Source organism: Microtus oregoni, unplaced genomic scaffold (assembly GCF_018167655.1).
Source record: "Microtus oregoni isolate MIOR12 unplaced genomic scaffold, Mior012 000019F_ref0000042, whole genome shotgun sequence".
Lineage (NCBI taxonomy): Eukaryota > Metazoa > Chordata > Mammalia > Rodentia > Cricetidae > Microtus > Microtus oregoni.
Window position 1 is genome coordinate 3,563,894 of NW_024543078.1, and position 136,871 is coordinate 3,700,764.

Consider the following 136,871-nt stretch of genomic DNA (forward strand, 5'->3'; position numbering starts at 1 on the left):
CCACACAGCGCATCAGCGTCTCCAACCAGGGCTCGCCGAGAGCTGAGTCACCCAGCACACCCCCTGATCCTAACCAGGCTGGCAGCAAGGCCCCCAGCGAGCCCGGGGATGAGGGTTCCAAGAACAACAAGCAGGACCCGAAGGCACAGACCACAGAGGTGGCAGGCGGCAGCTCGGTGCCCGAGCCCGAGCCCGAGCCCGAGCGCCTAGCCGCCTGCCACTCTGAGTCCTCTCTGGAGTACATATCCGAGTCCACCACGGAGATCACCTGCAAATGGCCGAGTTACCAGCTGCGCTGCCCGAGACACTGCTGGCTCTTACAACACCTGGCATACTAGGGCCACGCCTGGACACCTGCCCGCTGGAGCCACTGGAGCACCGTGAGAGTCACACCAAACATCTGTCCTTGAGAGCCACAGAAGAGAACTGCCCACCCACACACCAAAGTCGGACATCTGCCACAGCGCCAAGTCAAACACCCACTTGTTGGGCCCCCACATGTTCAACCTGCCCATGAATTCCACGGGAGCCCCACATGAGCCCATCAAACATCTGTCAGGGTGCACATGAAACACCACCTGGGGTCCCCGTCTACCATCTATCCTCCGAAGCACGCAATAAAATCACCGGCTCAGGCTCACGAGTATGTCAGCTCAGCTGCTGGGTGGACTATCGGGAATGAACCCCAACCACGTGGTTAGGCCCAGGCAGAAAACCCATGTCCTCCCTTCTTCCCTGAGACAGCATTTTGGTGTGTAGCCCAGGCTGGCTGGGAACATAGTCTCTGACCTCAGCCACCCAAGTTCTGAGGTCACAGTGATGAACCACCTGTGTGGGAAAAACATTAGTGTTTGCTCCAAATGAGGGGGTAGCCACAGGCCAGAGACATGCAATCAGCCGCTCTGGCTGGGAGTGGAGTTTATTGGTGTTACTTACAGAAGTAGGGGGGAGTCACCCCAGCCAGGGTGACTAGTTCTCTCCCTGTTGTTCAAAAGACCAGAAAGCTTTCTCAGGGTTTTCTGAGATTTTTAATTTTTTTTCGAGACAGGGTTTCTCTGTGTAGCTTTGGAGCCTTCCCTTCATGGAACTTATTCTTGTAGACCAGGCTGACCTCGAACTCCCAGAAATCCGCCTGCCTCTGCCTCCCAAGTGCTGGGATTAAAGGCGTGCGCCACCACCAATGTCTGTGCATGAGGTGCTGGCAATGGACAGAGGCACTAGTTGCAGGTGTGAAGCCGCCAAGGTGCATGCTGGGAACTGAGCTGGGGTCCTCCTTGGCAGCATAACTCCTGGCCCTTCTGTTGGTCTCTGAGCCTCCCTCCTCCCTCCCTCCCTCCCTCCCTCCCTCCCTCCCTCCCTCCCTCGGGCAGGAATGTCTCAGTAGGGACCACATAGCCACACACACATCAATCACCCCCATCCCGTCATAGACTTAGGGCCAAGTCTGTTCCCTCCTCTCTCTCCCCACAAGCAGGTGAGAGGACAGCTCTGGCCACACCTGATACTTGTGCCTAGGCAGGTGGCGTGCTGGGCTGTGCACATGGGACCAGTGTGGGACCTGCCAGGTCCAGATGCACCCTGCAGACAGCCAGGGTCACAGACCGAGACAGTTGGTAATTGGATTTTATTTTCATAGTCCTCAGATGGTATCCAGGGATTCTGAGTATTGGACCACTGCTCCATCTCTGGCCATGCCCCCGGCCCCTCACTGGGGATTCTAGGCAGGGCTCCAACCTGACCATGCCTCAAACCCCTCAATTTCGCTGGCCTATCCACCCCTAGCTCTTCAATTGGAATATTCAGTAGAAATCACAGTGGGATCAGCCATAAACACTAATGTATTTGCACACAATGCTGTCACCGAGTTGTTCCTGGGGTGACTTTTTGTCTTGTGTAACCCAATCTCTCCCAAGGCTCTGCTAGGGATGTGTGGCCTCTATGCCTCCAACACAGTTTCCAGAAAATGAAACATCTTAGAGCAGTCAATGTTTGCCCCCATCTTGGTGCATTCGAATGGAGGAGGAGGTAGTAAGAAACTTGGGATACTGGGCTCAATGCATTTATTTGTTCAAGGTCATCTGCTACAGTGGGAATTTGAGACTAGCCTGGGCTACACAAGACCTTTTCAGAAGTATTGGGTGGGGTGTAGTATCACAGGTCCTTAATTCCAGAACTCAGGAGGCACAGGCAAGAGGACCTCTTTGAGTCTGAGCCAGCCTGATCTACATAGCAGTTCCAGTCCAGCCAGGACTAACTATGTGGTGAGTTCCAGGCTAGCCTGATGTGCATATTAAGAATTTTTTAAAAAAAGGTAATAAAAATAAATTTCAGCAAATCATTGCAGAAGTAAGAATGAGAAGACTGCTGTTTGTCAGGGGTCATAGGAGCTGGTGTCCAAAGGTCCCAGGGCAGAGGTGCAAAGCCCTGGGGCACGGTGGGGGAGGGGGACGGGGCCTGGCAAGTTTGAGGAGCAGTGAAAATGAAAAGCCCTTGTCCCTGGAGCAGAGGACCTACAGTGACTTGGAGATCTTGAGGAGGACTTCAGCTTCTGCTCTGGATTCTTCCAGGGCAGCCACTAATTAACCTCCCCCAGCCCCGGGTACCTGTCCCCTTGGCTGCAGCAGCTGGTTTGAAAAAGGGATCTGACTACAGTATGGCCTGGGTGGGTAGGGGCCGGTAGGGGTGTGGGGTAATCCAGCTTGCTCAGAGTTGGGGATGGGGGGTGTTGCGGGAGGTCCTCCCACTCCTCCAGCCTATCACCGCTGAGGTACCAGCCCATGGGGCGTGGTCTCTCTCCCTTTAAAAAAGCGGCCACTTCCCTCTCCTCTCTCTCTTCACTTCCTGCTCCGCCGGCAACTAGACTCCTTTCCTGGTTGCGTAGAGGGCTGTTGCCTGGGACAGTGATCTGTAAGTTTTTTCCCCTTTAAATAAATACCACCCTAATAATCATAACCCCGAATTGGTGTGGCATTGTTTGTGACTTACGCCTTCATTATGGCGCCCAACGTGGACAGCTGCTTCCACATAAAGCCTGAGACAGCTTGGGAAGTAATTCTAAAACAAAATGCAAGCATTGTGCCTGGTTTCTTGGTAGCAGCAATTTCTCGGTTCTACTCTGCTTGCTAGAGGCAAGCAAGCGCCTCATCTAAGAGAGGCTTCCTGACTCAGCTTCAGCTGCAAAACCCTGCAGCTCATTAAGAGGTCCTGCCACGAAACACTTAAACGGTGTTGACGAAAAGCTGAACGCATGCTTTTCGGTTTTCAGCCATAGCAGGAAAAAAGCTGCGCCGTTTAAAAATGCCGGCTTTCTGGGCCATCCTGCCAGGGCAAACTCTGACTGTTTGAGGCAGGAGGGCCGGCTACCGAGAGAGGACTTGAGTGTTGTCTGTTGTAGCTCACTTGCTGGCAGGGACCTTGAAATGCCATACAGTTGTGGCAGTAACAGTTTCCACCATGAGGCTGGAAAGCTAAGGAATGGACTGGATCTAGCTGGCAAAGCCACGCCTTTAGTCCTACTGAGATTGCTTGGTAAATTAAAGATTCATGTGGTCAGAGAAAGAGAGATATACAGTAAAGAGAGATTCAAAGACAGAGAAAATTTCTGAATGGTTTAAAGTGTGTTAAAAATATATGCAGATTAAAAGTTGAAGTTCTTAAAGTAAAAAAAAAAAAAAGGAAGAGAGTTGTTGTGTGTGGTAGCACACGCCTTTACTCCCAGTGCCTAGAAGGCAAAGACAAACAGATCTCTGTGAGTTCAAGGTGTAGTAGTGTACACCTTTAATCCCAATGCCTGGGAGGCAGAGACAGGCGGATCTCTGAGAGTTCAAAGACAGCCTGGTCTACAGAGTTACTTCAGGTCAAAGATACAGAGAACCTGTCTCAAAAAGCAAAGAGTTAAAAGTAAAAATAAACAAAATAGAGGTTAAAACAAAGCTGCACAAAGATGGAAAATACACAGAGAATTTTGATACTGTATGCTATTATGCTCTCTTTGAATTGTTTGAATGCTGAGGAAGGAGCAACAGCTGCTAAAAGATATTTATTTATAAATGCTGCTGAACTAATCCAACATAGATATTTTGATGCCTTGACATTGAAATTTGGATCTAAGGACATGATGCTTTGGAAAGGAGTTTTTTATTTTGTTTTCACAGAGGATGAGACATGTTCATTTCTTCTATTCCGATTTGGTATGATGGACCACGCCCTCCTGAATGGTTGCAGTGAACATCTTCAGAAAATTGCTTCGCTCAACTGCCAACTGAGATGAAACTAGCACACAGGTTATACCATGAAAGACCTAATTAACGACGCCCCCATTCAGCAGGAAGCAGTTTGGAGAGAAAAAACTGCGCCCATGTTCCCAAATATGGTTTATAAATGTTCTTTTACATTTAAATGGGGATATGATATAGATATGAATAATTTGCATTAGTATAGATTTTGCTTTATTGATAGAGATTTAAGGTCAATTTTGTTATATGTATAAGTGTTTCTGATTTTGATTAAGGTATTGTAATTGTGTAGTTCATTTAAATATGCACTGTATAATTAAGAAATATAGGTTGTTAATGGATAATCATCAATAATAGTAAAGCTTGTAGTCATATTAGTTAGATTTTCTAGATATATAGAGATATATTTTAGATAGACATTCTTCATGTCTTTCAAAGATTACAGAATAGGACATTTAATGTTTTAATAACTGAGGACTTTTCATGACAATGAGACACTCTGCTCCTGGCAGCACCAATGTACTTCAAGAGGAAGATGGGCATCGAAGAGGCACCTTATGGAGTTTGATAGCCATTTGGGCAAGAAACTGCTCTTGCCTGGACTATTGCATAAACTGGACACAGAGAACCCGCAGAGAGAGGACTACTGAACTTGCCTAAGGTGAGATGATCTTTCGGGGTTCCTGATTCATTTTGAAAGAGTCTGCGAGACATTCTGCAGGACACAACAGATAGTGACTGAACTGACTTTGAATTTTCCTGCGTTATGGAAATGTCTGCTGGATACCATGGGCCTGAAGGCTGAAGATGGATGCCCCAACGGTACAAAAGAACTTTGGGTGACTGTCCAGGCAGCGAGATGTCTTTGTCATTTCTAGAGTTTGAAGTTTCTTAGTTCTTGTTTACTTAGGTAATATATCTTTCTGGAGTCTTTGATGGAGTTAAGAATAGTTAGTTATAGTTATAGTTTTCCTTAGTTACGATAAAGATTATTGTAACTTTTACTTGATAACTGTTTTGTTATATGTAATTTTGCTATGTTAAAGTTAAAGCCTTTTTTTTTTGTTTAAACCGAAAAAGGGGAAATGATGGAGGAAGGTCATTGGCTAATAAAGGCACTGCCCTGGCCCATTTTATTGGTTAGAGGATAGGTGGGAGGAGAAAACAGGACAGAACGCTGGGAGGAAGAGGAAGTGAGGTCAGAGTCTCGACAGCTCTCCTCTAGGGAGCAGACGCCTCAGAGAGACGCCATGCCCAGCTCCCAGGATGAAGCTCCGACCCAGGATGGACTAGGCTAGAATCTTCCCGGTAAGCGCACCTTGGGGTGCCATACACAGATGATTAGAAATGGGCTAAATTAATATGTGAGAATTAGCCTAGAAGAGAATGGGCCAAGCAGTGATTAAAAGAATACAGTGTCCGTGTAATTATTTCGGGGCATAAGCTAGCTGGGCAGGCGGCTGGGGTGTTGGGGACGCAGCCCCGCCGCCCCCCTTATTACTACAGGGGGGGCTGCAAAAGGGAACTGGTAATAGCTCCTCCCCTCTGAAGTGGGCCCCACCCACCCGGGTCAGCCATTGATGAGGCAGGGGAAAGGAGGGGCCCTCCTGTCAAGGCCAGAAGCTCGATTGCTCCTCAACCTGGCCCGTTAATTCAAACCACAGAGGAGCCAGGTATGGGTTAGGACAGGATCAGGGGACACCAGGGTCTGGCCTAGGCTAGGTGAGACCTTACTGACTCTCGCTGATCTAGGAAGCCATGGGCCTGGCTAAGCCAGCCATCAGCCCCAGGATCCTCTGCACAGCCTTTTCCCGGCTCCTGGGGTTCGAACACAGGTTCTCACACCTGCCAGGCAATCTCTCTACCATCTGCGCCACAATGGCAGGCCCTCCGTCTACTTTATTTATTTATTTTTCAAGACAGAGTTTTTCTATAGCTTTGGAGCCTGTCCTAGAACTCGCTCTGTGGACCAGGCTGGCCTCCAACTCACAGAGATCTGCCTGCCTCTGCCTCCCGAGTGCTGGGGTCAAAGGCGTGCGCCACCACCGCCTGACTGTCTATTTTTTATTTTGAGATGCTCTCCTTAAGCTTCCTAGGTGACCTGGTGATCCCCCGCCTCCCCGCTGGGATCCCAGGCCTGGCCAGCGAAGGTATCTTCCTGCGGTCTTCATTTTCGTTTACTAATGACTCTCAATGTTTTCAAGTTAAAACATCCCCCTTTATTGATTACTACAAAGAGCCAAATTTGAGATTAACGGCGTTTTGGGGGATAGTTCCCTGTCTGTCATTGGAACCAGCAGTCTGGGCAGTACTGCAGTACCCAGGGGAAGAGCCAGGCCTCACGCTCCTGGCTTGCGCCAGTAATACCAGCCACCTACGCCTTCCCACTACTCCTGGGTTACCCGTGCTGTCATGTGTACCGGGCTCAGCACCAGGACCCGAGCAGAGATGACACTGCCCTGGACTCTAGTGTCACTTTGGGCAGCCGTTATAGGTGGGTGTGAGGTCCCCAAGGCCTGCTGGAACTGGCCCCTGCAGACCATCTTCCCGCCTGGGAATTCATGGTCCCGCCACCAGGGGGAGCTAGGATCCAACAGATCCCTGTAGACCCGGGCTGCACGCTGTCTGGGATGTGGGAGAGGTTCTTGGTGCTCTCTGCACCCCGGTGCCACAAAAGACTATCACATAACCACGAAACAAAGTGACCATTGCTTTTCCCACAACAGCACTGTGCCTCCCCAGGACTTGCCGGGTCTCCCGCACACAGTCAGTGCTCATCAGAGAGCCAAGTGTCCACAGAGAGCTAATAGATGGGAAAACTGAGGACTTGAGATAGAGGCCAGAGGAGCTCTTGTGGAGGAGCAAGGGTAAAGCTGACCTCTGGATCCCAGCCAGACCTGGATGGTCACCGAAGACAGGTTAGACCATATGACAGAGACAGGACCCAGAGGGGACAGCCTAAAGGGACACCCATGATGTGAGAAGCCTGAAGAGGGGCGGGATTGGAGGTTCATCGATTCTCTTGTGTGCTCCCAGTCTCTCATCCGTCCTGTGCTGGTCTCATAATGGGTCCAGTGCACTGGCAGGGGGTGTCAGGAAAAGATGAGAATGGGTGTGTCTGAGCATGTCTGAGCACAGTGACAGCCACTTTACTAGGGTGTCCCCGAGCCTGTACAGCAGGTAAGTGACAGGGAAGGGATTTGTTCTTTTTCTAAGTTCTTGTAAAAGTTAAATAGTAATTTTAGAAGGAATGGGCCAAACTCGTTTGATGGAAGTAGCCAGGATCTTGGAGGTCCTTAAAGTTCTTAGATATGATGCAGGCCGGCTTTTAATCCTAGCACTGGAGAGGCAGAGGCAGGTGGACCTCTGTGAGTTCGAGGCCAGTCTGGTCTATGCAGCCAAGGTTATATAAACAGTGAGAACCTATCTCAAAATAATCCAGGCGGGAGATTTTCCTGAGTCGCAGGGACATCTGGTGAGGCTCCCACCTCCGGGGGTTTATACTGGACAGCGCTGGGCAGCCAGACGAACTCGGCTCTCCTCTGTAGGACTCCAGAGCCGAGCATAGCCAGCGTGGGGCAGCAGTAGCCGGTCCTGTGTGCCATCAGGGCTGACCACTCGCCTGGCAGCCAACAGGTACTCTCGATGGGGAGCCAGTGATGGGCAAGGACAGTGGCCTGGCGCCCACACATACTCTCGAGTGCGCAGCGGCGAGTGGTTTTTGTAGATGAGCAGAATACGCACCTCATAGCGGGTCTCTTGGGCCTGGCGGTGGCGGCCCAGCACATGGGCCTGGAATACTGCGCAAAGGTGACACCAAGGGTCAGGTGGACCCTCAAGGCCTTTGGGTCAGCTGAGTTCAATGGAGAGGGTCAGAGCAACTATCTAGGAGGAGTTAAGGGTCATTGGGGTCAGTAGAAGGAGCCAAAGGTCAGGGGTCTCACCAAAGTCGCTGCCGCAGTAGTGGAGAAGCCGGTGTGCACGGCCCCGGCTGTCTGGGCAAGGCCCGCAGGGGTCTACGGTGGGGGGGGGGGGGGGGACGGGGAGGGTGTTGTGAGTGACACAGGCCGGACTTACTTCCTGCCTGACCCCGCTCCCGCTGTCCCCATCTCACCTGGTGCATCCCGAGCAGGGATGGCTTCCCGGACCACAGGGGTCTCGGCAGGTTGAGGCTCCACCTCCCGGGGCTGAGGCTGTCTCAGGGGCCAGCCCAGGGCCTGCGCCTGAGCCTGGAAGGCACCATAGCGCTCCCGGGGCAGCCAGAACTCGAAGTGCACTCCTGGGTTGGGCTCCCGCAGCAGCATCTGGAGCGGAAGGGCGCGCGGGAGCTGGCGGCCCGCTCTCCCCTCGGACCCCTGACTCCCCAGTTAACCTACCCCGGTGTCCCGCCTCAAACCGTCCACTCCCGCCCACCTGCAACAACAGCTCCTGGGAGGTGGGGCCGGGCGCCTGCAAGGTCTCCTCGGGACCCACGCCGCGGGTGTAGACCACGCGGGTACCCGCGGTCTCATAGGTGCCAGGTGGGCTGGGCACCCCATCGCCGTTGATCACGTAGCGGCCATCGCGCTCCACTAACGCTGCAAGAAAGCAGTCAGCCTGCGCTCGCGGAAACTGCCTGTCCCCACACCCCAGCCTCAGTTTCCCCTGATGCCCCACCGTACCCAGGTAGTTGTGGCTGCTCTGGGCCACGCGGATGTGCCTGGCGCCCTCGGGGATCAGAGTCACGTTCCAGTAGCCGGCGAAGGCACCTGGGACAGGCGGGAGGTTGGGGGTGTAGCAAGGCAGGATTTTCTGGGATGCTCGGGTGTGCTCAGGGGTGCACAGTAGCGGGACGCACTGGGGTATACAGGGGATGCTTTGAGGTGCGCAGGAATGTTCTGGGGTGCACAGGGAGGGATGAGCTGAGGTGCGCAGTGGAGAGGTGCACTTTGGGTGACAGAGTCATGTGAGCAGGGATGGATAGTTGCGGATTAAATGAGAAGCTATGGAGAAGAGGCAGGAAAGGGGTTAAAAGGGCATTTTTCCCCCCCCCCAGAGAGCGTGGGACGCTTTGACATGAGCCAATCAGGAGAAAGGCTCGAGGAGGGCCTCCGAATGTCCAATCAACGAAAACCTTGGCTCCTGGGAGCCCGCCTTGTTAAAGGGACACCCTTCTCAACGCTACTCCTCAAGCGCATGCGCTGAGGCGGGACGGGGCAGTCACCCGCGTCGCGAAACACGCGCTGCACGAAGAGGCACGAGTCGTTGGCGCCACCGCAGAGGCCGCAGCGGTCCTCGACGGCGCCGGAGCCCAGCAGCCCATCACAGCCAGCGCTCTGCGGGGGCGAGGGCACTGGGTCAGGATGGGCGGGGCTGCGGAAGGGAGCGTGGCCAGATGGAGCGGGCGTCGCGAGTGGGCGGGGCTAAGGGCGAAGCAGAGGCGGGGCTGGAGAAAGTGCCGGCAGGGACCTAGTGTGAGCTGAGCAGAATGGGTGGGGTCAGGGGTGGGCGGGGCTTGGAGATGAAGGCGGGATCTGAAAGAAGGCCCTAGGAGCAAAGCCTGTGAGAGAGGAGCTATGAGCGGGTAACTCGCGGAGTGGGTGGAGCCTGGAGCCAGATGGGCGGGGCTTTGTCGGAGCCTGAGGCTCCCCCCCAGCGATGGGCGGAGTAGTTTGTAGAGGCGGGAACTGATGTAATTGGTCAGAGGCCGTCTGGGCGGGGTCACATATAAAGGCGGAGTCTGGAGGGAAATACCGTGGTGGGGCGGGGCCAAGGGGTCCTCACCAGACAACGGCCTGCTATGCAGAGGCCCTGGGCCCCTGGGGTGCAAGGGGTGCCATCCAGCACGCGGCCGAAGCTATGGTAGAAGGCATGGCCCTCAGCCAAGCAGTTGAGGTCACACAGGTTGGGTGCTGAGGACGGGAGGGATGAGTGAGCCCGGGGCCTCCAACTCATCGCTAGTCCCTACCCGCAGTTCATTGTAGCTCCCCAGCCCTCACCTCCAGTTTCCTTCCCCGAGGCGCTGTGCCCTTCATGGCCAACCTCCATCCCCTCCTCTCCAGGTCATGTACTTTCTTTCTGCCTTTTTTCTTTTCTTTTCTTTTCTTTTCTTTCTTTCTTTTTTTTTTTTTTTTTTGAGACAGGGTCTCTTTACATAACCCTGGCTGTAGGAGAACTAGCCCTGTAGACCAGGCCGAACTCAGGGATCCACCTGCCTCTTCCTCTCTTGTCCTGGAATTAAGGGCATGCAGGACCACCTCTCGGCCATAAATTTCCCTACACCTCTTGGTTCCATTTCTCCATACCCCAACCCGCTTCCCTCCTGGCGCTCATTCTCTTTCAAGCCCAATAAAACTGCCTTTATTAGCCCTGGAGCATGGCTGTACTACTGGCCTGTAGTGTACCTCAGTTTCCCCTCTCTGTCAGATAAGCCCTGCAGGCTGGCTGGTGGCAGGCGGAGACAAGGCCAACTTAGTCGATGCCTTGGGCACAGGATAGGGCTCCAAGGGTTGATGAAAGGTTCTCCGTTTTAGGCAAGTCCTATCGCTCTCCACCCCTCCGGTGGCCGAAGCTGCCTGTCTCCCTTCAGTCTGGAGGCGTGCTGCCCCGGGCACCCAGTTATATAAGCTGCTATTTTCAGCTCCGTGCGACATTTCCTGTTAGTGGGATCAGTCTGAAAACTGTTGGCCTCTGGATAAAACTCTAAACCAATCCATAGCCTGGAGTTTGATCCTGTGTAAAAGGGACCATTTTTTCTTCCATCAGCTCTACATATGCTTCAAAACCCCATTCCAGTGCCCGCCTCTGTGGGTATTTCTTAACTCTTTTCAAAGTTCTCTGTTTCTTTTCAATCCCAGGAAGTCAGATTACTCACCTCCGTGGAAGGGCACCCACTGGTAGGTCTTCTGGGTGCCCAGGACGGGAAGGCCATTGTAGAGAGCACATTGCAGGTCTCGGAAGGGTTTCGCCCCTGGCGGGCAGTCCTGGGAAAGGGTATAGACGGGTAGATCAGACCAGCAACACCGAGAGGGTTATTTGGGGTGGGTGTAACAAAGCAAGAGAGATTCAGGGCGGACTCTGGGGTTTACCGGCAGCTGGCACACCCGGTATTCATGGCTGCCTCCCCAGCAAGGTTCCTCCCCGGGAAGTCTGGAAGAAAAGGGTGTTCTGAGCGGAGCAGGACTCCCCCACCCTCTCGGGGACCCCTTCCCATCGCCTGCCCCCACCAGCCCCACCCGCATTCCAGCTGGCTCCGTGGGATTAAAGGGCACACTGCGTGTGTGGGCAGGCAGAGGGCGCGGCCGGGCGGGCGGCGGCGGAGGGAGGGGCTCCCGACTTACCGCACACAACGGCGGCTGCGCACCGAGACGCCCCGGCCACAAGAGCTGGAACACCTGCTCCAAGACCCCCAGGGCGTCCATTCCCCGGGACCCTACTTGAGGGCAGAGAGGAGGGTCAGCCAAAAGGAGAGCTGGGGTCCCCCATCCACATTCCTGTGTGCTTCCAGGGCTCCTTCACCCCCTACCTGAGCAGTACCCCTCAAATCACAGCTCAGGAGGGCCCACAACAGGAGCAGAAGATTCCGGAAGAGGCGGGGTCTGAGGGAGCACAGAAGTTCCAAGAGGCGGTGATCAGCGGGACCAGGGTGGGTTGCCATCTCAGCCCTGGCTGGCTGTGTGATCCCCGATGGCGGCTAAACCTCTCTGGGCCCTCTTGTCTCTAAAAAGAATGAGGTAACAACAGTCCCGCCCCCATTTCCTGAAAGCCTTGAGGGGATTATTGGCTCAGGTCAGGCACTCAGTGGGGACTAGGAAATTTTATGCGTTGTTACTTGTTTTAAAATTAATCTTGTTTTTAGATGGCGGGGAGGGCGCACGCCTTTAATCCCAGCACTCAGGAGGCAGAGGCAGGCGGATCTCTGTGAGTTTGAGGCCAGCCTGGTCTACAGAGCGAGTTCCAGGACAGCCATGGCTACACAGATAAACTGTGTCCTTAAAAACGAAATAACAGAATTTATTTTTACTTCTAGTGTGGTGTCCGAAGATGGCAGAAGCATCGACCCCTAAGTTAAGCTGGTTACAGTCGTGAGTAGCCTGACAAGGTGCTGGGTACCCAGCGTGAGTTCTCTTAAAGCACAGGATGAGGTCTTTAACCCTGAACATCTTTCCAACTCTTTGTTTGAGACAGGGTCTCGTTGTGTAGTCCAGGCTGGTCTGGAACTCACTTTATAGCCGTTAATCCCAGCACTTGGGAGGCAGAAGCAGGTGGATCTCTGTGAGTTCTAGGCCAGCCTGGTCTACAAGAGCGAGTTCCAGGACAATTAGGGCTGTTACACAGAGAAACCCTGTCTCAAAAAACCAAAATAAAAAAAAAATGAATGAATAAATAAATGGCATGCCCCACAACTCCTGGCTAGCGTGTTCTGTTCCAGTGCACACAGCTGGTCCTAGTGCCAACGAAGAGAAGAATCTTTCAAGGACAGTGTTTAGGTGGTGCAAGTTCCATCTAACTTCCTGGGTGGCTGGGAGCCAACCATTCCATTTCCTCAGGCCTCAGTTTCCCTGTCTGTGCAGTGTCCTTGAGTCTCTGAGACCCTGTAGAGGGAGCAGCCAGTAGGGGCTCATTCCTCCCAGCTCTGCCCCTGGGGACCTCTCTGCTTCGGGACACCCATAGTCTATGGAGATCCCCTGTGGCGGGCAGAGGAAAGCTGATTTGGCCTCCTTCCAACATCATGGTTTCATCTGCCAGGAGTGTGGGCTGCGATGCCCAGGGGGTCTGCAGAGGAAGGGGGCGGGTAGGGCTGAGTAGAGGCCTCAGTTTCCCCATCTACAGGGACTGGATGAAGTCATTGTCGGCCCACACCCTCCTCGTGATCGGAGCCTGGCAGGACAAGCCAGGAGGGACGGGAACCAAGGCCCCGTGAGTCCCTTCTGGGGTCGGGGCCAGCGCTCTGAAGGGCACACAGGAGTTCAATTTCTCAGCCCACACGGCCCATGTACCTGATGAAGGGGAAGGCGGGGGTCCCCCAGCCCGGCTGGAGCCAGGTTCTCCCCGTTTGTCAGCCAGTCTGACGCTGTCATTCCACCCTTTAGGGCGCCTTGGGGACCGAGGTGGCTGTAGAAGTTGGAAACCCTGGGGAGTTGCTTCAAGACGGCAGCCGGGAGCCCTCCCTCTGCGGCCCCAGAGGTTGGGCTGGCCCGGGAAGGGAGAGGCTGGGGAGGGGATTTGGTCATCCCACAACCTCCTCTTGGGGGGCCATATATCCAGGTCAGTTATGCCCTTTCCGGAGCAGTACACCCCTCTCCTGCACTGACGGAGCAGTCACTGGGCAAGCCAGTCCTCAGCCTCAGTTCCACCCCAGAGGAAGCGCGACCCCGAAACTTACCGCCATCCTAGGGATCACTGCTTTCGCCCCAAGTAGGGAAAGGAGCCAATTGCATTGTCGCCACACCAGCCGGGGTATTGGCAAGATGAGAAGAGGAATTTACCGGCTGCTCAGAGCCCAAGGTAAGGCGTCCAGGCTTCCCTGGGACGCCCCAGGGACTGGCGGAAGCAGCGGGGCCCCCGAGGTGCGGGACTGGGAACTCAGTCGGTCCCTCCCACCGGGCCTCCCAGGCGCGCCCAGACTAGGGTCACCGAGGGCGCAGGCCTGGGGCGCCCTCGTGCGGTAGGAACCGGCGTTTGGGTTGGGCCTGGAGCTGCGGCAGGGGACTGACCGACGGCGCCAGGCAGCGCCGTGGCCCAACATTGGTCCTGGTATCCTGGGTGCCAATGACCTTGGGAAGTCCAGCTGCGGGGCGGTGCGCGGGGGTTACCGGGTTGCTATTCCGGGCGCCGCACTCAGGGCCGGAGAATGCGCGCGGAGCTGGGGCTTTGAGTGGGATAGTGTGTACCAGGGCGACCTCCCATCCTGAGTACCGGTCCTGGTCTGCATCACCCCGCAACTAGACTCATCAACCCCATCCCCATCACACGCTCAACCCAGGCTCCTCGACTCATCCCTACCATCCATCCCAGGGACCCCCCAAATCGGTCCCCATCACCCGCAATTAGGCCTCCCCACCCTGTTCCCTGTTACCCCCAATTAGACCCCCGCCCTGGTATCCATCTCCCCTATATAACCAAACTCTGCACCCGGGTCCCCAACATCCCCTCAAGAGGCCCCGCAAGCCCGTTGGGGATGGAGGGACCCTCCCTGTTGCACATTCCCGTGCGCTGCCGTCACCAATGCTCCACCCGGTTCCGCCCTCCAGGCCCGCCGCCAGTGCAGCTTCCCCCGCCTGGTTCTGGCCTCTAGTCCTCCGCCTCAGTTTCCCCAGACAGCTTCTTTTGGATCCTCCAAGGCTTCCACCAACCCCAGCCCCTCCGTGGCGGCCTCTGGCAGCCGGGTGGAAGTCTGCAACACTCCGATGGTCGGTGCTGTGTGGGCTGCGCTGCTCCTGGGCGCTGAACTTGCCTCCTCTAGGAAGCCCGCCTGGCTGACCAGGGTCCGGGCACTTTCCCCTCAGGGCGCAGTGCCTGCTGTATGCACTCCCTAAAACGCAGACTGCCTGCAGTATTTACTCCATGCAGGGCACAGAGCCTACTGTATACACCTGCTTCAGGGCCCAGCAAGGGCCAGCCATAGGAAACGCCTCCAAGTATAACCACTTAGTGTCATTTTGCAAGCCACTGTGTACACAAAGCTGTGAGCTAAGTAGCCAGTCCCAGTGAGGGGAGAAGGCCACCAGGCCATCACTCCAACTTCTGACGCCCATCACCCAGATGAAAAGAGTTAAGAGTGTTGGGAACAGGGGCCACAGAGAGGGGTGGCCCAGCTGGGGTCAGCACAAGAATAAGGGACAGTCCTGAATTCCTGATGTGGGAGGAAGGGGCCTCTCAGTGAAGCAAAGATGGGGACAGTGTTGGGGACGGCAGCACCACCAACGCTGATTTACAGAGGACATACGCAACAGGAATTATACTCTCCAGGGAGTGGACAGAGCCGGGCCTGAAGGGGAGATGCACATCAGGCACCATGGCCCATGATACATGGAGACAGAAAGCACTATGTCTTGCAGAACATGCGTACAGCAGGCACTGTGTACAGCATGGCACACACATACAACAGGCATATCCCCTCGCAGGGATAGTATACAGCAGGCACTCTGCCCTGAAGAGTGGCTCTTTCCTCAGAGTCCCTACAGCAGTCGCTATATGCGGTAAAGCAGGCGGGCGGCAAAAGCGCCTCAAAAGCCGAGCCCCGCAAGGCCATAGAGCGGGCACCGGTCCTACCAGCGCTTATGCAGAAAGTGCTAAGCTCTGCAGGGTGTATACGGAGCAGGCTCTGTGCGGCGCCTCGTGCAGTCCCGGCTCAGCCCGGTAGAGGGCGCATGAGTGAGCTAGAGCTCCTTTAATTTTGCTGCTGGGGACAGCTCAGCTCCACAGGCCCCACCCAGCTGGGTCCCCATCCTCAAAGCTCCTAGGACCCATTTCCGAGGCCCTGCCACGACGGGGTGCGGATAGGGGACAGGATTTAGTGCGGCTCTTGGCTATCCGTATGTTCAGGGCCCTGGCATCAGCACTTTAACATTTATCAAGAGGGTACAAGTGGGCGTGGCTGCACAAGAGGGTCAGGAGTTAAGGTCATCCTCAGCTACATAAGATGTTTGAACAAACCTGGGCTACATGAAACTCGGTCTCAGCACAAGACAGGGTTCTGGGGTCGGGGCTTACCCGTAAGCGCTTGCAAAACCTGGGAGGGGGGGATGTCATCCCCAACATAACAGCCAGGAGCGGTTACACACACCTAACATCCAAGAACTGCAGAGGGTGGAGACAGGAGGATCAGGGGTTCAAAGTCATCGAGTCCCAGCCAGCCTAGGCTCCAGAGTGAGACTGCCTCATAAATCAGGAAGACGAGCCAGGCGGTGGTGGCGCACGCCTTTAATTCCAGCACTTGGGAGGCAGAGGCAGGCGGATCTTTGAGAGTTCGAGACCAGCCTGGTCCACAAGAGCTAGTTCCAGGACAGGCTCCAAAACCACAGAGAAACCATGTCTCAAAAAAAAAAAAAAAACAAAAAAAGGGCTGGAGAGATGGCTCAGTGGTTAAGAGCATTGCCTGCTCTTCCAAAGGTCCTGAGTTCAATTCCCGGCAACCACATGGTGGTTCACAACCATCTGGAATGAGGTCTGGTGCCCTCTTCTGGCCTGCAGACATACGTACAGACAGAATATTGTATACATAATAAATAAATAAATAAATAAATAAATAAATATTAAAAAAAATCAGGAAGAAGGAACCTCATGGCGCCCTGTGGAACCAGAACTCTCCTGAGGTCCCTGAGAACTGGTGCCTTACCACCTGGTTCCCAGAATGCTCCCTTCTGCCTCCTGAGACACTGGGGTCCCATCACCCGATCCAGACTAGGGCTCTCTGGGGCTCCCAGCTGCACCATGGCACATGAAGGGGCAGAATTAGGACCCACACTGTTCAGGCCATCCTTGGGTGCTCAGTAATGGAGGAAATGTTTTGTTTCTTTTGACTTTTCCCAGTGGCTGCCACTGCGCTCTCCCACCTGGTACCTGCTTCTTTATCAGTTCAAGAACTACAGGGAGCAGGCAGGCAGAGCCAGGGTCTCAGAAACTGGATCCCACGGGATCTGAGGTAGGATGCCTAAATTGCTTTCTGTGTTGGCAACATTGTTTCGGGTTCGCGCGCGCGCGTGTGTGTGTGTGTGTGTGTGTGTGTGTGTGTGTGTATACATCCGTGTGGAGGCTGGAGGTGGCTTCAGGCGTCTTCCTCGATTGCTCTTCCCCGTGTCTTTTTCAGACAGGGTCTCTGCCTTGAGGAATTCGCTGATTCACCTAGGCTGGCCAGGAAGCCCACTCCTCCCGCCCGCTCCTCCCGCCCCACTCCTCCCGCCCGCTCCTCCCGCCCCGCTCCTCCCGTCTCCACCCCCACCCCCCCCAGCGCTGGGGTTTCAGTGGTGTATCTCACACACTGTTTTGAGACAGGGTCTCAAGTTGCCCTGGTTGGGCTTGGACTCTTTCTGTAGTGAAGGATGACCCTGACCCTAAACTGGGAATCTTCATGCCTCCACTTCCACGGGCATGTGCTTCCATACCTGGCCTACTCCTTCCCCATCATCTGCCTACCCCCGTCTATACTGAAACTCAGCTCTTTCCCTGCCATCAGCAAAAAGACCTACACAGACAAAAACAGATGGCTCCTGCGAAGCCTGGCTAGTTCCGATATCCAGCACCCTGCTCATCGAGGGGATCAATGTCCCTGCTTAGAGGTCGATGCCATGTCCGGCAGGAGGAAGGATGCTGGGCGGGGCCTGTGCCGCAGGAGTCCCACTTGCTGGTCAGTGGCACCAAGGATGCAGGTCCTCTGAGGACACCAACCCTGTCAGCAGGAACATGGATGACTCAGACCTTGGGGAGCAGCTCAAGGACAAATCAGACCTTGAAGCTGCTGGTAGAACCACTTGGGGGCAGTAAGCAAGACTTCAGGACTGGGCAGTGGTGACTCTAGTCCTTTATCCTAGCACTCGGAGGGAAGGGTCAGGCAGATCTCTGTGAGTTCCAGGACAGTCAAAGCTACCCAATGAGCGCCTGTCTGAGAGAAAGAGAGAGAGGGGTGGGGGAGAGGGAGAGATGACTCGCAGAGCTTCCTGCATCTGCAAAGGACTCAAGTTTAGTTCCCAGTACCCATGTTGAGTAGCTCTGGGGGAATCCAGGGGAATGAGTGATCGCAAGCTCATGCAACCCATACCCAGACATATGCAGAACTAAAATAAAATAAAAATTCAATAACTATAAAATTTAAAAACAAAGAAAAAGTCTGAGTAGACATTTCAGGAATAGAGAATTGGGTTTTTTTTTTCAAATTTTACTTTATTTTTCTTTTTTTTTTTTTTTTTTTTTTTTTTTTTTGGTTTTTTGAGACAGGGTTTCTCTGTGGCTTTGGAGCCTGTCCTGGAACTAGCTCTGTAGACCAGGCTGGTCTCGATCTCACAGAGATCCGCCTGCCTCTGCTTCCCGTTTATTTTTCTTTTTTTCATCTTATTTTTTTTACATGCATTGGTCTTTTTCTGCATTTATGTCTGTGTGGGGTGTCAGATCCTGGATCTGGGCTAGCAAACAGAGCTGCCACGTGGGTGCTGGGAATTGAACCCGGGTCCTCTGGAAGAGCAGCCAGTGCTCTTAACCACTGAGCCATCTCTCCAGCCCAGGGAATTTTGTTCTTGATCCTCCAGCATGTGCCGGGGAGCCTCACTCCTGTTTGTGGCTGTATGCTATTCCAGTGTGGGTGGGGCACAGTGTGTGTCCAGCATCTATCCGTAGGTTCTGGGCTGTCCTGGAAAGACATGAGTGCTCTGTGGAAACCCAACGGTGTGTCAAAGGCCCAGGGTAGGACAGGCTGGGTGTGTGTGCAAAGGCTCGGGACAGGAAAGGCTGAGTGTGTGTACAAAGGCCCGGGTAGGGCAGGCTGGGTGTGTGTGCAAAAATCCTGGGGTAGGAGAGGTGTGTGTGTGTGTGTGTGTGTGCACGTGCAAAGGCCCTGGGGTAGGACAGGCTGGGTGTGTGTGCAAAGACCCTGGGGTAGGAGAGGTGTGTGTGTGTGTGTGTGTGTGTGTGTGTGTGTGCAAAGGCCCGGGGTAGGACAGGCTGGGTGTGTGTGCAAAGACCCTGGGGTAGGACAGGCTGGGTGTGTGTGCAAAGACCCTGGGGTAGGAGAGGTGTGTGTGTGTATGTATGTGTGTGTGCAAAGGCCCGGGCGGGGTAGGACAGGCTGGGTGTGTGTGCAAAAATCCTGGGATAGGAGAGGTGTGTGGGGGACACATGGGGCTGACTTGGTCCAACCCTGAGGGTGCCTCAGTGTCGAGACCTTCCTGGCAGTTCTGAACTGGACAGGAAACAGTTGACATCCAGGGCAGAGCCGCTGGCCGGAGGGGATGGGTTCAGAAGTAGGCCATCCTTCTGGTCCTTTCTTCAGTTTCCTCAATTTTCAGTCCCCAGTTGGGTTCCAAACTCGGTGGCTCTGAGGGCTGAGTGGCTCTGCCCAGAGCCCTTGCTTCAGGCTCTGCATATGAGGGGCTCAGAGTGATATGTGGGAGGGACATGAGTGGCTCATGCCAGCCCGTCCCCACCGCCACTGCTAAAGTCACCTTCCTGGGCAGTCATTGCATTGGGTGTCCCTCTAACGCATGCTCACGCTGGGTCACTTTGCCCAGATCCTGGGGTTTTTGGGGTGCTCAGGATAGTCGTTTCCCTCCTGCCTCCTCGTGCTTGGGACTCCAAGTCTCTGGGGACTTTTCGTGAGTGGCTGTGAGCTCACGGGTGCAGCCACGTGGAACCCAGATAGGAACAGCGCACTGATCCTCAGTCATGCGGTTGGGAGGCCTGGGCCACCTCAGGGACCCACACACAAGCCCTGAGAGTCTCTGGGGAGATGCAATGGCGGGCAGCAGCCACCCCCTCCACCTGCAGCAGGCGCTTTGAGCAAAGCTTCCCAAAACTCCTCCAGACAGATCTGCTGAGTCCGAAGGGTTGTCTCAGGTCAGCAAAAGCACAGAGACAGGAAGGAACAGGACTGGGCCTGGGGCGCTGCAGGCGCATGGCAGTCAGGCCTAAGATGCGGGCTATGGGAGCTCAGTGACAATGCCTAATGTAAAGGCGGCCAGTTTTTACCAGGTGTGGTAGTGCGTGTCTGTCAGTTAGAACTCAGGAGGGCTGGGAGTTCAAGGCCACCCTGGACTACACGGGCATTTTTTTTCTTAGTGCATGGCTCATTCACAGGTCTGTGCAATTGTCCCTGCCATTCATATCCAGAACTTTCTTGTTGCCATGCAATAGAAACTCTCCAGCACCCTCAAACCCACTTCCTCTCTCTGGGCATTTCCTGTCCTGGAGTGCCACATTGCATCTGGGTCTACCATGTCCCCGAGAGCCCCCCGTGCTGTGGGCATCATCTCAGTCCTGTTCCTGGCTGCGCAGTATTCCAGCGTGGGAATGGGCCTCACCAAGAGTCCGTCATGTCTTCATGGACACTGCTGTGTCCTTCTGGCTGCTGGGACATGTGTGTGTCTCTGTCCATCTTTTTTTTTCCTTTGAGTTTTTTTGTTATTATTGGTTTTTAATTTTTGTTTTGTTTTGTTTGAGACAGGGTTTCTCTGTGTAGTCCTGGCTGTCCTGGAACTCACTCTGTAGACCAGGTTGGCCTTGAACTCAGAGATCCACCTGCTTCTGCCTTCTGAGTGCTGGGATTAAAGGTGTGGGCTTCTTTGAGTTTTTGAGTCAGGGTCTTAGTTATCACAGGTTACCTCTTTTTTTTTTAGATTTATTTATTTATTATATATACAACATTCTGCCTCCATGTATGCCCACATGCCAGAAGAGGGCGCCAGATCTCAGTACAGATGGTTGTGAGCCACCATGTGGTTGCTGGGAATTGAACTCAGGACCTCTGGAAGAGCAGCCAGTGCTCTTAACCTCTGAGCCATCTCTCCAGCCCCCCACAGGTTACCTCTTGAATTCACACTGTAATCAAAGGTAGCTTGGAACTCACAATCCTCCTGCCTCAACCCCTGAGTAGCCGAAACCACAACCCCCGTAGCCTTGTAATGAGCATGAGGCACACATCCGTGTCAAAGTTCACATCTTTTGTTCACCACCGCATAGTGATCCTGGGGTATAATTTCACTTAGACATTTTCCACCACCCCCAAAGGAGACCCCCAAACCCATTCTACAATTCCTCCATCTCCTAACATTGTCAGCGGCTTTTCAGGAGAACCAAAAGTGTTTTGGACCAGGCTGAGGTGGGGTACCCTTCCTCAGAGGGGCACAGGCTGGGAGGAGGCCACCCAGCTCTCAGGTGCAGACTCAGCTAGACACCACAGGAGCAGCCAGGGGAGCGGGGAGAGAGACATCAGCAGATCAGCACGCTCCAGGGCTCCAGGCCAGCTACTCCGTTCATTCTTCCCCAGGAAGTTTCTGTTATTCTGTGGACTCAGCCATTCACCCAAGCGCGTGTCTCTGCTCCCTGGGGCTGGAAACCAGGAGACAAAAATACAGCTGTCAGATATTTGGGGTCCGCCCCACCTGAGAGCCACGCTGGGAGACCCTGAGCTTGCAGGAGCCTCCTTGTCTGCCACTTGGGGCATGAATAGCACACAACTTAGGGACCAGATCCCAGCAGGAAAACAAACCTGGTAACTCTTGTCTTGCACCCCAAACTGTGTTTTAAATTTTGTCATTTTTACTGTCTGTCTGAGTGTGGACATGAGCAGGCTCAGCACGTATGTGGGGGTCACGGGACACCTTTCACTGTGGTCCCAGGAATAGAACTCTGGCTGGCAGTCTTCTGAGGCAACCATCACAAGCCCTGCCCCCAACCCTTTTTTCTTCCTCCATGTGCTTGAACCTTGAACCAACTCCTTATAGCTTTTAAACATGGAATCATTTTACAGGGGCTAGGCTGGGCTACCTGGGGCACAAAGTAGGTACCCCACCAACCGCAAGATACTCAGCAAATACAGTAGGTGTTCAGCCCACGATGGACTGAGCCGACCCAGGAAGAGAGTGGGCTAGAGAGAGGGAACTGGGTGCCTGGCCACCCCCTCTCCACCCCCACCCGCACCAGCTTCCTGTTATCTGGGCTTCTGGGCTCTCTGGCTGCTGCTGACGACCAGGGACCCTCACCCCAGCTGCAAAGGAGACACCAGTAACTTGTATGAGCCACTTTCCACAAGATACACGCCCGAATGCTCCCAGGGGGACAGTTAGATATGAGCACTCAAGGGATGTTTCTTGTCCCCCTCGGTGGCACGAGCCAGGGAGCCAGACTAGATTCTAAATCCTGCCTCTGGAAAATTCCATAACCTGAATCCAGCCGCTGGGAGTCAAGCTAATCCCTCCCCATTTATTGTGTTATGTAACGTTCAGGGATTAATACTAGAGGCAGATGGCAGGGCTCACAGCCTGCGCTGTGCCTGCCTGGCTTTGGGACTGAGGGGACTCCCAGCGGTGCCCAGGGACCCACATCCTTGTGGTGCAGAAATGGCTGCTTGCAGCACGAGAGGGGTGTTGGACGGGAGGGTTGGCTTGGGTGAGGGGTTGCCTGAGGTTCTGAAGAGTCTCCAGGCTAGTTTGCTATCTCTTCTATCAGCCGCATCTAAGCCTCCACCTCCATCTTAAAGGTCAATTCTCACTCGGCTATCACAGCCAGTGCCCACCTTCTGCCCCTCATCCTGGTTGCCATTCTTCCGTGGCACCCCACCCCACGGTGTTTCACTTGTTCCAGCTCTTTGTCTTTGGTCCCTATGTCACCAAACCTCTCTAGGTTGCCCTCCCTCTGAATCCTGCTGTGGCTTCCCAGTGCCCAAGTTGATGAAGTCCCACAGGCCGCGGCGCTCTCTCTTGTAGGGAGGACCCAGCCAGATGCACTTGGTCCACCAGCCTCAGGTCTTCCATACACCCCAGACAGACTCCTGGGGCGGTCTTCTCTGCAAATAAACCAGCCGAGTCCACTGGGCCTCAGTTTCCCCAATGGGTGAACCGAGTGCTGTCAACAGGTCCTAGGAGGCGCAGGGATGGGAGCGCGGTAGAACTGAGCCTGGCTCCGGGTTTGCTCCAGAGCACCTGCTGGCGCTGGCAGGATCCCATGGGCATCCGGGCCCCGCCCCGCCCCGCCCCCACTCTCCAATAAGACCCGCTCGGCTCCCGCGGCTCGCGGGCCCAGAGCAGCAGTGTTGCCGGCGGCAGTGGGTCGCGCAGTCCCCGCGCCCGCTGTGCGCCCAGGCCCACCCCAGCAGATGGAGCCCCATTCACAGCGGCGGCAGCGGAGCCGCCAGATGGTGGCCTCCTTCCTGCGCGACCCGGGCTCAGGGCGTGTGTACCGGCGCGGGAAACTGATCGGCAAGGTGGGGGTTCCCGCGCGCGCTCACACACACCCGAGTTCAAAACGCGGGAAGAGGGAGAGCTGGAAGGGTCGAGGGCTGGGCGGGAATGAACGCGCAATGATTGGCGCCTCGGGTTCCCTGAGTTTGGGGTCCGGGCTGCAGGGCAGATGGCGAGGTGGGAACCGCACTTGGCGCGCTGTCTGCGGGCGTGTGAGGGGCGTGTGCGCGTCGCCCGCGTTAGCCGGGCACTGAGTGTCCCATGGGTGCACAACTGGTGCTACACATGCAATGGCGAGGCTGTCACTTCCCCCCGCGGTGGGTGCTGAGCAGCGCGTGCGGTCTGTGCCCTGCACCCACTTGTCTACCTGGCTGCGACTGGGGATTGCTCTCTTGGTGGCCAAGGGCGCTGGAGGGTGTTGAGCTCTGAGTCTGGGTGTTGTGTGTCCAGATAGTTTGTCTGGGTGTGTGTTGTGTGTGCGTGTGTCTGGGTGTTGTCAGTCTGGGTGCTGTGCGTGTAGCTGTGTGTGGACCTGCTGTGGGGGTGTCTGACTGGGTTGTGTAGGTGGTTTGTATATGGGTGCTGTGTGTGGATGATCCAAGTTGCGGTATGCTGTTTGTAGGTGTATGTGGAAGTTGTTTGTGGATGTGTGTCAAGGCGGTAGGAGGGCGCTGTGTTTGTAGGTGGAAGTACTGGGTATGTATGCTGTGTGTGTGTGTGTATGCCGTGTGTGTGTGGATGCTGTGTGTGTGGATGCTGTGGGGGGGTGCTGTGTGTATGGATGCTGTGTGTGACACTGTGTGTGTGTGTGGATGCTGTGGGGGAGGTGCTGTGTGTGTGTGTGCTGTGTTTCTGGGTGTCATGGGTCCCTCACTGTCCTGTGCAACAGAGCTCATGAGCCTCCTGCTTTGACAAAGTCTGTGGATCTCATCTCTTTGGCAGGGGACTCTGGTGTGGAATGTCTGGGTGTGACAGCTGCGGAGCCTTGGCTGAGTCTGTAGCAGGCCTGTGTCTTGGGTGTGGCCCACTGTCTGCATCTTGTCTCCTGTCCTCTGCAGGGAGCCTTCAGCCGTTGCTACAAGCTCACAGACATGTCCACCAGTGCGGTGTTCGCCCTCAAGGTGGTGCCAAGGGGCGGGGCGGGGCGGCTGCGCCTGCACGGGAAGGTGAGCCAGCCATCACACACACAGACACACACACACACCTGCCCAAAACCTGTCCCAGGGCTGCCCTGCTTCCCTCCTTGTGAGCGAGCCAGGCCTGGGGCCTGTCGCCTGCACCCCACTCAGGGACCTTCATGGGGACACAGGTGGAGCGTGAGATCGCCCTGCACAGCCGTCTACGCCATCGCAACATCGTGGCCTTCCACGCACACTTCGCAGACCGCGACCACGTCTACATGGTGTTGGAGTACTGCAGCTGCCAGGTAGCCGTGGGCCTGGTGGGTGGGGCGGGGGGGGGGGGGAGGGCTTCGTGTGTCTGCTCTGGGTTCGTTAAACCAGGCGGTGTTGAGCTGTGTTGAGCCCCCTGTTGCTTGAGGGGGTGACTGGGGTGAGGCCTGGGTCAGGCCACTGAGAGCCAGACAGGCCTGTTGTCTGTCCTTCTGTGTCTCTAGGTCCCCGTAACTACCGGTGTTCCCTGTGCCCACGCCATGTCTTCCTGCCCTCTGTCCAGTCACTAGCGTCCCCTGTCCCCACCTAGGCCCACACAGCTCAGCCGTGCTTACCCTGGCCTAGCGGGGTTTCCCTGGGCCCGGGTGTGCGCACAGTGTCCACAGCCCATCTATTGAGTGCCCGGTCCGCCCGCCCGCAGTCCCTGGCTCACGTGCTGAAGGCACGGAGGACGCTGACGGAGCCTGAGGTGCGCTATTACCTTCTGGGACTGGTCAGCGGCCTGCGCTACCTGCACCATCATCGCATTGTGCACAGGGACCTGAAGCCCAGTAAGCATGAGGAAGGGACTTTTGGGATGCTGCGAGGGTGGCGAAGGGCTGGGGGCTACAATGCTCCCATGCCGCACTCCCCCCACCCGCAGGTAACTTCTTCCTTAACAAGAACATGGAGGTGAAGATCGGAGACCTAGGGCTGGCTGCCCGGGTGGGGCCCACCGGTCACTCCCACAGGTAAAGGTGGAAGGTCTTGGTTGTCCTGAGTGGGGCCAGGAAGTCCTGGCCGGCCTTCCTGAACCTCTCTCATGGTTCCCTTCCAGGGTGCTCTGCGGAACCCCAAACTTCCAGGCTCCTGAGGTGGTGTCCCGCAATGGACACTCCTGCAAGTCTGATATTTGGGCTCTGGGCTGCGTCATGTAAGAGGGAGGCTGACCGGGTCTGGGGGAAGTGGTGGGGGCCCCCCGGGGAGACCGGGTGTGGGCAAGGAGAGCGAGCTTGGGGTGGGTGTGTATGCACACAACAGATGATCACGTGTTAGCTAGAGCAGGCACTCCCTCTGTAGACCAGACTGGCTCTGAGCTCACAGAGATCCCGCTGCCTCTGCTTTCCCTGTGCTGAGAGTAAAGATGCATGCCTCTTCACCCAGTGAGCGCCTGGCCCTTAATGTCCAGGCTTGGATTTCTTGTCCCATCCTGGGTGCCAATTAAATTCAAGTGTGGCTGCAGCTAGGGTTCGGTTGGTAAAACTGAGCACGCATGAAATCCAGATGCCATCCCCAGACCACACAAGCCAGGCATGGCAGTGCACACTTGTTGTTGCCAGGCCTGGGGAGGTGACGCAGGTGGGGGTCAGCCAGGTGGAGTGTGTCTTGGGTAGGGATGATGCTGGGGCAGTGGAGTCTGGAGTGGGGCTGGGCGTGGCCAGGTGTGTAGACAAAGGTGTGAACTCACTTCTGCCCGCCTGCCCTGGCACAGGTACACGGTGCTGACGGGCACGCCCCCCTTCGCTGCGGCGCCCCTGTCGGAGATGTACCGACGTATCCGGGAAGGCCACTACCCCCAGCCCGCTCACTTGTCTCCCAGCGCCCGCAGCCTCATCGCGCGGCTCCTGGCACCCGACCCTGCTGAGCGGCCCAGCCTGGACCACGTACTCCAGGACGATTTCTTTACTCAGGTGAGGGGGTGTCCCCCGGGTGAGCCCCTGGGGACCAGGGACCGTCTAGATCCAGGGCTGACCCCAGCTCACTGACTCCCAAGGGCTTCACTCCAGAGCGGCTGCCTCCACATTCCTGCCACAGCCCGCCCGGTTTTGCCTTCCCACCACAGCTGGGCAGATTGTTCCGCAAAGTGGGCCAGCTCCTGCTGACCCAGTGCCGGTCACCTTGTGAGTAGCTGTCCCCTAGCCTGTCACAGCCGCTCACCTGCCTCAGGCCTGGTATCTGTCTCCCTTCCACCTGCGTGACCAAGGTGGGAGAGGATGGCAGGAGCGATTGTCATCATTGTTCTCTAAACCTGTGCTTCCCTCAGGTCCCTTTACCTCAAAAGAGCCTTCAGGTCCTGCAGAAGAAGGGACGGAACCTGACCACCTGGAGTCCAGCAATGGGGTGAGCAGTTCAGTGAGGGTTATGGGGAAGAACGCCTAGAATTTCCTGAAGCCCCTGACTGAAGCAACTTGCGTCCTTCCACTCTAGAGACCCCAGACCTTGAACCCTGCCAGCTCTGAGTCACACCTCCGCCCCTCACTGGGGGGTTCTAGACGGGGCTCCACCCTGACCACGCCCACAGCCCCTCACTGGGGATTCTAGGCTGAAATCCACCCTGATCACGCCCCCAGCCCCTCACTGGGGATTCTAGGCGGGGCTCCACCCTGACCACGCCCACAGCCCCCTCACTGGGGCTGCTACAGCTCCAGTTCCAGCTGTCCCTCACCCTAGCCTTTGGAGACCACGGAACCCTGCTCACTTCAGTTTTCATTGCATTTGTTGAGTGCTTGTTACATGAGTTTGTGCAGCAGGCAAGTTTTGTCTGAAGAGGAAACCTGTTCTCTGTGTAAAGTGGGGTGCTGGGCTCTGGGGGCTCCCTCAAGAACGGGAGGTACATTAACCTCTGCTCTCTCCAAACACCTCTGTCTCAGGACAGGTTTCCTCTCTGTGCTGAGAGTCCGGTCCTCCTCACACTCGGGACCCTGCAGACCAACCTAGCAGGTGAGCAGCAGAGAGCCTCGCCCGGGGCAGATGCCGAGGACTCGGAATAGGGACTTCATGTGTCCTGATGAGGGCCACAGCCGCGGCTGGCCTCAGTGTGTCCACCTGTAAAACCTAACAAACGCCTGTGATAGTCAGGGTTTGATATGAGACCTTTTGGGAGGGCAGGTGTGGGACCCGGCTGATGGGAGAGGGAGGGGACCCGGCTGATGGGAGAGGGAGGGGACCCGGCTGATGGGAGGGCAGGTGTGGGACCCGGCTGATGGGAGGGGGAGGGGACCCGGCTGATGGGAGGGGGCAGGTGTGGGACCCGGCTGATGGGAGGGGGCAGGTGTGGGACCCGGCTGATGGGAGAGGGAGAGGACCCCCTCTTTGGTGGATGTTCACTGCTGTCTGGGCACCGATGTGACTCTGTCTTAACAGACCCAAAGGGGTGCTGGGCTCTTCAGGTGGAGGCGGCAACCAGGAAAATGCACCTATGCCTGGATGCAGGACCTGTGGGTAGGACAGCCAGAAGAAAGTGGAGGCTGAGGGGGCCTTGAAGGGCCTAGCCCAGGCCCACAGCATCCTCACCCTAGCTCAGCTCCCTCCACAGCCACAGCCACAAACCCCACTCCTACACAGCCCAGCAAAACCCCACCCAGGCCCTTCCTCCCCAGCCCAGCCCCACCTCATCTTACCCCTCCCCAGCCCAGCCCCTCCTCATCCTACCCCTCCCAGCCCAGTACCTGACCCTGGCTCTTTTTTCTCCCCTTCTGCTTAGCTGCCCAGGAACCCCCAGGGGAGCAGCGGCCTGTCCTCTGGGCTCCCAAGTGGGTGGATTATTCCCTCAAGTACGGCTTTGGCTACCAACTGTCTGATGGGGGCAGTGGCGTGCTGTTTCGGGATGGCTCCCACATGGCGCTGCGCCCCCAAGGAGGGTAATTGCTGGGACTCCTATCCCCAGGGACCCAGTTCTACCCCACCTCTCATCACCTGTTTATGGGGTGTCCGCCAGGAGGAGAGCTTGGTAACACAAACGATGGAGTTGGTTTTCTGTTCTTTACATGACAAAAACCAGTTGAGGTGGGAGAGGGGGTCACTGGGGAAGCCATGTTCCTGGAGAAGTCAGATGGTGGCTCAGTAGACAAGAGCGCTCACCTGCCAGGCACAAGGCCCAGGGTTCCCTCCCCACCAGGGTGTGAAAGGCCCACGCCTGTCATCCCAGCACCTCAGCTAGGAGCAGGAGGATCAGGAGTTCAATGTCACCCTCAGCTACAGAGCAAGTTCAAGGCCAGCCTGGGCTACTTAAGGCAGGGAAACACAATGTCTCTGAACACAAAGGAGCTGACGTCATTTCCACTAGGCTGGCTGGCCAGTGAGTCCCAGGGATCCTCCTGCCTCTGCCACCCCACCTGGCTCTTACCTGGGTGCTGGGACCCCGACTCAGGTTCTCATGCTGACCATCTCCTTGGCCCCCCCGGCTCATTTCTATTTCTTTTCATTGGGAATGGAACCGAGAACTTTGGGGGTGTCCTCTGCTACTGAGCCCGCCTCCCAAGTACTGGTATTTTACCATAGTGTTCTTGGAGTGAGAGAGGCGGCCAGTCAGAGAGGCCGCTGGGCTGGCCAGGAGGGTAGTGGCCGTTTCTATAGAGACAGATGAGGAGCCTGAACCTGATGTAGTTGGCCTATGAGAGGTGCTCCTGGGGTGGCCAGTGCCCTGACTGACCACCGGCCAGAGTTATATGCAACACAGTGATGGCTTGGGTAGCAATGAGGTACAGCTATGAGGGAGGACCCCCCAAAGCATGGGTCATCGGGACAGAGACTCATCAGGTCCCTGGCCCCCAGCCATGTCTCCTACCAACCTGACCAAGGGAGTCTGTGGACCTTCGCCCTGAGGGATGTCCCCAGCCCGCTGCGTGCCAAGCTGGCTGTCCTGCGGCTTTTTGACTGCTATATGCAGAGGCGGCTGAGAGAGGTGAGGGCCTGGAGTGTGGGGAGAAACAGGAGAGGGAGTTGTCCATCCGGAGGACCCTGACCAGCATGTCCCCACAGGAGGGGACTGCGTCCATGGCTGTGGCACCCGCTTCACTTGACTTCTCTCTGCTGAATTTCATTGCCGATTCCCGGGCACTGGTCATGTTGTTTAGCAACGGGACCGTACAGGTAAGCGGCCGGGATACCAGGCTTTGACAGCATTCAGGACTGTGTGACCTCTGAAAGAATATGGAATCAGAGGTCACATCCTGTGTCTTCAGCCCAGTCAGAGCCAGACGGCAGCCTCCATGCCCTAGGGAATCCTGGGTCTCTGGGCACAGTGAAGTCGAGGGGTCACAGAACCAGAGAGGATATGGGATGGAGCCAAGTGGCCTGAAGAGTCACTGCTGAGAGTCTGCCCGAACCTTCGAACCTGCAGCTGCTCTGGGAATAGGGAGGCATGAATGACAGAAGACAGGAGATGTTGTGAAGAGACTCGAGAGTTCACGATCATCCTTGGCTACATAGAAACTTTGAAGCCAGCCTTTTACCCCGTCAAAGGAAAACAAGAAGAGTGAAAGAGACTCAGGGATGGATAGGCGAGGGGCTCATTGCTAACAGTGCTTGCCTCCAAAGCCTGAAGGCCCGAGTTCAGCCCCCAGGACCCACATGGCAGACAGCAGACTCCAGCACGTTGTCCTCTGACGGCTCCGTATGTGCTGTGACCAACACATGCACAAATATACACGAATAGTAAATTAAAACAAAAGGGGAGAGAATGAAGGGAAGGTTGTGGTACCGGGTTGAGGGGTGGGGTGGGGGAATCCCCAGATGAGACAATTTCTATTGATTTCATGGAACCCTTAGCTTCCAATCTTGACTCTCACAGGTGCGGATCCTATAACCAGTGTTTGTGCTCATCCGCAGGGTCAGAACCGGGGCCAGCATGGTCGACTCTGGTCACCGTGATCTTAATGTCACTCTTTCCCAGGTCAGCCTCAGGACGTCCCAAACGCAGCTGGTGCTGAGCGGGGAAGGTGAAGGCTTTCTGCTCACCCTCTGGGAGCTGGGAAGGCCGGGTATGGGCAGCTCCTACTCACTGGACGTCCTACGGAGTTATGGCTGCACTCCCGCCATCCACCAGCACCTGCGCCATGCGCTATGCCTGCTCCACAGTGTCAGATGAGTCAGAAGGTCTGACTGAACCTCTGCATGTCGGTGCTGGAGACCTGGGCTCTACTGCTTCTGTCTGCTTCTGCTCTACAGTTGGCGTCCATGGAGGGTGGACACATTGGGGTCTTTGATTTATGGTATGAGCTGGGCAGTGGCGGCACACACCTTTAATCCCAGCACTTGGGAGGCAGAGGCAGGCAGATCTCTGTGAGTTCGAGACCAGCCTTGTCTACAAGAGCTAGTTCCAGGACAGGCTCCAAATCCACAGAGAAACCCTGTCTCGAAAAAAACAAAACAAAACAAAAAACCCAAAAAAACCATGTTCCTGTAAGTTGGAGTCTATCTCTTTTTGCTTGTTTATTTTAGATTCATTTGTGTTCTGTGAATGAATGTTCTTGCATGCACCTTTGGGCATCACACGAGCATCTAGCATCTGTAGAGACCAGGAGAGGGTGTCAGGACCCCACACCACACCTCTGGAACTGGAATTACAGATGGTTGTGAGTCACCATGTGGGTGCTGAGACTCAAATCTGGCTCCTCTGCCAGAGCAAGTGCCCTCAACCACTGAGCTGTCTCTGCCAGAGCGACAAGTGCCCTCAACCACTGAGCTGTCTCTGCCAGAGCAACAAGTGCCCTCAACCACTGAGCTGTCTCTGCCAGAGCGACAAGTGCCCTCAACCACTGAGCTGTCTCTCCAGCTTTTTGCTGGTGTTGTTTGTAAATCAGAGTGACCTGTAGCCCAGGCTGGCCTGGAATTTGTGGAATATTTGTTTAACGATGCAGAGATGTTTTGTCTTTAACTATGCAAAGATATGTTGCGTTTGTCTAATTATGTAAAGATGCTGCTGTTTCACCTTGCCTGTCTAAGGCCCCTGATTGGCCTAATAAAAAGCTGAACAGCCAATAGCAAGGGAGGAGGTATAGGCAGGACTTCCACGTAGGCAGAGTAAGTAGGAGGAGGAGGAACTTAGGCTCGGGAAGAAAAAAGAGACACCAGGGGCCAGTCAGACAGACAGACACGGGTAAGCAGGAAAGTGGGGCTCAAAATGAAAGGTGAAAAGCATTGAGGCAAATGTAGATGAAGAGACATAGGTTAGACAGAGTTAAAAGAGCTGCTGGGCCGGCCACGCAGTGGCCGCGCATGCCTTTTCATTTATTGATTTATTTATTTTGGTTTTTTGAGACAGGGTTTCTCTGTGGTTTTGGAGCCTGTCCTGGAACTAGCTCTTGTAGACAAGGCTGGCCTCAAACTCACAGAGATCCGCCTGCCTCTGCCTCCCGAGTGCTGGGATTAAAGGCGTGCGCCAGCCGGGCAGTGGTGGCGCACGCCTTTAATCCCAGCACTTGGGGAGCAGAGGCAGGCGGCCTCATCAAGCAAAGGCAGTGGATGCTCTGGATATGAAGGTCATGTGACCACATGCCTTCCTTGGCATAGAATGGAGGGGGAAAGAGATCTGCATGGAGCAGGGGGGGGGGTTGTCGGAGGCCCTGGGGATGGGAGAGAAAGGAGGTGTGGAAGAGGAGCAGTAGAAGCAGAAGCAAAGTGGAGCCCAGGGAGGTGTTGAGCTACAGTCTGCCCTTTGGTTGATGATTCTTCAGCACAGCTCTGTAGACACGGCTGCCAGCTTCCTCCTCCTCTACCCCAGCACCCATGGTCCCCACCAACTCATCATTTCCCGTCATGGGGTCCCACACTGTGCGGGCTACTGCCTCTGGTCCTCTCACTAAGCACAGTGTCCGGGAGGTCCCTCCATGCAGTGATCAGAGCCTCAGTCCTGCTCAGGACCACATGGTCCTCGGTGTGCGGATGAGCTGGGATCATCCGCTGTTGGGAAGAACTGGAAACAAAGGCAAGGATTCTCTCTCTGTAAGCCTGTCTCTCTCCCTCTTCCCATGTGTGTGTGTGTGTGTGTCCCTGCCTGTCTTAGTTAAGGTTCCTATTGCTGTGGAGAAACACAGTGGCCATGGCAACACTTATAAAGGAAAACCTTTAACTGGGATGCCTCGCTTACAGTTTCAGGGGTTCGGTCCATTATCATCATGGTGGGGCATGGCAGCGTGCAGGCAGACATCTTGGTCAGAAAGCCACGGAAGTAGGCTGTCTCACTGGATTGTCTTGAACATACATGAGACTTCAAAGCTCGCCTCCACAGTGACACACTTCCTCCAAATAGTGTGCCTCTCAGTCTGGTACCTGCTTTCTTTCGAACCACCACACTGCCGCCCCATCTTTCAAGCCAGCACTTACTGTTATGCCCAGATCTACAGAGCCTCCAAAAACCAACAAGGGGACCAAGTCCCATATGTAAAAGCAAAGAGCCTTTACTCAAGTTCGAACTCTCTGTTTCCAACACATGGATATGATCTGAGGGCCCCAAGCTCAGTTAGGGTGAGGGATTTCTAAGGTTTAGGACTCCTGATTGGCTGACACTGCAAGGACATACATGCAGGCGATACACTTACGCCCATAAAATAAGGATAAACACAGGTAGTGGTGGCACATGCTTTTCATCCCAGCACTCTCAGGAGGCTGAGGCAGGGGGATCTCTGTGAGTTCAAGGCCAACCTGGTCTACAGAGGGAGTTCCAGGACAGCCAGGGCTACACAGAGAAACCTTGTCTAGAAAAGGCTAAAACCAAAAAAACAAGATCTCTCACCTCACCCTGTGGAGGCCCTGGGTTCCTTTGCCAGCTGGGGCCACACCTCTGCCATCTCTGCCATCTCGGTGCCCTGGAGGTGGGGGCAGGAGGATTAGAAGTCCAAGGTCAGCTTCAGGAGCTAGGTCAGTCTGGGCTACACGAGATTCTATCTCAGAAGGGAGAGAGGAAGCCCAACAGCTCAGTGACTAGGAGAATAAAAACCACACCTTCTGTTTTTTTTTAATTTATTTATTTATTATGTATACAACATTCTGCCTCGATGTATGCCCGCACGTAAGAGCAGGGCGCCAGATCTCAGTACAGGTGGTTGTGAGCCACCATGTGGTTGCTGGGAATTGAACTCAGGACCTCTGGAAGAGCAGCCAGTGCTCTTAACCTCTGAGCCATCTCTCTAGCCCCCACGCCTTCTGTTTTTGTGTGCCCACCACCAAGGCCCCGGTGTACAGCTCATTGGCCAGGCCTAGATCACATGACCTTACCCTTCACACCCTCCTGAAGTGGACTAGGTGGTAAACAGAGTGGAATTGACATCATACCCTCAGTTAAAACTATTGTCCCTCCCTCCGTCCATCCTCCCTCTCTCTCTCCTCTCCCAATCTCTCTCCCTCCATCTCTGTCTCTGTCTCTCTCTCCCTCCATCTGTCTCTCTCTCTTTCTGTCTCTCTGTCTCTCTCTGTCTCTGTCTCTCTCTCTCGTCCTGGAACTTCCTTTGTAGACCAGGCTGGCTTGAACTCGCAGAGATCCTCCTGGCTCTGTGTTCCGCATGCTGGGATTAAAAATGTGCACCACCATTTCTTTTCATTCTTATGTTTATGTGTGAGAATGTACGCTATAAGCGTGCGGTACCTGCAAAGGCCAGGAAGGGGCGCCGCTGCCCTGGAGCTGGATTTACAGGAGCTGTGAGCCACTAGGTGGATCCTGGCTAGGGAGCCCAGGTCCCCAGGACTAGCAGAAATCACTCCTCACCCCAGCCATGCCTGTAGCCCCACCCCTCCACACAGCCACGCCTGCAGCCCCACCCCTCCACCCCAGCCACACCTGCAGCCCCACCCCTCCACACAGCCACGCCTGCAGCCCCACCCCTCCACCCCAGCCACACCTGCAGCCCCACCCCTCCACACAGCCACGCCTGCAGCCCCACCCCTCCACCCCAGCCACACCTGCAGCCCCACCCCTCCTCACAGCCACGCCTGCAGCCCCACCCCTCCACCCCAGCCACACCTGCAGCCCCACCCCTCCACACAACCACACCTGCAGCCTCTATCTCTTTGAAGGTCTCACCTAGTACCACGGTCCTGGCTGTAAACTCTGAGCACTGTTCCCAAGGGCTGGGCTGAGCAAGGAACAATCACATCTGACTTTGTGGCTGTAGGTCAAGCTTAGGGTGACTTGGAGACTTTTGTGTCTACCCAGAATGCTTGTCTCGGGGTAACAACAGGACAGAACAGGGTGAGCTTCCCCGAGGGACTGTCTTGCTAAATGACCTACCTAACGTGCATATTCCATCTGCCCGTGGGCATCTGCTCAGTAGCAATCTGTGAGAATCTCCCACGCCCCGAGCCCACAATGGTGATTTATTAAAAATAAACTAACTACAGAATACATCAATTCCTAACCTCCCAGGACGATTTGTTTCTAGGCAGAAAGAACTTCAACAAATGGACTCTTGCCCACTCTGCCGCCCACTGAAACTCTGGAATTTTCGTTGGAGGGGTTAGCAGGGAGATCAAGAAACAAAATTACTAACCCAGGTGCTCTGATGCTTGCCTGGTGTTCCAGCAGCAGTGAGGTGGGAGTGGGAAGATCAGAAGTTCAAGGTCATACCCAACCACGAGCTGAGTTCCAGGCTGGTCTGGGCTGCGTAAGACCCTGTCTCAAAAACACAAACAAACAAACAAAAACAATTAAAAAAAAACCCTAGGCTGGCAAGATGGTTCAGTGAGTAAGGGGGAGACTGAGGCCCTGAGTTTGAGACACACGTGATAGAGAGAAACCGCCCACGAGCTGTCTTCCGCCCGCCACACTCACACGGAGGCACACAGCAATAATAAATAATGAGCAACCGAGAATGTGAGTGATGGAAGAAAAGACAAAGCGGCGCTGTTAAACTGGACCTGAAAACGAGGCCTCGAATGCCAATTGTTATGGTTTTGGTCCCTTTAAGAGACAAGCCACACCCATTCCCCTCCCCATACGCTGAGGCAGGCTGATCTTCAGCTTCCGGCCTGAGCTCATTCTCTTTTCCATCTTCCTCTCGGTGAGGCAGCTTCGCTTCTGCCTCTCTCCCCCCACTTCTCTGCTTCCCCCCTTCTCTGTCTCTCTTTCTCCTCTTCTCTCTCCCTCTCTCCCTCTTTCTCTGTCCCCCCCTTTACCCTTCCTCCTCCATAACCCCCTAAATAAACATTCAACCTCACCCTGCATGTCGTGTCTATCCATGTTTCTGTCTTCTGCCCGCCTGCCATGTGTCTCCCTGCCTGGGACCAGCCATTGCTCAGGGACCAGCAGCCGTCTCTGCCTGGGACTGGCTGCTCCCAGGGCCCGCTGCCTGCCACCACATGGCCTGCCACCAGCATTTGGGACCTACAGCATTTCTGCTGCCTACTGCCGTGGGGATCTTGCAGCATTTTTTAAAAAAGAATAACACCAACTCTTAGGAACCCGAGGCAGGAGAATTGCTATGAGTGTTCGACCAGCCTAGGAGACAAAATGTGACTCTGTCTCTCAAAAACAAAACAAAAAACTGGCCTTTAGTCCAGCAGTAGGGAGGCAGGCGGATCTCTGTGAGTTCGAGGCCAGCCTGGTCCACAGAGCTATTTCCAGGACAGGCTCCAAAGCTACAGGGAAACCCTGTCTCAAAAAACAAACAAACCAAAAAATTGAAAAACAAATAAAACCTTCATTAAGTCTCACCTAACACTGCTTAGATTTGTGTGTCTGAAGAAAATCCTGAGTCTACTTAACATGAAGAACCAGATTGTTTCCAACACTCAGGTCTCCCTTCTAATCTGGGAGCAACAGGTGACCCTGGACCACCTCATTGGTGCTTTCAAACACGTGACACCTCCAATCAGGAGCAAGGAAGGGGCCTGCAGCTGCAGGTGGAAGCTGCCATGGCAACCGTGAGTGCCAGTGGCTGTGTGAAATCCCTAAATACTGGGATTCCTCATTATGTAAACTGTAGAGAAAATGGGGGTGAATTTGGGACGCTTGGCACAGACCAGTCATCCTACTACTAGAAAAGCAGAGACAGGAGGCCAGCCTGGATAGCCTAGACTCCTTCTCTCAGAAAACAAAGGAATCTGTGGTCAGGGTGGAGCCCCGTCTAGAATCCCCCCCAAAGTGAGGGCCGGGGGCGTGGTCAGGGTGGAGCCCCGCCTAGAATCCCCAGTGAGGGGCTGTGGGCGTGGTCGTGGCAGAGCCCCGCCTAGAATCCCCAGTGAGGGGCGGGGCGGAGGCATGACTCACAGCTGGCAGGGTTATGTCTTTCTGCAGGTAATCTATACGGGTCTGTCTCCCCTCTCCCCTCCCCTTCGTATCACGGAGTCTCAATGAGGACATAAATCTATCTTGGTCTGCTTAGAATTGAATTTTCTATCTAGCAGGGTAGAACCTGGCATACGTGTGGGAGGACACAGGGGTACTAAGGGACATTTTGACCCAAACTGGTTTCACCTGGTGTTTCGCTGCTCCAGTCACCCGCCACTGGGGCCTGGTAGCACATGCCTGCGGTGCTTGCGAAATGACTGCCACAAGTTTAAGATCAGTCAGGGGACCCACAGGTCTGTATCCCGAGATGCTGCCTCAGTGAGTCAGTGAGACCAAGCTAAGTGTGTGGTGGTGCACACCTGCCACAGCAGCACTCAGGCCGCTGAGGCAGGAGGATCACTAGGTCCAGGCTTGGGCAAGGGAGCTGAGGGTGGAAGCCTTGGGGCATGCCATAGCTTAAGCTGCCATCCCCACACTCAAAGTGGAGGCCGAAGAATCAGGAACACAGGGTCATTCTGGCCTAGGTTGTGAGTTCAAGGCCAGCCTGGGCTTCAAAAAGTGCCTCCTTTGCCCTGGGGCCCAGACAGCTGGAATGCAGGGTGAGCCTCGGCACCTAGACTGCAGGGCACCCATGGAGCTTGTTCTCCTAGCAGCACATGCAGGAGTCACTCAGGAGCCGTGAAGAGCAAAGGCTGTTCTACAAGAAGACCTGGGTTCCATTCCCAGCACCCACACGGAGGCTCACAACATCCCCTCCGGCCTCCACAGGCACCAGGCATGCATCCAGTGGGCAAGGCAGCCATACACATAAAATAAGTAAATCTTTAAAAGAAACACTCGGGAGGTGGTGGCGCAGGCCTTTAATCCCAGCACTGGGAAACAGGCAGGTGGATCTCTCTGAGTTCAAGGCCAGCCTGGTCTACTGACTGAATTCCATGACAACCGGGAGGCCCTGTCTCGAGGGAAAAAAAAAAGAAAAGAAAAGAAAAAGAAAGAAAGAAAGAAGAAATGAACAGCCCCTGGAAGTCCAGTGGCCCAGGTAGAGGGTTTCTCCACTCCTAAGAACGCTTTGGGGATGTCAGATCTGTCACAACTCAGGGACACTGCTCAACACTGTGTATGCCCAGGATTCCCAAGGGAACAACCCAGACCGGTGTCCCTTAGCTCAGGGGCGAGAGACTCTGTATTAATTATTAAAAACAAAATAATACTGGGCCAGCAGGAAGCCTCAGAGGGTGACAAGTGTTCCCTCCAAGGTTGAGAATATGAAGTCACTCTCCCTGCCACACGGTAGGAGGCGAGACTCGGCTCCCACGAGTTGCCCTCTGACCTCCATGCACCATGGCATAGGCTCCCCCTCACCCTCTGACCACATTAGACCCCAAAGCCAGCGAGCTGTTTCCCGGGTGGCCCCAACCATTCCCTTGTCACCTCACTCAGTATGGGGTTTCCACATAGACAGCACCCACAGACCATGGGGTGCAGAGGCATCACTTGGGGGGGGTCATGGCACCCCCGGAGATCCTGTGTGGCTGAGAGATCACTTGGCACAGAGTGGAGGACCAGAGTTCTTCCTGCTCAGCACCCCATAGGTCCCAGGGTAACCTGAAATAGTGTTTATGGTGCCCAACCCAGTTAGCTCAAAAATCAAATCCATGGGTCAAGAACACCCCTTCTGTGTGAATGATGGACTGGGGACTGTGGGAGCAGACCTGCACATCGATGAAGTGCCCGGGGGGCATGGTGAGATGGCTCAGAGGACCCAGGTTCAAGTCCCAGCACCCACACAGCTAGCTCACAACTGTAAATCCAGTTCCTGCTGGAGGAGCTGATGCCTCTTTTGGCCTCTGCGGGTACTGCATGCAGGTTGCACACGGAATACATGTGTGGAAAGCACGCATACATGTAAAATCAAAGTAAGTTTATAAAACTGTGAATGGCCAAGGCAAGCTGAGTCTTTGCTGTGGGAGGTTTAAAAACTGACAGTTTTGCCGGGTGTGACGCACACCTTTAATCCCAGCACGCAGGAGGCAGAGGCAGGCGGATCTCTGTCAGCCTGGTCTACAATCTGAGTTCCAGGACATCTAGGGATACACAGAGAAACCCTATCTACACACACACACACACACACACACACACACACACACACACACACACACACACAGTTTTACAGACATCTAGTGGCTGTGGGGGACAGAGGGTGGATTTGATGCCTCTGTTTTCCCCTCTGTAAATAGAGGTTGATGATTCCCAGAATCCCTCCGGTAAGGAAGGACATCCTGTGTCCCCACACACAGTTGGGGTGGGACCAAGGCTTTCTTTGTGCCTGCTAGGCAAGTGCCCTCCTGCTGAGGACGGTGCCCCGGGGTGCAGGAGGGGAAGAGCAACTTTCTCCCATCAAGTCGAACGGTTCTGGGAACCTGCCAGCTGCCCCCAGAGCCGTCAAGACGGACCATGTTTTACGTGTTTGTTTTTTAGATCAATTAGCAGAAGCTGGTCTGCAGAAGCTGGTCTGGAATTGCCAGAATAAGAGCGGCACTCATCACATCACCATCGCCCTCGGTCTGGAATCCAGCACACAGAACCACAGCATTCCTACTGAAAACTACGACTGAAATCGAACGTAGCGGCACACACCTCTTTTGTTTTGCTTCTTTTTTTTTTATTTTTTATTTATTTATTTATTTATTTTTGGTTTTTCGAGACAGGGTTTCTCTGTGGCTTTGGAGCCTGTCCTGGAACTAGCTCTTGTAGACCAGGCTGGTCTCGAACTCACAGAGATCCGCCTGCCTCTGCCTCCCGAGTGCTGGGATTAAAGGTGTGCGCCACCATCGCCCGGCTTAATTAAAGTTTTAAAACCCCATTCCGGCTACCACTGTCAGAGTCTGAAGCAAGAGAACCCCTGGGGACCTGGCTGCTTGGTGGGACCAGCGCGGCGACGCCGCCACCTCGCGGCAGGTTCTGGAAGTGCAATCAGTGGTTGCGGACAGGGTGTTATGTGCGGCTCTAGCCACACAGGGGCGACAGAAGACAGCCGCATGGTCCAGGGACAGGGTTTCTCTGTGTAGCCCTGGCTGTCCTAAAACTTGCACTTACACTAGGCTGGCCCCTGGGCAGTGAGCGTTTAAACACAGAATTCATAAATAAGTTGTTGTGTGTAACTGCACGCGCGGGAGCCCGTGGGGCGGTCACAAATCGGTGGTGTCCTGGGGACTGAACTCAGGTTGCCTGGCTGAGCCACCTCACAGGCCAGGAGAAATATTTGTCTTTCTCCACCATTCATCGTGAAATTAGTATACTGAGCGAGTAAAAGGCTTCCCCCACTACATTTGAGCCCTAGTGGACGCAGCAGCCTTAGTGGGTTTAAGGATATTGCATGACATTAGGGAACTTCCACCAGGAAACGATATTACTAGATCAAATTTCAAATATATCTAGAGATGAAGAAGAAATGAAAATAGCCAGGCAGTGGTGGCGCACGCCTGTAATCCCAGCACTCAGGGGGCAGAGGCAGGAGGATCTCTGTGAGTTGGAGGCTAGCCTGGTCTACAGAGCAAGTTCCAGGACAACCAGGGCTACACTGAGGAACCCCCGTCCCAAAGGAAAGAAAGAAAACAATAAAGAAGAAATAAAGGACTTGTTGTTGGCAGAGATTTGGTGGGAGGAAGAGAAATTCAAATATTCTCATCCCCAATGTCCCCATGTCACAAGACTGGGTCTCATGGAACCCAAGTCATCCTGCCAACTCATTATGTAGCCCAGGCTAGACCTGAACTCCTGATCCTCCACCTCCCAAGTGTCTGGGTGCCGAGACTGGCTGGATCCTGTAACTGACCAGGGTGGTTTACCGGCTTTATTACACCTTAGTCACTGAGAGCAATTCGAGACAGGGTTTCCCTGTGTAACAGTCCTAGCTGTCCTGGAACTAGCTCTTGTAGCCCAGGCTGGCTTTGAACTCACAGAGATCTGCCTGCCTCTGCCTCCCGAATGCTGGGATTAAAGGCGTGTGCCACCACTGCCCGGCCCACTGAGAACAATTCCATGTGGGGGCTCCTGTTCCCTTGTGGTCAAGGATGCTCCCGTGCAGTGTGTCCTCGCCTCTGTTAGGTGACATGTCCTTGGGTCCTACGACTGGGTACTTTTCTGAAGTCGTTACTAAGTGTTTTAAGTTATTAGTTTTGCTTATTTGTGTGTGTGTGTGGGGGGGTGACACCTGTGGAACAGAGGATAAATCTGTAGGAGCAGTAACCTCCTCATCTGTGGGTCCTGGGTATCCAACGCCAGTCCTTGGATTTGGCATCGAGTGTCCTAACCCACCGAGTCTTTCCCTGGCTCGTTTGTTTTTAGGGTGTCACTGTGTCACCCCGATTCACCTGGGATGCACAGAGAGTCACTTGCTTCCCAAGTGTTGGGGGTTAAGATTTATTTATTTTTTTAATGTGTGTGGTTTTGTTTACATGAATGCCCAGTGCCCACTGAGATCAGAACAGGGTGTCGGATGCCCTGGAACTATAATTACAGACGGTGCTGGGGGATTGAACCCTGGTCCTCCACAAGAGCGGCCAGGGCTCTAACTACTGGGCTGTCTCCCCAGATGACCCGTGTGTGCAGCGTCAGAGGAGGAACACTCAGGAGGCCGGGGACCTTAGGGAGAGCCCGGCTGCCACACAGCTCAAACCCACATGAAGCTTGATGCAGGAGCACAATCTCAGAATCCGACATTGGGACAGCAGTGGAGACAGGAGACTTCCTGAGAGCAGCAAACAAGACCTGACGGTGAAGACGGCAGCTGATCTCCGCAAGCACACAGTGGTTTTCCTGCACTCATACACAGAAAGGCTTTGTGGAAACTTGAGAGGGGGGGCTGGAGAGATGGCTCAGAGGTTAGGAGCACCGGCTACTCTTCCAGAGGTCCTGAGTTCAATTTCCAGCAACCACATGGTGGCTCACAACCATCTGAAATGAGGTCTGGTGCCCTCTTCTGGCCTGCAGGTATACATAATAAGTAAATAAATACTAAAAAAAAAAGAAACGAATGAGCCGGGTGGTGGTGGCTCAAGCCTTTAAGCCCAGCACTTGGGAGGCAGAGGCAGATGGATCTCTGTGAGTTCAAGGCCAGCCTGGTCTACAAGAGCTAGTTCCAGGACAGGCTCTAAAAATACAGCAAAACCCTGTCTCAAAAAAACAAAATAAATAAATAATAAAATGAATAAAAAAAGAAAGCAAACAAATATAACAGACTAAGGTGCTGGTTCAGCAGGTGAGTGACCTCTGAACTCCGCAGGAGTGCCATGGCACAACCACTATGAGCCACACATGCGTGTGCATAAAATAAGTCAGTCTTGGGCTGGAGAGATGGCTCAGTGGTTAAGAGCATTGCCTGCTCTTCCAAAGGTCCTGAGTTCAATTCCCGGCAACCACATGGTGGCTCACAACCATCTGGAATGAGGTCTGGTGCCCTCTTCTGGCCTGCAGACTTACACACAGACAGAATATTGTATGCATAATAAATAAATAAATATTAAAAAAATAAGTCAGTCTTTAAATTTAAGTGAAAAGAAGGTGGGTCTAATGGTAGATCCACCCAACACCCAAACTCCGTAAGTGGTGTGCCACGGGTCGTCAGCTGCCCTTGTGTCCTCTCCTGTTTCTTACCCTAGGCCTCTTGCAGGTCACTTTCCAAACGGTGGCGATTCTTGGCTACCTGCTCTCCCTCCCCATGCACCCCCTCTGCAGTTTAACCAGGTCCTGTGCCCCTGGGTGACCCTGCAGCTGCAGCCACGCTCCCCGCTGCCCCCTCATGTCCTTTGGTGTTTTCTGGGCTGTGGGGACAGAGAGCCTCAGGGGAGTCACTGAAACACCAGGGAAGAACAGACTGATTCTGCTATCTCAAAGGCCACGGTCTGTGTCCTTGGGCACATCCAGTGTCACCTGACTCTCACTGTCGGCTCCTAATGCTCCAGTCTCAGCCTCCTGAGTGCTGGGATGATGGGCCTGCACCGGCCAGCCTGGGCAAGCACTCTACCTAGGCACAGCTCCAACCCACATCCAGCCTCAGCCTCCTGGGTGGCGAGGGGCACAAGAGACGCCAATCTCCCCGGCCCAGGATCTGGGACCCTGAGCCAAGATGGCCTCTAGGTTCTTTCTTTTAATTTTTGAGACGGGGTTTCTCTGTGTGGCCCTGGCTGTTCTAGAACTGGCTCTGTAGACCAGGCTGGCCCCAAACTCAGAGATTTGTTTGCCTCAGCCTCCCAAGTACTCTTAGGAGGCTGAGACCGGAGGATTACGAGCCAACAGTGAGAGTCGGAAAGTCTGAAGCCATAGGTATGGGGGATGAGCCCAAGGACACTCAGACCTGAGACCTCGCCATGCCCACCCAGGGAACCCCAGGTTCTTCACTGCTTCTGGGAAGCACCTCTAGGAAATAGGGTCCTAGTGGAAGGTTTTGGGATTTATCTTTGTGTGTGGCAGAGCCAAGGATAGCCTTCATTCAAACACCTCAGTCTCCTGGCTCCCAGGGTAGGATGCCTGGGTGGGGCGGGGCGGTGGTGTCAGGTGCAGTGTCTTGGCGTGCCACGCTTCCCTGCGGGCCCTGCCTCTGGCTGAGTATCAGTTACTAAAAATTGGAATACAGCCAGGAAGAAGGCAGAAGTTGGGGCACTTTGGGGTCCCGAAGCTGGGAACAATTGGGGAGAGGGCATGTTTGACTTGATCAGGTGCAGGCAACTCTGCAGGCTGTGCAGTGTGTTCCGGTTCCCACCATGCTGGAATGGGTTGTGTGAAGAGCTGTCTTTTGTTTGTTTGTTTGTTTTCCGAGACAGGGCTTCTCTGTTGCTTTGGAGCCTGTCCTGGAACTAGCTCTTGTAGACCAGGCTGGTCTCGAACTCACAGAGATCTCTCTGCCTCCCGAGTGCTGGGATTAAAGGCGTGCGCCACCACCGCCCTGCTAGAAGCACCTGTCTTTAAGCCATTTCTGCTCCAGTTAGGGACCCCATAAACTCATTGGCTCACCCAGCTGCACTCTGGTGCTGTCCTCACTTGTCACAAGCTCCCTATCCCGGGTTATCAGAAGTGTGTTGTCTCCCCCGCCCACTTCCCATGGCCCCTCTCTGGCCCTTGCCTGGTGTCAGAATTGCATGACACCCACTCCACACATCACGCATGCCACAACTCTCTGGTCACTCCCTGCATCCTGCTGGGCTGACCTGGTGGGCAGGGCAGTTCCAGAGGTGGACAGTGGGTCCCCCCTTTCCTCATTAGGCAGGTAGCCCCCAGGGGCAGCTTGCCTTCATAAAGGGACCTGTTGTAATGCAACAAAGAACCAGGTATGCACCAGTACTCCTTTCAGCCAGAACCAGTGTTTTGTTGTATTGGTTTTCTGAGACATTTCTTTGTGTAGCCCTGACTGTCCTGGAATGGCTCTGTGTGCCAGACTGGCCTTGAACTCGAGATCTGCCTGCCTCAGCTCTGGATGCTGGGATTAAAGGTGGCACCACCGCCTGGTGGTCCACTCCTTTTCTTCACTCCAGACTGTCAGGATTTCACAGCTGGGGGGCAAAGGAGCCAAGCACAGATCGACACCCCATCCTCAGGGTCTCCGTCTCCCACACCACGTGAACGCCAGCGCTTACATATAGGAAAACAACTTTATTAAGAAGGCTGTCAAGTCCAAAAATAAAACTCTTGATACAATTTTTTAAACCCTTAAATCAGTTCAGCAAATATATAATCGGTGATTTAGCTGTCAAAGATTAAAGGTTCGTTGCTTTATTTAAAATAAAATATATTTTAGTTCTTAAAATTTATTCCATAAAGTACGTATATCTAATATAAATTCCCTACATATACACAGGAAGTATGAAGTAAAAATAACAATAAAAAAAAACTTTAAAAACTTTTTTAAAAAACAATAACAAAAAACCGCAACACTGAGTCTTAATTTAAAAAACAAAAAAAAAACACAATAAAACAAAAGTTACAAATTTGTTGATGGGACACCCCTTGATACCCTCCCCTTACCCTCCTCTGGCCACCCCGTGGCTGATGTACAAAACGGTATATATTTGCCCCAAAAAAAGGGAGTGTGTGTCGGGGGGAAAAAGCCACCTGCCTTTTTCTGGAAGTTTCTACAAGAATCCACACTGTTAAATCCAGTGAGAGTTGTAAATATCGTGTTATTTTTTTTTGTTTTAAGATCACCCCGGAAACAAGGAGGGATGTCTTAATTAAAAAGTGCAAACAGGATTCTCCGGCTGTTTTGTCACCGGCTCACTCAATACTGTCACTGGTCAAGAACGGAGGCGCTGCTGCTGGGCCGCAAGCCGATGGCCTCGGCGGCGACTGCTGCTGGAGTTAAAGCTGTTTGTGACACGCATGGTCCCCTCTCCCTCCCTACTTCTCCCCCCTCCCGCTCGGGGAAGCCAGGGCCCCCCGTCGAGTAGGGGTGCACTAGGAAAAGATATGAATGGCTTGGGTGGCCGGCGTGCGGCAGGCGGGGCACTCGGGCTCACTCTTCCCGCAGATGCGGACAGCACAATCCATGCAGAAGAGGTTGTGGCCGCAGGGGACCAAGGCGGCCATGGCCTCGCCTTCTGCGCACACCACACATTCGCGAGCCAAGGCTGCGGCGGGTGGACCCGGGGCTGCTGCGGACGCAGAGGAGTTGGCCGCTGTGGTAGATGGCTTGTGGTTGCCCTCTGAGGCTCCGGCGTCCAGGGTGGAGGACACCGGGGCGGGGCTGGGCAGAGAGGGGGCCGTGGAGAAGGTGGTGCTGCCTGAGAAGGGCGGCAGCGCGCTCTGCGGGGGTCGCCACGGCACAGCACCTACTGGATCCGGGACGCCTCGACGTGCCAGTGGCAGCTCCAGGCTGAGTCCTCCGGGGTCGGGCAGCGTGGGCGAGTGGCGCGGTGTGGTGGTGGCCCCGCTGCTGCGCCGTGCACCTGTGTTGGGTTGCGCGGGTGCCCCGTTAACCGCGGGGCAGCTGCTGAAGGCTGGCAGGGGCGCAGCTCGCTCGAAGGGTGCCCAAATGGTAGCTGTGGCAGGCACAGTCAGGTCCAGCGCCAGGAAGTCAAAACCAAAGTCACAATCTTCAGGGGTGGCTGTCCCCGTGGGGGCTCCGGGCCCATCCCCACCAAACGTGAAGCCCCCATTGCCCGAGCCTCCATAGGGGCTGCTGGGACTCGGGTCCGGTAGGGGCGGCCCTCCACGGTTACCCACGTAGAAGGGCTCGGGGGTGCTGGTTGCGCCCAGGGCACTGTCCCCACGCAGGCTGCTGGTGGCGGCGGGGGGCCTCCGTCCCGGGTGAGGTGCCTTGGCCCAGAGGCTGGCTGCAGCTCCCAGAAGGTCCAGACACACGTCGGTACCATTGGCATGGAAGTCACTGTCGGGCCCCGCGTCCGTGAAGGCACCGGTGCGCAGCGTGATGTGTGCCTCGATCTCCTCCCGAGCTCGGTCCACGTTCTCGGGCATCCCGGTCACTGCAAACACTGGCTCCTTGTCGCGACCAGGGGTCACGATGTACGTGTGCGTCCTTTGCTGGATCCGTTTAATGGTGGCACCCTTGGGCCCCACCACCAGCCCCACCACGCGGTAGGGCACTCGCACCTGGATGGTGGTCTGGCCGGGCAGGTTGGGGGGACCTGGGGTGGCCCCCGACAGCCCGCCTGCCTTGCTGCGCGTGGCTCGGATGAGCGAGAAGTGCTCAGCGGCTGACAGGATCTCCCGCTTGGCCATCTCCACATCCTCCTTGCGCCCCGTCACGATGAAGACCGGCTCCTCCCCGCGCACTGGCGTCTTGATGTAGGTGTTGGTCTTGGCGCGCAAGGCCTTGATCTTGCATCCTAGGAAGATGGACACACGTGACCCAGGACTGCCCATCGTATAGACACTACACAGACCTCCTACACTGAGCCTCATTTCCATCTCTGGGCACAGAGGATAGGCCAGAAGAGCAAGCACCGCAGCAAGGTTAGAGCTGAGTCGGCTACCATGCCTGAAGGCTGGAACCCCAATCACCAAGACCAATACGGTGGAAGAAGAGAACCAACTCCCACCACTTCGCCTTTGACTGCCACACTGTCTTGAATCTGCTCCCCAGGAATGAAGGAAGGAAGGAAACCGAGTGTAGCCTCCTCAGAATCCACACCAGCTGTGGCCTGACTGTGTCCCTCCCCGCCTTAGTGGAAAAGCAATAATCAGGATAACAGGACTCAGAAGTAATGTCAGGAGCCTACCGCCATCCTCACTGGGCTAATCGCAATGCGGTGGCACACTTCTGAGAGGCTGAGGCAGGAGGACTGCCAGGAGTTCGAGGCCAGCTCAGGTTGCCTGGCGACACTCAGTCCCATCTCTGGCATTGTTAAAGTGGAGGAGGGCAGGAGTTCACGGCGGGGCTCTACAGTGAGTCCGAGGCCAGCCTGAGCTAACCTGAGAACCATCAGATCCAGACCCTCTAACGCCAGTGTGGGGGCGGGGGCTGAGGTGCAGAGGATGGGAGTGTCCCAGGCCACCGGGAACACCAGAGTCTCAGTCCAATGGCAGACTCCTGAGCCTTAACTCTGGGACATTCCAGAAGGTCCAGGTCTTTGTTTGTTTGGGGTTTTGTTTTTTTGTTTTTTCGAGACAGGGTTTCTCTGTAGCTTTGGAGCCTGTCCTGGAACTAGCTCTTGTAGACCAGGCTGGCCTCGAACTCACAGAGTACTGGGATTAAAGGCGTGGGCCATCACAGCCTGGCTGAAGGTCCAGGTCTTTGTCTCTGGTTGTAGACTGGGGACTCCCCTGGGGGCAGCGCACCTGGGAGCTAGAGCAGGAACACCGTGGGTGGCGCTCCTCAGGGGGCGTCAGGCGGCAGCAGTGGGCCCAGCAAACCCTGGCAAGTGTGCACCATGGCCACCAGAATGGGGTCTCAGCTATGGAAGTCACACCTCTCTCACAAGTGTGGCCAGAGTTTTCTGCCATTTCCAGTGCCAGGGGTTGAGGGCCTCTTTTCCCTATTTGGCTAACATATCTTCTTCCATGGGACCCCCAAAGTGCCTCAGGCTTGCCCCTGATCTGGCTGCCATGGCTTCAATTCTTATACACTGGAAGGCAGGAAGGGACTGGGTGTGGTGGTGGAACCCCACTACCTAGGGTCTTCTGTCCCCGACTTCAGGTGTTTGAACACCAGGGGCTTACGGGACAACAGCCTGGCTCATACATTGTTCTATATAAAGAGCTGAGATTCAGCTGAGGGAGACGGTGGCAGCTAGGGACAGACATGTGAACCTAGAAGGGGAGGCAGGAAATGAGGAAAGGACCCCCCACACATACACACACACACACACACACACACACACACACACACACACTCCAGTCGGCAGCTACTCCTTGGCTGTGCCCACATGCCTTGGCCCAGATGGTAGCCTTAGGTACCAAGAGGGTACAAGGAGCACACACCAGTCTGAGGCTGAGGAAGGTCTGCCCCAAGATGGAGGTCAGCCTGAACTACAAACACACAAACAGCTGGGACTGCAGTAACAAACACTGGCCTGGGTCCTGGTTCAGGGGACTCCCCCCAACCCCATGAGTGACTGGGGGCGTGGCCCCAAATACCCTCCAACCCATTCTACATCTGAAAAGACTGAGGCTATGAACAGCATGGTGCCAAGGGACACCTTGGGTCCCTGTTGCTCTGGTCAGGTGTGGGGACAAGTACGGGAACATCTTTTGTGCCCAGGGGGAGAGCGTGCACCTGACCCAGCCCCGCGGAGAGCACTGTGGGTGGGCATGGGGACACCATGGAACAGGAACCGGGCAGGGGACGGCGATTGGTGACCTGTTAACTCAAGCTAAGCACACCTGGGAAGTGGAATCTCAACCGACAACCACAGTGATCAGATTGGTCTGTGGGTGTGATCTGTGGGCATTTCCATGAATGATTGATGGGGAGGACCCGGCCCACGGTGGGTGGAGCCACCCCTAGGGTGGTGGTCCTGGATACAACAAGAAAGCAGGCTGAGAGAGCCCTGGGGGCATCTCCGTGGTCACTGCCCCAGGCCCTGCCTGCCTTCCCTTCCTGGAAGATCAAAGCAAACCTTTCTCTCTCAGGCTGCTGTTGGTCAATGTTTTATCACAGCAAGGAGGATGGGGCGCTGGTCAGAAGTGGGGCTGGCATCGCCTTCCACATTCAGGCATTCAGGGTGCCTTCCCGGGGTCTGAGTCCATTTACTCAGTACACACTTGTGTACCACACACTAGTGTCAGGGGGAGGGGCACCCCAGCAGGCAGTGAACTCAGGGCCACTAATGACATCCCAAAATCTGGGTCTCAATTACATGTAGGGACTGAGCACAAAGGCCCTGGATTTGATCCCCTAGCTCAGCTGTGTAAGGAGGACCCACCTCCAGGAAGAGGCAGTAGTCAGGTCTGGGACAAAAGACTACAAGCCTTGGCTTCCACACAAGTCTACAGACACTGGACGAATGTGGGAAGCTGGTCTCGGTACGGTCAGGCAGACGCACCAGGAGGAAGACTATGTGGGAAGACAGCGCGGGGTGGCAGAGGCTGCCTTTGCCACTTCTAGCCATGAGCACCCAGGCCCAGCACATCCATTCTCAGCAGGCACAGAAAGGACGGAGAGGATGAGCAAAAGGGCAGGAAGACACTGGCTCTGCCCCACCCACCTGTAACTAGGGACCGAGGTCGTGAGGTGCCCCCACCTGCTGGAGGGGAACAGCTGACCTTGCAATTCAAACCACACACATCCCCATGGGCTACAGAGGGTCCAGGGATGCCTGAGCCCCACCCTAAAGTTCTTACAACCAGGTGGACCCCCCCTGTCAGTCGGGGGTGCCGGGCGCAGCCTACTGTGGGTGTGTGAAGGGCCAGGAACTGCCCACCACCCTCCTGCCCGCCCCAGTAGCTCAAGGGCCAATGAGCAAAGGCTGGCCTGATGTCACCATGCGAATCTCAGCCTGGCTTTGGAACAAAGAGAACAATGGGGAGGACAACAGAGACACTCCCCAGCTCCCCAGTGCTGCAGCAGGGACCCCTATATCCTGGGTAGCTAGGATTCCTACACCCTAGGCCTACTGGGGGTCAGTATGTCAAGATGGGCTCCAAGGGGCTACACCCCACTGGAGCACTGCAGCCAGGAGGTCCTATAAATCCCAGTTTCTCAAGCTCAGGGGACGGCCTAGGGTTAGAGTTCTTTTCTCAGGCTAGAGCACTCTAGTCTGAACCCCTAGGGAGATGAGGGGTGCACCTTCTAAGCTATTACACATCCCTCCTCACCCTCCAGGCACCTTCCCTGGGCTACCAAATCTGAACTGGCCCCGCCCCACGTCTATGGTGCTGGTGGGGGGTGGAGCACCCACCGCCCAGCCCTGGCTGCCACTTCTGGGGGGCCTGTGTCTGTGTTTTAGAGTGTCCCCAGCTATGGCACATCGACTGTGATTGCCCCCAGGAACCCAGACAATGGCGGCGGCAGTGTCCACAGCTTGGGCTGTGCCCAACTTCTGCAGCAGCCGGCGGCTTTGAACAAAGGCGCCAAGGAATCTACCGAGGCCCACCCAGAAGCCACGCGGGGCGTGTCCCGGGGTCTCCTGGTCACATCCACTCAGGATTAGAATGAGTAGGAGCTGTTCCTTCCCCCCCTCCCCGTCAAACACACCCCCCTGGCATCTATCAACGAGGATAAGCAGTAACCCTGCAACTCCCTCCCCTCCGACGGCAGCCACTCACCCTGACGACCCACGATCTCCGCGACATGCTCCGAGCTGGGCACAGGCACACACTCGGTCATGTTCACGCTCTTCTTGCGACTGCCGATCACGTTCAACTGCTCAGCCAGCAGCGTCGAGGGACCCAGGGCGCCCGGGTGTGGCGCGAAGCTGGCGAACACGTCTGGGGGAGATGGCCGGGGGCTCACGTCGGGGTCCAGAAGAGGTAGCCCGCCAGGGGCTACCGAAGAAGCCACGGCCATCGTGGGTGCCAGGGCCACCGAGTGTCCCACAGTCACTGAGGGTGCTACGGTCACCGAGGGTGTCAATGCCATCGAAGGTGCCACGGTCACCGAGGGTGCCACAGCCATGCAGGGCGCACAGGTCACAGAGGATCCAACGGCCATCGAGGGTGCACTGGTCACCGACGGTGCCAGGGCCATCGAGGGTGCACCAGTCACCGAGGGTGCCAGGACCATCGAGTGTGCACCGGTCATCGAGGGTCCCACGCCCATCGAGGGCTCACCAGTCACCGGGGACGCCACGGCCGTCTCGAGCTCGTCGGGGGGTGCGGGCCCATCCTCCCCGCGCTCCGCCGCCCCGTCCGCGCGTCGCGTCGCCGTCCCCTCCTCATCTCCAGGGCGCGCACCCCCCAGCCCGAGCGCGGACAGCTGGTCCAGCGCCAGGCGCAGCGCAGCGGCCGCGTCGTCGGGCTCGGGTGGCGGCCGGGGCCCGGCATCCTCGGCTCCCGCGAGTGCAGGGTGTGGATGCCCAGGGTCGCCGGCGGTGGTCCCGGTTCCCGCCCCGCCCGCGTCGGGCTGCCCACTGGAGCCCGGCATGGCTTTAGCGCTCGGGCCCGCGCCGCCGCCGCCGCCCGCGCCGCCCTCCGCGTCTGCGAGCTCGGCCGCCGGCCGCCGGCATCCAGCGGCGGGGCGGGGACGGCGGCGCGGGGATGCTGCGGGGACGCGGGGCTGCGGGGCGGTGGCGCTGTGGCGGGGCTGACGGCGGCTCCTGGGCGGCCGAGGCGGCGGCGGCGGCGGCGGCTGCGGGGGCGCGGCGGCGGCGGTGGCACGGGACGCTCGTGCCTCCCTCCCTCCGCCCTCCCGCCGCCCCGCCCCGGCCCCGCCCCGCGACGTCACCGAGGGCCAACAATGGGCACCGCCGCTGCGCATGCGCGGGCCGGGCTGGAGGTCACGTGTTCGACCTCCTCCCCACCCCCCAGCGCGCTCGCACGTGCGGGTGGCGCCGCAGGTGGATCGCCGGAGCCGGGAGGACTCAGAGCTTCGTCTTTGCGTCCCGAGGTGTCTGGGGAGGGTGGTGTGCACCGGGGGCCCTCCCCATCACCCCTGGCTTCCCAACCCCATCACTCCTGGCCTCGCCATCCTCCTCCCAGTGCGCGCCAGGGCACCCTTGGCACCTCTGTCCGGGATCACGTCGCAGTCACCGTTTCCCCCTGCCCATCCCACTCTAAGATACAGATGGAGTCTCCTCTGCACGCAAAGTGTGGCGTTCCTCTCCCGTGTCTAGCTTCCCAAGTCGGTCCCCGCCCTTCGAAATCAGAGAATTCCTCCCGCTGTGCCTGGGGACTCTAGGGACCCTCCGGCAGTGAGCACCTCGCGGACACAAGGTGTTTTCTCTCTCGCACCTCACTCTGTCAGCGCAAAGGTCCTTCTTCCCTCTCTGCCCTGCCCTCCAGAACTCAGAGATTTCTCTCGTTTGGGGTACCATAGCGCTTCCCGTCCCCCATATCACCCCTAAAGTCATGACACCTTTCTCTGCGCCACAGGGTGGCCATTTCTTTCTCTTGCCTGCCAGGCACTTCTCCTAGCTGGTCTTCCCTTAGCCGGGGCCTCTATCCAAGTACATCTAATGAACTGGGGACCCTTTAGATGACCCTGCCTTCTGGTATCCTGCAGGCCCCTGGTCGGACACCTCTTGCCATGGTGCCTGGCCAGCCCCTCAGGGTCCTTTCCCAAGTCAAGTCTCCTGTCCTAACACCTCATCCTCCTTGGGGATGGAGGGGACTGTATACCCCCAGACTTATACATCATCCCCTGGATGGGGGGGCTTCTGGGGTGAGTAGCTTCCCACCAGCCACTGCCCACAGTCATCGAGACCCACTCTTACCCGAGGTGCCTGGACTCTGCAGGATGGGAATCCTGTCCCCAGCTGGTGCACACACCTCGGCGTTCCTGTGTGATTTCTCACGATGAACTGAAGGAACAGGATGGACCTGCTTGGGTCCCTGCTCCTCAGCTCCCTCAGCCACAACAGGGCCTCCTCTGTTTGTGTGTGTGTCGTCCTGTCTATGGCTTTCGGTTACTTGTATAACCATCATGAACACAGTGCAGGTTGCAGCCCTGAGGAGTATCTTGGTACCTCCAGCGTGTTGTCTCCTGCCCAGATGTCACCTCATTCTTGGTCAAGAGCTGGCAGGCTGAAAAAAAAGCTGGCACCTTTAAATGCCAGGCCAGCCAGGGCTACACAGTGACATCCTATTTAAAAATAACAACAATAACATTAAGAAATCAAAGTTGGGCTGCAGTGGTGGTGCACACCTCTAATCCCAGCACTCAAACTCGGGAGGCGGGAGGCAGAGGGAGGTGGGTCTCTGTGAGTTCCAGGACAGCCTAGGCTACACAGAGAAACCCTGCCTTGGGGGAAAAGCACTAAGTTTTTTTTCCTAACTCTGATGTGTATCCCCACCCCCGCCCAGGGCTCAGCTACTGGCCTTGTAGCTTCTTCACTCGGCAGAAACTTCCAGCAGCTTTGGCAGGTGTTCAAAGCCAGAGGCTGCGTTGGGATGCTGGCAGTCAAGCGGGTCACCTCTGCCCTCCCCCCAGGGCTTTGGATCTGGGCTGATGGAGCACGGAGGAAAGAATTCTGGGAAGGGAGGTGAGCAGTGGGGGGAGAGCCTGAAGAGTCAGAGTGTCACAATGCCAGGAGTCCAGGGTCGCCTCAATCAAGAGATTAGGGGAGAGGGACTGAGGAGACAACACAAAAGTGACTTCAAATTACCAGTGTGTTTGTAATCCCAGCACCGGGAGGGAGGCGGATCCCTGGTCAGCAGCTCCAGCCTCAACCCCGAGCTGAGCTAGAGAGCAATGGTATGAGTGGCTGGAGAGGAGACTGCTGCGTAAGAGTGCTTACTACTCTTGCAGAGGACTGAGGTCCAGTTCCCAGCACCCACATAGCAGCTCACAGCTGCATGTAATTCCATTTCCAGGGGACCAACGCCCTTGTCAGACCTCCGTCGGACACCGCAGTGGTTGTTGGAGGAGGCTGCCCTGGTATAACCCAGTGACAGGAAGGGTGGTCCTTGTGGATGAGGACAGGCAGAGGCACCAGCTCTTAGCCTTGGACGCTGTCCAGCTCGGAGGAGACCCTGGTGTGCTCTGCAGAATTGCTGAAGGGTCTGATGGGTGAACCCACAGGCTCAGAAGCAGACGAGTCCCATGGCTTCAGCAGCGGGCACTGTGGGCTCACCAGGCACCCTCGTTGGAGCTGTGGCTCATGGAGTGAGAGGTCAGAGGCTGAGAAGTTCCTACCATAGGTTTATTGAAGGAAACCGAGTTCCTGGCTGCTTGCTGGCCCTCAGCTCGGGGAGGCTGAGCAATCCAAGACTGGCAGCAGCCTAGACCCTGATCCGACATTGAAAGGCAGGAACCAAAACCTCCCTCCAGTGCCCAACAAAGCTTGTAGCTCCTTGGTGTCCTTGGTGCCAAGCAGGGCCTGTTCCTATGGTGAGGCCGCAGGAAGGTAACGATGAGGCCACCTCCCAAGTGGGGCTCCGACCTTCAGTTTTCAGTGTGGGGTTTCTCGCCAGGAAGCACAGGGGCAAATGAGTCCAAGCCCCACAGGGGGCTCCCTGCACTGAGACCCGGCAGCTGGAAAAGGCCCTGGGAAGAAGATGGAGGTTTGTTGCCTGCTGGCTTGGCCTCCACCAGGTCCAGGCAAGGCTGAGGGAAGTCTGCGACCTGAACTTGGCCGGGACATCTGGAAACAGCAGAAGGGAAGTCATTAGCAGCCTGACTAGGGAACAGGGCCGGCACCCTATCACCCCGTCCTGCACCACCTGCGCTAGACACGCTCAGGTTCTGGTTCGTCATCTTCCTCATCTTCATCTTCGTCGTCCTCAGTGCAGGCCTTGTCCAGTGGTGCGTCCCCGTCACGGGCCAGCTCCTCCACGTGGGCCAGCATGTCGGCCATCAGCGCCTCCTCCAGGCGTTTGCGCACTTGCTGCACCAGCTCCTCCTGCTTCCTGGGGACACACGGGCATGGGCGTGCCGCCACCAACCCTGCCAGAAACTCCACACAGCTTCCCCATCAGCTCAAGCCACGGCTGCTCTAACATTTTCAGCTTCTCACATCCAAGCTATATGGAAGCCACAGGCTACAGTCAGCTGTAGGCCCACGTCCACACAGAGCAGCAAGTGCTGGACCTTGGAGCCACTATGGGACCCAAATCTAGTTCCACAGGGTCATGTCTGTCCTGACCCACCCTGGTGTGAGGCAGGAAACCCAGGCCAGCTCTTCAAGGTCCAGGGCCTCTTGTCCAGAAGTCCTGTTCCAGGGGATCAAAGCCACGTAAAGTCCTCCACTTCCCTGGCCATTACCAGCCAAGCCTCGGACCCTTCCTGAGGGTTGTACTCAGGCCCAGCCCCACCCCGCCCAGCTTGTCAGATTCTTGATTCTCCCAGGCCTGTGGTAGTCATGGTTACTGAGCCAAGATTAAACCTCACTGTCTTACCCCGGTCCCACCTGACCCCAGCCATTCTAGCACATTCCTGAGAACCCAGGAAGTTGCTGGTCTGCCCTGCATCCCCGCCATGACTAACTGTGAAAATTGGGGGTGGTGGTGTAAGGGCCACCAGTTACCTGATGTCGTCATCAGTCACCATGAAAGCTTTGCACAGTGGCTGCGCAGTGTTCAGCCACACACCAGGATTCTTCTCCACGGCTGCAGAGAGCTGGCCTGTGATGGGTAGGGTGCTGGTGTGCAGCGCACTGGCGATGGCGGACAGCAGCGTTTCATCTGTGCAGCCCGGGCCCACCCCTGCGGAAGGATAGTGTGGGCAGGATCACCTCACAGGCTAGCCTCTGTCAGAAGACAAGAAGGCAATCCAGAGGCCCCACCAAAGCCTGTATCCCCAGGCAAAGGCTTCTGAGCCTGAGACATGCCAGGGTCCCAGAGTCTAGAGGGATGGCTAGCACACAGTGCTTACTATTATTATTCCAGAGGACCCAGGAGTACTTTGCAGCACCCACATCAGTGCTCACAACACACTATCTCCAGTCGCTGGGTATCTGATGCCTTCAGGCCTCCGTTATCACATGCATGCATATGGTGCAAATAAACCCGCACAGGCACTCACGCGCGCACACACACACAATCTTTAAAAAAACAAAACAAAAAACCTTACCAGGGCACCCACCCATTTTATCAACGTCCAGAGGGCAGCGGCTACCCGCCCCAGCTTACCCTGCAGGCCCTTGGGCAGGTCCATGGTTCTGACAAGCTCCTCCGCGATGTCAAAGGCGCTCAAGCCACTCAGTTTCTTCTCCCAGAACAGCTTTAGGGAGAGAGGCAAGGTTACTGGAAGCAGAGGTAGGCGGAGCCCTGCCTGTGACCCCACCCATCCAGACCAGCCTTCAGGGGCCCTAGAGGTGTTTACAAATAGGCCTGAAAAACAGAGAGAAGCCGTGGCTTTTATTACGCTGTTTTGTTTTGTCTTTTTTTTAAAGAGGCTTTCTTGCCGGCCCTAAAATGTACAGACTCTCAAGTGTTGGGCTAAGGGTGTGGGCCACCATGCCTAGCCTGTGGTTCTCCCTAAAGAGTAAATACAACGATTTAGAAGCCGGGGTTGCAGCTCTGGGGCAGGGCGCTTGACTATCTCGCTCATCATTGGCTCCCTCCACCCCTAAAGGAGGAGCTTTAGTACGAAAACTCGAGGTTTCCTACAAGGGTGAGCCTCACCTGCCTCGGCTGGTCCACCGCCTTCTGTGGGTCGCTCTTCACCTTGTTGCTGGGGTGGTTGGTGATCTTTGTCACCGGTTGCTTGAAGATGGATGCAGTCTGCCGTACAGGCAGTGCGGTGTTCAGGTCAGGCTTGCCCTGGGGGGAGAAGACTCTGCAGCGGGCCGCTCCGACCAGGGTCCATGGAGGGTTGGAGGGGGCAGGGAGGCGTTTAGCCAGAGCCTGAATGGTGTTAGGTGGGCGATCAGGCGGGCAGATCTCCCACCCACCAAACCAAATGCGCGCCATGCTACTGCCAGTGGAGGTACTGACTCGACGGCGATGGTGGCTTTCCGGGGGGCCCGCCCCCTGATGACGTCACCGTCCTCACCTTGACCTGGTTGGAGGAGTCGTAGCGCACGCGCTGGCGGCTCTTATTCATCTTATTCATCAGCATTTTTCCCGTGCGGAAGTCGAAGGTGCTGAGGTCCATGGAGCCGCCCAGATAGCGAGCCAGCTGTGGCTTGCTGCGGAACTTCTTCCCGCTGGGGCTGCGGGAGGGAGGTTGATCAGTCCGAGCAGGACCCACCCTCTACCCACCACCCTTGGGAGGGAGTGTTCACCATGCTTCAGGGTTTCAAGAGGTCTTGAGGAAAGCAAGCAGTAAGAACAGCCCTAAAAAGTTGGGCCTTGAGCTAATACAAGTGATAAAGCCCAAACGGGCCTATGAGGGCTTGGAGCTGCCTAGGCCAGAAACCAGTTCTTGCTCCCCAGAAATCACCAATACAGGGTTGCATTTATTTGCTTATTTTGGGGACAGGTCTCATGTAGCCCAGGCTGGCCTCAAAACTCACTATATAGCCAAGAATTCCTGATCCTGCTGCTTCCAGCTCCTAAGTGGCCATCGCCTGTTGCTGAAGGTAGGACCCACGACTTCAGAACTACACTGAGTGAACCCCAGCTTTTTTTGATTGGTTTTAAGACAGGGTCTTTTTTTTTTTTGGTTTTTCGAGACAGGGTTTCTCTGTGGTTTTGGAGCCTGTCCTGGAACTAGCTCTTGTAGACCAGGCTGGTCTCGAACTCACAGAGATCCGCCTGCTTCTGCCTCCCAAGTGCTGGGATTAAAGGCGTGCGCCACCACCGTCCGGCTTTAAGACAAGGTCTTACATACTTCAGACTAGCCTTGAACTTGCTGCCTTCAACTCCCAAGTGTGGGAATGGCACGCGTGTAACGGGCATGTTCTCTTGAGCCCAAGCACACTGGACAGGGGTAGGTCTGACAACCCCTAACTGTCCCAGCTAAATTCTGTGTCTTCTGGAAATTGGATCCCACCCAACCCCGTGCTAAACACTCACAGAGTCAGAAGATGGGGGCAGCCTGTGCAGATGCATAGCTCACTGCACGCTGGAGCATTACTCAGTCAGCAAAAGGAGCAAAGCTTTGACATACAATATGCAGGAGCCCTGAGGACATCATACTCAGGCATAAAAGGCTACACCATGTGGGGGACCCCATGGATAGGGAACGTTCCAGAACAAGTAGATTTGTTAGGGCTGGAAATGTTCTGGGATTGGTTTTACAGTTGCATAATCTTTGTTATCAGTAAAGTCAGGAATGGTGACAGGCTGGCTGTGGCACAGTGGTGAGCATGCACTAGTGCACTAGCGTGTGCGCAGCTCTGAATCCAACCAGTCTCAGCCCCGCAGCTGCAGGTAGCCTCTGCAGGCACAGGGAGCCTCTGGTAGGACTGCCTGGCACTCAGGCAGTTGCTACATTTCACTGTAACTCTTTATAGCTCAGATAGTGTTGTCTGCTGGGAACCTCATGCATGTGACTGTCCTGCCCAGACAATGCCCCAGGTATACTCAGGATCCTAGAGCCCTCGGAATCGTGCCAGGAGAGATTCCCCAGTGTGAGGAAATCGCAGCAACAGCTGGCCAGCGGCTTGGCATGTCACCAGTCTGCAAATCCCAGCATGAGGCATCCTAGCCCATACTGCCTGGAATCCCAAAACCACTGGGTTAGCTAGCACTGAGCCCACATAATGTCCCAAGCTTCAGATCCAACCTTGTGGACCCTAGCCAGGCTCAGGACTTTGATTGGCAGCTGCTTAAGGGGTGGGAGGGAGCACGGGGTAGTGTAAGGCAAAGGCTTCCTGATCCTGACTGCACTCATTTTTTTTTTTTGGATTTTTCGAGACAGGGTTTCTCCGTAGCTTTTGGTTCCTGTCCTGGAACTAGCTCTTGTAGTCCAGGCTGGCCTCGAACTCACAGAGATCCGCCTGTCTCTGCCTCCCGAGTGCTGGGATTAAAGGCGTGCGCCACCACCGCCCGGCTGCACTCATTTTAAAATGATAAATGTTCCACAATCATATTTGATGGTGACCCCACCTGTCTGAGCATGCTAAAAGCCCACTGCCTCTTAATGAGCGAATCTGGCATACAGGTCAAAACATATCAACAAACCAGGCAGGGTGGCACATGCCTCTCATTTGAGGCTGAGGAAGGAGGGTCCCCAAGTTCCAGGCCAGTCTGAGCTACACAGCAAGATCCTGTCTCAAAAATACAAAAGAAACTCAAGTCAGTATGGCTGTGGCAGCGACCTCCCATGTGGGTACGCCCTGGTAACACACTGTTCCTCTCTGAGTGTGGCTCTGCAGATCCCAACACAGAAGTCTATTGAGAGCTTACCGAGGGAAAATGTACTGAACCCACCGACCGGGCAGCTCGAGCTTGCCCTTAGCAGGCAGTGTGGACCTGCAGTAAAACCAGGCCTAAGAGTTCACATGCTGTCTGGCTATGTGTGAGGAACGGGGCAGAATCGTGACAGTGATGATGTTATGCACAAATGAGTTGGATGACATTTGTAGCTATCCTGGGGCAAAGGAGGATGAGACAAGGAGGATAACTACAGCCTAGGGACAAGGTGGCTTTGGACCACCTCCCAAAAGTGGAGGGCCACAGGCCCCAACAAGTACCAGTTATGTTTCTCACCACTCTGTGCTTTAGACAGAGGTGGTGACAGCTCAGCTCTCTAGAAGCAAGGCCGGCTGCAGGCTGAGGAAAATTTTGAGTGCTCCAGGAAGAAGGTAGCAGACTTGAGATCGTGGCTTGAAGGACTCCAGAAGACAGAACCCCCGGGGTTAACAAGATTTAGGAAGCTCCAACAAGGCTGGGCAAGTCAGGGAGAAGGGGGCGGGGCTGCATGCAAATGTGACCTGGAGACACTATTTGCAGCCCCCCTCAGACCTTTGTGAACCAAGGGCCTTCTTCATTTCAACCCAAAGGGAACCTGAGTTGGTTCTGGCTTCAACCTTATCTATTACCTAAACCCGTGACTGTACAAGAGCAAGGGGCCAGCTGAGTCTCCGCACAAAGCACCCATGCAATCCTGACTGAAATGGGGGAAGGGGCCAGTTGCATGCCCGAGGCCCAGGGTTCTATGCCCACTACCGCACAAAAAAAAAAAAAAAGCGCCGTGGGAAGAAAACAGCAGGTGCAGGCTGCCCGGCTGCAATTGGGACAACTGGCATTGCCCTCCTTGAGTGTTGCAAGGCAGCCTGGTTTCCGTAGACTACTACCTAGACACTGCATCAAAAAAAAAAAAAAAAGTCTTGGACACAAAAGCAACAAAGGCTAAATGTTCACAGTACTCAGAAGTCACTATGGCAGATGTCACTTCTGGGGGAACGAGTAAAGAGACGGCTTTAGAAGAACCACAAAAATGGCATTTAGAAAGAAAAAGGCAAAAATACATAGCTGAGGGGAATCAGGCCACCTGGAGCAGTTCGCCCTGCTCCCCGGAACCCCGCTAAGGTCCCCGCGAATTCCCCTCAAGGGTCAAAGGGTCAGCCCAGCCCCCTCCCACCCCTGCTTCCCAGCGGCGTCTGGCCCGGGCTGGGCGCCCCTAGCCCGGCGAGCACGGTCCCGAACTCCTCAGAGGACAAAAGCTCGCGCCACAGGAGGGCGCGAAGCCGCGAGGCTGCAGTCGCGGGCGGCGCGCACGCGTACTGGGTCAGCGAAAGCCCCGCGTGGCGCACACGAGCGGCGCGGAGAGGCCCTCACGAGCAGCAGGGCAGGCGCTGGGTCGGGCGCACGCGCACTGAGCGGCGAGCCCAGGCTGGCGCGTGCGCACTGGGCACATCTACCACGTAGGACGCACTCTCGCACGCACGTCGCCCGGCCCAGACCGCGGCCCGCAGTAGGGGCGCCCAGGCCGCCGCAGAGGCCGCTGGGAGGCGCCCGTTGGGGCCCTGCGCGGCCGGCGCGCTCATTCACCTATAGTAAAAGACATCCCTGTGGCCGGCCGACAGCCCCGACCTCCTGGGCACTTCTTCCCTTTCCCAGCCCTGCGGGAGCGCCGGGCACTCCCACCTCTTCCGCTCCATCGCGCCCCGGCTCTCCGCCCGCCTCCGGGCCCGCCGTCGCCGATGCCGCCGCCGCTGCAAGTCGCGACCCCCAGGCTCGTCGCCGCCTCAGTTCCCTCCGCCGGCACCGCCGCTCGCCGCGGCTGTTCCGACCCGCGGGCCTCCGCCCTCCGCCCCCAGCCGGGCGCGCGCCGGCTTTACCACCCGCTCGGCCCCCTCCTCGTGCTTCCCAGCCCCCGCTAGGGGGGCCGCTCCGCCCACCCGCCCGCGCGTGGGGCGCGTCTGCGCAGCCGCAGCCTCGGCCCCTCCCCCACGCGCTCGCAAGGCCCGCCCCGCGGCGGTGAGGCCAATGGGATCAGCCCGGGCGCCTCCGCGCCGAGCTGCCCTCGGGCCCCGCCCAGCCGCATTGGCAGGACACGCCCCGTGGCGGCTAGACCAATCGGCGGGGACAGCCAATCAGCGTGACGAAGGCGGGACCGTGCCCGCGCTTGCGCTCTGAACGCCTTAGGCGTCCTGCACCTGGTCCCTACCGTGCTGCAACCGTTTCCGCCAGGCGGGTTGTCCTGGGGTCGCGCTCGCCTGCACCTGCGCAGTGTGCTTTTGGCGGGACTCCCATCTGTCTCCTGGCCTTTGTGGCTGTGATCTGGTGCAACTCCAATCCAGTCCTGCTTACCTTGCGGCTCCTGCCCCAGCCTCTACACTGTTTGACAGGCGAGCACCACCACACCCGGCTCCAAAAACTGTTTTTTAAGTTTATTCTTGCCGGGCGGTGCTAGCGAACACCTTTTAATCCCAGCCCTTGGGAAACAGGGTCAGGCCGATCAGTGCGAGTCTGAGGCTAGCCTGGCCTACATAGTGAGTTCCAGGACAGATAGACCCTGTCTCAAAAAATAATTGTACTAGCCGGGCGGTGGTGGCGCACGCCTTTAATCCCAGCACTTGGGAGGCAGAGGCAGGCGGATATCTGTGTGTGAGTTCAAGACCAGCCTGGTCCACAAGAGCTAGTTCCAGGACAGGCTCCAAAACCACAGAGAAACCCTGTCTCGAAAAACCAAAAAAAATAAAATAATTGTACTTTGCCTGTCCAGAAACATCTGATTTTCCCAGGCAAGTCTCTCAATCTGTAGCTCACCGTTGCCTAAACTGGCTGGCCAGGGAGGTTCCCTGCTGGGCTTTCTGTGGGTGCTGACAATGTTCTCCTGTTTGCATGGCAAGCAGGTTACTGCCTCCTGCATTTTTTTTTTAAACTAATAATATGTAGCCCAGGGCGTTTCCAACCATACAGACCTTGGGATGGCAGGTGTGTGCCACCACTTTCACAGGTCTGGGACAGGCTCTCACTCCCCCCATCGTACCTCAGCCTTCCAAGCATGGAAGACACAGCTTGACCACCCCTGAAGTCAAAGGTCACTCAAGCTGACTCCAGTCCCCCTGCTTGAGCATCCTGCACAGCTGGGATGCCAGGCCTAGGTGGGTTGTTTTTATTAAAGATTTATGTGTATGGATATTCTGCCTACATGTTCGTCTGTGCATCATGTGTGTCTGGTGCTCAGAGGCCAGGGGGGCAGGGGGCTCCTGAGCCTGGAGCACCGTGAAGTGCTGAGAATAGGAGCTGGGTGTCCCACAAGAACAAGTGCTCTTTACCACCCACCTTTTTTGAGACCAGGTCTCAAGTAGCACAGGCTGGCCTCTCCATGTATCAGACAGGTGGGTGCACTGTACTCAGGACTCTGAGACAAAGTCAGCAGACAGCCCACTCTATCCGGAACCCACAGGAAATAAAATACTTAGGTGAAAATGTGTACCATCGTGCCAGGACTGGAGCGTCCTTGGTTCAGCTCTGTGTTACCATACAGGAAGCCCTGGGGGCCATTCTCCCCCCCCCCAAACGCAGGCATGGCGGTCACACCTGTCATCCCCGCACTTGTAAAGTGGAGACAGTCAGGTAAGTTTAAGGTCAGCCTTGGGTACATATTGAGTTTGGGGCCAGCCTAGGCTACCTAAGACCCTGTTTCAAAAGCAAACTAAACCTGAAGGAAGAAGCCCTGCTATGCTGGGTATGGTGGCCACAGGGGCCCTGAACACTAATTTAAAAGCCATTAAAATGGAGAGTGACTTGTTGGGCAGCCCCGGAGAACAAACTGTGCTTTTCCATCTAGAAGCTCCTTAAGTGTGGTAGGATTTCTGCTCGCCAGTGAAGACTCTCCCAGCTCTCTAAACGTTGGGTGCTGAAAAGACCCTTGAGGTGGGGAAGCCTTGAGGACGAGGGGGAACCAGGCAGAGGGCATGAGAAGACCGAGCATCAGAGGTGTGAGAACAAGGTTTAATGTACACCCATCAAGGCAGCCCAAGTGTCCATCTGCGCAGAGGCTCCCCGGGAGCTGCGGGACTTGGCCATGTCCAGCTTCCTCAGCATCCTTCACGAGACTGAACTGTTCCTAAGACAGCAGGTGTGAGCCTGGGGAAGGGGACGACATCGGGTGAGCTGACAGCAGGTGTGAGTCTGCGGAAGGGGATGACAACAGGTGAGCTGACAGCAGGTGTGAGTCTGGGGAAGGGGATGACAACAGGTGAGCTGACAGCAGGTGTGAGTCTGGGGAAGGGGACATCGGGTGAGCTGACAGCAGGTGTGAGTCTGGGGAAGGGGACATCGGGTGAGCTGACAGCAGGTGTGAGCCTGGGGAAGGGGACATCGGGTGAGCTGACAGGGCCCAGAGCTCTGTGAATGACCCCAACAGTGTCACTGAGCTGTAAGGTAAGGAAGGAGGACTAGGGACGTGATCAGTAGGTAAGGCGTCTGCCATAGGATGTGGACTTGACAGGCCAGAAAACCCAGATGGCTGGCTGCTATAGCCAATCAGAGAGTGAGGTACAGACGACACACAGTTCCCGGCACCACAGAGAAGCTCATAACCACCAGGGACTCCAAGCCAGGGGCGCTGGAGTCCTCTTCTGGTCTCTATGGACATGCATGCACACATACACACCTTGCAAAAAATGAAGTAGTCAGAGCAGGTGCCAGGACAGGCTCCAAACCCTGTCTCGGGGGAAAAAAGTTTGAAAAAGTAGAGGGGCAGGGAGATGGCCCAGTGAGAGGAGTCTGCCATGCAAGAATGAGGAACTGAGTTCGAATCTCTGGTCCCTCATGAAAGCCAGGCACTGCTGTGCACGCCTGTAGCCCAGCACTTGGGAGAGAGATGGCACCAGACAAGCAGATTCCGGGGAACTCCTGGTTGGCCAGATAACCTAGCCAAAGTGGCGGGCTCAGGTTCGGTTCCCATCTCAACTCCTGGCCTTCATACCAGTGCGTGCACACATGTAAGTGTACACGTACACACACACACACACACAAACACAAGTGGTCTACACAGGACTGCCTTGTGGGCATCAAACTTTCAACATAAGCAAAATAGCCAGTTTGCCGTGGCTCGATGTTGCATACCCTCAGCCTATCCCAAGAGGCCTGGGGCAAGGGACAACCTCGGGCACCAGCTCCGAGCTAGGCCACTAGCCAGTTCAGCAGCTGAGGGAGTCCTAGGTGTGGGAAGGTCTGAGGGATCCCCGGCTCTACCTCTTGGCTACCCCAGAACCCCCACCCCACAACAATCAGGCCCAACACTCAGACTCACCAGGGAGATCCTGAGTATGACGGGGTTTTCCTAATCATCCTTCTTAAACTTGCCGTTGATGTAAGGTACCCAGTCCAGGATCAAACGCCAGTCTGTGGCCCACACCAGCCCCACAGCACCCATGGCACCCCACATGCTGGCAGTGGGGATCCTGGAGGGACAGAGGCAGTTAGACGAGAACCCTTCTCCCGTGACACCCCACGCTGATATCAGTCAAGGGCTTTCTCAGTGCTCATCTACAGGGCACTCGGGAGGCTGAGGCAGGTGGATCTCTGAGTTCAAGGATGCCCTGGTCTTCTAGGGCAGGTTCCAAAACTCCAAAAGTTATAGCTATACAGAGAAACCATAAAAACAAAACAAACAAACAAAACAAATTAAAAAGAACTTGGGTTCTAAGCACTGGACGGCTATGGAACCCTTGCTGGGTCAGGTGGATATTTGGGGCAGGTTCATCAGAAGACCTTCTGTACTGGACAACAGACCTGGGCTGCTGGGAGTCCAGTTCACACAGGTCCAGTTGCTTATGCCCAATGGGACCAATGGTTTGGAGATCGCCTGTGAAGCTCAACTATGCAGATCACCCAGCTACACTGCTAAATCCTCCCCTCCCCTGTCCCCTACCAAGACACCTAGGTGTCACCTCCAAGCTTCAGATACAAACGGTACCTCTGTTAAGTTGGGAGCATAGCCCCCAGCCCTGAGAGCTGTATTGGTCTGGACTTCAAATCCCAGCATGCAAGGTCCTGACCCCTCAGAGCTCAGGACCACTCCCACAGACTGTGTGAGCTCCCAAAGGAGAAACATGTGGTCTCTTTCCCTTCCTCCTGGTGGGCGCAGCCTCCCAGTTCCCCCTTAGGGCCCCCCCGAGAGCGCAGGACTCCCATTAAACCTGGGTATTAAATTAAACCTGGGTATTTCTTAATTTGGCTTGATTGGGAATTTGCATTGGCAGAGAACTCACGTTAGGAAAAATTCCTAACATCTGCCTGTAGCAGTCACAAAATCTGTGCTGCCTTCCATTGAGGTCACCAGTACCATACAGTTAGGTGTGGTGTTGCTGTAGGCATTAACGCACCCATTACCTACCTGTCAATCCACCAACTGCCTATCATCTGTTTATCGAGACAGGGTTCCGTGTGTCCCTCCCTGGCCTGGAATACACATGTATCCGACAACAGCCATGAATTCCTGGTTCTCCTGCCTGCAGAGCCCCAGTACTGGGAGGACAGGCCTGTGGTACTGGGGTTGGCCCCTGAGACCCCAGAATTGCGTGAGACATTGGAAGGCTGACTTTGGGACTGTAGTATTAACTTGGATAACTTTTATATGCACACCCTTTGTTGCTGTGGATAGGATCTTTTGTATCCAAGGTTGGCCTTGAATCCGTCATCCCCCTGCCTCCATCTCCTATGTGTGCAGTGTGGGGTTGGAACACAGACCTTCTGCGCTTGCTGGACAGCTGATCCACCCACTCAGCCACAGCTGGGGCCCGACACTCTTGGATGACAGTCGTTTCAAGGGGCTGGGGTGTGAGCTTGACAACAGCACTATGGTCCTGAATCTCATTGCCACCGTTGCAAAAGTTTAAAAAATTAAAAGCCAAGAGGTGGGGGCTGGGAGGTTCAGTGGTTGGGAGGGCTCACTGCCTTGCAGAAGAACCACGTCTCCAGCTGCAGGCGAGCTGAAACTCACGCGTATACATATAAGTGTAAATAAACTAAAATTTAAAGAAGAAAAAAAGGGACCGGAAGGATGACTTTTCATCCAGAGGACTCAGGTTTGATTCCCAGCACCCGCAAGGTGCTCACAACTATGGCTAGTTCTGGGTCCAGGGATCCGATGCCCTCTTCTCGCCAGCGCGGCTACATAGACATACATACAAACAGAACATTCAGGGGGTGGTGAGTGGCTGGGAGTTCGAGGCCAACTTGAGTTACAGTAACACTGTTTCAAAAATAAATAAATAAACGAAAGAAAGAATGAACGGAGGCCAAAATCAGCAAAAGGCTGCAAGGTGCTAGGTTGAAAGTCGGAGTCCCGAGCCATAGGAGCGCAGGGTACTGACCCGTACCGCAAAGGGATCCCCAGGTCGGGCTGGGAAAACCGAGGCTCGAAGCAACTCCGGCGGACCTCATATCCTCCACCTGCACTGTGTCCTGGAGTCTTCCGCTGCCCCAGTAGTTTCCCCCCTATGTCCCCAGGGCACACGGGTGGGACGGCGGGCGACCTCCTCACCAGTTCTTGGCCAGTTCCCGATAGCGTGGGCCCAGAAACTTGCTCAGCATCGCTGCAGGGTCTAAGCACTCAGGGTCACCCTGTTCCAGCTGTCCTGGAGCGCTGCGCATGTGCGGACCTAGCTCTTCCGGCGGCGGTGCAAGTCGGTTCAGAGACATTGATATCTACTTCCGGGGAGGGCTCGGACATCGCTAGATCCCGCCTCTGTGGGCGGGGTGTCTAGCAAAATGCTAGGGACTCCTTGGTTCTGAGCCTGGACGGGTGACTTCGGGCTAATTTGATTCGGGTACTAATTTGATAACTTTAATAATAAACACCGGTGGTGGCGCACGCTTCTAATCCCAGCTTTGGGGAGGCAGAGGGGGGAGGATCTCTGTGAGTTCGAGGCCAGCCATGGCTACATAGAGAAACGTCTCAAAAGACAACACTCGTTTTTCAGATGGGTGCCTCCTACATCCAGGACTGGCCTCGAACTCCTCATCCTCTTGCCTCCACCTTCTAAGTGTCGGGCCTGTGCCACCAGGCCCGATACAGGCAGGGCCTTCTAGAAGAGCAGGCTAACCACTGAGCCACAGCCCTGCCCTTCACCAATTTAAACCGAAGGAAACAGGCCACGCAGGTAAGGGACTTGTGCAGAGGCGCCACGGGGAAAGGCTTAGATTGGACTGTGCCTTCTAAGACTCTGAGGTACCCTCCACTTGCTCGGGCATTTCTTACAGGCCACCTTGGGTTCCCGTGGTTGGCGCACAGGCAGGCCCTTGTTGGTCACCCTTTCTACCTAAGTTCCTGTCCTGGCTGACCTCCCAAAATGGGCATATCAAAACTTCTCAGTAAGCTCCCTGACCACACGCCAGACTGGCAGGCGGAAGGTGGGAACATCCTCAGATACACATCCCCCAGGAAGCATTTTGAGACTGTCCCACCTGGATGGAGGGACACAGAGGCCCATAAGAAGGTCAGTCCCTTGTCCCTTGGGCCCCACCTTTTAAGTGTGTCTAGTGGTTAGTGACTGGCTCGTGGGTGCCTGGCCTGCTCTGGACTCCTTCCTGGATCCCACAGCTCCCATGGCTCTCCCTGGGGGCTGTGGATTCTATTCTGCCACTGTCCTTAGCCCACAGTGCTGGGATCTCAGGGGTGGGCCTCGCTACAGCTGTGTTAACCCCAGAACGAGGAGGACATAGACATAGGAGGGAAAGGCTCACCGCTGAGCTACTCAGCCTAATAGGTTAAGTTCCCTGGTCAGGCAAAGACCTTGTCTCCAAAACTAAGGTGGGGGCAGGAGAGGAGGCTCAGTGCACCAGCTGCTCCTGCAGAGGACCCAGGTTTGGGTCCCAGCGCCCATGTGCCTGCTGACAACCACTCAGAACTCCAGTGCTGTCTGCACACACATGGTGCACACATGAACAGACAAGCAAAAAAAAAACCATACACTTTAAAACTAAAACAAAAATTAAGTTGGGTAGCCATGCCTTTAATCCTTGTACGCGTCCGGAATTGAGTTCAAGGCTATCCTTGATTACAGAGCATTCCAAAGACCAGAGAGAGAGAGAGAGAGAGAGAGACAGACACTGGGCTGGTTGGTGGTGGTGCACGCCCTTAATCACAGCAGCAGGGAGGCAGAGGCAGGCAATCTACAGAGGGAGTTCCAGGACAGCCTGGGCTGTTATACAGAGGAACCAGGTTCAAAAACAAAAACCCCAAAACCAAACCCAGTAAGGTAGAGGGAGGGGCTCAGTGGTAAGGTGCTTGCCACGCAGTCTGGGAATTTGACTCTTCTAACACTCCACAGCTGTGTAAAGTGACAGCCCTATAACTGCAGTTCAGGGATCCCGACTGTTATGCAGGCCGTCAGGGAACCCAGGGCTCCATGCATGCGCTAGCCGATTACCAACTGAGCCACCTCAGTCCCTCTTCTGCTGTCGTGCAACTGGGCAACAGGACTCGTGGGTGTTTGGGCTGAAGACAGGTTGATTGCCCTGCATACAGCAGAGGGGAACCTGGATGAGCCCTCACTGCCTGCCAGTGACCCAGGCTGTGTTCCCTCCAATCCAGCTGTTCCAGAGGTGCAGAGTCTGCAGGCCAAAGTGGTGGATAAGGTTTACCATAACAAGGTGTTACCATGGTTCCCAACGAATTTTCCTCACTGGAGATTTTTGGGGCTTCCAAAGGGACCAAAGTCAGCATGGAGCAGGTGTGAACTGTTGTAGGGGTACTTGGTAGCCCCAACATCCCCCACCGCAGAGGCTAGGATAGGAAGAAATGACGATGCCAGGATCTGAAAAATGGGTGAAGATACTTTGGAGGGTACCTGCGGCCACTCTGCCGAGATAGGGAAGCCAAAGCCTGCACCATCTGCCCAAGAGCCAGCTGTGGCTGTGTGTATGGCAGCTAAGTATAGGTAGCTTTGTATCTCAACTAACCCTAGTAGCTGGGCCCACCTGTGGGAGATCTCTTGGCTGGACCCTAACCTGGCCACACCTTCTGGTGGCAGTCTGCATAAAAGGCACAGAAGGAATCCTTTGCTCTCTGCCTGCTCACCCTCTCGCTGGCGGGTTCGTCTACCCTGCGGCTGAGGCACTCCTTCCCTGGTGAGAGCCCACTTCTTCAGGATTCCAGGGCAGTCTGAGGACTCCAGCGCTGGATTGGGACTGCTGAGACATCCTGCTTCGGGAGTAGGGCAACCCAGGTCACAGCCCGTAAGCCACACTAATACTCTATCAATTCTGTCCCTTTAGAGACCCCACAACTCATCACCCAAGCATTCAGGGCAGTGAGGAAGGAGTGTGAGCCTTTGAGAAGAGAGGCAGAGACCATGGTTCCGCTGCTGAGCACAGGCCGGGCACAAATAGGTCCTGGGCTCACATGCAGCGGGAACGGGATGACCCTTTGATCAACACTGGGTCTTTTAAATGCTACTTTAATAACCTTGCAGACCATGAACATGACTCTGAGTTCTAGAAACAGCAATAGACAGGAGACTTTTATACAAAAATTTGTTGCTTACAAAACATACGCAAAAGAAAGCTAAAAGAAAAAAGTAATAAGACACAGAAGGCCTCGTTCTTGCTAAGTTTTGTCTACATTAAAAAAAATCTGATAACTAATGTTCTTTTATTCTCCTTTAAAAAAAAAAATACGCTTAGGCACGATGTGCTGGTGGCTCTGAACCAGAACCAGTCCCCGGCTGCCCCTGCCAGGGTGCGGTCCAATCCTTCCTTCGTCCACAGTTAAGGCATCTTTTTTCTTTTCTGAAAAGTGAGCATGCTGCTTTTGTTTCCAGTTTCGGTTAATGGATGGGGGAGAGCTCCCCTCAGCTTGCTTCCTGGGGCCAGGACACAGGGCGGCCATGGAGCCCCGAGGCCCCGCAGCGTCTGTGGAGCCTTGCTGCTGCAGTGATGATCCGGAGCTCTCCGCCACGCCTGGTGCACTTCAGGCAGTGTGGTGGTCCCTGGTCCCACGGAGATCCATGCATTGGCTCACAGGTGCCCGGGTGGGTTGTGAGCCTCACCCAGGCCAGGGTGGGTGGCTGACAGTGCCAGCTGGGGATCCCCGACCACGCCAGACACCTTCTCCTCCTCCCGCCGCTTCAAGCAGGCTGCTTTGGGGTTCAGGTTGCGTTCTGGGGGGAGTGGAGGAGAGCGCAGTGGGAGACTGTCCACAGTTGGGGAAAGGGAGGGTTGGGATTGTGCTGTGGCCACCCCTGGCCAGCAACAAGCCAGGGCAGAGTAGGATGGGGCGGGCGCAGCCTACCTCGCACCTGCTGTTCCAGGCCCAGGATAACCTGCACCGCCTGCTGCAGGATCAGCAGCTTGGTCTGCGCCTTATCCGACTTGAGGTGTAGCTGGCACATGCGGCCCAGCTCCCGGAAGGCCTCGTTAATATCCCGCACGCGCACCCGCTCCCGTGCGTTATTGGCCATGCGCCTCTCCCGGTCCCTCAGGTCCTTCTCCTCCAGGGACAGCACCTCGTCCGTACTGCTGGGTCACAGCACCGAGCCTCCGTCAGGGGGAGGGGGGGGGGCCGCTGCACGCTGTGTGCTAATGTGAGTGACACGGGTGCGGCCAGTGTTGGGGAATGTGCGTGGTAAGGAGTGGTGGCAGCTCTTCAATGTGGTCAACCCCAAAGGGCGTCTGTCTCTGGGAGGCTGGGTGGTCACTCTGGGAAGGAGAGGCCTTACCCTCCCCTAACACATGTGGAGGAAGGTGGGACTTGTCCCTTGCTCATGGCTCTGGGTGACAGGATTCAGGGCTGGGCTGAGGCCTAGAAGGCTCATGGAAAAAACAGCACTCGGGCCTGAGCCCCGCACCCCAGAGCCATGGCCGTCCTAGCTGGGCCAGGAGCAGTGCCCATCTCCACTGTGATGGACACCATGGCAGCAGCTCCAAATGCCCGAGCACAAGGCTGAGACCCTGTCCTGCCTGAGCTGAGCCCACGCCTCAGTCTCCCCCTAGGGGTGCAGACGGCAGTCACCTAGGCTGTGAAGGCCAGCATGTGCCCTTTGCGGCTCATGCCCCTGCTGCCCACGATGGACCATATCCCTCTGGGTGGCAGTAGTGGCCCCAGACCTCAGGACAAGCGCGCAGACCAAACTGCATGTGGGCACAGAGGCTGTGTGCCCAATGAACCCTTTCCTTCCCCTGAGGCCATGCAGGGCCTTATGGGACAAAAGGCCCCAGGTGGCGGTGTGGCCAGTCCTGTCCACAGGGCGGCAGGTGCGAGGTGCAGGGCGGCAGGTGGCAAGCAAAGGCAGGGGACAGCCAGGGCAGAGGGAAGAGCATGAGAGACAGAGCAGATGAGGCGGACTTGTGGGACACAGGGTGGACCACACGCTCTGCCACCACAGACAGAGACCTTGGAACAAGGAGAAAGTGGAGCCGGCTCGGCAGAGCCCACGCTGCAGGAGAGAAAGGGTTAACGGCGGCAGCCAGGGCAGTGCAGGTTAAGGAAGCAGAAGGGGCCAAGCTGAAGTCCTCCCTCACCGGCTCTGGGGCAGGTGGATGGGGAAACTGAGTCAGGGAGAAGATGCTCTCAGAGAGGTGGGTTGGGTCCCTGGCAAAGTGAACAGGGATGGGACCTCTGGGTCCTTGGGGAGTGGGGGTCACTGGCCCCTAATAGCCAGGCTCTGGGATAAGGCCGGGCCAGCAAGCGTCTTGGATGGGACAATTTGAAAGAAGTCCTCAGGCCAGTGGGGCCAGGGTGACGCACTATAGGGAAGGAGCGTTAGGGACAGGGATGGAGGGTGGCCAGTGTGGGGACAGTCAACCCGGATGACTAGCGGAAGGAACCACCTGTGGTGGGGTATTAACGCAGGGACAGAGTCCTGCAGGGGCAGTTGGGGTGGTGCCAGTGAGGGTGAATGGTATTGGGGAGTCAGCATGTGAGAAAACCCATGTGAGGGATCAACAGGCATGGACAGTCAAGGTGTGAGCAAGTCAGGATGAGAACAGTCAGTGTGTGGAGATCAGTCATACGGGGAACAGCTGATGTGGAAAGCACAGTGATGTCAGTGAGGGCAGTGGGGAGTCATCAGTGGGGGGCTCAGTGAGGATGGAGGAGTCGGGAGGATGGAGGAGTCGGGGAGGATGGAGGAGTCGGGGAGGATGGAGGAGTCGGGGAGGATGGAGGAGTCAGGGAGGATGGAGTCAGGGAGGATGGAGGAGTCAGGGAGGATGGAGGAGTCAGGGAGGATGGAGGAGTCGGGGAGGATGGAGGAGTCGGGGAGGATGGAGTCAGGGAGGATGGAGTCAGGGAGGATGGAGGAGTCAGGAAGGATGGAGGAGTCAGGGAGGATGGAGTCAAGGAGGATGGAGTAAGGGAGGATGGAGGAGTCAGGGAGGATGGAAGAGTCAGGAAGGATGGAGTCAGTGAGGATGGAGGAGTCAGTGAGGATGGAGTCAGGGAGGATGGAGTCAGTGAGGATGGAGGAGTCAGGGAGGATGGAGTCAGTGAGGATGGAGGAGTCAGTGAGGATGGAGGAGTCAGGGAGGATGGAGGAGTCAGGGAGGATGGAGGAGTCAGGGAGGATGGAGGAGTCAGGGAGGATGGAGTCAGTCGGTGTGGATGGGGTCAGTTGGTGAGGATGGGGTCAGTGAGTGTGGGGACAGTTGGTGTAAGCTGAGGGCTGGTCGCTGGTGCATGGAGAATCGAGCAGGGACAGTCAGCGCTGGAAGTCAGTACAGAGAACAGCCTGCAGAGAACCCTGTCCGGGACCAGAGGGTGTGCGGGTTGGTTGTGAGGGACAGTCACTGTACTCTGGCTGGGGTAGCAGGGAGGGGAGCATCGCGGAGGCGCAGGGCGCGAGCCGCCCACTGACCTCGCACCTGCTGCTCCAGGCTGAGGATGACGGCCACGGCCTGGTGCAGGATGAGCAGTTTGGTCTGTGGCTTCTCGCTGCTGAGGTGCAGCTGGCACATGCGGCCCAGCTCCTTAAAGGCCTCATTGATGTCGCGGACCCGCAGGCGCTCGCGGGCATTATTGGCCACCCGGCGCTCCTTCTCCCGCTCGGCCTTCTGCTCTGGGGGGAGAAGGTCGTCCTCGTCCTCGTCTGGGCTATGGGGGAGGGGAGCCAGGGGCCAGAGGGAGACAGTGAGGTGACGCGGTGGCCTGCAGGGGCCTCCTGGGGTCTGTGTGCACATGTGATGTATGTGCACGTGTGGCGTGTGATGTGTGCGAGGCCTGAGGGGAGGGGTTTGGCACCTGGTGCGCGTGCGTGGGGCCTTCAGGTCCTTCTTGTCCTCCTCGGCGTCGGCCACTGATGCATTCTCCTCGTCGTCCTTCTCCTCTCGCTTGATCTCACTGACTCCTGCCGTGGCGCCTGCCCTCCCGAGTCCTGCAACAAGCCTGGGATGAGGGGTGGCAGCAGCCACCAAACTCACCTGAGGGGCCCTTTGCCAGGGCGCAGCTGATTTGTGGGGACATAAATAAAGATGGAAATAAAACAAGCCACCAAGACTGCTGCCTCAGGCCAAGGTTAGAGGGGCTCCCTCCCCACTCAAGATCTAGTCTGATACTGAAGCCAGACTAGAATCAAGTCCCACACCACACGCAGCAGTGGAGACAGAGACCCGCACTGTGAACTCCAGAGTGGGACATTTCTGCCCTGTCCTCCACTGTCCGAAAGCTCTCCACAGCCCACTGGGTCCCTTGCATGCTGGCCTGCCGTAGTCTTAGCGGCCTCCTCCACCCCCCTTGCTCTGCCTCCAACCCATCAGGCTCCATCCTGCCCTGGGGCCTTTGCAGTCTTGCTGGAGTCTCCCTCCCTCCGTCAGCTCCTGGACTCAGCAGAACGGTCACCCTAAGACACCATCCCATTTCCCTTCCACTTGCCCTAAACTTTGCCCTGCTGGCCCTAATATACCCTAAAAATGTTACAAGAGAACTGTCCCCATGGCCCTGCTGACACCCACTATGGAAACAACACCTGTCCTAGGCCCTCATCTGAGAAGCAGGCACCCTCCCTGCCAAAGGAATCAGCCTGGCCCTGCTGGGATCCTGGGCCCCACCCTGTGCCTCAGTGTCCCCAGACTGAACCAGACACAATAGTCCCAACCTTGCGAGCAACAATGAGGATCTGGACAATCTTGGCCCCTTGGTGGGTCTGACAGTCTGCGTGTGCACGTGTGTGCATACATGCATGTGCACACACAAGTCACATCTATCAAGTGTCCTGCCCTTGTCACTTAACCCCAAGGTGAGTCTCAATGAACTTGGAGCCCCCCCCATTCCCAGAGATCCTCCTGCCTTCCGCTCCTCAGTGCTGGGTTACAAGGTGCACACTCAGGTGTGAGAACCACCAACTGAACAATGTTTTGAGGCACAGGCTCTCACGAACCTGAGGCTGGCTAACTGCCCAGGGACACACCACTGTGTGTCCAGTTCGGGTCTGCAACTGAATGCTTAAGTTGGACTGAGCCACCCTTCCAGCCTCGAGGGACAGGAATTCTGTCCTTCCCTCGGTGATCAAGCCCAGGACGCTGGGACTCACCACTGTAGGAGTCAGGAGGCCTCTGTGAGAGATCGGGGAGGGAGCTGGGCTGGCTGGGGAGGCTGGCGTGATTATGCAAAAGACTGGCACCACTGTTGAGGCCATCCTCAGGGTGGCCTCCACTGACCAGGCCCGCGTGCCGCCCGCCCAGTGGCATGGGGCCCGCGAAGCTTGTGGTCAGCGCCCCATGGCCAGGCAGAAGTCCATGGAGATCACTAGCGGTGCCCACAGCGTGGCTGCGAAGGACATGGATGGCCTCATCTAAGCGGTCCTCCATCTTGCTCTGCTGTGTGAGTGGGTAGAGAAGGTCCACTGAGCCCCGGCCAGGCAGCAGGCAACTCGTCCCTGCCCCTCCTGAAGCTGCCCCTGCGGCACACTGAGTGACTTCTCCCCCCGGAAGGGCTCCATATTCCAATTCTGTGGTGATGGGATTGACTGGCACTTGATACCTCGCCAGCAGGGAGGGGACACTCACCAGGCCGTGGAGACCCCCGTCGTAGCTGGGAGATAAGGCACTGGGGGCTCCTGCCCGGGGCCACTGTGATGTCCCTGGAGGGGAAGGAAAGCCATGAAGGAACCTAGGCAGTGGGACCCAAGGCTGGATGCACTCAAAGATGCTTGACACTAACCAAAAAAAAATAAATAAATAAATAAAAAAAAGCCGGGCGGTGGTGGCGCACGCCTTTAATCCCAGCACTCGGGAGGCAGAGGCAGGCGGATCTCTGTGAGTTCGAGACCAGCCTGGTCTACAAGAGCTAGTTCCAGGACAGGCTCCAAAACCACAGAGAAACCCTGTCTCGAAAAACCAAAAAAAAATAAAAAATAAAAAAATAAATAAAGATGCTTGACACTGCCACTGCAGACACCGCTCAATCTTTGAACCCCAACTCCTTCCTGCCTGGGGAACATGACCCCTGACCTCAGAGGAGCCAGTCCTGACAAAACAGTTACTCTCTGTCCCTCCACACCTGGATCCACTGCTGTGAACTCAAACAAAGGGCAGGTGGTTAGCTCCAGAGGCGACCAGACAGGCCCAGCTGAGGACAGGAGTGGAACTGTTCTGTAGACCAGGTTGGCCTTGAATTCACAGAGATCCACCTGCCTCTGCCTCCTGAGTGGCTGGATCAAGGCATGCACCACCACACCAGGGAGAGCGTTTTTTTTTTTTTTTTTAAACTCCTACCTCCCAGGACTTCTAGAGGCTCCTGGCTCCCACCTGACCTCACCTAGTTGATGCCCTGCCACCGCCACCACCCACCCCGGCGTGGTGTTCCTCACAAGAGCTGAGCCTGAGGTCAACAACTGGACAAATCACAGGTGGAGGCCCACCTTACCCTCATGCCACCTCTCACTACCTGGCCAGGACTCCAGCCTGGGGACAGCCCTGAGGTCACGCATGGTTCCCGTGCCCATCCCATACACACCTGGCAGGCCCTGGGGTGAACCCACAGGCGTTGAGGGGCTAGGTGAGAAATTATTGCTGGAGTGATCTGGGGAGTAGATCTGCAGTGATGGGGACAGAGGAAGGGGCAGTCAGGACCACCACGAGGCTACCAAAAGTCCCCCTCTGCCACCACCAGTCCAGGCCCCTGCTCACCGAGGCCAGTGCCTTCCCAAGGGCATCCCCTGAGCTGCTGGCTGTAGTCCCTCGGGTACCTGTTGAGAGAGACAGGTAAGTCCTGTTCTGGGAGCCTCCATCCTGCGAATGGTGGGACCCTCCCTCTTATGACACCCACCACCCCCAGTGTCATGTCTTGCCTAATACTGACATCTGTTTCTTCTCTGCCTTGGTTTCCCCCAGTCAAGTGGAAGAGCCATTTGTCATCGAGGCCTGCTCCTAATATTCCAGGGTCAATCTGAGGTGCCTCAAGGAGGGGACCATGTTTTCTAGCTCTGGCCCAGCAAGTGTCTCATCTCCATGGAGCCCTTATGCAGCCTCTTGGCTCCTACCCGGGCCCAGGAAACACTGGGTTTGACCTCACCCATGAGGCTGTCTGCCCCGCTCACAGGAGGCGTATGGCCAGAAGTGCCACCGTAAGTGCCAGGGGCGGCAGAGAAGCTGGACACAGCTGGTAGTGTGCCGTTGACCTCAGATCCATGCAGCTGGTAGCTCTGAAGGGACAATTAGTAGGTGAGGGGCACGGTGATGGTCGAGGAGTGGGGCCAGAGCAGGCAGGTCCCCCGACCACAGCACCTACCATGCGCTCCTGCTGCTGGAGGCCCCCAAAGGCACCGCTGCCCACAGAACTGCTGCCTGGTGCAAGAGGCAGAGGGGATGAGCCATCTCCTAACATGGGCCCAAAGCCTGCTTGGCCGGGGGGACTCCAGAGCTCTGCCGAGGGGTGCAGGCTGCTGTCTGTGTGGAGGAGGAGGATGAGCCTAGGGACCCAGCCCTGCAGAGCATCCCCCCGCCCTCGGGAGCCCCACACACCTGCCACATAGAAGGGGGAAGGGTAGGTGCTGCTGGGGGTCTTGGCAGAGGGGTAGGCTATAGCATCCCTGCTGAAGCTGTCACCTGAGCTGGGTGGATACACCTGCAGAAGGAGGGCAATATTGGAGAAGGGTGTGGAGCCATCTCCCCCCGCCGTACCCTCCAAAATGTCCCCTCCAAGCTCAGCTCTTGTCTAGCATGAGCCAGTGCTGGAAGTCTCCCTGTTCCTCTGGGAACATAGGACCCCTGCTCTCAGAAGCAAAATCCCACCTACCATACCAGCATCAACCCTGACCAGCTGGCAACAGCTGGAACTCTGACAGCTTGAAGAAATGGGGTGTGGGCAGGGGGAGGGGGGATCCTGCCACCAGTGTCTGCCCTGGGACAGGACTCAGGAGGGGATCGGTTGCTCATGCCTGCCCTGGCACAGGACTCAGAAGGGGATCAGTTGCTCATGGCTGCCATGACACAGGACTCGGGAGGAACCAGCTGTTCATGTCTGCCCTGGCATAGGATTCAGGAGGGATCAGCTGTTCATGCCTGCCCTGGCACGGGAGCAGGCAGCAAGTCTAAGCTGGCTGCTGGGTTAACTTCCACCTAGCTTAACTGCGTTTTATTGGTCATAGTCTCTGATCTTAGTTCTGCTCCCCCAATATGTGTGTTTCTAGGGAGCCCTGACCTATGCCCTCCACCACTGCTGGCCCCAGTACTGACATCAAAGGAAGCTGCGGGGTTCTGGGTACACAGAGGAAGCAGGGGCCTGAGGCATTAGTATACAAAGTGCACTGTGTAGCACAGGCCAGCCTACAATTTGTGACCTTGGGAGAGGCGGCCAGGCTGAAGAATCCAGCACACCGCCTTTCTTAAGGTGATTAAATCATAGGCACATAGCACCGTGAACCACCAAGGGCTAACAGCCATCTGCCAGGGTGGACAACCAGCCAAACACCAAGCCGGTGGGTGGGAACACTTCCAGCCTTGGCAGGTGGGTGTGGCTGGGAACAGGGGGGACATGGAGGGACCAGCTCACAGGGATCCCCCATCACCTCCCCCGACCCTACTGTTAGAGGTTACAGGCAGAAAACCACTCCTAAGCTAGAGGGAATGAGGCCCGAGGAAGGACTTCCTTGGGGAACAGACGCTTGCTCAGTCCATACATGCCAACCCTCTGGTGACCCATGGGATGTGGCCACAGATTCTGGCACGGAGAATCCACCATACACGGTGACTATAGGCTCCAGGCCTGCCCATACTCACAGAGGAGGGAAGACCAGGCGGGACCTTCCGGACCTTCTTAGGCTGCGTATCTGCAGGGAGCAAGAACAGAGGACACACTCCCCACATGTCCTTCTGTGGACACTACTAGGCTGGGGTCAGGACCCAGGAGCGCACACTTCCAACATTTTTTCTTTTACTGTTTGTACTGCACTATATATTTTCTTCGCTCTCCCCTTCTACCCTCTCCCATGACCCCCATACTCCTAATCTACACAGGAAATCATGTCTTCTCTTTTCTATGTAGATCCATGTATGTCTCTCTCAGACTCATAACACAGCCATAAAAACCTGGCGGCGGTGGCGCACACCTTTAATCCTAGCTCTCTGGAGGCAGAGACAGGCAGATCTCTGAGTTTGAGGCCAACCTGGTCTACAGAATGAGTTCCAGGTTAGCCAGGGCTATACCAAGAAACCCTGTTTCAGAAAACAAATCTAAAAACCCAGAGTCCCACCCACTGGGACTAAGATACAAGAAAACACGGGGGGGGGGGGGGGGGGCTGTACAGAGACACCAGCATGCCCTGTGGGTGCAAATCAAAGCACCCACTGTGAAGCCCTCTGTGGCCGCCGAGGCTCAGTGGCACCCAGCCCAGGCGTCAGCCTATCACACTGCCCCTTACACATGCACGTCCCCAGCTCCAACTCACCCAGGCCACCGTCTGCAGCTCTCCGCCGAGGGTTGCTGGGGTATGAGGGGTAATACTGGGAGCCGCTCTTGACACCAGATGGAGACAGTGGTCCAGGGTTGCCGAGGCCCAGCTCGCCTGGCAGGAAGGCAGCCTGAGGGGGGATGAGCAACCAGGAAGCTGGGGCTGATGTCTAGACCCAGGCCTGATCCCCACCTGAAGACCCTCCCAGCTGTGAAGATCAATGCTACATGGGCAAGGCCAGCCCCCAGGTTTCGCAAATACACAGCACCCATGAAGTGCCCTCTCCTTACCCATCATGCCATCTCACGGCCACCTCTCGCCAGGGGCACAGGGGCCCGCGCTGGGGTATGAATCCCGCTGACAGTGGCCTCGTGTAAGCAGCCAAGTTGGGGCACGAGAACCATACCCCGTACAATGCCAACTGTGCTCCTCACATGGGTTAGGGCTACTGAGCGGCTTGGGGACTGGAGAGGTGACGTGAACATGGCCATGGTTGGTGCACAGCCTGGTTCTGGTTGCTGCTTAACAACTGCAGCTCCCCCAGCACAGTCTCAACTCCAAGGGTCACCTTGGAGATCAGGCCAGGATAGCCCTTCTGCCTCAGTTTACCTGACTCAGTGCTCCAACACTGGTTTCTCTCCCGAAGGTGGCATAGGTGCTCCGTTCACTGCCCTTGCCTGCAAGGGATAGAAGGAAGTCACGAGAGATCCCAGGAGGGTCCCCCAGACAGTGGGGAGTTGTACATGGTGGGTCTCTGGCAGGGCCCTGTCTGGACAGCCCAGCTGCCCAGTCCCCTTAGATACAGGAGAGAGGACAAGGGGAACCGAGCAATGTCGGGGCCGACTATCTACAAACTTCTCTGTTCTTTTTTTCTTTGTGTAAGATGGGTTGAGGGTTTTGACTGCATGTATGTCTGTATGTCTGTGCACCATGCATGTGCCTGGAAGAGGGGTTCCTTGGGATTGGAAGATTCCTTGGACTGGAGTTATGGTTGCTGTGTGCCACCACACGGGTACCTGGACTGAGCCCAGGTCCTCTGTAAGAGCAACAAGCACTCTTAACTGCTGAGCCATCTCTCCAGCCCTGATTGACTTCCTAATCATCCTGCTTCAGCCTCCTGAGTGGTTGGATTCTGAGGGCTGCTGACCCTGCCAGCACTCAGTGCTCCCAGGGTCCACCCTGGGGGGAGAGGGAGATGACACAGGATGGGTTGGAACAGACACAGCTGGCCTCTGTGGGAACTGCCCTCTGGCCCTGCCATCCTGTCAGGCAGGACACCCGAGGAAGAGGCAGGAGAAGGAAGCCCAAAAGGGAACATGCACCCCACAACTGCAGAGGCCACGTTGGGCCATGGTGGAAGGAGCTGGGGTCAGGGGTCAGTGCTGACCAATTCTGATTCTAGAAACATCCCACTCTTGAGTTAAACCTTCACGGTTTTTCAGGCCTCCTGACCCACTGCCCAGTGATTGTTCTCAGTAGCCCCCCAGGAAACAGGCAAGGCTAACTCTCAAGCGGGGCAGAAGCCAGGGCTGTGACTGCACCCCACTGTGCACAGAGTGGCCACACTCACCTCCAAGCCCAGCTCCTAGGAACGTGGAAGAAGGTATGCTGCTGTGTGATTCACTGAAGTGGGCACCTTCACTGTAAGTCTAGGGGAGACAGGCAGAATGGGGAGTGCGGGTGAGACAGCTGTCCCAGAGGGAAGGGAAACCGGGGACCTGGGCCTTGCAAAGGTGTCTCACCCGGCTGGGGTCGAAGGAAGAGCTGTTCTGGTCACTGCTGCCCCAGGAGCCTGAGCTGGGACGGTCCTCAAGCCCTGTAGGAGGCAAAGGGAAGCCTAGCCCAGTTCTCAGGGGACTCAGAAGGCTTAGGGTCCCCGCCCCCCGATATGCCTAACAGCAATGAGCTCAGCTGCCTCCATCCTGCGCAGCCTGGGACCCATCTGTCAAAACCTCAGCTACTGTGCCGACTCAATCCCATGGCCAGGGCTCTTGTTCAGGTCTGTGTGTGATCGTGCAGGACTGGGCATCTGAGTCAGAGAGGTTGTCAAAAGTGCAGAGAAGCAGGGTCTCCCTGGCAGGGGCTCCGCCTGGGAGCCGACTAGCTCAGTGGGAAAAGGCAGACACTGTCAGACAGGGACAGTGGCACACCTGGCTCGGGCTCTGCAGCCTCATAGGGTTTATGGGTCAAGGGTTTATGTGGTAAGACAGGGGTTAACGAGCCTGGAGCCCAGAGGACCTTGTCCTGAGGGGCGGAGTAAACCAGGGCTGGGCCCTTATCTTCCCCAACACCTCAGGAGCAGCTTACACCTCTCCACCCACAGCAAACTCTCCTTCCTGACCCCTAGGCTATCCCCCCACACACAGGGACCACAGGGTCCAGCCTTTATTCCACCCAACTTGGCCACATGGTCACACAGTGTGCCTCAGTTTCCCTATCGTGAAACTGGATGGACAGGCAGAGGAGGACTGAAGTGTCCACATCCACATTCTGGGCTGGGGGTCCTCCTGGGCCTCCCCCCCCACCGCGTACCCCATGAGCCCCCAATGCCGCCCAGGCTCTCTACCAGGAACTCTCAAACCCTAGAGACTTTATTATGAGCCTCTGTGCTCATCATCCCCTCCCTGGAGAATCGGGTTTAATTGTGGTTAATTTGCATAATTATGCATATTAATCTCTCCACCTCATGAATATTCACCTCTCATTACACCTTCTTGTTTCCTGGTAAAGTTTCAGTGTGCAGGGAATGGGGGGCTGGGATACAGCCTCGGGGGCTACAGGAACTACCACTAGCATCAGGTGCAGTCTGGGGTTGTCTACACCCCAAAATTTTTCACTGTCCCGGTGAGGCTGGGGTGGATGGGCAGCCAGCACCCACATTGTTGTGATCCCACCAATCCTTATTCAACATAAACCCCAGGGTCATACAGGATGTTCTGGAAGCCCAGACCCAGCCTGGGTGACCCCTGAACTCAGCATACAATTGTCCCATCCCAGAACTTGGCAATGTTAAAGATCCCCCGAGAACCCAAGACCTTCCAGCACAAGCCTTGTCTCTTCCCTCTGGAAACGACAAAACTCGGGAGCCCTTCCCCCACCCCATTAATAGTTATTAAAATCACCCCAGCTGATAAATTATGCATCTTAATAACTATCATGAATATTCATACACACTAATTAAAACATTCTAACGGAAGATGCTGATGTCAGGTGTGCTCCACAGAGCACCAGGAAATGGCTGCCTCCATCCAGAGTCGGGCTCAGTGACACCCAGACAACTCAGAAGAAGGCCCATATTTAGAGTTCTATTCTTCTGAAGCACTGTTGGCACTCTGGCTCCCGACTTGCTTTTATAAATAAAGTTTTCTGGCACACGGCTCTTCTGGTCACGTGCTGTCTGTCTACAACTGTATTCATGACAAGGCTTTCGTTATGAGGCCCATCGTGGAGACGATCACCTGCCCTGGTGTACGGTACAGTGGAACTCACCCATCGCCACCGTTTCTTCCTCACTTCCACAGTCCACTCAACAGGGACGATGCCCAAGCAAGCACGACAAAGGAACCTGCCTTCCCTCCTACTACCTCCACTCACAACGCCAGAAGACAAAGCCACGAGAGCAGAAGCAAGTTTGAGACAAGCCTGGTCTTTATAACACATCTCAAGAGACCCAAAACGAGGGCTGGAGAGATGGCTCGGTGGTTCCAGAGGTCCTGAGTTCACTTCCCTAGGCCTCTGGCTTCTCGCTTCCCAGGGTACCGCACTCGAATATACATGTGCACACTCGTACATCATTGGAAAATAGTGAAAGTAAACAAAATACAAAAAAGAAAATATATGGCTGCATGAATAATATGGTCATGATATATACTCAAAAAAAAAACTCAATAGAGAATGTCTGCGAATTTTAGGCGGAGTTCCACCCCCACCAATGGCTCCAGCCCCTCACTGGGGATTCTAGGCGGGGCTCCACCCCCACCAATGGCTCCAGCTCCTCACTGGGGATTTTAAACGGGGCTCCACCCTGACCACGCCCCCAGCCCCTCACTGGGGGATTCTAGGCGGGGCTCCACCCTGACCACGCCCACAGGCTCTCAAAGTCAAGACTCAGGCAGAGGGCAGACTAGGCAGTTTGTGTCTGCCTAGCATGTTTGAGGTCCTGGACTCCATCCTAACACACCTCCCCCATCAAATCGAAATGACCAGTGAACACATGAATCCGAAACTACTAAAGTCCGGCAGAGAAAGATAAGAACTTTTCAAAGAGGAATTAAGATGAAAGTAGAAAGGAGTCGATGGCAAATATCGATTCTTCTCCAAGGAAAAAGATTCCACAGCAAGATCAATACAACAGACCAGGAGACAGTCAAGGACAAAGGGACAGAGGTGGGAAAGCAACTTTACAGGCAGCTATGGAACATTGGAAACGGGGTGGGGACAGATGGCTCTGTTTTGAGGAGTGGGGCTCACACAGCCAAGCTGGCCTGAACTCACAAACCTCCCTGCCCCCTTCTGAGTGCTGGGATGACAGGCTCCCACTCCCACATTCTTCTCCTGAGTGGGAGTGGCTGATCTTTGAGGGACTGGCTGGCCCACTGACCAGGCTGTCTCAGAGGACACAGAGGTGCGTTTCACAAACACGAGGACTTGAGTTCGAGTCCCAGAACCCACCTAAAAAGCCAGGCATGATGCTTACTAGTACTGGAGAGGTAGAGACAGGAAGATCCCTTGAGCCCAGGGGCCAGCCAGCTTGGCTGGATAGGAGAGCATCAGTTGTAGAGACCCTGTTTCAGTAAACACAGTGGAGCTGAGCGGTGGTGGTGCACACCTTTAATCCCAGCATCCAGGGCAGTGCAGGTGGGTCTCTGAGTTCGAAGTCAGTCTAACTTACAGAGAAACCCTGTCTCAACAACAACAACAACAAAAACCCAACAAGAAAAGCAAGGAGGAAGGCAGGTTGAATAGCCACAGAGAGCCCCCAGCCACCAGGAAGCTGTGCCCCCTTCACGGCCTCTGCTTCGGCTCCCGCCTCCAGGTTCCTGCCCCTCATGATGTAGAGGTATGAGCCACACAAAACACTGTCCTCCCCACGCTGGTTTTGGTCACTGTATTTGCCATGGTGACAGTAAGCGTCCTAGGATTCTCTAAGACCCAATACACAGGTCAGCCATTGCGGTTTGAGACAGGGTTTCTCAGTGTAGCCCTGGCTGTCCTCAAACTCTGTAGACCAGATTGGTCTTGAACTCAAGAGATCCTCCTGCCCCTGCCCCTGGAGTGTTGGGATTACAGGCATTGGCCACCACCTTGGCAGACCCAGTCTTATGTGGGACCAACACAGCACAGGACAGCTCTGGAAACACCAGTGAACACCACAGGTTGGGAAGGAAGGCTGCTGTGGGATACTTTTGCACTGCTTGAAGATGTGTTGCTCTGATTGGTGTCATAAAAAACTGAACGGCCAATAGCTAAGCAGGAAGTAGAGGAGGGACTTCCGGGGAGAGAAAGCAGAGGAATGTAGGCCACAGAAGCCATAGAGGAAACAGGAAGAACAAGATGGAAGAGGGTAACAGCATGTGCTAGAACAAGCCTAGGCTATCAGCCAGGCTTTCATAATTAGTTAAGTCTCCCTGTTATTGTTTGAGAGCTGGCTGGCAGGACAGAGACTCACAAGCCCAAGCTGGCCTTCCATTTGTTATCTAGCAGAGAATGACCTGAACTGCTCATCCCCCTCCCTCCTTCACCTAGTGCTGGGGTTGTCCCACCATGGCTGGCAGCAACCGAATTCTAGCCCTCCACTTGGAGACTCCTGATCCAGTCCCCAGAAGCAAATAAAACAGAATAAACCCACTGGGCCATATGACAGCACTGAGCTTGCAGAGGCCCCAGGTTCAGCTCCCAGCACCCACTGCAGCCGTCTGCAACTCCAGACCCTGGGGACCTGACACCCTCTTCTGGCCACGAGAGGTACCAGGCACAGACATGAGGTACAGATACACATGCAGGCAAAGCACCCACGTTGCAGCCTCCTGATCATCACCACGGGGTAACCACTGCCTCAATGCTCTGCACCCGGGAGGACCCAGAACTCCAAGAACACCCCCTGAAGTCACCCTGTAACACACAGTGCTTTAGAAACGATAGTAGAGTTTTTTCTAAAGCATTGGTGGATTTTTGTTTTTATGACAGGACCTCACTACATTCCCTGGAAACCTGGAGTTCCCTGTGCAGACCAGGCTGGCCTCTGCTTCCTGAGTGGTGAGATTCAAGGTGTGCACCTCCACACCTGGCCAGGCAGTAATAAAGGGAGGGATGTGTCCTGAGCGCCTCGAGGCACGTTTCAAGAGGACTCCATCCATGCAGCAGAGGTGGGGTCGGGGATGTGAGAGAGAGAGAGATTAGAAGCTGAGCCCCTTCCTATGCAAAGAGCATCTGCAAGCCAACATGTATCACACAGGTTCCTACGTGAAAAGACACTGCAAGTCAGCATTGCTTGTGAAGAGTAATTCCAAAAGGAAACACTACCAAGAAAAAGGAAACTCATCAAACAGGCGGGCTCAAGCCATGGAAGGAACTCACCACGAGACTGACAGGTCTGTGATCCTTAGCTGCCACCCATCCTGTACCGACAGTGCTGGGGACCTGCCGTATGCACCCCATCCCCCTGTATGTACCTCAATCTTCAAGAATAGGGCAAACACCCTTCCTGCAGCCCAGAATGATAGAAGTGCTGTCCCCTCAAATGGCCCATGTGGTCTCTATCCCCTGTGGACGTTGGGCTCTAGGCCACACAATTGTGTCCCCAGGACAGAGAGGTCACATGCCAGGCTTCTCAGGGCCTGAACGTAAGCCTGGTCCCCGAGGGTCCAAGGGCATATGAGTGGGAGCAGGTCTGGAGCTTAGAGGGCTGCACGGGAACCATGGAAACCAGAGGGTGGTATCTTCAAGGTCCCATCCTGCTGAGCCTGCCTGCCAGTGAGATCCGCGTCAGTTGTGCCCTCCAGGCCCCAGAGCAGGCCTTTGTGCAACCAGGGAAAAAGGGTCTGGAGAGCCGTGCTGCCAAGAGGGCAGCCCATCCCACCCTAACAATAGCTGCCAACCTGACCTTACCCCCCCCCCATCGTGGCCGGAAGCCTGGGCACTGAGGACTGGGGGCTGCTTCCGGGGTGACGGGAGCCTGTGGGGATTTCCAGGCCTTCAGGAGTGCCCAGATGGCCTTCCATCCACTTCCTCAGGCTGAGGGGAAGACCAAGACTGATGGCCTTGCTTTTGGGAGGGGTAAGCAAGAACCACCCATACCACCTTCCCAGATGTATCCCTCCACATGGCCCAGAAGGACCCTTGCTTAGCAAAAGCCAGCCAGCTGGGATCTGAGACCTCACAAGTCCTGGGTCCTAGGAAGCCCCCAGCCCCTGCCGTCCCTGCTAACCAGGTTCGGCCATGTACATATCAAGCACCTAATATATGTCCAAAAGGCAATTACTTGGGGAGGCCAGGCCGCACTGTGGGCCTAGAGGCCTAGGCTCCAGTCAGCCCAACCCAACGGGCTCTATAACAACCACACTCTGGCGGGGCACGTGTGAGGAAATGCCACTGTCCACAGGCCGACCCACAGACGATGCGCCCCTCTGTCCTACCTGAGCCTGCAAACTGGGATCCGGCCAGGGAGGCAGGCCGGCCCTTCCCGTTGGCCACAGGCAGTGGAAACATCTGTGGGGACAGAGGAGAACAGTGAGTGGCGGAGCAGAACTTGGAGCTCTGGGGACGGGGGACTCTGTGGCAGGAGACCGCAGCCAACTCTGAAGCTGAAAGAACACTAGGCTAAAGGGGAGGGATGGGGTCCCACTTGCTAGAGGGTATGACTTACAATTTGTTTTTGTGGGAGCCCAATCCTGGATGTCATTTCTTGGGAGGGTTTCTCTGTATAGCCCTGACTAGCCTGGAAATTGCTGTGTAGCCAAGGCTGGCCTCGAACTCACAGGGATCCACCTGCCTCTGCCTCCTGATTGAGTACTGGGGTTAAAAAGTGTAGGGCCGCCGGGCGGTGGTGGCGCACGCCTTTAATCCCAGCACTCGGGAGGCAGAGGCAGGCAGATTTCTGTGAGTTCGAGGCCAGCCTGGTCTACAAAGGGAGTTCCAGGACAGGCTCCAAAAGGTACAGAGAAACCCTGTCTCGGAAAAAAAAAAAGTGTAGGGCCATCTTGTTGTCTTTGTTTTTGATTCTTTTTTTTTTTTTTTGGTTTTTCAAGACAGGGTTTCTCTGTAGCTTTTTAGACTGTCCTGAAACTCACTCTGTAGTACAGGCTGGCCTTGAGTTTATGACCCTCCTGCTTCAGCTTCAAGAGCGCTGGATGACAGGGTTATGCCAGCGCCTGAACCATCTACTCTAGGTCACGTGTTTCTTCCCACCCCAGCATGACTGCAACAGGCTTCTGTTCAGCAGGGTGGCCAGGCAAGAGTCCCCAAACACCATGGCAGCCCCCCACTTAAGACACACACTGCCAGGAAGTGTGGCCCAGCCCCTACTAAGGGGAAACTGAGGTTGTCCCCCCAGCACTTGGGAAGCAGAGACAGGAGAAAAGGTCATCCGTGGCTACATAGGGAGTTAGAAGACACATTAGACCTTGTCTCAAACAAAAAGGGAGAGGGAACTGGGGCAGTAGGTGGCAGAACTGGTCATGTGCGTGAGGGTCTTGGAGGGAGCCTCTTACTCGCAGGATCCTGACCCCTCCCAGCTCTTCCATGCCCAGAGTGCTCAGTCTCTACATATTAAAGGCTCCAAGGCACAGACAGCCAACCCCCAACTTGTGTGGGGCCCAAGAGACAGGAGTGGTGAGAAGGTCCAGGCTACCCACACCATCCTCTATACCTTCCCTAGACAACGAGGCACTGACAGTGCAGCCCCACAGCCGGCAGGCGCAGGGGCCACCATCCCTACCCCCACCACACAAGGAGCGTGGCTCTGTTTGGGGCCAGCACAAGCTGCAGGGTAAGATTCTGTCTCAGAACACCTAAGAGGAGCAAGGCAGAGGGACAGCTCAGCGGTTAACACACTGGCTGCTCTTCCAGAGGACCTGAGTTTGGTTCCCATCACCCACATGGTGGCTCACAAGCATCTGTCTCCAGTTCCCTGCTCTTCTGACCCGAGCGCAAAGGGCACAAATGGGATACACAGACACACACACACGTGAGAAAAGTTAAGAATGAAGGACAAGGTGGCACATGCCTCGTCTTCCCAACACTTGGATGCTACATGAGATCCCAGCTCAAAAACAAAGCCTTCCAAACAGGAACCTACCACCCAACACGGCCACACGAGGCCTTGTTACAAGAGGTGACTCCTGCCTGGTGACTCCTACCTTCTTCCGTCTCAGTTTCTCCTCTGTGCCTCAGGATGCTCTCTGACCTACATCAGGGGAAACCCTGGGTCCTTTGGACTAAAGAGGAGGTGGCCCGGAGGCTTGGGGTGTTCCCTTGGGTCCAACAGAGCTGAGCTGCACCCCCAAGCTGGTGTGTTCCGGGCCACTAGGCCGTGACCTGTCAGTTTAACAATAACAAAAAAGAAAAAAAGAAAAAAAACAAGCAGACCGGGCCTCTGCCTACTCAGCCAGGGAGGCAAAAATAAGATGGACCTTAAAAATATCGGCAGGGCCTTCCGGAGCCTTGGGGGCTCCGTACCCAGGGCTGCATTTCCGCAGGCCTGCTGCCTGGTGCTGTTTCGGTATGGGCACGCTTGTTTTTGGCATAATTCTGCGGCCTGGGTGCCTTGTGGGGAGGAGCAGGGGAATTCAGGCCGGAAGTTGGCCAAGGAGCTTTCAGGGCACAGTGGTGCTCCTGGGGGTGGGGCTGAGAGCAAGACTCCACAAGATCAGAAAATGATGCTGGGTCCTGAAGCCCAGGCCCAGTGTCCCACAAGGTGCCTGCCGCACATACGGTTGAGCTAGGGGCCTAGTTGTGGGGATGCCCACCAGCTCATTCCTGGGTGTCTCTGTGCTCTGACTTCTGCCAGCCAGCAATTTCTCTGGGCATTCACACAGCTGGAAAGAAAGGACTTCCACAGAATGGGCAAGAACTGCCCGCCTCTCCCCAACCACGGCTGATGATGACATGCTAACGGAACAGGGTGTCTCTGAGGTCCCCAGCATTGGTCAGCACAGCCTGGGACCACATTCTCGCCATTTCTAACTCTGATGGTCACTTCCTGACTATGGTCAAGGCCACCAGCCCCCCACAGCCACACTGGGCTCCTGCAATGAGCAAGGCAGAGGAGAGGCTGGAGACCTCCTCCCTGGGCTCAGTTCCCCCATTTGAAGTGGTAGGTGGGTCCATTTCTTTTGTGGGTGTCACCATGCCTGTTGGGGGGTCCCAATCCTTCATTCCCACTTTTGGGAGCTGGGGGCCCCATGCCGACTGGCACACACCCCTCCCCCTTTGGCAGTACTCTCCAGCCTGGGAGCAGAGGAAGGCATTAGGGGGCAGCTCACCATGCTGAAGTCCAGGAGATCACTGAGCTCTTTGTCGGAGCCCACAGGTGCCATTCTCTGAGACTGGTTCATTGTCCGGCCAGGGCCACAGGCGTGGGAATTGGGGTGGGTTCCCCAGGCCTAGAAACAGCCCTGTGTGGTGACACCAGAGACAGGTGGGGAGAGAGGTATGAGACCGTGGACAAGTAGGGACTACAGGCAAGGGCTGAGGGGGTCAATGGGGCCCGGGAGGGAGGCAGCAGGCAATCTGGATTTTGGGGGATCCCCTGCAGAACCTTCAACAATAGAGGGGGTACATATAAGAACTATCTCCACTCCCAGAAGTTCATCAGAGCATGATGTTTCACATCTTAAAACGGTGTTGGGGGGCTGGGAACACTCCTATCAACTCCCCTGGGGTCCATGGGCCCCATCAAGGAGGGGAGAAAGGCCTGGGCCCTGTCTCCTCCATAAATTTGGTGGCACCTTCTCATTCAGCAGCTGTTACAGAACACTCAAAACCCGTCACCCCCAAATTCAAAGCAAAACTTCAAGACTTCACTGGTGGAACAGATGGATGTTTTGCCTGGGACCCACAAATTCTCCCTCACCCCCAAAACCTAAACTCGTTCAGAAAAGTTAAAAGACAAAACCAAGCCAAATAGTCTGTCTCACTGTCAGGACGTATCTGGGAATTATTCAGAACAAAGTCTGAAAACACTCTTTTACCAACATCACCCTGGGGGCAGGGGGTGCCAAGAACTGTGATTCCCCTTTAGGTACGGGTGCTCTGTTCCACCAGCAGGGGTGGGAGTATCCACCTGCCAGGCCACATCCCATAACAGCCCAGGGAGGAGAGGAAAGCCCAGTAGCTCACCACACATTAAAGAAATTAACTTTTTCCCAGGGTTCCCCAGAAAGGAGAGAAGGCAGGGATGACCCGAGAAACCACAAGGTGGATGGAGAAGGAGGTTCTGGGGCTGAGGAGGACCCGAGTCCAGAAGTTCAAGGACCCTAACTCTTCCGTTTGCCAACTCAGACAGGGGCACATGAAACAGCGTGGAGTACCCCTTCCCCCGCTGTTTCTTTTCTTTTTCTTTTTTATCCTTTTTGGAGGACTGTGAAACTAACCTTTTTTTTCTTCTAAGTTGTACGAAACCACACTTTTTTTTTGTGGGGTACTTGAAACCGATTTTTCTAGGTAACCCCAGGGGGAGAGGTACCACAAACACTGTGGGGAGGGTGGAGTGAGACTACCTGAGACTTCTTGGATTGTTAAGAGGGAAGAATGGGGGACAACCCTCCCTTCCCTCCCTCCCCCACTCCAGCAGCGAGGGAGGGAGGGAGGGAGGCTGGAAGCTCTCTGAGAAGGCAGGCCACCAGTGTGTTCCAAACCCAGGCTGTGCCGCGCCCCACATTAACACAGAGCAGATGTTCCCAAGTTGGGGTCCCCATGTCTCCCCACCTTCTCTGTACCCAGGGGTCCCTTTTTTGTAGCAGACAAAAGGACCTGTTCTTTTTTACCTCAGAACTCTAGCTTGAATCAGGGGGCCCATTTCTGAGTGTGTATTGGGGGGAGAGGTGTCTCCTAAGGTCCCCAGGAGTTGGGGAACCCCTAGCTAACGAAGTGATTATCCTTGCTCTTCCTTCCAAACTTTCAACTCAAATTCAGGGTTGGGGGGCCTCCCTGGCAGAGGGTGGGTGGGAAAGGGACACCTCCCTCAAAATCCCCAAGAGTTAGAGAACCCTAGTTTGTGGAGTGGGGGGGGGATAAACCTCACTCCTCCAAACTCCAGTCAGGATTAAAAGATATGTTTTCAAATGATGGGGTAGAGGTCGGCGGTAAGGGGATACCTCCCCTAAGATACCCACGAGTTGGGGCACCCCTAAGCTTGGAATAAGGAGATGGTCCTTTCCCTCCCCTCCTAACTCCAGTTCCGATCGGGGCACCCCTTTTTGAGGGTGGAGGTTGAGGGTAGGTGGTAAGGAAACACCGCTCCCAAACTCCCCATGAGTTAGCGAACCCCTATCTGATGAAGTTGGGTGACCGTTCGAAGAGAACCGTCACAAAAGAGGCCTGGGCAAAGTTTGCTCCCAAGTACGCGCGTCCCCTCCACGTCGCCCCCTCTCCAGGCGCGCAAAGTTGAAGGCAGAGAACAATGCGCCGCTGGGCCCTGGGCCCTGTGTAAGGGGGACGCGTGCAACTCTCCCCCGGGGGCTCACCCCATCCCCAGCTTCCCCGCGGACCCGACAGAGACCCGGAGGCAACTTTTTCTTTCCATGCACTAAGCAGAGAAGGGGGGGTCCCCACCATGAGCGCGTCCCCGTGCGCCCCACGCGCGCGCCCGGGGCCCCTCCGCGTGCGCTCACCTGCTGGGTGGGGGCATGCACCGGGTGCACCGGGCTCCCTGCTGCCCACCGCCCTCGGGGACCCCGGGGACAAAAGGGTGGCGGGCGCGTCCCCGAGGGTCGCGCGTGGGCGGCGGGAGCGCGCAGGGCTCGGGGGCGCGCGTCCTTCCTCCTCCTCCTTCTCCCCACTCGCGTTCGCGTCGCCTGGCCTCTCTCGAGCTTCTCGCAGACCAGGCCCCGCGGGAAGGGACCGTAGCAGAGGCGGCGGCGCGCGGCGGTGGCCCGCGGTGGCCCGCTACGCCCGCAGCCGCCGGCGCAGCCTCATCTTCCTGCGGCGGGAGACATGTTCCGCCCCCCCACCCCGCCCCGCGCCGCGGAAGCCACGCCCTCTAGAAGCCACGCCCCCACCATCCGAAAGCCACCTCCCCCGAGTCGCCGCAGCCGCGCCCCGACCGGATGCACGCCACGGATCCCTCCACTACCTCTTGAGGCGACACTAATATACACCACCTCACAACAGTCCACTGTCAAAACACTCACAGAGATTACCATGACACCCAGAATCAACCAGTATCTAATACTAAAGTGTTTCCGGCGGAGGTATTATCTACCAGACCGCGGTAAAGCCTCAGGGACTATCTTCCTACGCGGTGGAATACAGACACTGAGCAAAGCGTCATGACGCAAGCGGGAAGAACCATGAGATTGCACGAAAAGGCCCATCACAGGTAGCCAATGGACAGACGGGAAGCTTTGATTGGCAGCGGCTTTCACCATTCATCATGAACCCCCGGCTGCATTCCCGCCCCCCACGGCAGAGGCGGGATTCTCAGAGAGAGAGAGAGAGTCCGCGAGACGCTCTCTCGAGGGGAAGGCGGTGGAAGGGCGGAGGTTGGAATTTATTTTCTGGTTGGTATGCCCGCCGGCACCGCCACTTCGAGTGGGTTCTATTTGCGTTTCTAGGGTCGACCCTGGGTCTTATGTGTTGCGAGCGGGTATATCAAAGTCGGGAGGGGATATCAGATCCTTAATGAGAGGTTAGGAAACTATGGGTCATTCTGTTTCCTGCTGAGGGACCCCCACGTGGATCAGCTTTTCCTTCTCTTGAAAACAGATGTTCCGGGATATGTATAATAAAAAATGCTGGCCGTGGTGGCGCAAGCATTTAATCCCAGCACTTGGGAGGCAGAGGCAGGCGGATCTCTGAAGTTGAGGCTTCCGGGACAGCCAGGGCTAGGCAGAGAAACCCTCTCTCGGAAAGCAAAACAAAAATTTTTAAATGAAAATAAATAATGAAGCAAGGTGTTGTGGCACACGCCTTTAATCCTAGCTCTCTGGAGGGGAGGCTTAGGCAGGCGGGTCTCTGAGTCTGAGGGCAGCTATAGTTGCAGACCAATTAGAGCTCTACAAGAAGTAATGAGTGAATAAACACTTTCCACCTCCCCTAAGGGCTCTAGAGAGAAATGTCCCTCTGTCCCTCCTCCCTAGCCTCTGCTCTGGCTGTGCCCCATGTCAGTCCAATGAATACAGCTCAAAGGAAGCCAGAAGGGTGGCGTTCAGATACCAAGGACGTGCCCCAGCACCACACGGGTCTAGGGGCTGCTGTGAATCAGAACTCCAGGTTCCGATCCTTTCCCGGCTGGCAGGGGTAGAGAGCTGAGAAAGGATCTGATGTAAGCCAGGCTGGCCTCCAACTTCCTGCATAGCCAAGGATGATCTGAACTGTTTGTTGTTGCTGTTGTTCTTTTCGAGACAGGGTTTCTCTGTGGTTTTGGTGCCTGTCCTGGAACTCACTCTTGTAGACCAGGCTGGCCTCGAACTCACTGAGATCCGCCTGCCTCTGCCTCCCGAGTTCTGGGATTAAAGGCGTGCGCCACCACCGCCCGGGGACTCTGAACTCTTGTCGCCCCACACATGCCCTGACCTACTGCTACAAGCTAGGGCACACCTGGTTGTGCGGAGCTGGGATGAAACCCGGACTTCATATACCCTGAGGGAGCTCTCTGCCTCCTTAGCCTTAGCCTGATGACCCAGCTCCAATCCTTTTTCTTTCTGCCATATCTCAGAATCCTACTTGCTGGGACACGGTTTACCCATAAGGAAAATGGGTGGGTACAGTCACGGGCTCATAGAAGGTGTCACTCCGCTAGTTCCTACCCGGTCCCTCGTGTCCCTGCTTGGGGACTTGGGTCTCTGATTGAATCGTTGTCCTTGCAGCCTTAAGTTCTTCCTGTGGCTCAACCCTGATTCCATGAATTTGAGGGCATGCAGCATGCTTTGCGCAGGCCTCATGGGGGGGGAGGGGGGCTGTAGTCCCTCTAGTCCCTGTCATCCAAAGCCCCCTACTTCGACTGCTCCAGGTGCGCCTTCCAATCACAAGCCGTCACGTCCTTCAGAGAGTGAGCCCATTGTCCTTAGAGAGAGACTGAGGTCCCCACTCCACCCCCAGGGCCACACACCTGTAGGGAAGCTCTCCAGACACCCACAAGCCACCATTGTCTTCCCCCAGGAGGCCCATCTTGGGGCTAAGTCATCGGGTGGAACAGTCCATGGCGGGGAGCCCTCTCTGGGCTGTCCTGAGGCTTGGGTGTGCCCTGGCAGGAGGACAAGCAGCCAGGGGCTGGAGCCAGGGCCCCTGCAGGGCGGCCCACGGCCTGCTGGCCCCCACACTCCTGACTGTGCCTTTTGTTCTGTGGATGCTGGGGAACCTGTCCACCTACCTCGGAACCCTTCCCATTCCAGCCATAGGAACTGTTGTGTCCAACCTGGAATCTAAAGTCATTTTCGAAGGCCTGTGGAGTGCTCCACTGGCATCAAGGACAAATTCCAGTCAGCGAAGAGGGCAGACAAACTAGGAGATTGGGCAGCTGGGCCTCTGTGCAGGCCCTTCAGCTCCACTGCTCTGGAGACTGAGGAAGAAGCCCAAGTTCAAGGGCAGCCTGGTGAACTTCTGGGTGACGGTAGTCTGAAAAGCTAAAAGAAGGCTGGGAGTGTTGCTCAGCGGGAGAGCTCCTGCTTAGAGGACCCCAGTGAAGATCGGGGGTGTGGTCAGGGTGGAGCCCCGCCCAGAATCCCCCCAATGCGGGACTGGGGGTGTGGTCAGGGTGGAGCCCCCTCTAGAATTCCCCCATCGAGGTGATGAGGGCATGGTCTCCTAAAATCCCCCAGCAAGGCCTTGAGGGCTTGTGTGAGCTGGGGCCGTGGGCTCCATCCCCAGAAGTAGGTGCTGAGCTACAGACACGGTGATGTAAGAAAGCCAGGCATCTGGTCGCAGAATCTAGCAGCCAACTGCGGATTAGTGTAGGGTGAAGGACAGCTGGACTCCGGACTTCCCCCGCCCAGGATTTGGGCAGGGTCTGAGAAAGCCCCGAATCAAGACAGGAAAAGTGGGAGGGCGGCAAAGTGGATCTGAAGGAGAGTTGAACCCTCCCAGCGTGAGCTTGGCTTAGGGTCCTGGGAAAGGGAGGACGGGAAGCAGGGCTTGGGGGTGCGGAGGTGGAGCCAGGGGTCGGCCAGGAGGGCGGCATGAGGAGCGGGTTACAGTGGGTCCCCAACACTACACAAGCCTCGCACCAGGCTGAGCCCCAGTTTTTCTTTTGTTTAGAGACAATCTCAGTAGCACAGGCTGGCCTTGATTTTTTTTTTTTTTAAGAAGGGTAAAAGGGAGTTCGAGGCCAGCCTGGTCTACAAGAGCTAGTTCTGGGGGGAAAAAAAAGGTAAAAGGGAGGAAAGAGAGAGACTGAGAGAGAGGCCTCTTCAGAAGAACGGCGGCGGGGAGAGTGGGCTTGATTTCTCCTTTTATTTTAGACAGTCATTCGTGAAGTAACCAAGGGTGGCTTTGAGCTCCTGATCCCACAGTCCCTACCTCCACAGTGTTGACGACGGGTGCGCCACCATATGTGACTTCCGTGGCACTGGGAATGGAACCCCAGGCTTCACGTGTCCTCCATGTTCGGACCTCTACCCACGCAGCACAGCCCTGCCCCATCCCTGGTCTTCCTCCTCCTCCTCCTCTTCTTCTCTTAGTATTTATTTATTTTTATAGAGATGTGCGCTCTGTAGTGTATGTTTGTACACCAGGTGTGTATAGGAGCCCTCAGAAGTCCAAAAAGGGCATCGGATCTCCCAGAACTAGCCTTGCAGATGGTCGTGAGCCTTCCTGCGGGGCTGGGAATTGAATTGGGTCCTCTGTAAAGGCTATGAATGCACTTAACTGCAAAGCCCTCTCTGTAGTCCCGCCCTTTGACCCTGCCCTGGCCTCAGTGTGAACCCCAACCCCAACACAGTTTGAATTTGAGCCCAGTTCATCTTGATGGTGGGCTGAGGAGACCCCGCCATGGCCCCCCAGCTCCTCCTCATGCACCTCAGAATGGTGTCACCTGCCCAGGAAAACAGCAGCCTAGCTCCTGGCCAGCTACCTCAGGCCCTGACTCAGGTCCCCTGGGGCCTGCTCTGCCGCATTCCAGGACGGCGTGTACAAACACCGGCGCCTCCCCGTCAGCCCCCAGGGCACTGTCCGGCCTAGTGACCCCCGGGGAAGCACAGCAGGGGACGAGAAACGTACCGACCCACGGGACATCTCTGCTGACCGCTACTTGCAGAGCTGTGGGTATCTGCTTTGGGACAATATCAGGGTACCCATCTTCTTCTCAAGACTTATTCTGAGGGACTAAGCGAACCATCCCCATTCATGTGGGGACACCAAGCACCACAGTCAGGTCCCTCGCTTGAGGGTGGGCTGGGCTCCTATGTCAGATTCTCTTTGTCTCAGCTCATCCGCCTACACAGAGGAGGGAAGAGGTGTCTGGGCTATGGGTCCTGTGGGACAAAGAGCAAAGGTCAGAAGTCATTGACGGCCACCTCCTAGTGCTGAGGACTTGTGGGGTTACTCAAAGATCCTGGGGACACAAAGGCCCAAGGGACTGCATGTCAACAGAACTGTGGCCGTGATATCAGGGTGAAGAATGACAGACAACAAGAAAGTTCCCAAGACCATGTGGTGGGGTAAACGGGGCACAGACACCCCAAATCTGCAGTGCGAGCTGAATTCAAGATGGAGACTCAGGGCCTGGGAGCCACTGGTGACAGGAGGTCATCAACGATGGTCACCACCAACCAACCAACTGACCGATGTCCCTTTCAGTGCGGGTCACCCTGTTGTAACCAGCCTCCCAGCCTCCCTCACAACCCTAGTTCAGTTCAGTTCTGAACACCAAGAGGCAGCCATGTGCCCATAACCTCACATCCTTCTCACCCAAGCCCTCGGTCCCCTGCAGGCCTCATACCTCTCCCTGCCACTGCCTAGAGGCCTCCCAGCCCCCCTCATGGCTCAGTATTAATCTCCTATGGTTGCTGGCAGACATCTTGCTATTATGACACCACCAAAGAGTTCTATAATTCCAGCGAGGAGGCTGACAAGATGGCTCAGCTGATCAGGGTGATCACTGACAAACCTGATGATCTGAGTTCAATCCCAGGATCCGCACAGTGGAAGTAACAGATTCCCGCACATTGTCCCCTGACCTCAACTGATGTTCTGTCTGACGTAGACAAACAAACCTTTAAACGGCTAAAAATAAGTAATAAGGTTGATGGCTCCCTTATAAGGGATGCCACCCAAGAAGCATGTGCATATACACACGTGTGCACACACACATTGCACACACGCGCGTGCACATACCCACAGACACACACTGCACACAAATATGCATGCACATGGGCACACACACACTCACACACACGCACACACTTGCAACTCACATACAAGTGCACACATATGCACACACACACTTACACATGCAAACACACATGCAGATACATACACACACACATGCAGGCATACAGAACTGGTGGGCTGAAAATGTCTGCTGTCAGATGAGCTCCCTGTATTCTCAGGCTCCTTGCCCTCTGCCAGGGCAGAAAAAAAAAGGCTCAAACCCAGATCTACCAAAGAGGATGGAGCTGGGGGAGGGTGCGGAGGAAGAGGGCATGGTAGCTCACCCTCTGGTTCCAGCTCTCAGGAGGCTGACGGAGGCAATGGGATCCCCAGTCACAGGCCAGCCTGGGCTACAGAGCTGGACTCTATCTCAAATAAACAACAAAACGACTGAACATTTAATGTTTCAAACCGTAGCTAACCAGGACCTAGAGAGACGTAACAGTTGGGCAGACCTGACCTGGGCACAATGAGGCCTGGAGAGGTCAGAGGTCAACATTGGTTGGCTTCCTTTATTGTCACCGACTTATTTATACATTTAAAAAATTGGTCAGGCAGACATGGTACACGCCTTTAATCCCAGCACTCAGGCCGGGCAGTGGTAGCGCACGCCTTTAATCCCAGCACTCGGGAGGTAAAGGCAGGCAGATCTCTGTGAGTTCTAGGCCAGCCTGGTCTACAAGAGCTAGTTCCAGGACAGGCTCCAAAACAGAGAAACCCTGTCTCAAAAAAAAAAAAAAAAAAAAAAAAACGATATATTTTTTTTTACCACGTGTGGTGATGCCCTCAATCCCAGTACTCAAGAGGCAGAGTGAGTTCCTGGGTAGCCTGGGCTACAAGGCTAAATAGTGAGACTTTGTCTCTAAGTAAGTAAAGAATGAATGAATGAACAGATAAATAAAAAGTCTTTACTATTCACGTGTGTGCACGCGCATGCTCCACCACACCAGTGTAGCAGGGAGGAGATAACCTGTGGGCCTCTGTTCTCACCGGCCACCAAATTCAGTTCACCTAGGACCTCCAACTTAAGCTTTTGAGACTGGACCTCTTACTGAGCCCTGAGCTCCTCAGGGCTGCTAGGCTGAACGGCTAGCAAGTGCCTGGGGGCCTTCCGGCCCTGTTCCCCAAGTGTGCAGCGCCCTAGTCAGCTTTCCAGTGGGGTTGGGGGCTGAAACTAGGGTTTACTGACTGCACACCCCGTCTTCCTGTCTTCCTTCCCTCCCTTTTTTGAGACAGGGTCTCACTATGTAGCCCAGGCTGGTCTGGAAGGCAGTACCCTCCTGCCACAGCCTCCCAAGTGCTGGGGACACGGGACACAGGTGTGGCCCGCCTTTGCTGGTTTTTCATTCAGAGGAAGAAACAGAATCCAGGACAGCCAGGTCACGGGGCTGTGGGAAGTCACAGGGGTCCTGGTCTTGGCTGTGGAGGCTGCAGGTGCCTGGCGACTGAGGAGGGGCAGTCCCTTAAGAAGCCTGTGAGTGCAGGGAGGGCCCCTGTGGCTACACAAGAGGAAGTGGACTGTAGGACCCAGGGTTCAGGTCTCACTGTTGATCGCCTAGGAAGGCTGGGAGGCTGGAGAGATGCTCTGTGACTGAGAACTCTTGCTGTGCTTCCAAGGACCTGAGTTCTAATCCCAGCCCCTGCAGCAGGCAGCCCATAACCGGCTGTAAATCCAGCTTCCAGGGATACAGCGCCCTCTTCTGGCCTTCAAGAATACTGCACTCAAGTGGCAAACACTTTCATGTACATATAAATAAATAAATAAATAATCTTATGAGAAGGCAATGGAAGGAGAGGCTAACATCAGACCTCTATGCATCATCCCTGCATCCCTATGACCTCCTTGACCTCTGGCTGTTGTCACGGGGACAGGGATTTCCAGGTCCCTTCCTGAACATCCTGGATAGATGGCCCCCAGGTAGAGCTCCAAGTCCCAGCTTAGCATATAAACTCTGTGACATAGGCTGAGGCAGGAGGATTGCCGTGAGCTCTGGGCAAGCCTGGACTACAAATAGATTGTAACTTTGTCTCAAAATAACAAACTGGCCAGGCGGTGGTGGCGCACGCCTTTAATCCCAGCACTCGGGAGGCAGAGGCAGGAGGATCTCTGTGAGTTCGAGACCAGCCTGGTCTACAGAGCTAGTTCCAGGACAGGCTCCAAAGCCACAGAGAAACCCTGTCTCAAAAAAACAAAAAACAAACAAACAAAAAATAACAAACTGACAGACAGGAGGGTCAGAAGTTCAAGGTTATTCTCCAAGGGTATGTGATCCTATGTCCTTCCTCTTCCTGATTCTTGGGTGTCCTGGTCTCTGCTGAACATGGGACCTTTGTATTTTCTGGCCCCAAGCAACCCTGCCACTTGTACCCCCTGGCCAGCACCACCTGCTGGGTTATTAGATAATAAAAATGTAATTATTCATTTTACCTATATATGTGTATGGAACATGAGCAGAATTGTTTTTTTCCTACTGCCAGGTTATTTCTGGAAATCGAACTCAGGTCATCAGAATTGACAGCAAGCACCTCTCCCTGCTAAGCCCTCTCTCTGGCCCTTATTGCTGTTTTTACTTCCTACCTGGCGGCTTGGGCACCCTTTGCAGCCCCTGCACTCAGTGGGAGAATAGGAAGACAATGGAGGCTTCCATTTCACTGAGGAGGAAATCAAAGCTCTCAAGAATGAATCTGGAGGCCACACAGCCCCAGCTTCTGGATACAGTGGACTTTGGGGTCCCAGGCAGGGAGCGCAGCAGCTGCAGGGGCTAAGAGCCCTGTGCGGTGTGTGGCCTCCAGCAGATGGGCCGCCCGCCCCCACGGAAGGGGGAGGGGAGCCGAAGTGGCAGCGGGTGGCTGTCGCAGGGCCTGATGGAAAGGGCTGCTGTGGCCTCTGCGCTGCTTCTCCCACCCTCTCACGTGAGACAGGTTCAGGCTGGCCTGGACTCTCAGCCTAGCCAAGGATGACCTTGAACTCCTGACCCCCCCCCCACCGTTTGCAGAGAGGTGTTGCAGGCGTGCACCCACAGCCGGTTGTGTGCGTCTCTGTAATCTCTGTCCCTGTCTGTATCTGTCCCCCGCTGGCATCTGTGTCCATCTTCGTCCACGGCACAGCACAGGCATCCTCGTCCCGCCCTCTCTCTGTCCTCTCTCTCTCTCTCTCTCTCTCTCTCTCTCTCTCTCTCTCTCTGTGCTGCCCTGTGTGGGTGACCGAGCTGGCCCAACCTCAGGTGACCATGAAGGTCTTTCCTGGCTGTGGGCCTGGACCTTGTGCAATCTGAGTCTGTTGTCTGCAGGATGTTCTCTGCGCTAAGGGACAGGATTGTTTCTCCTTTATGGTTCATGACTTTTCTTTTCTTTTCTTTCTTCTTCTTTTTATTTGTGACACTGTTGCTCTGTGTAACAGTTCTAGCTGTCCTGGAAATAGCTCTGTAGAACAGGCTGGCCTCGAACTCACAGAGATCTGTCTGCCTCTGCCTCCCGCGTGCTGGGATTAGAGGCGTGAACTGTCACCACTGCCCGGCTGATTCTTGGCTTTTGGAGAAGCATGGGGACACTCATAGGTCACCTCACAGACGTGGGAAGCTGTGTCTAGGTGAGGCTGAGCCTGGGTGGGGCTGACGCCAGGCAATGTCAGGGAGGACGCAGTCAGGTGGGACAAGTTCTCTTTCCCACTTCAGCTCCCACAGTGGGGTGGGGGTTGGGGTGCGGTGCTGCCCCCACTAAAGTCCTTAAAGGGAGCTACATCCCACATTCCGTTACAGCAACACCCTAAGCTCTTACAGCCAACAGAGCCAATCCCTGGGGAGGGGGCCTGTGTGGCATAATTAGCTTAATTATGCCTCATTTGCAAGTTTGCAGATTGCTGGGCAGCAAAGGAATTTGCAAGTGCTTGGCCTGGAGTTGTGGGGTCTCTGGCCCTACAGGGACTACAGTCACACTTTCCTGAGGCTCTCAGGGGCCGGCCTCCCATCTTGGTTCTGGGATCTCCACCTGTGCTCCCACCAGGGGAACTAGAGTTCTGAAGATTTTTCAAGCTGTCTCTTCTGAAAACTCCAACTCTGGGGAAGCTAAGAAGCAGAATTCAGAACCCATCTGAGACACCTTGGGGGGTCCCACTTCCAAGGAGACCCCACGTCCCACAAGTGTCCCCACCTCTTGCATTCAGGACAGAAGTCTGGGGCCCCTCAGCAGCCCAGCCTCAAGCCCTTGAAATCTACCCAGGCCTTGGAGGGGAAGTCACACAGCAGGGCCTTTGTCCCTGCCTCCACACCTACTCTTTCTGAAAAGCCCCCCCCCCCCCCCCCCCCCCTGCCCCGGGTCGTTTTAGTCCAGGTTGGTCCATACCCACTGAGGCTGCAGACTAATCCAGTCCCCTGGACTCTTTAGTGGACTGAGGCTATGGAGCGGGATCCAGGCCCTCCTGTCTGCATCCTGACCCAAGACACCTCCTGGTGTCTGCATACGTGGCTATGGGCTCCCTGAGAATGGGATCCTGTCTTAGGGTTTCTGTGGCTGTGATAAAGGCCACGACAAAAGCAGCTTGCGAGGAAAGGGTTCACTTCAGCTCACAGCTCCAGCCCATCATGAGGGAAGGCGGGCAGAGCTTCAAGGCAGAGCTGAGGCAGAGGCCCCGGAGGACACTGCTCACGGACCTGTTCCCGGGGCTTGTTGGGCCTGCTGTCCTGCACAGCCCAGAGCCACAGTGGGCGGCTGGGGCAGGACCCGCAGGACCTTCCCACATCGGTCATCCAGCAAGATAAAGACATGGCCACGGTCCAATATGATGCGCGCGTTTTTGTTTTAGTTTTTCCTCAGCTGAGAGTCCCTGCTCCCAAATGACTCTAGCTTGTGTCAGGGTGACAAAAACTAACCAGGTCAGAGGCCTACCACCTCTCCAGGGGAGAGGTGGGCCAGGAAAGTCTCGGGGATACGAAGCTGACTCCCCCAAACCAGAGCCCTCCCAGACCCAGGCGGTGTCTGCCCTGCCTTTGACCCCTGAAGACCCTAGTCTTGACTCCGTTCCTTCCCGCTCTTATGCCACACACAGGTCCCCAGGAGGGAGGTGGAGGTCGTACTGGGACCACCTCCCTCCCCCTGCTTCCCCGGATGGAACTGACTGCAGTTCAGATCCTGGCCACTAGATGGCGCGCGACACTCAGAAACGCACACGCAGTTCGTCCGTGTGCCCAAGGCACCCGTGCAGCCCATGGGCTCGGATCTCTCGTGTTCAGATAGTGAACGCGTGCTTCGTGCATGCCGAGAGCGACGCTCACATGGGCATTCACCACGCTCGAGGGTATCTTAACAGGCGGGCGCACACCCACGCGACCTTGTGTTTACACCGTGTGTTGGTGCCCGCACACGCATGTTGTGCAGCATTTGTGTCCTGGATGTCAAGCCGTGCTCACAGTACATGCCCGCGTGTCCTCTGTGCTGGGCGATCTTTGTGCTGGGAACGTCGCTATGTGTGTGGTGGGCACATCCATTACCTCAGCTCATGTGCCCCAAGATTCCCCCACAGATTCACATGTCCCTTGTCTTGGCTCACCATAATCTCGATCGTGAGCATAGTAACCCTGAGGATGGTTGGCCACGGAATGCGCTCAGCAGCTGAGGTGATAATGGAAATCCGCTTGACTCAGCGCCACAGAGTGGTTTTCAGCAGGGAACCAGGCTTGGGGCCAGCGGAGGGATCTGCTCCTTCTGCAGGGTCCTGGGACACTAGCCTTCCATCTAGAACACCTTGTGTGGATTTCTGGGCTGAATGCAGTTCAGGCTATCAGAGAAAATCAGGCAGCACGTCATCTCCCGGGTGCCTCTGGGTAGCTGCTGGTGGACCGAGCCTGCAGGCTGGGACCCATTTCTATCGGGTCAGTGGACCACCAGAGGTGCGTGGGTGCCCATTCCCAGAGTCCTCAGTGACGGGCGTTACACAGGGAGGAAGCAGTCTGGGCGCTTTGATATGGGCCGGCCTGTTCTGGCCACATTCTCTTCCTCCCATGTCCGCTGTCACCTCTGGTGGCCATAGGCCATCTCCTTGGTAACGGCAGCCACCGGGTCAGCTGTGCCATCGACCGCAGCTCATCCTTACAATCCCAACACTGGACCTGGAAGGTGATGAGGTGGGTGGTCAGCCAGGGTGTCAGGGGTCAGCAGGGTCAGAGGGTGCCTGCATCCCAGTGGCTCCCCGGGGCCTCAGTTTCCCCATACATTCAGCCTCTCTGATCTCTAGACTCTATGTCCAGGCCTGGTCACTTGCTGTGTGGACAAGTGGTCTGGCTGGAGGGAGGCTCAGTCTTAATCCCAGTTGCTGTCGGGTGAGCAGGTTCACAGGGTCACTGGGAAGCCAGCAGAACACCATGGCTCCTGAGCCTTCAACAGACCTGCTGCTTCTAGCAGATTCCATCACTGTTATTGCTCAAGCGGACGACTGTGGATACTTCTAGAACAATCCAAAAGATTTTGTTATTATTGTTCCCAGTAGGCTACCACTGCTATTTCTAGAAGATTCTGTCGGCCCAACTCTAGAGCAACATTGCATCTCAGCTTCCAGAACTTTCCACAGCTGCTGGTCCTGGAAGCTTCTACCCTTCCCTCTCTGCACAGCGGGTCCCTCCAGAGACCAGGACAGGGATGCAGGTGTGCAGTCCCTTTTGGGAGCTGGCAGGTGTCTGGACTGTCCTGGTTTCAGTTGAGGGAACTGAAAAGCACAAGGCCTGACCTTGTATAGACCCTGGGATGAGGGGTGAGGAAGACACAAGCTGCAGGGTGGGGACAAAAGTAATGCCCACCCTCTTCCCTCAGTTTCCCCCTTTGTGCAGACTCATAGACAGAGTATGAGTCCCACGGGCCCTGACATTTCTCATAGGCCAGGCCACTTGCCTGGGACCACGTAGCCAGAGGGTGGAGCCGTGGAGGACAATTTTTGCTGGCCGAGGCTAAGGGACCCATCCCCAATGGCCAGGCAGACTGCTGGCCCTTTAAGAACCTCGGTTTGGCGCTGCCCAGGGGTTATTGATCGGAGCCTTGGAAACAAGATTAGATTATTGGGCTGAGAACTGCAGCCTGGGGGCCTGGGAAAGAGGATGGCTTCTTGTAAAAGGCTCCCCAGGGTACTAGGGGCTCATTTCTGGGGGCCTCCCCAGATCCCATGTTCCCCAGGACCCTTAGTTTGGAAACTGAGGCAGAGAGGGGCTGCCTCTTTCTCCAAAGACGCCTGGCCAGAAAGTGGCGTTAATGCATGCCTTTATGGGGTGTTTGGTGTACGGTAAGCCAGGGATATTAGAACAACCCTCAAACAATTGTTTGATTCTCCGGCCTCGCTGGACTGTGTGTGCCTGGGATGGTGGGAACTGATGTCCTTACGGGAGGTGGCTCTGTGTGTCTCCTACACTGTCTAGGTGAGACGGTTGGAAGGCCCTATATGCAGCTGGACAACAAGTCCTGGTCCAGTCTTGGACGCCCCCCCTTTAGATCTGAAGGGGACCCTGAATTCTTCCACAACTTTCTAAGGTTCCTAGCCCACCCAAAGGCTGAACTGCGTGCCAGTCCCTCACAGACTCTCTCACTGGGGTCCTGGTGGACTGTCACCAGCCAGGAAGAGCCTCCTAGGGGCAGCCACCAATGTCTGGAGCCAAAACGACTGGAGAGAGCCAAGGATCGGAGCTGTGAAGACGTGTATGCCTCTCGTGCGTTCCCTTCCCATTGCTGTATCCCCTTCAGACTCAGGGATCTCGAATAGGAATGAGGGACAGAGAAGGCTCAGGAGACATCAGGGCCCCTGCCAGCAGTCGGCAGCCTCTACACTGTCCTCCACCCACCCGGGAGGACTCCAAGGAAAAGCACCTCCCAACAAGAGACAAGCCTCAGCACATGGTTTCTATGGTGCTGGCGTGGAATTCAGGCCTTTGTTCATGCCAGGCAAACATATGCTCTATCATTGAGCCCAAACCCCTGTCACAGCCCCCTCCCCCTGCATGTCCTGAAGTTGCTCTGTGGACCAGGCTGGCCTCGAACTCACAGAGATCCTCCTGCCTCTGCCTCCCAGGTGCTGGGAAGAAAGGTGTGCGCCACCACTGCCTGGCCCTATCAGTTTTTAAAGCATCCAGAAGACCAAGGTCCCAGTGGACCCCCAGCAACTGATGAAAGAGGGAGCCATTTAAACACCAGAAGAGACAGGCTGCGGAAGAGAAGACCTGGAACCTCCAAGGCAGTTGGGGTCTGGGAGCACTTCCTGAAAGAGAAAGTCTAAACACTATGTGTCCGGGTGTTTTCCAGTGTGTATGTAAGGGAATCACAACTACACCTGGTGCCCAGGGTACTGTCTAGAAAGAGGCACTGAATTCCTTGGGATTGGAGTTACAGATGGTTCTGTGAACCACGGCACTAGCCCCTGAAGGAGGAATTTTATGTTGTTGCTTATGAAGAGCTAAGTTCTTGGCAGCAGGACAGAGAGTTTGAGAGAAGAGGGTCCTTCCTGCTGTTTGCCTTCTTGTGCACATGCCGAGGAGGCTCTTCCTCTGGTGTGTACTTAAGACGGAGAGAGATTAGACATTGAGGAAGTACCCAGGGCTTGCACTAGCTTGTTGGGGGGGGGGCTCTACCCCCTGACCACGCCCCCAGCCCCTAACGGGGGGGGGGGGGGACGGGATTCTAGGCGGGGCTTCAACCTAACCATGCCCCAAGCCCCTCACTGCGGGGATTCTAGGCGGGGCTTCACCCTGACCACACCCACAGCCCCTCACTGGGGGATTCTAGGCAGGGCTCCACCCTGACAACTGACCACGTCCCCAGCCCCTCACTGAGGTTTTTAGGCAGGGGTTTCACCTGTAAACCAGATCCTATCAGTCCCTCGGAAGGTGGCTAAGCTGAGGGGTCATGATGACGACACATGGGTCCTGAACTTGGTGCAGATGTATCCAGGATGGGATAGTAGTGTGGACTTCCTATCCACGCCCTAAGGGCCCCCCAGGGGTACTCCTTAGTGGATTCTGGGGTACCCCAACTGCTGAGCACCAGCAGGGCTGCTAGACCCGCCGCAGCAGTAATTAAGGGCTCTGGGCATCCCCACGGTGTGATGTATGTGTGCCTTAACTAATCATTTATTAGGTCACTGATGGCTCGTCAATATTAATTCATTTATTTAAACAACTCGGTCCTGTAATGAAGATGTTGTCTGAGAGGGGAGGCAGGCGGGTGGTGGGGCCGCGATGCAGGCAAGGGGTGTTTTCAGAGATAACCAAGCAGGTTGGGTGGCGGGAATACCCCACCTGAATGTCCCACTTGTGCGGGAATGAGGCCAAGACCACAACAGGGGCAGCGTCCTGGGCACTGTATGTGTCTGGAGAGGACTGGGGCAGCCATCGTGACCCATCTGACTCAGTGGTCTCCAAGACCATTATTCTACCCTGCCCCAGGGAGGCATACTGCTGCCTGCAAGCTGCAGAAGAGGGCATCTGAGCCACTGCCTGGTGGGTTTGTCACCAGGAGACATTTAAGAACAGCAGCTGAGCTGGAGAGACAACTTGGCGATTAAGAGCACTGGCTTCACTCCCAGAAGACCCAGGTTTGGTTCCCAGCACCCACATGGCAGCTTACAACCATCTGTGACCCTGGTTCTGCTGGATCCAACACCCTTTTCAGGAACACTTCACGCATGCACGTGACAGAAAGCTCAGAGGGTAAAGGCTTGGCAACCCGAGTTCAAGTCCTCAAACTCACATAAAAGTGGCAATAATCAAGTCGTCCACTGCCCTTTATGTGTGGGTCGTGGCCCACACAGAAGCACGGGCTCACACAGAAGAATTTGACCAGGTGCGGTGCAAATACCAGCCACGCCACTTAGGAGGCCGAGTCATACAGAGGTTCGAGGCCTGCCTAGGTTACATAGTTCTATAAAAAAAAAAAAAAACGAATTCATCCCTCCCCCGTTCCAGAGCCACTTTGGCTTCCTAGTGCCCTGGGGAGAAAAGCCTCTCTCATTGGCTAAGCCAGCTTCTGCCTCCCTGTCCTCTCTTGCTTGTCTCACCCCAACCTCAGGGTCTTCTTCGCCGTGGGTCACAGCACTCCACAACACCTGCGGTGCGTTCGCGTTTCCAGGAAGATCAGGTCCCACGCCATCTCTTAATCTATTTGATGCTTCGGATTCCGTGAGCCTGGGTCTCTCTGTGGCTCCGATGACGACAGGTATGTGCCATGCCACCAGGCTGTCTTTGCTTCTGATGACACAGGGTGAGGGACACACCTGTGAGGCTGAAGGAGGAGCTAGCCTGGGCTACATAGGGGAGGAGAAAGAGCAATGGGGTGAGGGCAGCAGCATAGTCTCCTCAGCTGCCTGAGTTCGTACACCTAGAACTGTGGTCTCCACTCAGAACATGGCTCCATGGGTTCTCTCTCTCTCTCTCTCTCTCTCTCTTTCTCTTTCTTGTTTCAAGACAGGGCTTCTCTGTGTAACCCCGACTGTCCTGGAGCTCAGAGATCTGCCTGCCTCTGCCTCTACAGTGTTGGGATTAAAGGTGTCAGTCATCCACGCCCTGCTGTTATTTATTTATTTTTCAAAAAAAATATTTATTTTAACCAGGTGATGATGGCACAGGCCTTTAATCTCAGCACCTAGGAGGCAGAGGCAGGCGGATCTCTGTCAGTTTGAGACCAGCCTGGTCTACAGACTGAGTTCCAGGGACAGCCAAGGATACACAGAGAAACCCTGTCTTGAACAAAAACTTATAAAGACAGTGATAGTAATGGTAACAGTAACAGTAGGGCCCCAGTGCCTGGCAATGGCAGCTCTCACCCCATCAGACAGCCAATGGGGCTTCGGGAATCCTCCCTGGGTGGTCTCAGGAAGCAGGGTGAGGCCAGACAGAGCCGTGGAGTGTCTCGGGAATGTCAGCAGGATGGAGGTGTCCGGGTTTGTTTTCAAGCAATGTCTCACCACTGGGCAAGTAGTTGTAGGAGCTACTTAGAAACCTGTAGCAATCCCAGCACTCGGGAGGCAGAGGCAGGTGGATCTCTGTGAGTTCGAGACCAGCCTGGTCTACAAGAGCTAGTTCCAGGACAGGCTCCAAAACCACAGAGAAACCCTGTCTCGAAAAAAACCAAAAAAAAAAAAAAAAAAAAGAAACCTGTGGCATGGGCGGTGGTGGCTCACGCCTTTAATCCCAGCACTCAGGAGGCAGAGGCAGACGGATCTCTAAATTGGAGACCAGCCTGGGCTACAGAGCAAGTTCCAGGACAGCCAGGGCTACACAGGGAAACCCTGCCTCAAAAAAATGAAAGGAAGGAAGGGAAAACAAAAGAGTGACCTTTGTCTCAGCTCGCATTGATTAAACACCTACTGTATATGTTATTCCGATGCCCACGGGGTGGGGATGGAGTGACTGGCTTGGTGTGTGTCCTTGTCATCATCTGCCAGGCAGGTCTCGGGCTGTCTACACTGCTCACGCACAGGGCAGGCAGCTCAGTGTGGCCCAGATCACACGTATGCAAGTGCAGAGGTTGGCAGTGGGTCTGGGTGGCCTTGTTTTTCCTGAGGAAATAAGCTGGGTCTTCCTCTGAAGTACCTGGTGGTCAGGGCAGTAAAGTTAACTTCCTGTAAACAGTCTTGATTAGCGTTCTCCAGCCCTACGTAAATTAACCATGGCCAGCCACGGAGGCCCGAACGATCGATGGTGTCGCTCGGCGATTCCCGGACAATCCGGCCCATCCATCCGTCACCACAGGCCAGATGCTAACAGCTTTATCTTTTCCAGCCAGGCAGTGAGGGAGGGTGGACAGAGGGGTCTGGGCATAAGACAGTCCTCCTCAGACACTCTGGCCATATCTGTAAACATGGTAACATGGTGTTCCTCGGAGCTTAGGAGGCTGGTCAAGAGCCTGCAAGTTCTGGGCCAGCCTGAGCTACTGGGTGAGATCGAGGTCAGCTTGTGCTAACAGAGGGAGGGTTTGTTTTCAATGGTCTGTTTTTGAGGCAGGGTTTTATTGTGTAGCTCTGACTGTTCTGGAACTCACTCTGTAGCCCAGGCTGGCCTTGAACTCAGAGATCTGCCTGCTTCTGTTTCCAGAGTGCTGGGATTAAAGGTGTGCACCACCATTGCCTGGCTATTTATTCATTTCTTTAGTTAGTTATTTGGGGACTGAGTCTCACTATGGACCTTTGTACTATGTAGACTCTCAGGTCTGCCTTCGCTGCCAGGATTAAAGGTATGTGCCACACATCTGGGGTGTGGTGTCTGTGTAGGTGGGGGTCAGGGAACAACTTTCAGAGTTGGCTGTGTTTTCCTCTTGTTGAAGAAGGTTTTCTCTTGACTCTTCCTTGCTGTATGTTCCAGGCTTGCTGCTAGGTGGCCCTGGTCAGTTCTGTCCCTATCTCTCTGGAGAAGGACTGAGTCCCAGACCTGCCCGGTTGTGTGGGTTCTGGGGATCTAGTTCAGGTAGTCAGGCCTAGTCAGTGAATGCTCTCACCCACTGAGCCATTTCCCCGGTTCTGCACAGAGAATTTGATAGCAGCCTGTGCGGAAGGTTCAAGGCTGGGGGCCAGTCTGGTAGCACAACAAGTTCAAGGCCATTCTTTAAAACACACTGAGTTGCAGCCTGATCTACAGAGCTAGTTCCAGGACAGCCTCCAAAGCCACAGAGAAACCCTGTCTCGAAAAACCAAAAAAAAAAAAAAAAAAAAAACACCACACTGAGTTGGAGGCCAGTCTGGGCTACGTAGTGAATTTGAGGCTTGCGTTGGCTAAATCATAGGTTCAGGGCCAGTTTAGGCTCCATGAGACCCTGCCTCAGAAAAACTGCTAGTCCAGGGTCATCATCTAGGGTCAATGGGAACACAACCAAGACTGACACAAGTTCTAGCAGCTGACCCCGGTCAGGCAGCACCAGGACACTGGACACCACAGGGCTTCAGGTAAATCATTCATGAACCAGGCTTCTCCGGACTCGGGGGCTGGGCTGCTGGGTAGGAGCCGTGTGTAAGGCTGGAGGGCAGTGGACAGAATGTTCAGTCAGCACGCACAAGGCCGTAGGCTCCACTCACAGCAGCGTGTAAACCAGGCGTGGTGGCGCATCCTACACCCGCAAGTGGAGGCTGGCGCAGGAGGGTGAGGAGTTCAAAGTCATGGTGAGTTTGTGGTTGGCCTGGACTTGATGAAACCCAGTCTCAAAATGAAAACTGTGTTTGGAAACTTATAAGTCAGTCATGGTAAGGGGACTGGCGTTTTTCTGAGGTCATGGGTTCAGGTTGGAGTGGTAGGCTCCTATAGGATTCCCAGGTACGTCAAGCTACAACAGGGACATAGGCCTTTGTGAGCCACGTCCTCAGAAGCCCTGGGCCTCCTCAGATACAGAGACCTCCCTGTGATGAGATATCCAGACTCTGGTGTCTTGAAGGGCTAGCCAAGCCTCTTGTCTGTCCTCAAAGGTGCCACGCTCTCCCCAGGGCCATCCTCCTCTCAAAATCCCCCACAGAACCGCTGTGCCTTGAGTGGACTGTGCTACAGCTTAGCTGCTGGTCTTGTGTCCTGTCCCTCCTTTGTGACTTTGGGGGTGTTCGGAGCTTCTCACCGGTGTCCCTTCTCCACACCCGCCGTCTGCTCAGAGGGACACAATGCCTTCAAACTCGGAGTCTGTCCTTCCCACAGCTCAGCCTCTAGGGCCAGGCTAGAATGAGGGGCTTCCCAGGAGGGGAACTCAGCCACCTTCAGCTCAGGGTGAGTTTGTGGGTGGCCTGGGCTAGATGAAACCTTGTCTCAAAACAAAAAATGAATGTATTTGGAAACTGTCTCCAATCAAAAACCACGGTGACCAGCACTGGAGGAATGAGGCCTAAGGTTGATTTCTGGCCACTGCACGCATACACATCCAAGCATGAAGCCCACGTGTGCACATCCCCCATACACATGCACACACATGAACATACACAGATAATGAAGGGTGCTCACTGCACAGATCCCAGCGTCCCTGTGGGCCCCACCTTTCCTGCCCTATGGTCACCTCTCCCTAGTCACTTACTCAAATTCTTTGTCAGCCATGGCCCATGTATGTGGTTCATCGGTAGATGGCCTCCTGTGCACCAAGGGGGCTACTGGGGACCCTGGTGGGCGCTCACATCCTTCTGGGAAGTTGAGTGTCAGCCATCAGTGTCTCCAGCGGCCACCAAGAGCTCCTGCTCACACTAGTGAGGCTCCACAGAGGGCTCCATGACTTTGCTTTTTATACCTGGGCCCCAGGTGAGAACCACACTCTTGGCCCAGAGAGGCTCATCTGACCCAGAGGTCCCACAGACACCTTCATCTCAGTGAGCATCCCACAGCCCAGCCTGTCTCCTCTCCTTCCCTGCCTCCCAGTTTAGCTGTTTCAACATTCCCATCTCGGTCTCCCTTCCCACTGTCCTCACATTCTGGCTCCTTGGAGGGCCTTCCTGCTCTACGTCTGGCAAGCTTTGTGCTTTCAGGCTGGAGGGTCTCTGCTGGTACATCAGAACCACTGTAGATGTCATGTAAGCGAAGGCAACCATGGAACAATAAAACTTTATTAAAAAAAAACAAACAAACTGGGGGTCAGATGTGGCCCTTGGCCCATAGTTTTGTGTCTTCTAGACTTCTTTTCCCAACACTCATTCTGGGGAACCTTTCCGTACATACAGCATCTATACCTGCTCTGTTTTAGGCCTTTCCCAGATCGGCACGGCATAGACAAAGGTCCCACCCACTTTTCTGAGGTGGAATGAGTTTTGTACCCGTCACCCTCTGCTTACAAACACATGTGAAGGAGACAAAGGCTCTGGGGACCCTGCTGTCAATCTCTACCTTGTTCCTTGAGGCAGGGTCTCTCACTGAACCTGGGGTGCCAGGGATCCCCCTCCTGTCCCCGGTGCCCAGCGCCAGACTTACAGGTGTGCGTGGCCACGTCAGCCAGCCTTTCACCTCTTGCTCTGGGCTTCCTCACACCTGTGCACTGTGCACATTCGCCGTGGCCATACCCCTACAGTCCCCAGCGGCACCTTTGAAATCCCCCCCCCCCCAGGAGCAAAACCACAGAAATTCCCACAGTCCATGCCCAGAGAATCCACATGGGTCTCAGAGACCCGAGTCCAGAGCGGGGGCCCTTCAGGCTCCCCGTCTCTCGGGCCTCACCGTGACTTTGCCTATCTCTTCCTGGCACAGACGGTGATGCTCCAAGGATGGCAGGAAGATGGGCCGAGCCCGAGCCAGCCGATCAATAACCCCATCAGCGCAGGCCCAGCGGAAGTCAGGCCCATCCCCACCCTCCAGGGAACGGATAAGGCCCAGGAACCCTCTTGAGGGACGCTGGGCACCCTATCTCCAGTGGAAGTGGCCGGTCCCTAAATTGCCCCACGGGCCGCGACGCAGGTCCACATCGAGGCCTTTAATAGCTGGGACTTAATGTTTTATTGTTGGTTTTAAAAGCATAATTAGTTGGAGTGTAAACAGAAAGAAAATACCCTGCTTAATTAAGAATTTTTAAACGGGGTGTATAACTGCCGGAAACACCGGCGAACCAGCAGCTCCCTTCATTAAATCGATCGGGGATGAGGACCGGAGTGGAGGGATGGGCCAGGCACTGGGGACACAGCTGAAGGAGGCTATGTGAGGGGTCAGCTCATCCCTCTGCTGGCACCCCAGGGAATTGGTTCTTTTCGACCAGGGCCTGGGAAGTGGGGCCTGATAACTTTTACGCACTGATGGACGTGACAGTTGGCCAGATAGTCACCGAGAAGAGCCTGTGGGTGGCTGGGAGCCAAGTCCTGAGATCCTGGAGATGGCTGGGTGTGGAGAAGTTTAGGCTGCTTTGGGGCAGCGCTGGACACAGACCCTGAGGTGGGGCCCTGGCACACAGCAGCGTGGACAATGTCTTCAGTCCCTCTGGGTCGCCTTTCCCATGCTCCAGTTTGTCTCTGAGCTGGGGCTTAAACCTCAACACTGAGAACATGTTTATACACGTGTGTATGCGTGTGTTCATGCCTGTGTGCACATGTGTGTATGTGCATGTGGGTGGTGGGGGCCAACAACTCTGCCTGCCTTGTCCCCTCACTGTCCTGGAACTCACTGATTCAGCTAAGCTGACCAGAGCGCTCCAGGGACGCTCCCGAGTGCTGGGATTAAAGGCGACCACCACCACCTTCCGTCAGGTATCTTGTATTTAAAACATATATTCCTGTCATTGTTTGAAACAGGATCACGGTCTCTAGCTCAGGCTGGCCCCAGCCTCTTGCTCCCCTGCCCTTACACCAGGCACGGATGGGGAGGAAGGGTGTGGAGTTGCACATGTCCAGACGTGTCATTTACAAGACAATCCAAACTCCCCGCAGGCCAGATGACCCACGTGGTTCACGCTGGGTTCTCTCCTGAGCTGGGTGCCATGCGTGGAATACCTTGGAACAGGTGCAGATGGACCCAACTCGCTGACCTGGAGCCTGGGAGTTGTAGAAGTCAAGGGTTCCCTCAACTCCAGGGACACTTCTCCAGGTCACGGATCTGTTAGAAAAGACACGGGACATGAGTAGCCTGGACGACAGCCACTGCAGCCAAACTCCATCTGCGTGGGCACGCTCCCCTTGCATGGGAATGAACAGGAAGCTTGTCTGCTACCGCCCCCCCACCCCCACCCCGGCATGCTAAGTAGTCTTGAGATCCAGTTCTGCCTGGTTCTGAGGGCTGAGCTGGGACTAGGGAGGCCCAGGGTAAGTCTCCAGACTTCCAACTCCCAGGACTTTACCCAAAGCTCCTGTAAGGCTTCTTTAGGGTGATTGATCAGAGAGGTTGAAGCGGAGGTTGTGAGCGGCCCAGCATGTTGACAGGGCCGTGGCCTCTGATGAGGAAGCTGGGGCAAATGTCCTGATGCTGCCAGATCAACTGCAGCTCTGCAGGCTCCCCATGGGGCTTTCTGGCTTTCTGAGAGTTCTGGAAGATTCTCCTTGTCCCTCTCCTCCCCTCTCTCCACCATCCACTGCGTATCTTTCCTGTTCACATTCTCTCTCCCTCTCTGTTGTTTTGATTCCCTGAGTCACGGGATCACTCTGTAGCTCAGACTGGAACTCACAGCAATCCTGCTGCATCAGCTTCCCGAGCACTGAGATAACAGGCACACACGTCACTGTGCACGGCTTATCTAAATGTCTTCTTTGTGCCTCTTGGACCTGAAGGACAAGCTGAGATCTGGAGAAAATTCAGAGGACTGGGGCTCAGATCACCTGATGCCGGAAGCCCTGGGCTGTGGAGGTAGACGAGAGGACCGCAAGCGGAGGGAATGACCCTCTCGAGCTGTCCCTGGGGCTCTCATCCACCAAGACCGTCCATCTGTTGTCTCACTGGTTTGGGCTGTTCCCGGAATTCCCTCTCTGTGGTTTTGGCTGTACCAGTCTGTGGTCTGAGGAGCCCACAGTGAGGCAGATGCAGTCCAGAGGGACTAGGGATGGACACGAGGCTCTGCTTGGAGTGAGCGGTGAGGCCCCATGTGGCTGGTGATAGAACACTGGAGTCCAGCCAATGCCCCACAGGGCGCACTGATGAATAAACCTCATCTCCACCTTATGAGTACACACACGTGTGGGAGCCAGTGGGAGTACACGTCACGTGTCTCCTGTTTCTCACTTTTTTAAAATATATTTATTTATTTATTATGTATACAATATTCTGTCTGTGTGTATGTCTGCAGGCCAGAAGAGGGCACCAGACCTCATTACAGATGGTTGTGAGCCACCATGTGGTTGCCGGGAATTGAACTCAGGACCTTTGGAAGAGCAGGCAATGCTCTTAACCGCTGAGCCATCTCTCCAGCCCTCTCACTTTTTTTTATTATAAAATTATTTATTGTGTTTTTTATGTGTGTCTGAGACACACTCACAGGGACAGGAGGGAAATATCAAGGGACAGTTTGCAGGAGTCCACTCTCTCCTTCCTGGAGGTCTTGGAAACTGGACTCAGGTCATCAGGACTGGTCAGTGCCCCAGCTTCCACACTCTCCTCAAGACAGGGTCTCTCTGTGTAGCCCTGGCTGTCCTGGAACTCAGTCTGTAGACCAGGCTGACCTCAAAATCAGAGATCCGCTTAATCCCTCCAGGGGGGTGGGATTAAAGGCCTGTGCCACCACCGCCCGCTCAGAGTCAGTTTTGATGAAGGACTGTTTCCTTGCTATGGAAAGAGTACTTAAGACCTACAGGGTATGCAGTCGGTGGCACGGCCTTTAATCCAAAGCTACACAGAGAAACTCTGCTTCAAAAACAAAACAAAACAAAAAAATGCCAGGTGGTGGTGGCGCACACCTTTAATCCCAGCACTTGGGAGGCAGAGGCAGGTGGATCTCTGTGAGTTCGAAGCCAACCTGGTCTACAAGAGTTAGTTCCTGGGGCTGGAGAGATGGCTCAGAGGTTAAGAGCATTGCCTGCTCTTCCAAAGGTCCTGAGTTCAATTCCCAGCAACCACATGGTGGCTCACAACCATCTGTAATGGGGTCTGGTGTCCTCTTCTGCACAGACAGAATATTGTATACATAATTAATAAATAAATATTTAAAAAAAAAGAGTTAGTTCCTGGACAGGCTCCAAAGCCACAGAGAAACCCTGTCTCGAAAAGCAAAAACAAACAAACAAAAAGACTTATAGGGGTTTGCGTGTGTGTGTGCTTGGTGTACAGTGCTCTGCAGTGAAAATGTTAGTGAGATTTGGTGACACACATGGGTCATCTCAAAATGTGGGAAGCTGAGGCAGGAGAATTGCTATGAGTTTCGGTACAGCCAAGGCTACACAGAGAAACCCTGTCTTGAGAAGACAAAGCAAAAATAAATCTCCAATAAATCAGAAATTAACACAAAGCATGAAAAAGAACTGTCACGGGGTTGGCACTGCAGAACGGTTAGCAGTTGCTGGGACAGGAGCTTGGCCGATGGAGACACAGCGTTGACGCTGTCCGTAAGTCAATCCACCCCCCCCCCAAGTGCTGATGCTGCCCCAGGGAAAACCGGGAACAGCAAAAACTCCGGGAAATCGGGGAGAGAAGGACTCATGAGCCAGGGCGAGCAGAGGACGCATGAACTGAGGTAAGGGGCCAGACGAACAGCATGGGAAAGAAAAAGCAGCACAATTCATAAATAAGTCTGAAACAATGCCTGAAGCAGAAAAGGTCAGGGGAGATCTCAGTGGCTGAAAAGCTTGTCCTGAGTGTGACCTCCAAGAACTCAAGAAGAGTCAGGGTACGGGGGTTCTGAACTTGTAACAGTAACAATGTCATCTTACACTGTCAGCTTGACGCATTTAGAATTTCCTGGGAAGGAAGTCTCGCCAGGGACTGCCACCGGCCTGTCAGTGTGTCTGTGTGGGATGATTAATTGATGTGGGGGTAAGGTGGTGGCCACGCCTTTAATCCCAGCGCTCTGGAGGCAGAGGCAGGAGGGTCTCTGAGTTCGAGGCCAGCCTGGGCTGTAGAGCGAGTTCTAGAGTTCCAGGACAACAAGGTCTACACAGAGAAACCCTGTCTTGAAAAACAAAACAACAAAATTGATGTGGGCCCTGCCCAGGTTCTCGCACCAGGTCCCCTCGTCTCTGTGACTCTAGTTGTGTCGAGTACACAGGCCAGTCAGAGACACTGCCTCAGACAAGAGGTTGTCCTCTGACCCACATGGCCACGCACACGTGTGGAAACGCACACATGCAAAGGAAGGGAATCTGAGAGCGGATGCTGAGGTGAGCAGAGCTCTGGCCTCTACACGCTGAGCGAGACCCGAGGAAGCAGAAGCTGGAGTTTAAGAACAGAACTGACCCAAGGCTAACGTTCCACATCCACAGCACCAAATCATTTGCACTGATGTTCACTGTCACATGGTCCACAGCTGGTGACATGGGAACAGTGTGCTCGGTGTGACCCACGGCAACTGGAGTGTCACTGGGCCGTGAACAGAAGCGAGGCTCTTAACGCTGCCCACAGGACAGGCTGCTGTGGGAGAGTCCCAGACACAGAGGGCCATGAAGTGTGACGCTCCGTGACAGGGATCCAGGGATGGATGGGTTCTGGGGAGGTGAGGGGGAAGGGCTGGGACCAAAGCCCAACCATCAGAAGAAAGGCCCCCCCAGCAACATCGTCTTTAACTGCCGTGTACCTGGCTTGAAGGTGGAGACCACCGGATCCGGCATGGCTGACCCTGTGGCTCGTGCTCCTCCAGTGCCCAGGACATGCACATTGGTTTGGTTGTCTGCAGAATTCTGCACCTTCAGGAAGGAGAGCCTACGCAGGAGGAAGGCTGGAAACAAGAGTAGCGCAGAGACTTCGTCCCCAGACAGTTGGGATGTCTCCCAGAGAGACCGTGACAACTGCACTTGGACATGCACTCAACTGTCACTCATTTCAGGGACTGCTCAGTGTCACGGAACCGGGCACCTTCCCACCAGAAGAGCCCGGGAAGAACTGTCCATCACTCATTCCAGACAATTTCCGTGGCGGGGTGTGGAGGCGAGTGCCTGCTGTCCCAGAACTTAGGAGGCAGATGCAGGGGACATGGCGAAATCCTACCTCAAAAAACAAAGCAAATCAAGGGACTGGAAAAGTGGACCAGTGGTTAGTGCAAGAGATAACCTGGGCTCGGTTCCCAGCACCCACACGACGGCTCACTTAGCATCTAGTTTCAGAGGATCTGACATCCTCTTCTGACCTCTGTGGGCACTGTGCACGCGCATTGTATGTGCACACGCTCGCTCACATACACACACACACACACACACACACACACGAATGAATAAATTTTAAAACCAGAAGAAAACGCTTTAAATATAGTTTTGTTGGTTAGAGGTCAATGATGATGCAGTGGAAAGACTTCTGAGAAGCCAGAGACGAACACGGAGCGCGTGTGCGAGGTGAAAGGAGACCAGAGACACAGGAATGTCATTCCCCTCGCTACAAATCCACATGTTTCTATTTCATTGTCAGTCAGGGATCCAGCTCCATGTCCCCCGCGTTGGCCTCTTTGTGGCGGGAATCAAGTGTAGTCTTGTTCTTTTTTCTTTTCTATAGAGGGGCAACAATAAAATTATGCTAAAATTTACATGTGTGCTGGGCATGAGGACCCTTGTGAGCCCAGCTCCGGGGGAGACTGAGGCAAGACGATTACAAGCCCCAGGCCGGCCATGTCCAGATGAGCCTAGTGAGAAGCCCCACGTACACCCCAGTTCAGGAACGACCACACACAGGTGAAAACTACATACTCAAAGCCACCAGATGTTTTGTTTGGTTTTTTTGAGACAGGGTTTTTGTGCAGTCCTGGCTGTCCTGGAACTCGCTCTGTAGCCCAGGCTGGTCTCAAATTCACAGATCCTCCTGCCTCTGCCTCTGAGTGCTGGAGTTGAAGGCGTGCGCCATCATGCCCAGCTAATTTAATTTTAAAATGTATTGTATGTCTGTGTAGGTGTCTCTGGAGGCCAGGAGAGGATGTCGAATCCCTTGGTGTCACAGGTGGTCATGGACGGCCGGATGTATGCTGGGACCAAAGTTGGGTCCTCTCCAAGAACAGCCAGTGCTCTAACCACTGAGCAATCTCTCCAGCCCTCAGCTCTAGATAGGTATAGATTACAATCCTGTTGGTTTGAAAGCTAACAAAGCGTGACTAGCTGAAGAGACAGTGAGATCTCTTATTTCTGGTAGGAAGACATTTGCTGCAACAACACAACAACAGGGATTCTCAACCTCCCCTGCCACACCTGGCAGATGGACAGTGTCCACCACTGACCATGGAAACCGCTATTTGTCTTGTTTTGAGACAGTCTCGTGTAGCCACCAGTCCCGAACTCCATCTGTGGCAGAATGACCTTACCCACCTGATCCTCCTGCCTGGGCACCTCACTGGGACATTGTAGACAAGGGCTCAGTCAGAGTTTGGGATGGAGTGTGTGCTGGGGAGGTTGCTCAGTGGTCAGAGCGGCGTCTGCCCTTGCAAAGGTTCCCGGCACCCACATGTTGGCTCCAATGCCCTCTTCTGGCCTCTGTGGGGCACCGGGCACACAGGTGGTACCCAGACATGCAGACAAGCAACAAGCACATAATATAAAGATGGGGATAAGTTTTAAGAATTTGGTCCTGCAGTCACCCGGCATAAGTGTCACCTCGTACTCTGTGGCTCACGCCTGTTTTCCTAGTACCCAGGAAGCTAAGGCAGGGAAAAAGTCCAGAAAGAGGGACTGGGAAGACATGCACAAGCATGAGGACCGAGTTCAAATCCCCAGCACCCATAGAAGAGTCAGCTGTGGTAGTGCTCCCTGCAGCCTCAGCTCTGAGGAGGCAAAGAAAGGAGGGGTCTTTGGGGTTGGCTGAGAGGCCTGGCTGACTCAGGGAGCTCCAGGCTCTGTCCCCACCCCCCATACCACAGGTGTGCATGTGAACATGGAAACACACAGGCATGCACACATATGTATACACACACACATACTAGACATGGACACAGGCACAAACAACCCAGGTGGAAGCCAGGCACGGTATACATCTTCATTCCCACTCTAGAGGCAACGGCAGGTGGATCTCCGTGAGTTCGAGGCCAGCCTGGTCTACAGAGTGAACTCCAGGGCAGCCAGGGCTACAGAGAGACCCCATCTCAAAACCTAGCCAAGGAAAACAATCAAAAAAGAATGGGAGAAGGAGTGCAATGATTTGTGGTATCGTTTTCTTTAAAATTAAAAAATTGCCTGTGTGAGTGTGTGCCACAAGTGTGTTGGCACTGGTGGGGACCACAAGAGGACTGGAGTGGCAGACACTTGTGAGCTGCCTGACGTGGGTGCTGAGAACCAAACCCTGGGTCCTCTGTAAGGGCAACAAGCGTTTTCTGCCTTGGAGCCTGTAAGTTTTCCATGCAGGGTCGCATGTAGCCCAGGCTGATCTCTGGCTTGTGATGTAGTTCAGGGCTGGGACTCCTTATCCTTCTATGCCCCTCCCTGGGTCCGGATCAGGCTTCAGCGCATCTTCCAGAAACAATGCCAACATCCTCCTGCTTCACATGGCTCTACTTCCCTTCCCTTTCCTCCCCGTGGTGTGTTTCTCTTTCATCAGGAAGAAAGAGCAGCCAGGCATGGTGACGGAGATGGTGGTTTCATCTCTGGCTGATTTCGTGAACACACACAATCCACATGCCCTTGACACCTCACAACGCTGTCAGAGATAGGGGCCTGGTACATTTCTGTGGGTTTGTGCTCATCAATTGAGTTTATTTTACCATAGTGCGCACCCTTCACCATGCACTGTGGGTGGAACAAAAAAAAAAAAAACACAGCACCGTTTCCCACCCCTAAGCCTCCCCCATGGCCTGGTGGGAACTGCCCAGTGAACTTTCTCCACTCAGCCAATAATTGATCCTCAATCAGATATTTAAATATGCTCTGAAGCCGGCAGCCTCAGCACCAGTGACTTCCACAATAAACGAGACTTTCTTCCCTCTTTTGCCTCCCGATCCCACCCCTACCCATCTCCCCATTTTTTCATAGCCCATGGCTGATGTTGCTCCCCACTCCCACCCTGCTGGGTCTTGCAAGTATCTTTTGGTTTTAAAACTTCTCAGGGAGGCCTACTTCCAAATGAGGTGAAAAAAGCTAAACCACACACACACACACACACACACACACACACACACACACACACGCCCAGCACTGGGTTAAAAATCAATGTTCTCTTCACAGCTCCGTCGATGAACAAGCGTCTTCATTTATTAATTATGAGGGGGATCTCAGAGCTGCCAGGACACAGTGGTCTAGATACCCCATCTCCTGCTTCCTGGTGGCTAAGAATGTGGTTCCCAAAGTCTGCACCCCCACCAGGAGGAGGCTGAGGGACGCTCAGCCTTGCCCATGCACCAGGAGCTGGAGTCTGCCCCACAGCGAGTAACTCGCTCTTATGTCTGCTTTTCCTTCAGTCTTGCTTGAGTGGCGCTCAGCACAGCCTGCTCTTCTCCACATCCACGGAAGGCGCTGGGCCAGCCTGAGGTAAAGATGCCAAGAGCATGAGGAACAGCGCCACTCACCACCGCCCACCATCTACCCACACACATATCTATCCACCCCTGCAGCGTCCTCTCCACCATCCACCATCTACCCCTCGTCTCTCTCATCTATCCACCCCTGCAGCGTCCTCTCCACCATCCACCATCTACCCCTCATCTCTCTCATCTATCCACCCCTGCAACACCCTCTCCACCATCCATCTACCCCTCATCTCTCTCATCTATCCACCCCTGCAGCGTCCTCTCCACCATCCACCATCTACCCCTCATTTCTCTCATCTATCCACCCCTGCAACACCCTCTCCACCATCCACCATCTACCCCTCGTCTCTCTCATCTATCCACCCCTGCAGGGCTCTCTCCACCATCCACCATCTACCCCTCATCTCTCTCATCTATCCACCCCTGCAGCGTCCTCTCCACCGTCCACCATCTACCCCTCGTCTCTCTCATCTATCCACCCCTGCAGCGTAATCTCCACCATCCACCATCTACCCCTCGTCTCTCTCATCTATCCACCCCTGCAGCGTCCTCTCCACCGTCCACCATCTACCCCTCGTCTCTCTCATCTATCCACCCCTGCAGCGTCCTCTCCACCATCCACCATCTACCCCTCGTCTCTCTCATCTATCCACCCCTGCAGTGTCCTCTCCACCGTCCACCATCTACCCCTTGTCGTCTCTCTCATCTATCCACCCCTGCAGCGTCCTCTCCACCATCCACCATCTACCCCTCGTCGTCTCTCTCATCTATCCACCCCTGCAGCATCCTCTCCACCATCCACCATCTACCCCTCGTCTCTCTCATCTATCCACCCCTGCAGGGCTCTCTCCACTGTCCAACATCTACCCCTTGTCTCTCTCATCTATCCACCCCTCCACCCCCTACACCCACCCATCCACAAACAGTTACAACAACTACCTAGGCATCTCTTTGTCCACCTGTTCTCTCCATTCATTCTGCATCCACCTGTCCATCTGTCCATCTGTCTGCCCACCCAGCAGACTGTCATCCACCCATCTGTCTTTCATTTCTCTCATCCATTAGTCCTCTCACAAGCATTCATGGTTTCTTGTTTTATCTCTCTCTTTTTTTAAAATATTTATTTATTATGTATACAATATCCTGTCTGTGTGTATGTCTGCAGGCCAGAAGAGGGCACCAGACCTCTTTACAGATGGTTGTGAGCCACCATGTGGTTGCCGGGAATTGAACTCAGGACCTTTGGAAGAGCAGGCAATGCTCTTAACCACTGAGCCATCTCTCCAGCCCCCCATGGTTTCTTGTTTTGTTTGGATTTTCGAGACAGGGTTTCTCTGTGGCTTTGGAGCCTGTGCTGGAACTAGCTCTGTAGACCAGGCTGGCCTTGAACTTAAGAGATTCTCCTGGCTCTGCCACCCAGGTGCTAGGATTAAAAGTGTGCACCACACCCAGCTTCACAAATACGATCGCAGAGTTGGAGACACAGGCGAGACTGTCCTGTGTTCTATGGAAGAGAGGAAGAGGAAAACAGCCATATTCACCGGAGCATTGCCTTCAATTGGAAGTAACTGTAGGCTCCAGTGTGAAAATTTTCAACCACATTCCTTACAGAACACAGTCAGATTCATCCCAGACAAGGGTGGCATGGAGTAACATCTCCTCAAGAGATGGGTGGTGGGGGCTGGAGAGATGACTCAGAGGTTAAGAGCATTGCCTGCTCTTCCAAAGGTCCTGAGTTCAATTCCCGGCAACCACATGGTGGCTCACAACTATGTGTAATGGGGTCTGGTGCCCTCTTCTGGCCTGCAGGCATACACACAGGCAGAATACTGTATACATAATAAATAAATATTAAAAAAAAGAGATGGGTGGTGCATCCATGATGGATGGGCAGGGAGACAGATGAATGGATGTGTAGATGGACAAATGGATGGGTGGATGGATGGATGGATGGATGGGTGGGTGGATGGATGGGTGGACGGATGGATGGGTGGGTGGACGGGTGGATGGGTGGGTGGATGGATGGGTGGACGGATGAATGGGTGGGTGGACGGGTGGATGGGTGGGTGGACGGGTGGATGGGTGGGTGGACGGGTGGATGGGTGGGTGGGTGGATGGATGGGTGGACGGATGGATGGGTGGGTGGACGGGTGGATGGGTGGGTGGACGGGTGGGTGGACGGGTGGGTGGGTGGGTGGATGGGTAGGTGGATGGATGGGTGGACGGATGAATGGGTGGGTGGACGGGTGGATGGGTGGGTGGACGGGTGGATGGGTGGGTGGACGGGTGGATGGGTGGGTGGGTGGGTGGATGGATGGGTGGACGGATGGATGGGTGGGTGGACGGATGGATGGGTGGGTGGACGGGTGGATGGGTGGGTGGACGGGTGGATGGGTGGGTGGGTGGGTGGACGGGTGGATGGATGGGTGGGTGGGTGGATGGGTGGGTGGATGGATGGGTGAGTGGGTGGGTGGATGGGTGGGTGGATGAGGACAGGGAGCCTAGAGTGGTGTTTGAGGGAAGTTTGGGGAGAAGTGGGCAGCATGGATGTATGAAGTTATGGCTAATCTTTTGCTCCCGTGACTGGCGTGGCCCTTAGCATTCCTCCACTCTTTCCAAGCACATCTTATGTGTCTGGCACTGAACCCACATGGGCAGCTCTGATGAGGCCTGAGCAGGAATGGGGACAGCAACCTGGAGGCCTGTCACACTGGCTGAGTCACAAGATCGGGTCAGGTGGGTGCAGAAGACATTTTAGGCAGGAAGTGATGATTACTGAGGAAGGCAGTTGTGTGCCCCAGCCTCTGCACCTCCCTAGCGAGAGACCTCCCTCTCTGTATACCATCCTCCAGGGCTGCCATGTTCCCGGCATGCACACTGCCCTGTCCCCTGGTGCAGCCCCCTCAATCTCTTCCCAGCCTATCCTTCTCTCTGCAGGGTCCTGGGAGGATTGGGGCGCCCTGCACGGGGTACGGAGCTGTCAGTGCGGCAGCGAGGAAGGGGCTCGTTCGCCCAGGTCGATGCGAGAAGGGAGGAGTGGGGGGGGGGGGGCAGCCTGCGGTTTACACTGAATCCGCAAAACTCACCCGAGCTTGAAAAGTGCTCAATACGATCGATTGGCGCTGCTGATCGGCGCCTCTGCAGTGGTCTGGGGGAGGTGGGCAGAGGCCCGGGCAGGGAGGGGGAGCAGGGGAGCGCAGCCCCCACCCTGAGATCCCCAGGCCTCACACAGACTGCAACAGCAGGGTCTGTACCTATGCCAGTGGGAGCTGGGGTTCAAGCAAGATTGTCCCTAACTTCCACCTGTACCGGGGGCGGGGGGCTGTGGGCATTTCACAATTCTTCCCCAGGGCCAGGGTTGTTTTTGCAGAATGGACCAAAACCTGGCTCCATCCCCAGCACCAGACAAACCAGAGCTGGGAAAGGGGAGGCAGGAGGACCAGGAATCCAAGGTCATCCTCGGCTATGTAAGGACTGGGAAAAGGTCGGTTTAAGACTCAGGAGATCCCGATTATAAATAAATAACCACATGCTGTCCCCGGCTGTTTTGGGTGGCACAGAGGAGAGAAAGCAGGGCTAGGGACTGGCTTGGTGCTTGCCACAGAAACCTAAGGACTTGCATTCTGAGCTCCTCCACCCACTAAATGCCAGGGCTGGTTAACCAGCATTTAGCCAAAGCTATATGCTCCAGGTTCAGTCAGGGACTGTCTGAAAAAAGAGTAGGGGAGGGCTGTCGTGTGGTACACACTTTAATCTCAGCTCTCTGGAGGTAGAGGCAGGAGGATCGCTATGACTTCGAAGCCATAGCGATAATGGAGCCCTGTCTCAAACCAAACGAAAATCTTAGGTTGGAGGAAGAAGCCTGACGCTGACCTTTGACCCTCACACACGTGAAGGCTGATCTACTGTGTGGCTGTGTGACTTTGAATGGATTCCTTAACCTCTCTGTGCCTCGGATGTCGAGTGAGTGCAGGTTCCTTAATGTTTCTTTTCTGCTCCCACCCACAACCTCCATCTGCTGCTCTAGACACCTACAGCTCCCATGATGAGTCCAAGCCCTTGAACCACCATGCCTGGCAGGGCCCTCCCATTTTCTTGAAGGCAGGTCTCCCCAGATTTTGGGCTACATGGTTCTCTCTTTCTGGTCAAGTAAGGGAACCCCAGGAGTGTCAGGGTGGAGATTTGAAGAATAAACCAGATTCAAAAGCCAAAAGCTGGCTCCAGCAGCTGTGGAAAATGAGGCACACGTCACGGGACGTCCTGACCCCTGTGCCCCCCCTTCCTTTGAGCACAGCCAGAGGGAAGGAGCAGGAAGGTCATTAGCCCCTCCACACCTCCCAGCCCCTGCCCAGACTTTCCCAGCCGGGCTACCCTCTGACCCCTCTGACCCCGTCTGGAGCCCAGGGCCTCCATACTCCACCTTCACCCTCTCTGCTAGAATCACGGGGTTACACTCATTCCCGTCTCTTGGACCCGAATGAGTAGCAGTTGAAGGAAATGGATATCTTCGGGATTTGGGACAATCAAGAGAATCCCATGGTCTACGACACATGGAAGGGAACCTGAGAGGAAGAGGAGGCAGAGCCAGGGTTTGAGGTTCCTTAATCTGTGTGGTGGCGCGCACCTTTAGTCCCAGCACTCAGGAGGCAGAGGCAGGCGGATCTCTGTGAGTTCTAGGCCAGCCTGGTCTACAGAGTGAGTTCCAGGTCAGCCAGGGCCATTATACAGGAAATCCCTGTCTCAAAAAACAAAAAAAAATCTTTATCATGGGCTGTGGTTCTGGTTCAATGGGTAGAATGCATTCCTGCTACGCCAGGAGCCCTGGTGCATCCCCAACACTGCAGAAACTAGGTTTGGGGGGCACAGGCCCAGGACTCAGAAAGTGGAGGCAGCAGGATCAAGAGCTCAGGGTCATCCTGAGGTACATAGTGAATTTGGGGCCAGCCTGTGCCACCTGAGAGCCTGCCTCCATAAACAAGGAAGAGTCGATAAACTAAGAAACAAGTTTGTCTTTATCAAAGCTAGTCACAGTGGCACAGGCTGAGGCAGGCGGATTCTGAGCTCTGGGCTACAGAGAGAAGACCTAATCTACAAATTAAACAAACCAACAGCACCCACCCACCTAAGGGCTACTGGCATAGGGACACAGAGCCAAGTACGTTGTTCCTCCTGTCCAAGCTCTGCAGCTGAGCAAGACCTGTCCCAGTGTCACCTTCTCTGGGTCTCCAACTCGAAGCTCTGTCTCAGGAGGGTGGGGCCCATTTGTCGCCTGAACAAACCTCGCAGGAGAGCCGTGTTCACCGGAGCAGGAAGGGATATGGTTGGCTGCTGTCTCACTGACAAAAAACACTGGCCCAAGGCCACTTATCGAGAACAGACTTCAGCTCAGCTCTCAGGGCAGCCTCATCCCTGAGGGAGGCAGATGCTCATGCAGAGGCCATGGAGTTTGCTCCCTATGGCTTGCTCAGCCTGCTTCCTTACCAGCTCAGGGATGGCTCCCTGTGTGTGCTGGGCCCTCCCACAGACCTCACCACTGGTCAATCTGATGGGGGAGCTTCCTCAACTGGTCTTCCCTCTTCCTAGATTTGTCTAGCTTTGTATTAAGTCGACAAACACTGACCGGCCAAGAGGGACGCAAGTCCATCAATGACAGACACTAAAGAGTGGTCCATCCATACACCAAGGGCTACTCAGCCATGAGCAAGATCAGCGGAGGGGCCACGGGGACATCCTGCTGCAGGAGAGATTCAGACTCAAGAGCCACACTGTGGCCTCTGCGGCAGGAACCATGCAGACGGGAGGCAAGGAGTAGATGTGTGGCCATGAGAGGCTGAGAGGGTCAGGATGATAGTCATCCAGATGGGGCTTCCTCTAGAGGCGGGGAATATCCTGGAACTAGATAATGGTATTGCCATATGACCTCATGATTAAACTAATCCTGTGGTTTTTGCTTTTGAAATCATTAACTTTTTGTTACATGAATTTCATCTCATTATAGCCCAGGATATCACTGTGTATGCATTTTAGGGAGGTGGGCAACAATCTGCCTTTGTATGTGGTCGGGAGTGAGGGGTCTTTACGTTCAACTATCATCACCCCACCCCGATGCAGCTCAGCTGTCTTGCTGTTTGACCAAACAAATTCTCTGTTACTTGCCTGCTGCACAAGCCTCAGGGATGACTGTCTCTCCCTGGACTGAGAGAGTAGAGAAATACCAGCAGGGCCCACCCCAAGCTCCTGGAGTGGGCAAGGCAAGTAGGGGTGCCCTCAGGGCTGCTTATGTAAAACTCACAACTGCTGGGGCTTTAGGCTCTGACAGCGGCTCCTGGGGTCCACACGTATTTAGAGATGTGGCCCAGTCTGGATGCTATCAGAATGCCTGGAGGAGGAGCTTGGGACAATGGCTCACATCCTTAGAAAAAGAGGCTCCTGAGGTTGCAGAAGGACGCATGCACAAGCCAAAGAAGGCTAGCCACCAGGAGGAGCAGCAGGAGGACACCACCAGTCCCAGTCCCACCAGAGTCTCATTATTGCCCCTCCCACACCCCAACTCTGCTTGGTTTGAGGAGGATCAGCAAGAACCTGTTGGGAACTGGAGGGGTGTCGCTGTGGGCTCAACGAGGTCTGTGGAGCTTCTCTCCAACGTCCAGAGCCCATGCAGAACAACGTGAGCACCAACCCAGGAAACCCACACAGAGAAATACGAAGAGTCAGAGGAAGAAGAGAAGTAATGAAAAGGTAGGGAGGAAGGAAGGAGAGAGAACGAGGACGCTGGGGAGAGGCCACCCCGCTGTCCCTGTCCCTTAGGTCCTCCTCTGAGACGAACACGCCCCAGCCGTGGCAGCGGGATTCGAACCTGCGTCGTCGGGGGCTGCCGAGAGGGCGGCTCGCCCGGCGCCTGCCGACCGGTCGTTCTCCTGGAGTGGCTCGGGCAATCGATGGCCGGCGGGCGCCGAGCTCCCGCCCGCCCTGCCGCGCATGCTCCGCATCGATGAGCAGGCATCCCCCGCCAGTCCCGCCCCTCCGCCAACGCGTTGCTAGGCAACCGCGGTGTGCTCGCTCCCATTGGCCGACGGCTCCGGGTGCGGTCAGCCGGTCAGCGCGGCCCCGGGCCTGGCTCCGGGCGCTGGTCGATGCCGCTGTCCCCTGACCTCCTCGGGACGCGCTGCGCGGATCGCGGCTGAGAAACTTTATTGACCTGTTTCTTATCTCCGGGATGCAGGGCGGAGAGGGTGCGGGGTGGGAGAGCCAGAGAACCGAGAGCGGGAGAGCGCGGCGGGGACCTGATACCCCAGAGGAGGCGGGAGAAGGAGGGTCCCGTGAGGCCACTTGAGTGAAGCCCTCCGTGTTTAAAACCTTCGGACTTCGCCATCATTCCCCTGGGGTCCAGACAGTCTTTGCAGATGCGACCCAGTCAGGATGAGGTCAGAGTGCACGGAGGCGGAGCCATAGTCAGAGGCTCGCGCCCAGGGCCTGGGGCATCTCTGCCACACCAGGGACCCACAGCCCGCTGTCCTCGGCTGTGCGCGGGGTCAGTAGGGCGCCATGGTTCGCAATGACCTATTTAAAAGTTTTGTGGATTGTATTTGTTTACCTGTGTGTGCTGTGTCGTGTGTGTGGAGGTCAGCTGTCTCCACGATGTGGGAATTGAACCCTGTGGCCAACTTGTTGGCCAGCCACTTTACACACTGAGCCATCTCACAAGTCCGTGTTGATAATCTCAGCCCTCAGAAACTGAGGCAGGAGGATTAAAGTCAACCTGGATTATGGATGTCTCAAAACAGAAAAACTAAACCACCCACCAAAAGCCGTGTTTGTGGTAAAGCCCTTGCCAGGTATGCAAAATAAAACATAAATATGTTTTGGGGGTAGGAGCTCAGTGTGTAGTCAGCTGAGAGGACCTACTTCCATCCCCAGAACCAAAATAATACAACAAAATGTAGCACAGATCATCAAAAGCTAGTTCAGGTGTTGGTGGCACACCTCTTTAATACTGGAACTCTGGAGGCAGAGGCAGAAGGATCTTTATGAGTTTGAGTCCAGCCTGATATACAGAGTGAGTTCCAGAACAGCCAGGGGTACATAGTGAGACCCTGTCTCAAAAAATAAGCCGGGCAGTCTTGGAGCACACCATCAATCCCAGCATTCGGGAGGCAGAGGCAGGTGGATCTCTGTGAGTTCGAGACCAGCCTAGTCTATAGTGTGAGTTCCAGGACAGGCTCCAAAGCTACAGAGAAACCCTGTCTCTGAAATAGATAGATGGATGGATAGATAGATAGATAGATAGATAGATAGACAGATAGATGGAAAAGGTCAAATCCAGAGCCTAAGCTGCTTCAACTGGTCACCCCCACCTCTCCTGAAATGAAACTCAGGCAAAAGAGTTTCACATCAAGTCCAACCTGGGCTACAGAGGGAGTTCAAGGTCAGCCTGGACCATTTAGTAAAAACCCTGTGTCAAAATAAAACGTAAGGGCCCATGTTGGCACAGGGTCATCGAGCCTGATGACCTGATTTTGATCCCTGGGACATGGTGGAAGGAGAGGCATGCAGGTTGTCATCTGACCTCCAGAACACATGCAAAATAAAGGAAAATGTTAAAAAAGGAAGAAGAAAGAAAAGGACCCAGTGTGTGGGTCACCACTCCGTGAACACAAGCTCCATAGTCTCCTGACCTGGCTGAGGTCATCCAGCCTCAGCTCTGCCCTGGTCTAGGAGACACAAAATTTGCTGTTTTCCCCTTGCCACCTCTGCTCCCTTAGCTCCCCTCTGCTCTTCTGCTCCCCTCTGCTCCCCCTGCTCTCCCTGCTCCTCTGCTCCCCTCTGCTCCCCTCTGCTCCCCTCTGCTCCTCTGCTCCCTTCTGCTCCCCCTGCTCCCCCTGCTCCTCTGCTCCTCCTGCTCCCCTCTGCTCCTCCTGTTCCCCCTGCTTCTCTGCTCCTCCACTTCCCTCTGCTCCCCCTGCTCCTCTGCTCCCCTCTGCTCCCCCTGCTCCTCTGCTCCTCCTGCTCCCCTCTGCTCCTCCTGTTCCCCCTGCTTCTCTGCTCCCCCTGCTCCCCTCTGCTCCCTGCTCCCCTCTGCTCCCCCTGCTCCTCTGCACCCCTCTGCTCCCCCTGCTCCTCTGCTCCCCCTGATCTCCTCTGCTCCCCCTGCTCCTCTGTTCCCCCTGCTCTCCCTGCTCCTCTGCTCCTCTCTGTTCCCCCTGCTCCTCTGTTCCCCTCTGCTCCCCCTGCTCCTCTGCTCCCCCTGCTCCCCCTGTTCTCTGCTCCTCTCTGCTCCCCCTGCTCCCCCTGCTCCTCTGAACCCCTCTGCTCCCCCTGCTCCCCCTGATCCCCTCTGCTCCTCCTGATCCCCTCTGCTCCCCCTGATCCTCTCTGCTCCTCCTGATCCCTCTGCTCCCCCTGATCCTCTGCTCCCCCTGACCCCCTCTGCTCCTCTCTGCTCCCCCTGCTCCCCTCTGCTCCCCTCTGCTCCCCCTGCTCCCTGCTCCCCTCTGCTCCCCCTGCTCCCCTTGCTCCTCTGCTCCCCTCTGCTCCCGTTGGTCCCCCTGTTCCCCCTGCTTCTCTGCTCCCCCTGCTCCCCTCTGCTCCCTGCTCTCCTCTGCTTCCCCTGCTCCCCTCTGCTCCCCCTGCTCCCCCATCCTCTCTGCTCCCCCTGATCCCCTCTGCTCCCCCTGCTCCTCTGCTCCCCTGATCCCTTTTGCTCCCCTCTGCTCCCCCTGCTCCCCTCTGCTCCCCCTGCTCCCCTTGCTCCCTCTGCTCCCTGCTCCCCTCTGCTCTTCCTGCTCCCCCTGCTCCCCTCTGCTCCCCCTGCTTCCCCTGCTCCTCTGCTCCCCTCTGGTCCCCCCTGCACTCCTCCCTGGGTGCCTGGCTTCTGGGCTCGGCTTCTCACGGCTGAAGCATGAGCTGCTGACCGGGCTGTGCAGGGTTATTTCTGAATGCAGACACTGGGATTCAATTTTTATCTTAACCTGGTTATCGAGTGGGGATGGGGAGGGAGGCGGGAGCTGGCGGGGCGTGCTTAAGATAAAAGACAGCTCTCATCAAAGGACTAACTGGTTGGCAACTGGCTGATGTCCCTTCTAATGGATGTGGTGGGCTGGAGGAGCGTCTGCCTTTGAGAGCTTGGGGACGCTTAGTGTCAGAGTGCCCGTGAGTGCGCGTGAGTGCACAGGTCCTCTTGGCGGCTCCACATTTGTACCTGAACACACATGGTGCAGCTGCAACCCACACAGCCTCTGTAACCCCAGCCTGAACACGCATGGTGCAGCTGCAACCCACATAGCCTCTGTAACCCCAGCACTCTGAAAGTCCAAGGCTGGAGACTTGCTGGGTTATATAGCCACCTGGGCTATAGACTGAGACCTTGTCTCCAACAAACAAAAACGGAGTGGAGTGTGGTGACACACACCTTTAATTCCAGCACTCAGGAGGCAGGGACAGGTGGTTCTCTCTGATCAGTCTGGTCTACAGAGTGAGAACTTGTTCCAAACAAAATAAAATAAAACAAAATAAGGTTGGAGAGATGGATCAGCCTCTAAGAGCACTGCCTTCTCCTGTAGAGGACCTGGGTTTGGTTCCCAGCACCCACATGGCAGCTCACAACTGTCTGGGACTCCAGTTCCCAGGGATCCGACACCCTCTGCTGGCTTCTGCAGATACTAAATACACATGGTGCCCAGGCAAAGCTCCCATTCATACAGAGTAAAATTCAAATGAATGAGTGGATAGTCCTTGGAAAAGGTATTGATGCCGAACTCTCTCCACACCACGTGCACACACACACATTCACACACAGACACGAACATACAGGGACACGCACACATGCAAACGCACATGCACACACACAATACACACAGGCACACACATACACAAGGTGCACACACACGCACAAACACACAGGCACTCATACATTCACACACACACACTTGAATGTACATATAAAATACAAGTGAGGTGAGTGCCAAGCTTGGTGACCTGACTTAGATCCCAGGATCCACATGGCAGAAGGAGAGAACCCGTTCCCCAAAACTGCCTCTGATGTCTACACAAGCACCATGCTGTCTGTCTCATACACAAAATCCACTAGTTAATTTACAGATTAATGCCACTCCGGGGGTGGTGGTACAGCCTCTAATCGCAGGGGACCTCATAGAGTGAGTTCCAGGACAGCTAGAATTACACAGAGAGATCTTGACTCAAAACAAAACAAAACAAAAGTAAAATGGTGGCATTGTGGAGGCTCGAGACAGGAAGATGGCTGAAATTTTGAGACCAAACAGCACTACACAGTGAGATCCTGTCTCAAATGAACAAAAGCAGCCAGGTATGGTGGTACATGTCTGTCACCCCAGTGTGCAAGAAGTGGAGGTACCTGTCTTGTTTGGGGCGGCAGCCTTGCATGACCTAGCTTTTTATGTGGGTGCTGGATATCTGAACTCAGCCATCTCCTTAGCCCATGTTGTTTGCTGAAAGTCTCTAAAAGGACAGTTATTCAGTTATGATGTGCATGTGTATGAGCCTGCTCACGTGAAGGTCAGAGGGCAACGTAGGGCACTGAGTTCGTCGTCTCAACAGCCCCTGCGTGCTTGCTTGCTTGCTTGCTTGTTTTTGAGACAGGGTCTTGCTTTGGAGCCCAGCTATGTTCATCTTCTTCCTATCCAGGGCTGACCTGAAACTCTCTGCAATCCTTCTGCCTCAGCCTCCTGAGTGCTGGGATGAAAGCCCAGGTCACTCACTGCTCTTGCACTGTGAACATTGCTTAGTCCCCAGGACTGACAACTGAGCTCTGGGTGACAGAAGAAAATGACTGTGGACCGTGTCCCACGGACATCATCCAGACTCCTAGCACACACAGGTCGCACGCCCAGGGCGTGTCCCCCGCATCTGAATGAGCCTTGGTTGGTGTTCCAGCACGGTGTCCCCACTGGACATCACCAGGTGTGTGGATTTCCGAAGGTGTTTCCCCAGTTGGATGGGTCAGGTGATTGACAAGTCCGCTTGCTGCCCCACCCCATCTCCAGCTACAGTGTTCCTAGGAAGGGGCTTGCTAGATCCTCTTAGCTGAAGATCATTCTACATTCCAATCAATTCTCTCAGAGGCTGCTGCTGGCTGGATCTCTCCTGCTGGATCTTTCTAGAAAGCAATACACACTCACTGGCAGAATTGCAAAGGTAGTCATAAAATCTGGACTCGGTGCCAGGTGTGTCAGCCGTCACCCCAGGACTCTGGAAGTGGGGGCAGGAGAATCCAGAGTTCAAGGTCACCCTGGGCTACAAGCCTGGCTGTGTAGGAGACCCTGTCTCAACCAAAGATTAGGCCAAAAATATTTTTTTTAAAAAAAAAGCCTTCTCCCTCTTATTTTGCTTGTTTGTCTGTTGGCCTGTGTAGCCCTGGATGTCCTGGAACTCACTCTGAAGACCGGGCTGGCCTCAGAATCACAGAGATCCGCCTGCCTCTGCCTCATGATTGCCAGAGTTAAAGGCATGTGCCACCACCGCCCAAGACATTGCCTTCTTAAAATAAGGTATAAGTCTGTAGCTAAGGCTGACTTCCAGGTTTGGGCAATCTTCCTCAGTCACCTGGGTGCTTCAATTGCACCTGCAAAATAGCTTGCACAGTGAAGGCTTCTGTAGAGATAAAAACGTTCTGAAGTCGAATCTGGCGTCTGACTGAGGCTTAGGGGTGGAGGGCCTGCCTGGAATTATCCAATGATGAGTTGGGGGGCGAGGTCAGAAGTAGAACCCCGCTGAGAAGTCCCCCAGGAAAGGGTTGGGGTGTGGTCAGAGGTAGAGCCCTCCCAGGGGGACTGAGGGCGTGGTCAGGGGTTGAATGACTTTTTAGCCTGTGCAAGGTTCTGGCTTCATCCTCAGTTCCAGAAAGAAAAAGAAGAAAGACTCTGGTTCTTGTTACTTCCCTTAGCTGGCGGGGGTGGGTGGAGTGGGAGTGGAGGGGTCCCTTATTCCCCCGCCCTCCCTGCCCCTAACCCGTCTAACCCTTGCTTGGTGACCTTCTAGTCTTCCGTCTACACCGGGTCCCCTTCTCCCAGATGCAGCCCCAGGGCTCCCTCTCCTCTCTGCGTTCAGACCGAGACCCCCGCCTCCAGCCCATCACCCCACACCCTGCTCCAGGCTCCGCACACCATCCGTGGTGGGAGAGTACTCAAGTCCTCATCGGAGATGGGGCTAGGGACATGGAAGTTCCTCCGTCGTGTGGGCGTGGAGGGCGCAAATGGGGTGAGCGCCTGGGAGGTGATTAGCAGATGTGTGAAGCTCCCCTTTCAAGGGCCCAGCGCCACCTCCTTTTTGGCGGCCGGGCGCCCACCGCCTGCGCCAGCCTCCAGAAGCCCATTAAGCGATTTTTTTTTCTTCCACTTACAGCTCCAGCATTGACAAGAAGGTTCAATATCGGCCTTAGAAGAGACGTGGCAGCCGCCTCGGAAAAAATGTTTCCTCCTGTCAGGCAGCCCTCCCCAGCGCATCCCCAGGCTGTGCTCCACAGAGGCAGGTCCAGGACCCCTGTCCTGAGGTAGTCTGTCTGCCCAACAGGACCGAGTCAAGGTTGGGAGTGGGGAGATCCATCGCCAACCTCAGATGCAGTCACCTCCCAGGAAAGCCCTCCCAGATCACCCCACCACAGGTTAAAAGTCTATACTCTCAGCCCAGTGTGATGGTGTACTTGAGAGGCTGAGGCCGGAGGATTGCTATGAGTTTCAGGCTAGCCTGGGTGTGAGACAAGAGGAAGAGGAGGGTGGTGCTGTTTTCTGTGCCTTGGTGGCCTGGGCACAGCTGGATTTGGGAAGCTGTGTGGGGTCTTGCAGAGACATCTCAATGCAATCACCCCCCAATCCATAATGAAGAGACAGGGCTATGCCCCGGACAGGGAGCTGGGTCTCAGGGACAAGTGAAGGTTCAGCCTGTGTGGAGAGGGGAGATGGAGATCCAGAGCACACTGTAGGTGGGGGCTCAGGATGGGCAAGGTGGACAGACATAGAAGGTACCCCCAAACCAGACCCCTTGCTCCCAGCCACAGCCCTGAGAACTACTTTGGGCTTCTCTGGATGTCCCAGGATGCCTTCCTTATAAGTTGGGGAAACCAGAGTCGGGGGCACCTATAAGAGGGGTTCCAAGCAGCAGCAACTTCGGCCTTTGAGCCCCCCAAAAACCTGTCCTCACGCTTGTCCTCTGGGAGGCCAGGAGGATTGTGGGCATACAGTATCACTGTTTTGCTTTGAGACAGGGTCCCATGTAGCCCAGGCTGGCCTCTCACTCATGACGCCAGAGGATGTCCTTGAACCCCAATCCTCCCTCCTTGCTACTGTGGTGATAACTGGGGAGTGCCACTGTGTCTGGCTGTAGATGCTGCCTGTGAGGTTTTGCAGCATCTGGATTATTCCAGAACACTGCAGTCTCTCCACAGAAGGGGGCTCCACCAGGGTCGCAGGAACGGAAGGCTCAGTCCATGACCCAACAAGATTGGACCATTCAGAACCCCTTAGAGGCTGAGGCCAGATGTAGTGTTCCACAACCATCATCCTAGGACTCCGGATGCTGAGGAAGGGGAATTGTTGTGAGTTTGAGGCCAGCCTGGTTACACAGCAAGATCCTGTCACAAGAAAAAAAAACTTGGGACCCAGGAAGAAGGTGTTTTTCCCTGGCTTCCCTCTCTCCAAAGGTGTTTTAGAATCTTCTCTCCAGGACAAGCAAGGGACACACAGGGCATTGTTCTTTGTCTTGATGACTTGATGTATATACAGGTGATACTTAGGTTCAGAAAGTGATTGGGGCTCCCAGGATGCTCCTGGATGCCCAGATGTAGGAACAGAGGGTATAAGGCCACTGTGGCCAGTACCAGCAATGGGCTTTGCAGATTGAGTAGTTTCCTGGAGAGGCAGGATTGTTGTGGGGAGGTGGGAGCTGGTGTCTGACCTAGTGTGGAAAATGCCCATCTTCAGAGGGGGAGGCTGGAGGTGGAGGTGGCAGGACCATCTCATGGAGACGGGAAGCCCGGGGAGGGGGGGCACAGTCAGGTGTTGGAGGAGTCACCCTGGTACTCTGTGTGGAGAGAAGCCAGGGCCCTCCCTCTTCCTCCCAGGCTCAAGCGTGGCTCCCCACCCCCTCCTTCTAGGTTATTAATTTTTCAGAGAAGAAAATGCTTTTCGTATTTTTTTCCAGGCAAAATATTGATAATGGACTTAATGCACGTTTCCTGCTTTTGTGTGTGTGTGTGTGTGTGTAGAGAGAGAGAGAGAGAGAGAGCACTCACTGCAGAGGCAGCCCTGTCTGCAGGGACACCCCCATCCAAAGCCCCCCACCTCCACCCAAACAAAGCCAGAAGTCTGCCCCTAGCTGGGTCGATGTCCCGCCTGGGGAGCCACAGCTTACCGCTCCCTCCCACTCAGTCTGTCTAAAATTTGCTTCTTTTTTTTCTCCAGCCTTGGAGATGCAGGAAGGTAGGAACCTTCGGTCTGTGGCCTGCAGTGATGGCTCCTACTGTGTGTCCCTACTGTGTGTCAAGCCCCCCGCAGTACATACAGGCCCCTCCATCCTCAGAGACAGCAGAGGAGGCTAGGCAAGTGGGCTCAGCAGGGGAAGGGGCTTGTTGTCAAGCCTCACAATCTGAGTTCAAGTCCCCCACACTCCTATGGCAGAGCACACCAACTCTCAGAGTTTGTCCTCTGGTG

General features: G+C 55.3%; 6 protein-coding genes across 27 annotated transcripts; 1 reads left to right on the forward strand and 5 right to left on the reverse strand.

Moving 5' to 3' along the window:
- Positions 1-6,434: 6,434 nt before the first annotated feature.
- On the reverse strand, positions 6,435-13,809 carry Adamtsl5 (ADAMTS like 5). Of its 5 annotated transcripts, XM_041668730.1 has the most exons (12): positions 13,600-13,809; positions 11,740-11,933; positions 11,555-11,646; positions 11,303-11,363; positions 11,089-11,197; positions 9,999-10,126; positions 9,439-9,550; positions 8,897-8,983; positions 8,649-8,812; positions 8,350-8,539; positions 8,180-8,251; positions 6,435-8,035 (listed from the first exon to the last, which is right to left on the reverse strand). In XM_041668730.1, the coding sequence occupies exons 2-12, from the start codon at positions 11,869-11,871 to the stop codon at positions 7,734-7,736; spliced, it is 1,449 nt and encodes a 482-aa protein (XP_041524664.1). In that variant the 5' UTR covers positions 11,872-11,933; positions 13,600-13,809; the 3' UTR covers positions 6,435-7,733. The 5 variants fall into 5 exon arrangements, with proteins under 5 accessions (XP_041524664.1, XP_041524667.1, XP_041524668.1 ...); XM_041668733.1 differs by lacking the exon at positions 11,303-11,363 and having other exon boundaries at positions 11,555-11,649; positions 11,740-11,812; XM_041668734.1 differs by lacking the exons at positions 9,439-9,550; positions 9,999-10,126.
- A 9,119-nt stretch (positions 13,810-22,928) lies between these two features.
- Positions 22,929-31,176, forward strand: Plk5 (polo like kinase 5 (inactive)). 5 transcript variants are annotated; one of them, XM_041668703.1, is made up of 15 exons: positions 22,929-23,124; positions 24,160-24,267; positions 24,411-24,527; positions 24,914-25,043; positions 25,136-25,223; positions 25,310-25,405; positions 25,964-26,162; positions 26,246-26,372; positions 26,516-26,592; positions 27,123-27,192; positions 27,616-27,693; positions 27,956-28,112; positions 29,026-29,155; positions 29,233-29,343; positions 30,146-31,176. In XM_041668703.1, the coding sequence occupies exons 1-15, from the start codon at positions 23,017-23,019 to the stop codon at positions 30,338-30,340; spliced, it is 1,791 nt and encodes a 596-aa protein (XP_041524637.1). In that variant the 5' UTR covers positions 22,929-23,016; the 3' UTR covers positions 30,341-31,176. The 5 variants fall into 5 exon arrangements, with proteins under 5 accessions (XP_041524637.1, XP_041524636.1, XP_041524641.1 ...); XM_041668702.1 differs by having other exon boundaries at positions 23,012-23,124; positions 24,044-24,267; positions 24,391-24,527; XM_041668707.1 differs by lacking the exon at positions 30,146-31,176 and adding an exon at positions 29,436-30,137 and having other exon boundaries at positions 23,012-23,124; positions 24,044-24,267; positions 24,391-24,527.
- A 12,932-nt stretch (positions 31,177-44,108) lies between these two features.
- On the reverse strand, positions 44,109-51,273 carry Mex3d (mex-3 RNA binding family member D). 2 transcript variants are annotated; one of them, XM_041668740.1, is made up of 3 exons: positions 50,195-51,273; positions 44,938-46,314; positions 44,109-44,815 (listed from the first exon to the last, which is right to left on the reverse strand). In XM_041668740.1, exons 1-3 carry the CDS (start codon positions 51,009-51,011, stop codon positions 44,757-44,759), a joined length of 2,253 nt encoding a protein of 750 aa, XP_041524674.1. In that variant the 5' UTR covers positions 51,012-51,273; the 3' UTR covers positions 44,109-44,756. The 2 variants fall into 2 exon arrangements, with proteins under 2 accessions (XP_041524674.1, XP_041524675.1); XM_041668741.1 differs by having other exon boundaries at positions 44,109-46,314.
- Positions 51,274-53,713: 2,440 nt separating this feature from the next.
- Mbd3 (methyl-CpG binding domain protein 3) lies at positions 53,714-60,761 on the reverse strand. Of its 4 annotated transcripts, none has more exons than XM_041669196.1 (7): positions 60,503-60,761; positions 56,520-56,679; positions 56,150-56,287; positions 55,655-55,745; positions 55,051-55,228; positions 54,248-54,433; positions 53,714-54,168 (listed from the first exon to the last, which is right to left on the reverse strand). In XM_041669196.1, exons 1-6 carry the CDS (start codon positions 60,514-60,516, stop codon positions 54,253-54,255), a joined length of 762 nt encoding a protein of 253 aa, XP_041525130.1. In that variant the 5' UTR covers positions 60,517-60,761; the 3' UTR covers positions 53,714-54,168; positions 54,248-54,252. The 4 variants fall into 4 exon arrangements, with proteins under 4 accessions (XP_041525130.1, XP_041525128.1, XP_041525127.1 ...); XM_041669194.1 differs by having other exon boundaries at positions 56,150-56,371; XM_041669193.1 differs by having other exon boundaries at positions 60,407-60,761.
- Positions 60,762-62,804: 2,043 nt separating this feature from the next.
- LOC121459229 (cytochrome b-c1 complex subunit 10) lies at positions 62,805-66,507 on the reverse strand. Of its 4 annotated transcripts, XR_005975944.1 has the most exons (4): positions 66,360-66,507; positions 64,125-64,275; positions 63,483-63,532; positions 62,805-62,953 (listed from the first exon to the last, which is right to left on the reverse strand). XR_005975944.1 is itself a non-coding variant. In XM_041668753.1 (3 exons), the coding sequence occupies exons 1-2, from the start codon at positions 66,467-66,469 to the stop codon at positions 64,155-64,157; spliced, it is 231 nt and encodes a 76-aa protein (XP_041524687.1). In that variant the 5' UTR covers positions 66,470-66,507; the 3' UTR covers positions 62,805-62,953; positions 64,125-64,154. The 4 variants fall into 4 exon arrangements, 3 of the variants coding, with proteins under 3 accessions (XP_041524687.1, XP_041524688.1, XP_041524689.1); XM_041668753.1 differs by lacking the exon at positions 63,483-63,532; XM_041668754.1 differs by lacking the exon at positions 63,483-63,532 and having other exon boundaries at positions 62,805-62,998.
- A 1,438-nt stretch (positions 66,508-67,945) lies between these two features.
- Positions 67,946-92,135, reverse strand: Tcf3 (transcription factor 3). Of its 7 annotated transcripts, none has more exons than XM_041669181.1 (18): positions 91,533-92,134; positions 89,184-89,315; positions 86,337-86,409; positions 80,445-80,518; positions 80,273-80,351; positions 79,312-79,379; positions 78,700-78,832; positions 78,032-78,081; positions 76,859-76,877; positions 76,542-76,699; positions 76,326-76,455; positions 75,941-75,999; positions 75,768-75,846; positions 74,819-74,892; positions 74,344-74,629; positions 73,056-73,188; positions 72,673-72,908; positions 67,946-69,978 (listed from the first exon to the last, which is right to left on the reverse strand). In XM_041669181.1, the coding sequence occupies exons 2-18, from the start codon at positions 89,253-89,255 to the stop codon at positions 69,836-69,838; spliced, it is 1,866 nt and encodes a 621-aa protein (XP_041525115.1). In that variant the 5' UTR covers positions 89,256-89,315; positions 91,533-92,134; the 3' UTR covers positions 67,946-69,835. The 7 variants fall into 7 exon arrangements, with proteins under 7 accessions (XP_041525115.1, XP_041525111.1, XP_041525114.1 ...); XM_041669177.1 differs by having other exon boundaries at positions 74,344-74,626; positions 76,775-76,877; XM_041669180.1 differs by lacking the exon at positions 72,673-72,908 and adding an exon at positions 70,110-70,333 and having other exon boundaries at positions 76,775-76,877; positions 91,533-92,132.
- Between the last annotated feature and the right edge of the window lie 44,736 nt (positions 92,136-136,871).

What these genes read in the sequence shown, in the direction of transcription:
- Adamtsl5 (XM_041668730.1), bottom strand. Translation starts at nt 11,871, where the DNA reads ATGGCAACCCACCCTGGTCCCGCTGATCACCGCCTCTTGGAACTTCTG. An exon ending in GTGGGTGCCCTTCCACGGAG is followed by an intron (nt 10,127 to 11,088) that starts GTGAGTAATCTG and finishes TCCCGTCCTCAG; the next exon opens with CACCCAACCTGTGTGACCTC. An exon ending in CCCTGCTCGGGATGCACCAG is followed by an intron (nt 8,252 to 8,349) that starts GTGAGATGGGGA and finishes CCCCCACCGTAG; the next exon opens with ACCCCTGCGGGCCTTGCCCA.
- Plk5 (XM_041668702.1), top strand. Translation starts at nt 24,060, where the DNA reads ATGTCTGGGTGTGACAGCTGCGGAGCCTTGGCTGAGTCTGTAGCAGGC. An exon ending in GCACAGGGACCTGAAGCCCA is followed by an intron (nt 25,044 to 25,135) that starts GTAAGCATGAGG and finishes CCCCACCCGCAG; the next exon opens with GTAACTTCTTCCTTAACAAG. An exon ending in TGCAGAGGCGGCTGAGAGAG is followed by an intron (nt 29,156 to 29,232) that starts GTGAGGGCCTGG and finishes ATGTCCCCACAG; the next exon opens with GAGGGGACTGCGTCCATGGC.
- Mex3d (XM_041668740.1), bottom strand. Translation starts at nt 51,011, where the DNA reads ATGCCGGGCTCCAGTGGGCAGCCCGACGCGGGCGGGGCGGGAACCGGG. An exon ending in GGAGATCGTGGGTCGTCAGG is followed by an intron (nt 46,315 to 50,194) that starts GTGAGTGGCTGC and finishes CCATCTTCCTAG; the next exon opens with GATGCAAGATCAAGGCCTTG. An exon ending in GCCGGCCACCCAAGCCATTC is followed by an intron (nt 44,816 to 44,937) that starts ATATCTTTTCCT and finishes CTCCAGCAGCAG; the next exon opens with TCGCCGCCGAGGCCATCGGC.
- Mbd3 (XM_041669192.1), bottom strand. Translation starts at nt 60,516, where the DNA reads ATGGAGCGGAAGAGGTGGGAGTGCCCGGCGCTCCCGCAGGGCTGGGAA. An exon ending in AGGGATGTCTTTTACTATAG is followed by an intron (nt 56,680 to 60,406) that starts GTGAATGAGCGC and finishes TCCCTCCCGCAG; the next exon opens with CCCCAGCGGGAAGAAGTTCC. An exon ending in CCTGCCCAAGGGCCTGCAGG is followed by an intron (nt 55,229 to 55,654) that starts GTAAGCTGGGGC and finishes ATCCTTCCGCAG; the next exon opens with GGGTGGGCCCGGGCTGCACA.
- LOC121459229 (XM_041668753.1), bottom strand. Translation starts at nt 66,469, where the DNA reads ATGCGCAGCGCTCCAGGACAGCTGGAACAGGGTGACCCTGAGTGCTTA. An exon ending in CGGGAACTGGCCAAGAACTG is followed by an intron (nt 64,276 to 66,359) that starts GTGAGGAGGTCG and finishes CTGTCCCTCCAG; the next exon opens with GATCCCCACTGCCAGCATGT.
- Tcf3 (XM_041669176.1), bottom strand. Translation starts at nt 89,255, where the DNA reads ATGAACCAGTCTCAGAGAATGGCACCTGTGGGCTCCGACAAAGAGCTC. An exon ending in ATCCCAGTTTGCAGGCTCAG is followed by an intron (nt 80,519 to 86,336) that starts GTAGGACAGAGG and finishes TGCCTCCTACAG; the next exon opens with GGCTTGAGGACCGTCCCAGC. An exon ending in CCTGGAGCAGCAGGTGCGAG is followed by an intron (nt 69,979 to 72,672) that starts GTCAGTGGGCGG and finishes CACTCCCCCCAG; the next exon opens with AACGCAACCTGAACCCCAAA.